The sequence below is a fragment of the Pectinophora gossypiella genome, chromosome 11 (assembly GCF_024362695.1).
Source record: "Pectinophora gossypiella chromosome 11, ilPecGoss1.1, whole genome shotgun sequence".
NCBI classification, from domain to species: Eukaryota; Metazoa; Arthropoda; class Insecta; order Lepidoptera; family Gelechiidae; genus Pectinophora; species Pectinophora gossypiella.
Window position 1 is genome coordinate 5,494,117 of NC_065414.1, and position 119,257 is coordinate 5,613,373.

The following is a 119,257-nucleotide window of genomic DNA, read 5'->3' on the forward strand; positions in this document are numbered from 1 at the left end:
CACAACATACAAAACAAGTTTTACACACATGGACGAAAGCTACAGTACAATCTGGCGGCCTTATTGCTAAGCAGAAAATTCTGTCAGGCAACCAGTTTTAAAGTTTCAAAGATTAATGTAGGTATGTAATAATAAGAAGTTTTCTTGTCTTGGATCTCTGCCAATGAACGTCACCAGACCAATATATTTCAAGCGAAAAACATTCTACATCCATAAAATTACTCAGGTAAGAGATAAAGAGGCGATAGCGAAGATCTATTCTCGAAGTTAGCGTGCCTACGAATCATATTAACATGATAGAATACCCAACGAAGGTTACCACATACTGGGGTATGATAAAATCACAGCTTTGTTCCTGTCGCGTACTTCGGACTTGGATAAATGTTCACGAATCGTGATCCGACTGCGTTACGTTTCGTGTAACTTCATTTACCTACTGCGAAACAGATATGAATATTCTCTGGGCGAAGTGAGAGCGGAAAGGACGCCATAACTTTGGCGGGCACGTAATCTGGTTTTGGAGGTAGAATTCATGTTTGTACTCTGAGATATACGTGGAAAATGGGTCTGTACCCACTGTGAACAACACAAATCTATTGCTTCTAAGAACTGAGCGTGAGTAAAATACGCAGAACGCGATCAGCTGCTTACCTTCGCGGAACGCGTTTTGGCGTTTCCTAGGAAGCACCTACCTAAGTCTTGTGTAGTCTATTCCAATATTGTTTTAATTATCTGCTTAGCATATATATATCCCGTTTATTCCGGAGTCGGCTTATCTAGCTTGAAGCTATTGATAAGACTAGTTGTTTTACAAGAGCGACCTTCCGACCCGAAGGAAAACCATGAATCATTGATTGAAAACGTGATATTTTTATTCAGCAGTTAGTTTAAAATAGTAAATAAAGTAATTATAACTTTTTTAATTTGCCCAGGCCTGCGATTGAGCAGACTACATTGTTACATGTAACAAAGTTACATTGGTAACTTTGTTTGAGTAATGAAATGTTGTTAAATCTAGACAGATGAGAGAATTCATTATGAGTGTGCTAGCGTTTCTCTGCAGAGATGCAACTTGCTTTCTGTCACTGGCATTTCCCGCGAGTCCGTTAGCATGAAGCAACGACACAGTGATATGACAATTGCGTAGTTTCCTAGATCAAAGATAAATTATAAAATTCTGATTAATAAATAGAAACAGATCTAAAGTTGACAAAAAACGTTTTCTGTTTTCTATTTAACTTATCTATTTGAACTAATATGAATTTTAATAAAGAAAAATGTAACAATAAATGCTACATATTGTCACGTTTTTCTATAACTATGAGGTTACCTTTTAATATAAATTCCATTGTAATTTCGTGTTCGACATTTAGTAAAAAGTAACTGATTTCACTAGTTCAGGGGGTTAAAGAGCTCCATCATCATCATCATCAGCCGTACGACGCCCACTGCTGGGCATAGGCCTCCCCCAATGATCTCCACGACGATCGGTCCTGCGCTGCCCGCATCCAGCGGCTTCCCGCGACCTTCACCAGATCGTCGGTCGTCAGGTCGTCGTGTTAAAGAGCTCACATTGAAGCAATTCATCTAAATAGCAAAATTGAAATTTGACATTTGCACATACCTATAAAAGTAAGTGCGCAATATCAACAAATGGATAATAGCAATATCGCTTTTGAGATGAATTGCTTCGATATGGCGTTAACACAGATTGAAGAAAGGTTTTCTGGGCAAGGACATAGAATTCAGAATAATATAAGGTACACTTCGCCCCGTACAGATAAGAGCTTGGAGCGACCTTGATTTACCTTCCTTCATTCATGGTTTTTGTGTTGTACAAGGGCCTACAACCTAATTACAAAAATATAAATTGACACGAAACCATAAATATGCAGCGCAATTTTTTCGTCTTAGAACATTTTGAATGACAGTATATATTTTGACAAATCGCGTGAAGACCTGGAGTAGTCAGCAGAAGGGTAGTTATTTATTCTTGTAAGCATGTTGTGCAAAAGTGATTTCGAAACGTCTGGACTTTGATATATTGTGGGCATTTTCTTTAGGCTCGCGAAGTTTATCTTAGTCAATTTAGTTAAAGATGCTACACATTCTAACGCTGGAATTTATCGGCGTACTTGGATGGTTATGTTGCGTGAACACATTAGATCGCAGTCGGTCCGACCGAACCGTCGTCGGCAGCGTCAGAATTTAAGAAACAAAGCAATACATTCTGGTAATTATTAATGTACCTGGGGGCCTAAAATGGTCCTATTAAAGCAATACATCTAAAAAGGAATATTATGGTTCAAACCGTCATTGTGGTCCTGTGTGTCACCGCCTTGCTTCCAAAACGGAGAACGCCGGTTCGATTCCCGGTACCGGATTTGCACCAATAAGTTATTAATTTATTTTAGGAGCATTTATTATTAACATAAGTGGTTTTACCATCATAGACGGCGATACGGCTCACCTATCTCGTTGATCTAAGAGAAAACTCGGAGTTTATCTCTGACTACCCCTTTTGGATATATAGTCGTAAGCTTATGTTATAACATGACAATTTGACATTTGCGTGTATGAAGCGATTGATGAATGTGGAGGAAGCAGAAGTGTGTCAGGATCGAAGCAAATGAAATTCTATAGTCTCTGCTTACCCCGGTGGGAAATAGGCGTGAGTGTATATATATATATATATATACATATATATATATATATATATATATATATATATATATATATATAGTGCGCAATATCAACAAATGTACTGGTTAATTTTTTTATCTTCAGTATTATAAAATGTAAAGTAAGCGTACCGACTTAAAAAAAACTGACTCAGTCGGGACCTGAACCCGGAGCTCTTGTCAACGTACTTACTGAAAAATATGCGACGCCCTAATTAAAAAACATCAAAGCGTTTTGTATGTACGATGTATATTTTCCCGAAAACTCAGAGGAAATGACAGACAATTAAAATGATGGTTTTTGTTATGAGGCTACGTTGTTATGAATTAAACAAATTGACTTAGACTGAGATGTTGACAAATTCGCGATTCGCAAGTGGGAATGCTCTACAATATTTTTAAATGATTTCCTCCTAAATTCCATAACTTCGTTTAAGGGAACGAATGACAAAATAATTTAGTAATTGCTTTTTGGAAAGTGTAAGTATCTACTTATTCTATCGGTAAATTTTAACTTATTGAAATGAAAAAGCTTTTATGAAGATTGTTATACGATTCACTACGTATTTTTTGGGAACCGAAACAATAACGAAATCTCTAGCTTATTTAGTACCACAGATTTCAGTATGGAACTTAGATATAGATATATTGATGACGTGTTTTTGTTACAGATTATACACAGCTATATGCCACTAACAAGCCACATAAAAGTAAATAAATTACTGTTGGTGAGCTAAAAGTTCAGTCAGTATATTCTACCTACTTACGGACATGATTTCTTCCATATTAAATGTCTTCTGAGTACAGGATGCTCTGGAAAGCAGCTGATGTACTTTTTAATGAGCTTTAGAGATATTTTAACGTTTTCGATTTTTTTTTTGCAAAAATATTCACGACACGCGCAATGGCGGTAAGGCGGTAAACTTCTTGCTTGACTCGGTTAAACTTTTTTTTCTTAAAGGCTTGGGGTAAAAGGATATTAGCCAGAATTCTTAGTCCAGTTCTTAACACTTATTGTTTTGTGTACGTTTTTATCCAATGATCTTTTATTTTTGGAACATTTTACATTTTAGTCATACTGTAGTAAAATATAGAACACTCAATATTTTATTGTTAAGCGCGCCAATACCTACGTTTTTTATTTACATCCATAATTGGATAATCTGCAATAAAATCTGTAATCGGATTAACTGCTGGATTTTATAAAAAAAGAAAGTAGGAACTTAATTGGAGCTTAAGTGCTTTTAGTCTGTTAATAACGAAATCTTCCGTAATCATTGTAAAAAAAAGGATATTTTTTTAATTTAAAAAAAAGTGACGGCCATACTAAGACGTTGTACTAGTACCTAACAAAACTGTTTAGTTAACAAAAACCTACTTCTATTCTAATTTAAGTAATTTGGTAATATTTAATCTATGTACGAATATTAACGCATATTTATGAAACACGACGTTCGTGCCTCACCCAACAGGGTCCACATAATACCAGCGTCGTGGTTCACGCCGCTACTTGTGCTGAGTGAGGCCCTTTTATCTCAGGACGTCCACCACCATCTTATGATCATTCTAATGAACATCCTCCTATGCTTTTTGTAATTATTGTTTTGTGAAAAGTTTTAAGTGATGTTATTGTCTTGTCTTTGTGTGTGGCGTCCTTTTATAGTAAACCATTTCTATTCTTTTTTTCTCTTTCTTATTATTTTATTAGAAAATAGTTTTGTGACTAGTCCTAGTTTTGTGAGAAGTCCAGTGTTTGAGCATTGGGTTCTCGATCCGGAGATCCCAGCTTCGAATCCAGGAGGGGATTTAAAAGTAGAATAATCTCTTTATGATCCCAAGTTTGCTAGGACATTGCAGGCTAATCATTCGATTGTCTGAAAGCAAGATGGATCCTTGCTTTGGAAAGCAAGTTTAGCCTTTGGTTTCGGATACTACTTAATGACATTATAGATACAGACACAGAGAGAAGTTCGGTGGCGCAGCGGTTAACGCGCGGTCTGCGATTGTTGAAGTTAATCAACTTTCGCAAAGGCCGGTCATAAGATGGGTGACCACAAAAAAAAAAGTTTTCATCTCGGACTCCTTCGCGCTTCGGAAGGCACGTTAAGCCGTTAGTCCCGGCTGCATTAGCAGTCGTTAATAACCACCAATCCGCACTGGGCCCGCGTGGTGGTTTAAGGCCCGATCTCCCTATCCATCCATAGGGAAGGCCCGTGCCCCAGCAGCGGGGACGTTAATGGGCTGGTGATGATGATGATGATCATATAGACACCAAGATTGCTGAGTTTGATTGGATAATCAACGTGTGGTGGATACCACACAACCCACACGATAGAAAAATAGTAATGCGAAGTTTTAACGTCTTAACTTTGTAGTTATTAACTTTCATAGACATACCAATACTGGCTAATATGATTCTTCTTTTTCTTTTTTAAAATAAACCTCAGCTGAAGACAAACCGCATCGCGGATAATGATGACAACGACAAATTGGCAGCTTCAGATAATGTCTCAACTCTTTCCACGTTGCTTCCGAAAGATTAAGCTTTCCCGCCGGATATTCTCCGAGGCGTATTTTTTAAACATACTACAAAGACTATGTTTGCTGCGTGCTCTTATAGTAAAAACTTCCGAAAAAGCTTTCAAAAAATCACATTTTGATGTGATTAGCCACTAATGTGTTTGTTGCGACGTGCGAATAAAAATCACATCAAAATTTTGTGATTCTTGAAACAGGCTACCTACCTACCTACCACTACCGCACCTTTACTCAGTTTTGTACGTAGAATGAAAGTAACGTATCTGTTTCGAGATTTTGTTGAAAAAAATCACACGATTTTTCAAAAAGGCGTTTACGAAGTTTATGCTTTAAGGCGATGATATCCTTTCCTTAGAGTAAAACCTCGTAAGTAATTTTGCGACAATACATTTGAGGTAAAACATAACAAGACATATACCTATTTGCAAAAATTTGGACCTAATTTTTTTTACCCGGAATAAAACTAGTGCGTGTGTGCTTTGCGGGGTTTTGATTACAAAAATCACGTAAAATGTGTCTTTAGTAAAAATGAACTTACAAGGTTTTCACTTTATGGACATGGATATACTGAATACTGATATAAAATTGGCAGTCGCGACTATTGCACGAATAATCGAACTTAAAGCGAAAATTCCTTTATAAATGAGTTCTTATCCTGATAGAAGCAATATAGAAGCAGTGTACACTGCTCAGTGTACACGAAGTTTTGTCACCCCAAAAAATTATGCGTTCACATGGTCAGATAAACAGACAACGACCCAATTTTATGCCGCGATAAATAAATTAACATTTAAATTGTTTTTGTCCTTAACATTTGCATTACAAAGAGTCGGAATGGTGTCATGGGAATGACAGAAGGATAAATAAGCTAAGATGAGCCTAAAACTTACTCCAGGAAAAATCAATATGATTCTGCGTAGAAAGAGTGGTTTATTGTTCACAATAAAAAATAACCATTATTTTGTTGAAAAATCTACTGTCTATAAGGTTTTAATGATGATACGAAACGAGTGTCTTACTTTAGGTCAGTATTTAATCTTAAAAAAAGTGTTTTTAATTCAAACCAGTCGATCATTGGATCCATATGAGAAAAGAAGAATAAAAAACCAGGTAAGTATAGTTGGATATTTGCATTTTTTCCCTGCATTTACCTATAAAAAGTGTTTACTTGTTCAATGAATAAATTTTAGGGTTTTGCATCAGATTATCAGCTTCAGCTTACTGATCAAAACACTGAAACAGCCTCCGTGGTCAGAGCGTTGGGCTCACGATCTAGAAGTCCGGGTTCGATTCCCGATGGGGACATTGTCGAAACCACTTTGTGAGACTGTCCTTTGTATGGTAAGGACATTGCAGGTTTGAATCATCTGATTGACCAAAAAAGTAAGATGATTCTGTGCTTCGGAAGGCACGCTGAACCGTTGGATCCGGGCTATGATGAGATGCGGTGCGATGGATCAACCCCTGACTAACTCTATAGGGATTATAATCGTGAGCTTTTCATGTAATGTTATGAAATAAAACTCCAAAATACTTATAAATTGTTTGTTTTAATGATACTCTTATTATGTACATTTATTATTTCGTCGCAGGTACCTAATCAATAACTGTCACATAGGTACGTAAATTACATAGCATAAGTTTCTTATTACTAAGTTATTCAGCAATATTGTATTTACATAACACGTTCCTAAAACTAAATAACGCTTACAACAACAAAATTTAAATTCTACCATTGGTATTACGAAGTAAATTAAGGTACGTCATATATAAAGATAGTAATAAAGAAAATATATCAAGAAAGTATAAGAATATATTTTTTTTTACGAAGAAAATTCATGTTGTTTTTACGCAAAAATAATTGGCAATTTCCAAATACAAATTCTGCGTTTCACTATCTAGAAAATTGATCTACTTAATTTAAAATTAAATTAAAGTAATCTGTTTGATAAAAGAAGTTTTCTGACCGGGAGCATATTTCTTTTTATATTTTGAACATTACATTACAACAAACTGCTAACAGTACTGTTTGGAAGCACACTTTGTATCAATATATCGATTTTGTACAGTAAAAGCGACTATTTACACAGCCGCTGAGCGTTCGCTTCTGCTCAATACATTCACTATTGCAGTTTTTGAAGTCGTATTACTACAATAGATGGAAATCGTATAGGTGGAGACAGGCCGAATAGACGGTGGAAAGGAAAGACGATCTGACGCCTTTCACTTCTTTGAAATGCCTGTATAGATGGGACACAGTGGAAGAACGGAGGAGAGAGGATAATGCTTAGCAGTGAAATAAAAATAAAATTACATACAATTTAAAAAAAAATCATACCTGTTTTGCGTAGTCTCTGACTTAATACATGAATTCAGATACCACCTGTTAAATGTAACACACATGTACACATGTACTTATTGAGGTCAAAAATACTCCCAATCAGTAACCTAGTATTTTTATGTGTCTATCAAAGATTGGATAAGATAAGGAGCAAAATTATACTAAGTATTACGAATTAAATTGAGATTACAAAAACTAACTCCTGTGACTAGTAGGTATACCTAATATTTACAATATCATACAATAAACCAGATTATTGATATGCTTTCATATGATTAAGTTAAGAAGTAAATATAACTTGTTATGCTTGTTTTTTACACTGGTAATCATGAAACAACGCTTGAACTGGAAGGAGACTATAGCAGTAATGTTCTCGTCCACTGTTAAAAAAATAGGCGTTTTTTTCAGAATACCTCTATAGGTAGGGATGTACCTACCAACTTATAATTTACTAAGAGCATTTTTTCATTGCGGTATTACCAGCGGCTCTTTAAGATACCTTTGTAGCAATCAAATCGAGTGGTCCAATAATTCTTTCACCTTACTTGTAGACAACAGTTTCGAAAAACATAAAAAATGTGCCGACGAAATAAGTGGATCGGTACTTATTATGTATTATCAGAGTGATGAAAAATTATTTTCACTGTTCGTAGGCGGGTCTCGGAATTTCACCCCTCGGATTTTAAAAATGGAAACGGTTTTCTTTTATAATTTAATTTAAAATAAACGATAAACTACGAAGTTCCCGATTATGTTTACAATCTGTAAATATCGTGCTGTGAGAGCATTCTCTCTTTACACGTTGATAAATTACATACTTAATTTAGAAAAACTTTAATACCCTTAACAATCATCTGTTTACTTATAACTCAATCACATTTTGTTACTTTCATGAGTACAACTATTTTATATACTTACAGTAAACCCCATTAGAAACAAAGTATGTAGCTGATGCCGATATATTTAAAGTGTATTCGCATTAACGATAAATTAACCCAAATCGTCATCGACAAATAAACTATTTAAAATTGACAATTGATTTTCACAGAAGTTTATTATAAACGTAAGCTTATGAAACTTATCACCTTGTATCATTTATTAGAATTTTATAAACTAGCCTGTTATTGGCGATAGTTACGCATGCGTAAAAACTACTAATTATTACATTTTTTAAGTATGGCAACACCGAGATAACGGCAAGGGTGGGGAGAGGCAAGACTTGATCGCTACTGGAACTCGTAGAATCGGCAGTCGGCAACCAGTTGTTGTCCAGAACGGACTGCTCTATCACGTTTTGCATTGTATCTAGAGAAAATAGAAATATCAAATGAATACGTGTGAATTAACCTTAGAAAAATAAAATAACAGTCGTACAAAATTAAAAAGCAAGCATTTTATTTGTCCGTGCACATTTTTTTGTAAATAGCATTAACTATTTGGTCTGACAAATGAACAGAGCTGACGGCTTTAGAAAAAGACTTGAGGGTGCCCAAATTGGTGTTTGCGATTAATAGAAAAAAACTATGAACTGAAATGTAACAAAAAATATCTTACCGTATGTTGTAACATCAGGTGTGTAGAATTTTTGTTCCGCAGGCTGCAGAGGTATAACGAAACCTAGAAAAAAGGAATAAAAAATATTCAAATTGTATATTATCTTAAGCTACATAAAGAAATTAAAAATGGTAATTTCGAGGAAATCTGTAATATTTATTGCTTGAATTCGTACGAACATGTGGTTTAAACTATGATGGATTTCATGGTGATATAGATATATTTTCTAGTAAGGTAATGTAGCTAAAATGACTAAAACATTTAATAGATAGATATAATGGATGCTTAGATGGATTGTTTACAGAGGTTTCTTTTTGTACCTATTAATTTAATGCTTGGTCGTAATAGGATAACTTAATATAATTTACAGACTAGTTCACAGCAATTTGCAACGGAATATAATATTATGTTAGATACATCTAACAGGAAACTGTTTTGGCTTAATGTGTTTAATTATAAGTTTATATCTATAAGTATCTATTGTGTAAGCTGTTTGTTTCCTTAATAAATAAAATGAAATAAAAAATAAAAATCTCGGTTGCATAAAGGTTACAATATTATCTACTTACGTGGTGGGGGCGTGTACTCCGTGGTCGTGGTGGTGGCAGGAGTGGTCGTCGTGGTCGTTGTAGTCGTTGTGGTTGTTGTCGTCGTGGTCGTTGTGGTCGTAATTTTAATTTCTGTCAACCAAGAAAATATCGTTAAACATAGTACAACGAAATACGAGCGATTTTATATTGTATCGAAAGTGTACCGATTTGCATAGTTTCCACACATAAAAGTTTAGCCTGTCATAAATATAAACAAGTTGGCTTCAATTTCTTAGTTTTACTGGTATTGACTTTCGGTTCGATGATATTATAAACTAGACAGTCGCCAAATCAAATCATTATCATCGTTTCCCTGGCAGTTATCCATATGAGATATTTCAAGAGAACTGCTTATCTACACCTAACATGAAGGTATTACATTAAGTAACAGGTCCGTTTTTTAGCATATTAGATCAACAGATAAAACTTAATCAAATCTGATCGTAAACATCAAATATTAATATGTAGCAGAACTTTAACATCAGAACAATCCATCAAGAATTCCGGTCATTGAAAATGTAAAACTCCCGCCGAGAGTGGTGCTATAATTAATTGCCCAGCATACATAGTGGACTGGAATTAAATGCACGTATTGGCCGGTAAGTAGATTTAAATTGTTAACGTCATTCATTCCAGTATAAGGCTATCATCTGTTGAATTTACAAAATATCTGCATACTACAGATAGCCGTTAGAGGGGACATGGTCGGATGTTATATTCGACTTTTACGGTATTATCAAAATATTGAATGGTTGAACGCATTCTATGTTTTTCTTTAATTTGCCCCAGCAGAGGTTCGTCTGGTCCGGGTATTCACGAAATCACTAATAGTAACACTCATAGAGTTATTACTAAATAAAGATGTCGCGGAAGCATAGTCGATGGGACCGTAATATGCACAAAACGAAATGTTTTACTGAGGCAACGATTGTATTATGAAACTTTCCACGTTATTGATTGCTTCTTTGGTATCGCGCACACTAGTAGAAACGCTTGTGTTACTACGCAATGAATGGCGGTTATATCGATGTAGCGGTTCAGCCAGAAATATTTTGGTGCGGTCGCTTCACACGCCGGCGTGAGTTAATAATCGACATGCGGACTCGTGTAATTTAATCCCTTGTTTCTATGATCTGTGGAACATCAGGGGGGTTAAAATGGTCACATCGAAGCAATTCAACTAAGAAAGCAATATTGCTATTTGACATTGGATTGCATTGCGCACTTACTTTTATATGCGCAAATGTCAAATTGCAATATCGTTTTTTTTTACATGAATTGCTTCGATGTGGCCATTTAAACCCCCCCGTGCAGTATATTATACTCACCATAAAGTCTTATCGTTCCTTCTGCCTTGCCCATAGTATTGCTTGACACACAAGTGTATGTACCGGCATCCTCGCTACTGAACTTGGTAACTGTCAACCTCGTTCGCACCTGGTACGGTGATACCCGCTCTTCTGATATCTCGTGCTTTTCTCTGAAAAAGGTGATCTTGTTTGGAAAGTGCTTTTACAGTTTCGTACCCTACCCTATTATCAAACTGTTTACCCTATACGCAAATATTCACTTCACAACTTACTTCCCTTTAGTCAAGAATATTTCTACCTGTCTCACCATTCAAGGATCTTTTGAACCTTGAACTGTAATAGGTAGCTGGTTGAAATATTTACAGAATATGAGGTATTATGACAGATTTTCTAACAAAGCGTTAGGATATTATACAGGCATCGTAACGAAAACTTTGCGGGATGATATAGACCATTATTCTGAATTGATATCAAGTAGAATGTTCCGTCGCAAAAGTATCAAAATGAAAATAATTAACAAAAAACAGTAAAATTTTCATGAATTTTCCGATAGGAAAATCCACTTAATGTCAACTAATAATCATAGTCTGAATCATCCATCTCAGTATTTGTTACGGTGTCACTAACACCCATATGTACTTGTATGGCTACTTGTAGGTAAGCATGTACTTGTACGGGGTGTAAGTGACATCGCAACGAATACTGAGGGGGACGATTCAGCTCATTATTCTGAGTTAATATATACCCTAGTTTAACTTATTGAAAATTGATGATTTGGAAATTGCCTTACCCAGAGAGAATCATTTCTTCCCCACTCTTCAGCCAATAGTTGATGGCTTGAGGATATGCTTCCACTGAGCACTCCAGCCTGGTCTGAGAACCTGTTGGAACTCCGATTACTTTTGTCGCCACTATAACTGTAGGCCCAACTGTGAACAAACACGTAGGTAACTAATTGTTTAAATCGAAAATGGAACACTTAAAACTAAAATTTGGAGGCCGAGAAAATATCAGTTATAAAAGAGAAGACATCAGTTTAGCAAAAATAAGACACGACGAATTTATTAAAAACATCATAGAAGGAAAGCTAGAAGGAATGAGAGGAAGGGGAAGATCAAGAAGAGTTTACATGGAAAAGATTGAAGAAAAGGTTAACGTCGTGTCTTAAAGGGAAGTTAAGGAATTGGCCTTTGATAGACTGGAATGGAAAATGCTACACCGACAAGAGCGTGGCTCTTAAACTGACGATGATGAAATCAAAAATACTTACAGTTGACACTCAACATGATTCGCTTGCTGACAGACGGTGGTACATCATTTGATGCTATGCAGAGATATGCGCCCATTTGTCGCCGCTCCACCTTGGACAGGTTGAGGTTTGGCCCCATAAACATGTCCACTGCGAAAAAAAACATGATTAACCAATGTTGTTGACAGAAAGACTTCAGAAAAGCCGCACTTCCGAAGAAAAAGTTCTTGTGGGGATCACTCTGTCTCAGTAATAATGGTCCTTTGAGAACGCGAAAACTATCAACAATATTGATGCAAAAATTTACCAGATTAGTAAAGATTTTGTTGATCAAATAAAAACCATATCATCATCATCATCTCCCTAGCATTATCCCGTTTTTCACAAGATTCGCTTACCTGAAGATTTAACAGGTCCGGTTTTTTACAGAAGCGACTGCCTGTCTGACTTTCTAACCCGCGAAGGGAAAACCGGCCCAATACAGGTTTGGTCACATACCTCCGAAAATGAATTTCTCGGGAATATGGGTTTCCTCACGATGTTTTCCTTCACCGCTTAGCATGTGATAATAATATATTATCCAAACATGAATTCGAAAACAAATTCGGCAATCATTGGTTTAGGCATGTGTTGGATTCGAACCTGCGACCTCAAAGTGAGAAGCAAGCAACTGGGCTACCACGTCTTAAACCATATAAAAATTAACAAACATTTAAATATCTTTTCACCAACCCACATTTGAGCAGTGTGGTGGAGTCTCCCCCATACGCACAGGCCTAAAATCTTTAAAATACCAAATGTTTATAATTATTGTAAAATTAGTAATTAGGCTTATGAACAACAACACATCGCGAGCATTTACAACGAGTGTTCATTTAATTTTCGCACAAACATTCTGAAGATTATTATTTGCTTATGCTTATATATTTGCTTTGAAAATATTTTACGCAAATTGAAGAGAAAACGTCACGAAACCCACTTCAGGTCGAAAACTTCGCATTGTTCGGAACCCAAAACTTTGTGATCCTATCAAAAGCGTAAAGTTTAAGTAAACGTACGACAAATTCCACTTGCTTTGTGTATTTTTACTGCGGAATTGAATATTTATACTTGGTAAGTTTGAATTTACATAGGTTTATTCGTTTCTACTTAGTCAAATCTGTTATAATAATAATGTACTATGATAACATTTTGCTCGAACTTTCCAGTTTTGAACTGAATCTGTCAAAAAGCTTCAACTATAAAAATAATAAGGACCAGTAGTATTCGAAGCGTACGAATTGTAGTACACGTACTTGTAAAAAATTGTGAATTATGATTTCAAATTCACTAAGTACTCAACATAATGCATTGTAAATGACACGCAGACAGACAGCCATCAAATATTCTCTATATAAGTACTTACGTCATAAATCACAAAGTGAAATAAACAACCATGATTTCGACTCGAGAATTCTCACATTTCTACTTCTCATCTCGTAAAAAACACGCAGGAACGTGTAAGGAAAAAAACCTCGGCTTGACAACCTAAGAGCAAAGTTAACGAACTGATTGTATCGTTATGCAAAGCCGTAGGTATTTTATTTTTGCCTTCATCATAAAATTTTCTGTACTTTTCCACACATATTGGTGGCGATGAAAGTAAAAAAACTCTTCTTATGCTCATGCATGATTATCTTTTAAAGTCCTTTTAAAATCCAAACCCTATACGAGTACTTTGTCATGTTGAAGAACCATCCCTTAGTCATTTTACAACATAACCGAACTTATAAGCGTAACCGAAATTATAATTAAGTATAAAAGTAAAAACATATCAATATGTTTTTACTTTTTACTTGTTTTTCTATTATTTTATAACTATTTTATAATCATATTTGAATTTGGATATTATTTTTTTTACCTTTTTTACATTATAGTTTTGGAATAAAATTCAAAGCGTATGGTTTCAATTTCGACATATTTTTAAGTTTTAATGTGAAGAATATTATACATACAAGTCATAGTTTGGCATAAAATTACATTTCCACACAATGTTAACCCATTAATTGCGACTGTCACAATCATTTATAAAAACTTCCGCTCTCTAATTCCATTTCCCTTCCTGGCAAATAATAATTATTATGAATATTCATCGTCCCAAAATTCTGTTAACAAAATCAGGAGTAATCGTTACTCCGGTATGCGGATACCTTTATTTTAATGAACTTTGGTAATTATTCATGCACCGATGATTAAAAGGCTGTATAAAGGCTTCTGTTAAAAACCGGACCTGTCGAATCTTTAGTCAATGGTTTTTCCCGACATACATAATTGACTAGATTGCTAGGTTCAAGACAAATTATGAAGGTCTGATTACTAAATAAACACAGATCTAAATTATGATTATGATTAATCAAGAAAAACGTAATAATAAATCCGACATTTTATCACGTTTTTCTATGATGTCACAGTGTGTTTTTTCATACAAATTCCATAGTAATATCGTGTTTTAACGTTTAGTAAAAAGTAACTGATTTGAATAGTTGATGTCGCTTATAATAAGAAAATAGCACATAATCAATTCGTCTCATAAGAATTAGAATAATTGTTTACCTTTCCGAAGCTCTCCCGCCTCGTTTCTCAGTTGAATGTTGGCGCCGTCTTCTCGTCTCCACAGGATGCGGGGATGTGGCCTGCCATCAGCCTTGCAAGAGATGCTCACATCTTGACCCTCGCGAGCCACCAGGTCCCCGCTCGTCCCCTCGTCTACGATGTTTGGAGGTACTGCACAGAGAAATAGCATTGAATATGAATATGTTATAACATACCTTTTCGCCTGTATCCCCGAAGGGGTAGGCAGAGTTGTATTGTATAAGCACCAACTCCTTGTCAGTATGTTGAAGTCCCATGTAATAGGGGGCGAGGCTAACGCGCCAGCTTAGAAAAGGTCACGTCATCACAGTATTGTAGCAGAGCGCAAACTCTGCACATACTGGCCTTTCGTTCTGACCGTCAATCATTTTAAATTACGAAATTCTCATTTCATTCCGCATTTCCTTTCATTTTACACTGATTCATTGCATCCCCGACCTTCATAAGAATCACATAAATATATATTATACTGTTTTGCTTTAGCCGTGCCCTCTAATTCTGGATTTGTTTGACAAATGGGGAGCGCTGAAGGCTCTCACCCGGTACAACGTTTAAGACCATCATCACCACCCATAGTGCCGCTGTATTAACCAACTTCTGAGTCAATCGTTATCATAGTAAAGTACGTCCTAAAGACCTCGTACAAGGGACTTATCTACGTGTGTATAAACAATCGACGTTACATTGTGTTCCGTCGTATGAACAATATGAGTTTATTTTCTCCGAGGTAGCAAAACAGGAAAAGAACCAGAAAATTAGCAGCAATCGAATCTCCGAAAATGTTGAGACAATAAAATAAAAGACTGTCACTTTATGAGAGAGATACGTCACCATTCACTTAAGGCAATGACGGCAAACAGGAAATTATGTTATCTAAAGACGTTCCTTAAAATGAGATTTCGATTTACAGTGTTGACAAGCTCGACACGGGATTTTATTAAAAAAGTCGCGATAAGCAGGTATTCTTAATCCTTAAATGGAAGTCTAATTCCGTATTAAAATAATAGGATGGACCCAAACTCAGGTAATTTATGCACTGAGGGATCGTTATTCGGAGCAAAAGGAATAAATTTCAGCGAAAATACACTCTTATTCGCGTTTTTCCCGGTTGAAATTTTTACATAAATCTAGCGATACGTATCTTTTAATAAATATTTATGCAAAGATTTAAATTAATTAACGTGCATGGCGTGGGATAATTCAGTTAATGCCGGTGTGTATTCTGTTAGCCCGGATTGAGTAATGGTGCTTCGTTTATGTAATTAAGTTTATTGCAATGGATTGGAAAACTGATTGCGAATTTCGCAGCGATAAGTACTAATTTAAAGTAGGGATCATATTAAATAGGTATTTATTATTTTAAGTTTTGAGTTTTAAGTGAGGAGCTCGGTGGTCGGTTTGCGATTGTTGAAGTTAAGCAACTTTCGCAAAGGCCGGTCATAGGATGGGTGACCACAAAAAAAATAAAAGTTTTCATCTCGATATGCTTCGGAAGGCACGTTAAGCCGTTGGTCCCGGCTGCATTAGCAGTCGTTAATATCAATCAATCCGCACTGGGCCAGCGTGATGGTTTAAGGCCCAATCTCCCTGTCCATCCATAGGGAAGGCCCGTACCCCAGCAGTGGGGACTTTAAGGGGCTGATGATGATGATTTTAAGTTTTAGTAATAAAATTGTTTATTCTTATTTTCGCTGTTATTGCGTAGAGTCAAGTAGAATGGAAGAATCAAGGGGCGATCTTTGCTCAACAGTGGAATGAAGTAAGCTAGATAAGTTTGCTATAAAATAATTGCAATTTTGTTAAAGGAAAGTAGCTACGTACTTAAGAATATCTAACATCGTTATCTTAATAATAATAATATAATCACATACATACAAAAACTCACGCCTATTTCCGATCGGGGTAAGCAGAGACTATGGAATTCCATTACAATAAACCATTCCATTATGTGATTATTACTATGATCACATATTACAAAAAAAATATAATAATATGATGTGGGTGTAACTAGCAGAGTGGAAGAGGAAGGTCAAGGCGTCCATATCGCAATCAGATCCAGGATATTTTAAAGAAAGGTCAGGTTAATTCTAAACCGGCGAGCATGCGTGAAGTCATAATAAGAGTGGAAGAAGCGAAGTGGTGTTTCGAAGGACGTAATATACGATTCCGACGACCCGATTACTCTAGCCATAGAGGCAGCCAATCAGCTCGCGACACCAAACCCTTTAGGACCCCGATACCGACCCCGCCGGCGTGGTCGACGATTTCCCTCATTAAGCGCTTATCGCTATCGACCCACTAGGGTCGATTAATTCTTTCAAATATTTTTCCTCTCAGACGACGCCCTGAGCCGAGGTTCGCGCCCAACTGGGCACCCTCAGGCCTGTTGTCTTAAATGTTGTACCGGGTGAGAGCCTTCAGCGCTCCCCATTTGTCCGGCCAAGTAGTTAATGCCATCTGCAGCAAATCTACAATAATTCACGTCAAAAAAAACGAAGTGGTGTGTCAGAATCGTAGTAAGTGGAATTCCGTGGTCAATGTAATCGTGTCAAAGGTAATTATTTACACAGAGTGAACATATCCCTGATGTATGAGCACTTTGTGATCTGTGTTATCAGTTTTTGTTTTATGACACATACATACATACATAAACTCACGCCTGTAATCCCTAATTGGGTGGGCAGAGCCATATGTAATCAAAGACAACTTGCAGCCACTGTTGATACGATGTCGTAAGCTGGATATGATAAACCGTATGGTGATAAGGGATCAGCCTATCGCCCATAACATTAGTCCATCATGTTAGACGACACAATCCCTCTGTCGGTTTTTACGACATGCCCGGGAAGACAAGCAGCATTTGTTTTATGAATTCTGTGTACTGTGGTTAGGGTATATAATATTATTGTAAAATGAGTCTTAGTGCCTGATATAAATAAACAAAAAAATATCTAAACTGCATAAAACGAATTTAAAAGAAAATATTGCTATCCAGATTTGGCTACTAAGCTAAGTTGGATAACATCACGAAGTTCGCAGGTGTAAGGCCTAGATATTATTGGCACAAGCCGAATAAAAATGGCTTGGCTCAAGCCGAAGAGTAAACAAGTGCTGGCAAACAAGCCTATATTTATTGAAACGCCATAATGTACCTGAAATATGAGACAGAAGGCGATTACTAAGAAAAGTTTTGCGTACTGTTGTTATGTTGTGTTTTGCATAAATAAAATATTTATTAATAAGTATAGGCGGTCTGTTTCACTCTAATCAAGTAATCATCATCAATTTAAGAGCCATGCTCTTGTCGGTGTAGCATTTTCCATTCCAGTCTGTCAAAGGCCAATGCCTTGACTTCCCTATAAGACACGACATTAACCTTTTCTTTAATCTGTTCCATGTAAGCTCTTCTTGGTTTTCCCCTTCCTCTCTTTCCTTCTAGCTTTCCTTCTATGATGTTTTTAATAAATTCGTCGTGTCTTATTAGGTGTCCAATCATCTTGCCTCTTCTGTCTTCAATAATTCTCAGTATCAGTAATACCTAATCCTCTAATCAAGTATTAAATGAAAATTTGAAATATTATTCATAACTTATCTGGCAAATAATGAGCGTCAAAATGGCTGCTTACTTGACGTATTTGAAGTTGAAATGGCGTAAAATCATTGTTTTCTTATTATTACCGTGTTATATACCAGTGGCACAGGGACTGGAACCTGGAGGGCAGCAATAACTGTCAGTACTATTACTGGAGGGCAGCAATAACTGTCAGTACTATTCAGAGGGAGGGAGGGAGAAGCTCGGTGGCGCAGCAGTAATCGCGCTCGGTCTGCGATTTTTGAAGTTAAGCAACTTTCTCAAAGGCCGGTCATAGAATGGGTGACCACAAAAAAAAAAGTTTTCATCTCGAGCTCCTCCGTGCTTCGGAAGGCACGTTAAGCCGTTGGTCCCGGCTGCATTAGCAGTCGTTAATAACCATCAATTCGCACTGGTCCCGCGCGATGGTTTAAGGCCCGAACTACCTATCCATTCATAGGGAAGGCCCGTGCCCCAGCAGTGGGGACGTTAATGGGCTGATGATGATGATGATGACTATTCAGAGGTAGAGGACAGGAGACCTAGTGTGGTACGATGGGTGGGGATAGAGTCCTGACGTGCTAGCAGACGAGAGCCGGTAGTGGGATTATTAGTAATAACGACGAAAATAGTAACACCAACAGGAATATCCGGTTTATTAATAGTACTTCACAAAGGAATTATAACGATGCTTAGATATAAGATACTGTGAACAATTAATAATCACAATCCAAAATAAGAGGTCACGGCCAGAGCTAAGCATAATATATAATTATGTTGCTCTTATGAAGGTCGGGAATGCAATGAGCGTAAAATGAAAGGTAATGCGGAATGGAATGAGAGTTTCGAAATTTAAAATGATTGACGGTCGGAAAGAAAGGCCAGTATGTGCAGAGTTTGTACTCTGCCACGCTAGAACGGCTTTGAAATAGACTGCTCTGGGCGCCATCCCATCCGCGTCAGAGTACTGCGGGGTGAAAGGCAACAGTTCTTGCCACCACTGCCCTATTTTTCCCTAAAAAAGTAGCTTGGAGAATGCTACACCGGCAAGAGCGTAGCTCTTAAATGAGTACCATATACAGAGTGAGTGAGTGTGAGAGTGTGAGTGCTATATACCAGATATTTGCTTCCAAAATATTTTAGAAATTAAAATTTGATCCGGTCATCCTGACATCAGGATGGCCCATGACAGATAAGTACGCAAACAAGTTCGCTTTAAGCTCATATCGGTGTGGGGCGAAGAGTGTCCCTTCTATATTATATGCGTTATTTTTTATTCTATGACGATAGATACACTGGTAATCTGTGACTGGGGTGCTCAAGAGTGGTTGCAAAATGACTTACGTAGCAAATACTCTTGATTGCACACGCAAGAAATAAAAAAAATACAAACAAAAATTAGAAGTAGAAGAGTACAACGAAGCGGACTTATTGCTAAGTAGCAATCTCTTCCAGGCATCCTTTTATAGGCTACTTAGATGTAGTACTGCCCGCTATAATAAGTTTTATGATTTATACATTTATTTACACCATAAACAACGTTTATAGATAAACGATTTATACAAATTGTACTTTATATCTTCGTCATTTTCACTCAGGGTCAGACTACACCCTTGTAGACAACAGTACGCGGTAAATTGTCGCCAGGATCTAAATCCCTTATCCTTCATTGTCTTACTGTGGTTCCGCACAGATTAGGGATATACACGCTCGCATTAGTCCCAGCTGGTTCCTAATTCGTCAACGGCTTAGCCTAAGGTCCTAGCAACTGGTTAATAACTATTTCGTTTATCGTGTCGCTCTAGCAGGTACATTATTTCGATAAGTTTCCTACAATATAATTTCTTGGGATGTTTTATGAAATACTAGCTTTTTCCAGCGGTTACGTTCAATTCGGGGTAACGCGGTTCCCCTTTCGTGCTTTAAAAAACAGAAGAAGACACGGAACAGAACGTACATAATGTATATGTGTGTCGTAGATTTTACCTGAATAAACTTTTTTATTATTATTATTATTACATCCAAAACCAAAGCGACTGTCTTATTCCTTAAAGGTAGAGGAATATTGGTGTTAATTCCTGTATACACCATCTAATATTATTTTAAGTTATACCTGTCATTTTCTTATCCGCCGAAAAGGAAAGAGACGGGTAATCGACAAGCATTAAATTTATGGAACACACGTCAAATTTAAGCACAAATCTAAAACAACCGTCTAAAAAATTTATATTGGCCAATAACCCGCCAGAATTATGTTCACAGCAGTCAAACGGTTTTACATACCAGCGAGATACCTTTTTGATTCGTCCGGGTTATTCATTCATTTACTCATTCTTCCTAAAATTAAGAGCTGTCAATCATCCGTCCCTTTCCTTTTCGGCGGATAAGAAAATGACAGTAACTTAAAGTAAAATTGGGTGTCTGCAGGAATCGGGGCCATTATCAATCTAAACTAAACGAATTCATCCAATCCGAAAAACAACAACGGTAAAGACGAATCCGAAACCGAGTTTGTTTTCGGAAATCGGAAACCAAACCGGAAATCGGAAAAACGAAGTCTTAATGTTGTATATCAATTAATAATCGATTATTTTCTAAGATTCCCATTGACATTCAGAATTTGCCTTTCAACTGTTTTAAGACAGTAGTGAAGTGAAACAAAAACTTTACAAAAAAGGTTATTATAAAGTTAGTGATTATTTAAAATATATGAATGCATGGGATTAACTGTCCGAGAACTGATATAAGGCAGCTAAATTACTCAGTTGTATAAAAATATTTTGTTTTCTTTTTTTTAAAAAAGAACGTCTAGGGCCCTGTGCCGAGGTCTTTTTTGCAGCTTCTTTTCTCCGGCCATACAGGCTGTGAGTAGCTGCAGTAGTTTTAGGCGGATGAGACGTTCGTTATGTAAAAATTGACGATTCAAAGTGTAACTATGTTATCTACTGAATAAAGAAATTTTTGAATTTGAATTTTGAATTTGAATATGCCTCTAAATAATCTAAGTATATCTGAGGATATGCCTATCGATACTATCAATTGTAGAATAGTTGCAATCTATTTACTCAGCCTACTTTTGATTAAATCGATTATATTACAATAATCAATTAAAGCAAGGTATTGGTTAAGATTTTGGATATCGATGCTATCGATAGGCATATCGATATTAAGATTTTGACGCAAGACGCAATAAACGATATGATTATTTACGGCGTCCATAATCGATTGATCGGCAACACTATCGCAAAGCTAAACACGAATAGGCAAAAATCAAAAGCAATTAATTACTTAACTGCTTGTGATTATTGCCTCAATCGTGCCCGCACTTAAATACAGATAGCGAACACATAACTTTAGCGTGTTTCAGAACCTATCAGTGAATTAGTATCGGAATTCATGATTAACACCTATTTATCTATCAAATGTGGATTTATGGTTAAATAGATTTAATGTTTTAACATTTTTTAATTAATTTGTTTTAATAACTATTTTAGAGGCTGGGGAAGATTTCCAAAAAAAGAAATAAAGCTGGTATTTTTCGTTTGTAACAAAAATTCTGTGTACCAATTTTTAGCTTCCTACCACGAAAACTGAAAAAAATCCCATATAAAATTTCCACCCCCCTATTTGAACGGGTTGCGGGCCGATTTAAAAAAAATATAATGCTCATTTTTTTGTCACAAATTCCAATTTTAAGCTTTCTGCCTTGAAAATAGCGGAATGCTCCATAAAAACTTCCACCTTCTATTTTATGGAAGTGGGGGGTTAGAAAGAGACAAAAAGTAGCCTATGTCACTCTCCATCCCTTCAACTATCTCCATTTAAAAAATCACGTAATTTTGTTGCTCCGTTTTGTCGTGAAATACGAACAAACAAACAGCCACCCACACACACACTTTCGCATTTATATTAGTAAGTATGGATTATTTGTATTTAATGAATAAAAAAATAAAGCAGGGTTTGTTTAAATTGCGATTATTATGAAATTATTCTTATCCTTCTCGTGGACGAGGAAAAGATTACGAATTGCTTTTAAAATAGAAGTTAAGTAAGTAAGTACCTACTTATTTTTATTATTGTTATAGCACAAACAATCTTAGTTTATTTTTAGAAGACTTTCGAGAATAACGGGGGATTACAATTATATTAGGAATACTTTTACACAGGAATAACTTTTCTTTTATTGTATAGTCAAATAAGCGGATGGGTATGACATAAATAGCTGTTTTATTATTTGTTCTAGCTAGTTCAACGCTCAGCCAAATTCACTGTGGCTTTGATCTCCGTTCATAATATACATTCCGTATTTAATTTGAAGAAGTTTAGAATAGACTAGAATAGAATCCAATTTAGCTGTTAGATCATCCGAAACGCCCTTATACCGTAGAATGAACAATATGATTGAGTACCTACACAGTGACGGCCCTAGCAAAATATTTAGGTGGTGCGAATCCTTATAGTGGCACCCCTCAGCCCCTTAAAATACAAAATGTTTCGATTAGTTTACGGCCACCGAAATTTACCTATAAAAAAATAATGTTGAAATGTTGTTTTTTTAAAATGTTGTGTACTGTCACGAGCATTAATATGTATACACTTTGGTACCATGTCACATTAACTTTTTTGACAAATTGAACTGTAAGTCTCACTAAATGTCAAATATGTTAGTGCGACAGAGTCCTAAAGTGGGTACATTTTATTGCTCATGACTGTACGGCCACCCGATATGAGTTTCAATGTGGCCGCAATCTAACCCGATGAAGTTAGTTTGGGGCCAGGGTGAACCAGTCTTGGTTAATTTTGGCGTCCCTCCTGTTTCGGCGCCCGGTGCGGTGGCACACTTCGCACCGCCCCAGGTCCGACACTATTAAAACGGTAATTCTCCGCCCCCCACCAAGTCGTATCGGGCGCCTACCTCGCACAGGCGTCTTACCACACCCCGGACAGTTCATACAAAAATCTCATTCTTACCGAATGTCGTCTGACGCGTAAGTGCTCACACAAACATACACATACAGAGAAAACAGAAAATAAAATCTTGCAAAGCATGTATACAGGGTGTTAGTGACATCGTAACAAAAACTTTGAGGGATGATTCAGGCCATGACTCTCAGTTGATACCAAGTAGAATTTCCCGTCGCAAAAGTATGGAAAAGAAAATAAATTAAAAAAAAAAACGAAAAAAATCATGTATTCAGCGATAGGAAACTCCACTTGATATCAACTCAGAATCATGGTCTGAATCATTCCCCTCAGTATTCGTTACGACGTCACTAACACCCTGTATAGCTTTTCTAGAACAAACCAACTATTGCTCCATAATAAAATAACACATTAATTATGTTATAACAATAACAAAAACTGGAGCCTTTGTACCCTATAAATTACCCAGCAAGATTGTTCGGCTTTAAAATTGTCCCGTACAAAAGAGGGTTCGTTTTCCTCTACTCGTTATAAAACATGGAAACGCTTCGGAGGACTGAAAACGTTACAAACACAAAGAGAAGTGCACGTGAGTAAATTTGTAATTAGAAAGCCGACCTCACTTATTTCAGTTTGTTTGTGTGCCCTGTGTAATTACTGGACAATTTACCTAATTTGTTTTCGGGTGTGTTTTTGGAGTTTACTTTCAGCGCTATGTAGACCCGATTTAAGTACAAGTTGGGCTTGGGTTGCTCGTGACAACCGCCTGGCTACTTGAAGTAGTTTGGATTCTAATTTTAATTTGACGCGGAATTTGTTAACGGTAACCATGATGTAGAATAGTAATATAATAACGCATAAATAAACACGCAAAAAAAATAATGCTTTTCTGGATTACGTTTACGTTTTTACGATAAAATACCAGACAGTATTTTGAATTTGTCAGAAAATTAATTTGTAGCTCATGTGAAACTTACTTTATGCAAAAAAAGCTTATTATTTAAGATTATTGATTACCTAAATGATAAAAATGCTTGGTATTAAATGTGTTCCTCTAGTTATTGATTTAAAAGATAGGTTGCTGTTGCAGTTTCTTGCCATTTCTTCTTCTCAGCCATAACATCTTGCGAAATGACGTAGATTCAAAAATGTGAAATTGACCTTCAACAAGTTTATCTATGATAATTATGTTGAATAAATGATTCTGATATCTAAAAACTAAGGTAAGTAATAATCTGCTTCGTTATGAAAAATGATTTGAGTTTTTTATGCAAAAATGTAGGTAGTATTAAGCAGAATGTCCAGTTAAGTACAATTAGTTAATATATATCAGTAAAGACAAAGTTTTACAATAGCTTCGATGCGCGGTTGGGTTAGTTAGTTCTGTGAAAGTATAGAAGCCAGTGTTGTGGCATTCATTAGCATAGTGATTTATCATTCAAGATTAAGCCGATAGTCGATTATGTTATATCTAACAGTAGGTACTTATACTAAAATAAGTAATTAACTACCATTATTATGAGCTCGGTGGCGCAGCGGTTAACGCGATCGGTCTGCGATTGTTGAAGTAAAGCAACTTTCGCAAAGGCCGGTCAGAGGATGGGTAACCACAAAAAAAAGTTTTCATCTCGAGCTCCTCCGTGCTTCGGAAGGCACGTTAAGCCGTTGGTCCCGGCTGCATTAGCAGTCGTTAATAACCATCAATCCGCACTGGGCCCGCGTGATGGTTTAAGGCCCGATCTCCCTATCCATCCATAGGGAAGGCCCGTGCCCCAGCAGTGGGGACGTTAATGGGCTGGTGATGATGATGATGATTATGAGGTGTGAATTTTTTTAATCAAGTTTAAATTAATTTTAATATAAAATAGAAAGTATAAAAACAGGCGAAAAATCAAATGAAGCTAATTATAAAATGGTTCGTATAATTTTCCGAAACTCCTTGTTTTTAATGAAAACTTTTTCAATAGATACAAGAAAGTTAATAAAAAACACATAAAAAAGTTCAATAGATACATAAAAAGACCAATTAAACGATGTTGTATTATTTATTCGGGCGTAACATCCTGTCGAAACAATCGACGTAATAGTTTTTTTCATGTTTACTTTACGATAAAAACTCGGATAATAGTATACCGGTAGGTACCTATTGAAATTATTAATAGGGTCCGCTTGTGAGTCTGTTCGACTCAGTAAGTGCAACAGTCACAATTCAAATTTATTTTTGTATGATGTTTATCCCGATTCTATGACGAAGATGGAAATGATGACCTGCCAGACGTATCCAGCAACGGCAATAGCCTTAGCTAGTATAAACCTGGACTCTTGCATGGACGCGAGCGGAGAAGCAAGACCGATTTGCCAGTTCTATTGCAGGAAGCACAACATAGAGATTAAGTCACCCATTTGACTCATAAGTGTGTTTTCTCGCATTGGTTTAATACAGTCATGACCCGTATTTCGGAAGGCACGTTAAGCCATTAGTATCGGTCACTACTTATTAATGTAAGTACGAAGTCGTTAGACAAGCCATGCCAGGGGCTTTGGCGTCGCAATAATAACCCTTGACACCAGGGTTGCTCAGGTTGATAATTTATCTCATAACCCACATTATGGAAGAATATATTCATAAAAAAGTGCCTCCTAGACACTGTATCAATCATCTGAAAAAGATGTACGAGGACTGATGATGAGGAGTTATAATTATACGTCAACGTCACTTACCTAGGACATCAACGCATCCAATTTGCTTCTTCATGGTACTTGTATTAATCTGACACATGTAGCAGCCTCTGTCTTCGACCTTCAGCGGCCTGATGTGCAGCTGCCATGACCTTGGAGAGTCGTTGGTGACGGCGTACCGTGAGCTGTGCGTCACCAGCCGAGTGTGGAGAGTGAGAATTGTCTGGTCGTCTGCTCGGATCCACGCCACCTGGGGGCAAAAGGAGCCATTTAGACACAGAACAGAAAGAAAAATTACACATAACGTAAACTCATAACTGTAGTCAAAGTTACGTCCCTCGCACAATGAACTAAGTACCCACACCTTCCCGAGCTTTCGTTAGACCAATGTGATAGGTGGTAAGCCGTATCGCCGCGTCGTCAAAATGGTCGAGCCACCTGTGTTAGTGAAAACAATATCGGTAATACAAAATCATCAAAAGCAAAGGATACTACGATCAATTCAACTTGCACGGCAAAAATTACGCTATGATAGTGGTTGGTATTTATTACCTAACTGAATCAACTGTTTGTTCGTTAGTAGGCAAGGAGAATTTGTCATTCTCAAGGTTATGGTATAAGAGATTTGATTGAGGTTGATTGTCTACTTCACAAAGTTTGTATTTAAACCCAAATTGCTTAGTAACTTTGTATTAAAGAATTTAAATGAACAACACTGGAGGTTTATGCCGTTAAGATCATGTATACATACATACCATGATACATACATGTATATATACATGATCTTCACGGTCATGGTCATGATCAGTGTTGTTTAGTTTGTATCAGTGGTGTTAGTGACACCGTAACGAATACTGAGGAGGATGATTCAGACCATGATTCTGAGTTAATATAAAGTGGAATTTTCAAGTGAAATTGGCCTGAATCATCTCTCAATGTTTTCGTTACGATGTCACTAACACCCTGTATATATCCTTTGATTTGATTGCAATAAAATTGAAATATAAAACGGACTTTTATGTTAAAAATGCTCTTCATTCCTATAGTGATTGCGCCCGAAGGTCGTAATATACGATCTTAACGACCCGATTACTTTAGCTATAGAGGTGGCTAATCAGCTCGCGACAACAAGGACTTCAGAACCCCGCCGATGTGGTCGACGTTTTTCTTCATTTAGCGTTTATCGCTATCGACCCACTAAGGTCGTCAATTCTTTCAAATATTAGCGTCTCAGTCGACGCCCTGATCCGAATTTCGCGCGCAACTTGGCACCCACAGGCCTGTAGTCTTAAATGTTGTACCGGGTTAGAGCCCTCAGCGCTTCCCATTTGTCCGTCCAAGTAATGCTATTTGAGTCAAATCTACAATAAGTCACGTCAAAAAAAAAATGTACAGTGATATTAACTTTCTAAAAGCCCACTTTCATTTGTTGCTTTGTGTGTGAAAAGGTCGAGACCGTTTTGCTGTTCAACGGCTGAAACTTAAAAAATATGCATGGAAAAGTTCAGTATCTTTTTAATGTAAGAGAAAATATAGCACGTTACTAATTTACTCACAGTAAAATATTTTGTAGATAACCTTTTGAAATAAATTTAGTAGTCTCTTTTTGCATTTTTTATAATTAGTTTTTATTTTATTTTTTGTGTGGTATCTGTCTTGTGTAAAATGTACTATCTGTACGTGTCTGTAGCCTCCAAAAAAATGTGTTTCTTTCTTCGTTGTTTTTTTTAAGTTGTTTTATTATGTCAATAAATGTAATTGTCATGTTTGTTCAAGACAAACCGATTGGTGAAAGATCACTCAGAACTTGCGTGTCGAAAACATTTCCAAAAATCTGGTCATCGGTTATTTCTAGGTAGTATAAAGAGTAAAGACTGAAGGATATAATTATATTGAAAGTTGAATTACATAGATAACGGTTATCAAATTAAGCAGTTTGGCGAGAGAGTGCTTTTTGTAAACATGTTTAATTCAAATACATTAAATAAATGATCATAAAATATACATAGGTACTCCAAAGAACTTCACATAGAAACAAAATTAATGACGGACTGTTTTTTCAAGTTTTAAGTTAATTATCACCGACCTTGTCATTTTATTCTGATAATTTATATAGAACCTTTTCGTTAGAAACTAAATTAATAATCCTATATTAATATTAACAAAAACTAGAGCGTTAAAGCACCTTGTGAAAAACCTTTTTAATTTCTTATTAATTTCCGAGAGGAGTAAACTTGTTGAGCTACTTAATTACAACGTCGATGTTATCACGGAGATTTTTTACGAATTTCATAAAAAAGCTAATAAAAATGTTACTTAGACTTTATTCTCATCAAAATAAGGTCCCATCTCGTCATCAGATAATAACGAGACGAATTTTACGTCCCGGTTGGTTACGAGCAAGAGTTCCCCGTAACGAAGACGAAACACTAAGCGAATTCTTTTATTAGACTGCTTGCGAATCAGCCGAAATCACATTACTTTGATTTCGACAAACGCATAAGAAGAATAAATAAAAAGACTAGGTAATTTCGTCGCCGCCTCTGTAGTGTCGGAGTGCTTTGGCTCTCGGAAAGGTAATAATATCCCCGTCTAAGAGTATTGTTCTAAGGATAATGATGAATTAGTGTATAATCTAAGACTGTTGAAATATTATACGGAAATTGTTGCCTTTAAGTTTCCCTAAAATCAGTGTCAATTACCGACAGAGTAGTGAGATCTATTGTTAATCTAATGTATTCATAATATTAAATTCTAAGCATAATTAATTGTTATCATAGCACAGATACAAAAAGGTACTTGTGTATCTAATAGTAGAAAAAACTTTTACATATTTTTTTACATTTGCCGTAAATGTTATTCAAATGTATTTAAAAAATCACAAACGGCTATTTTATACTTCTTCTTTATTTTCTCGAAAAAGCCATAATAATAGATAGATTTTGTTTATTTTGTGATTATGTAATGTCACATATCAGTGCTTGTAATACACATACAAAAAATCGCATTCTTATTTTGTAAAAATAAAATATTTAAAAAACATTGGACAATTATCGTTAAATGCTAAACTACCATATCCGACATATTCCGTATTGTTTCGTTTGTATTTTGTTACAACTGTGAAGTAGCCAATTAGATAGCGCCATAACAACTTCAATACTAAGTGTGTGATCCTTGTAGAAATTACGGGCGTGTTTTATGTCTGCCTGATGACTGATCTGGGTGTAAAGCTATCAGTTGCTTAAAGACGGGAAGATGTATGTTTTCCTGAACTAAGCTTCACTTTGTAAAATAAAACAAGTAAGACTATCTTCCATTCCGATGCTATAACACTGAATTCCGCAGAAGAACACAGTGCTTGCAAGTAATAAATAAAATTCTAGTTGCAATAAGAAACAAAACACTAAGAAATTCTGTAAACCAACAGAATTTATGAGAAAGAAATGAATTTTCGTACTGGTTGGTAAGTGAAAAAGGTTAAAAAAGAAATGCAATGCTCTGCGTGTTCTGCCAACTGACAGAAAAAAGGAAAACAGAATAATGCTAATCTTAATATAATGAAGTGCTTTATTTTGTCCACGGCAAAACCGATCTAGGTTTCACAACAGATAAGTTACATAATTGTTTTAAAAATGTTATCACAATTTTCACATTTAAAATGTGGATAGAAGCGTTATATTTTATACCTAGAAGTATTGTACAAATAAAATATAGTTCATATAATTGTTACTCAGACCTTTGTTTCAATAAAATCTTATTTTAAAGACATTCAAATATTACCTCTCTATACTATTTGAAAGTAAACGTAGGTACACAATTTCTGAAGGCTAAAATCCCGCCAGCTTTTCATGGTAAACTAAACACAAAGTTATGATATACCCAATGATTCGTGATCATTTTCAATCCTCTTAAACCATCAAACGATTTTGTCGAACTTAGATAATTAAAAAGTTGTCAATACTCTACTTTTGTTCAGCAGTCGAAGATCGTCATATTATATATTATAATATTAGTATATAAAAGGAAAGTTCATAATGTGAATACCTAATTATAAAGATTTTCTCATTCCGCTAAAACTCCTATGTAGATACCACATCACATTTAAAAGCTTTAAAACGTAGACTATAAAAATAAAAAGTGAATTGAAAAAATGACGTACCTATTCAAATATATTTTTTTTAGTCTTAGTTAATGGAAACTCATAAAGATCACACAATATTCGTAGTAGTGCTTGCTTTGAAAATACATTTTTTAAAGGGATTTGTTTTCATAGCACTCATCCGTGCTTATGGAAACTCACAAAGAAAACATTAAATCGTAAAAGTCTGCTGCCGACGGGATATGAAAATTTTGCATGCCGGCAACGCGAGTCAAGCCGGGACGAGCATGTCCTTTACAGAATCCTTGGGTCCTCATCCTATCCGTGCGAATTTTTTAATCAATGCATTATTTTATTTATTTAAAGACAAATAAGCAATAACATGAATCATTAAAATTGGAGATGCTGACAGTGTAACAATCGATCTATTTTAAAGTTTTTTGCTTTTTGTAAGTCCCACAACAACTGAACAAAGAGACAAATGGCAAGAATGTATGAAGCAAATGTCCACCACTAACGAAACATACAAGTAACTGAAATGTTCACTAAATACCTTTTCGTTTTCTGATGTCTATCATTTTGTTATAATTAGGTAATTCAAAATTACTTCTTCTAAACAAAGAATATTTTTTTAAAATAAATATTAAAAGTTCTAAAGAAAGTTTTAACAAAATCTCAAATTATATGAATAGACCCTTCAGATTTCAAATACGGAGGGCATGGCTTATCTGCCAATTTAAATCTTGGCACTCAGTTAATGCGAACGAATTTGCCAGTCCGATGGTTTTGCGTCACCAATGATTACTGTCAGCGGAACAGTGTTTGTTGAGTTTGAGAGATTCAGATCAGTGAGTAGATAATTTGAAATACAGGTTAAATATAGGCTTAGGGAGTAGGGCCCTTAAGGGCCATATTTAATATGCTGATCAATTGCGACGGCCTATCCTGACTATATTTAGTGGCTCAAAATATTTCAAGCAATAAATAGTGTCACAAAACAGTTCATTGTTTGCTTCAATTGGAAATGCCAAGTACATTGTTAAAATGCAAGGACCCGTCTTTAAAATTTGGTTCGAAAAAATTATGTATATCTAAGTGATACGCCAACGATATCATAACCATTAGAAGTTTCAATAACAGCCAAAGCCCGCTCGATGTAATCTAAGCTACAATCAATTATATTACACTTATAAAGGTATACGTTTTTGTGTTATATAGGTATTTCAAGCAATATATTTCGTCTAATCCTATGTCCAAGAGAACAATAAAAAAGAGCCGTTCCATCGCACTGAGCGAAACAGTAATTAAGAGTGAGAAGCATCTGCTGGCTATCGTAACGAACTTAAAACGGTAACTAGCAATTCGGTTCATCTAATTAGTGATTTTATTGCTCCGACTGCTGCTTAATGTGACGTCGGAGATGCCTTATTAGGGCAATGAAGTAGAAATTGACCCTCGAGACTACGTTGCTTGCAAGTAAGTATATGAAGAGACTACTGAATCTGACGCAATACACCAGAATATAAAATCTAACATGAGATTAAAGCAAGATGTTCAGCGTGTTTGTGTTAAATGGAAAAACCATGCTGACGAAAACATAAAAATGAAAAATGACATAAACGAGATAAAGACGAATTTTAATATTCTCGTGACAGCTGAATTCCTTAATTCAAAACAATTTCGTAAAATATCCCTCTCAGGTTGAGACCTAAGGGTCACCATCCAAACTTCAACTTAGAGAAGCAGTTACATTCCCTGCCACGTCCCTTGAATTCAAATGACCCCGAACTTTGAATCACGGCACTGAAATCTCTAGAGGACTGATGACGTCAGGAATTGGCAAATCCTAATAAGATGACGGGGGTAATGCAAATGAATTTGACGGTTGGCCGGTCACAGCGCGTCCGCGACAGATTGCCGACAAATTGGACCAGACGCTCCAAATTTGCACGCTCATTTAGGAAAATACATCGTACACGCCCTGATTTACAATTTACGCAGTAGGTATCGTGAATTCTGTTTGTAACTTGTTTTCACATGAGAGCATCAGAATAATGAACCCCCACATCACTGAATTTACTAGAACTGTACTGATTAATTAAGTACATAATGTTATGATTTTGGTAGGAATTTTGTACTCAGGTACTTACACAAAAATACTTTTCAAGAACACTGTAATTCTTCTCACACTATATCGATGCGGGGCTAAAATAGCGCAGGAACATTTGTCTCTGTCGCGTTGGAAATGACTCCGTTGTTGTTATTTCGCCTTATTTTCAGTTTGTCATAAGTTGGGAACACGACCTTGCAAGACAAAGCCCCTAGGAAAATAAAACTACTAAGGGAAAGGAAATAGGGTACGGCGGACAAAAAAAGGGAAAACTTTTCTAGTTTTGTGTGTTCCTTCCGGCGGCTATGTTGTTAAAATAGTTAAAGAGCGTTAGAAACTCACTATAGTTGATCTATATTTTCACCAAACGGGAATATGTTGTTAGTTACACCGGTTTTTAGAGGTTTGGGACTCTATGTTATGTTGTTTGCATTTTTATTGTCCTTTTGTCATTATTGATTGGTTGATGATCATGATCAGAGATGTGGTGTAAAAGACGATATAGTGACTATGATTGAGAAGGGAATGTTAGGTTGGTTTGGTCACGTTGAGCGGATGAAGGATAATAGAATTGCAAAAGCGGTATATAAAGCGAAAGTTGATGGTAGGGCTGGCAGAGGAAGACCGAGAAGGACTTACGATGATCAAATTGGAGATGTCCTTAGAAAAGGTTCAATACGATCTACTCTGAACCGGCGTGCGTGTATGAAGCGATTGATGAATGTGGAGGAAGCAAGAGAAGTGTGTCAGGATCGAAGCAAATGGAATTCTATAGTCTCTGCTTACCCCGGTGGGAAATAGGCGTGAGTTTATGTATGTATGTATGATTGGTTGTGGTCGCTTGCCTTTGCGAATCTTAATATCTTTATTATGTTAGATAAGGACAGGCAAATAACATTAAGCAACTAAAAGTGTTTTCGATTATATCTTCTGTTTTATTGTAATCTGTCATTATTATTATGTAATATTTTCCTTCCAAATGAAATAAGTTTTCCACTTACACGGATACGACTATTTAATTTTGAAGGAAAACAAACTTAAATCAGCGTGTTTTCACAAAAACATTTCTCGAAATACAATAAGTCGAGTAAAATTGTCAGCTTTGAATTATTTTCGAACAAAAACTCGAAAAGTTAATCTCGGAACAAAGACAGCAACGAAATGTATTTACGCTTTATTTGGACCACAAAAATGTTAATCCAAATGTGTAAAAGCAACGACGATGTTCGCACTTCCTTTTCCTTAAGCTCTATACAATTTTACTTCGTTTGTTTACGAATTTGGGTAATCCACACAAAAAAAGATATTTACCTAAGCTGTTATTTTCAAGAGTACAGGGAAGTTAAATATACTTTTATGAGTTGGGAGAAAATAAAAATTTAAGTAGACACTCAAATGCTCTTTATTTTATAGTGGCTGGATCTTCCGAGTCGTATCTTTGTAACACCGTAGGTCACTTTTGCTTTGAGTGCAGGGATTATAGCTAGGCAATATTTAATAATGGACCTAATTTCATACATACATACAACACGCCCGCCTCCCCAAAGGACTACGCAGATTCACAAGTAACCAGAAAACCACTTGCAGGGACTTGTTATAGGAAGTATTAATTAATTAAGATGGTTAATTGTTAACAATGCCAATGTGCCGCCAATGTGGTGCCGTGGTAACCCAGTTGGTAGAACGCTTGCCTCTCACTTTGGGGTTCCAGGTTCGAATCTGTTTTCCAAAGTCGAAATGGGAGTCTCATATCCCCATTTAAACGCGGTAAGAACCCGTTATTATGTGCTTTAATAATGTCGAATTTGTTTCCGAATTCATGTTTAAATCATAAAATGATTATCACGTGCTCAGCGGTGAAGGAAAAATCGATAAGATATGATAAACATACGACCTAAGAAAAGTTTATAGGTAGTTTTAATGTGTCGTAATGAGATGAAACCGTTCTGTTTGACAATATCACTTCTTCCACAATCCACACGGGGTTGTGAGGTGGATGACCGACTTCTTGGTATCAGGGTTATTATTGAACTGCCAAATACCCCTGATATTGCCCATGTAACGACTACGTACTTACATCAGTAATAAGTAAACTTGCCAACGACTTAACGTGCCTTCCGACAGTCGATTGATCAACCTGAAATGTCCTAACCAAACCACGAAGTGATTTTTGTGATATGTCCTCACCGGATTCGAAACCGGAACCTTCGGATTGCGAGCTCAACACTCAACCACTGGACCATGGTGGCCATTACAATTTGACTGATCTGCGATATTGCTTCAAAGAGCTCGTGAACACTCGCTTGGCGCTGCAATCGTCGCCGAAAAAAAAAACAAAAAATCGTCAAAAAAATCATTATAGCACGATTCACGTTGAGGTAGGACGCAAAAGGAACAAACGATAACATAAGCTCACGACTATATCCCTAATGGGGTAGTCAGAGGTACAACACACCACACCACACCCACACCTCACTGAGCTTTCTGTTAGACCAACGAACAAACGATTTATTTGCCTTAGACGAGACACCTAGATTATCGAGCTGCAGTAGACCATATTTGCTTTAGTGCGAACCGTCTATCCTAGTGGATACTAACTAGATAAACTTTATACCAACTGGCTCGGAATTTTCAAGTCTATTTCCCCTGTGCGTTATTCCACTGTTTTCTCAACTGATTAAACTAAGTATTAAGTTTCAAGTAAAAAACTAGTTTAAATAAAACTGTGAGAAAGCAATTTTCTTGTCGCCAACATAAAGTTTTGTGGTTATACTCACTAGCTCACTTAATAAGATACTTATACAGAAAATAGAATATTAAGTTGGTCTAGACTAGACATTGCTCATGAGAAGAAAACTTCATTTCTAGAATAAGTAATAATAACTAATAATGTACGGTCACGAGCATTAACATGTATACATTTTGGTACCATGTCACATTAACTTTTTTGACAAATTGTTCTGTAAGTCTCACTAAATGTCAAATATGTTAGTGTGACAGAGTCCTAAAGAGGGTACATTATATTGCTCATGACTGTAACTAATAAAACTTAATAATATTAAGTTTGTCCGTCATTCACAACAGAGTTATAAGAAACGTAGATACAATACGCTTATGATTTGGTATTGATTTACCTATGTTAAAACGAATCTTATATACGTAGAGTGTTAGTGAAATCGTAACGAAAACTTTGTGGGATGATTCAGACTATAATTAATTCTGAGTTAATATCAAGTGGAATTTTCCTGAATTTTTCGATAATAAATCTCGTTTGATATAAAAAAAAAAAACTCAGAATTATGGTCTAAATTATCCCACTCAGTATTCGTTACGGCGTCACTAACACCGATACGCACTTGTATGGCTCATCATCATCAGACGTACGACGCCCACTGCTGGGTATAGGCCTCCCCCAAGGATCTCCACAACGATCGGTCCAGCGCTGCCCGCATCCAACGGCTTCCCGCGATGTTCACCAGATCGTCGGTCCACCTTGTAGCGGGCCTACCCACTGAGCGTCGTCCGACACGTGGTCGCCATTCCAGAACCCTTCCGCCCCAGCGGCCATCGGTTCTCCTCGCTATGTGTCCTGCCCACTGCCACTTCAGCTTTGCAATTCTCCGAGCTATGTCGGTGACTTTAGTTCTCCTGCGGATCTCCTCATTTCTGATTCGATCCAGCAGGGAAATACCAAGCATAGCTCTCTCCATTGCCCGCTGAGCGACACCGAGCCTCCTCACGAGACCCATAGTAAGCGGCCACGTCTCACTGCCGTAGGTCACCACTGGCAACACGCACTGGTCAAAGACTTTCGTCTTGAGACACTGAGGTATTTTGGACGAGAAGATATTCCGCAACTTCCCGAACGCTGCCCATCCGAGTTGAATCCGACGAGAGATCTCTTTCTCGAAGTTGGACTTGTATGGCTACCTGTACGTTATCAAATGGAATTTTCTATCGCATAGAATAGAATTGAAAATAATTTTGAAAAACACAAAAGTCATGAATTTAGCGACGGAAAATTCAATTTGTTATTAACTCACAATGATGAGCTTGTTTCACCTGTATTACAAAATTGCACGTGATGTTCTTGTGTTATTTTATTTTAATAGTAGGTAACTTGTTTATTAAATCGCGAAAAAATAAACAGCAGTTCCGCTCGGATCTAAGTTAGTTCAGCTTTTCTTAATAAAAAAACAACTGTCTTTAACGTTCCTCGAGCAAAAATACTTGTTTGATAAGTAGAGATTTAGTACGCAGCGAACTAAACTAATGACTTGTTCGACAATCAGCGAATAGGGAAATAAAGATAAAATAGAATAGAATACCAAAAAATATGTGAAATATATATAAGAATATATTTTTTTATTCTCTCGGGCAGTATAAAGATTAAATTTATACATCATTTTCATTTTTTGATTATTTGTATAAATGTATTTGTATAATTTAGTTATATCTACCTAAACGATTACGTAGTCTTAAACTGCAAAAGTTATGTGCACCTATAATAATAATTGGCTTATGTAACACTCCAATTCCTGATGTACTTAACTACTATTTTACCATGTACTTAGTTAAGAGACTTTTTGTAATTATTTCTTTTTATTTTGGTGCAATAAAGTGTATTTGTATTGTATTGTATTTTATTTATTTTTATTTTATAAGCCGTTAGTGTACTTTTATAAATAGCTACAATATAATACAAAAACTCTTTATTGCACTAAAATAAAATAATAAATAATAACAATATTATTTTAATAATTAAATAAATAGAACAAGAGATGGAAAAAATTCGAAGACGTTCTAGTTTGTCGTTATTTATTATTTACTAGCTTTTGCCCGCGACTTCGTCCGCGTGGCGTGTTATAAAAGAGAGATCTTTGTGTGTGTGGGAGTGCATATCAAATTTCAAGCATCTAACTTATGCAGTTTAGATTTTTTCATACAAAAGTTTCTTCCCGCTAACTCCCGTTTCCGTGGGAATTTTGCAATATCCTGTTGCAACTAAGCTTTAAGTTAACTAAGGTACCGGCATGCCAAATTTCAAGCGTCTAACTTAAGCGGTTTAGATTTTTCATACAAAAGGATTTTCCCGCTAATTCCCGTTCCCGTGGGAATTACGGGAATTCCTTTCTTAGTGCACCTCTACGGTACCTAAGCTACGTCCCTGCCAAATTTCAAGTGCCTACGTTTAGCCGTTTAGGCTGTGCGTTGATATGTCAGTCATTCAGTCAGTCAGTTTCTCCTTTTATATATTTAGATATTTCCGTCATACATGATTTCTATGTAACTTTAACCATTAAGGCTGCTCACGCGACGGAAGCCTAAAAAATGGAGTAACTAATCCCGTTTTCTCAAAATTTCCCTTCACTACTCTGCTCCTATTGATTGTAGCGTGATGAAAAGTATACTATAACCTGCCCAGAAGTATGAAGAATAATTGTACCAAGTTTCATTAAAATCCGTCCAGTAGTTTTTGTTTCTATAAGGAACATACAGACAGACAGACAGACAGACAGACAGACAGACAGACAAAATTTTACTGATTGCATTTTTGGCATCAGTATCGATCACTAATCACCCCCTGATAGTTATTTTGAAAATATATTTAATGTACAGAATTGACCTCTCTACAGATTTATTATAAGTATTAGATTGTATGACGGTATTTAAAAACATTTTGGATAATAATGGTATCAACTAATAAGTGCAAAAATATGACATTACATTATGCAAATAAGCGTATTGCTCATTTTTTTTGTAATTAGTAAAAGGTGCATTCTTATTTAATATACCTAAGAGCGCACGGCAACAAACTGTAATCAATTTTTCGAAATTATTTGTAAGCAAAAAATGAACTTTTCTTTTGAAAAAAAAATATTTAAAAAAACTTATCGCTGGACGTTTGCTCATCGGCAGTGAAACAGGTGTCCTAAGGAGCTTACTAGAGTTAGTTTTGTTATCAACCCACGCTGCTCCGTCGACTCGAGGTCATCCGATTATAAATAGAGTTTAGTTTTAAGCGGTTTAAACTTCGTGGCTTGTTGAAATATGTTCGGTTTAAACTTGCCGCAACTTCGGGCGGTAGTTTATCATTGGAGACTTTAAATTGTACGTAGACTACCTAGTCGATAAGTAGTGTATGTGGCTAGTAAATTGTATAACAATCATTAACGACCTTTCAAATAGTTATATTACTTTTGAGGATTCGCGGTACAACATTTTAAGGTTCTGCCAATCAGGGGGGTTAAAATGGCCATAACAAAGCAATTCATCTAAGAAAGCAATATTGCAATTTGACACTTGCGCGTATCAAAGTAAGTGCGCAATGCAAACAAATGTCAAAAAGCGATACTTATTGCTATTTGACATTACAGCTGTGTTAATAATCTTATATAAGTAAAGTAAGTATAGCAATGATACTGGAGGTTAAACGAGTACGAAAAAGAAAAAAAGAAGGATTCATACTTTGTGCTGGCGTTTGATAGTTGCATCGGCAATAAAAATATAGACTTAGCAGCGTAAACATTATTTCCATCCATTAAAAAAACATTGAAATAGATTTTAGCGAGAAATTAAGTAAACTAAAAATGCAAAGCGAATAAGATACGGTGTTTTGCTGAAGCTTATACCAAAACATTGGCTACAGCAAACCGAAACCGAACGAATGCCGCAGGAAACACGTAAAATTAATGATCTCCCAAACCGAAGCTTTCCCAAACATTTATCTGTCGGATTTACTCTTTTCATGTGTTTTTTGCTCAAGTTGAGAGTGGTTCGTAAATAACCCTCGTTTATTGGAGATCCATTTAGTGTCCCCGTCATGACAAACGAGCATCGTTCCTTTTGCAGGCTATCGATCACTCCTAATGACATTTAAACAGTGTCTTCGCTATGATCCCGATGACTTGCTGAATAGGCTCGCTTGCGCAACGGAGGTCATTTTTGTTGCGAAGTGTGATCGGGGAGATTGATTTGATACCCCCGTAATAATAATATTTTGTTGCACAACCTAAGCAATTTAAAAAAAATGTAATCGCGCCATCAGATTTTTTTTATTGTAGATTTGCCGCAGATGGCATTAACTACTTGGCTGGACAAACAGGGAGCGCTGAAGGCTCTCACCCGGTACAACGTTTAAGACAACAGGCCTGAACAGGGTGCCCAGTTGGGCGCGAACTTCGGCTCACCTAGTCATCTGAGAGGAAAAATACTTGAAAGAATTAATCGACCCTAGCGGGTCGATAGCGATAAGCGCTGATTGAGGGAAATGGTCGGCCACGCCGGCGGGGTCGGTATCATGGTCCTCAGCCTCATCAGAACATAAACCATCATCGCCCCAGCGTTATTCCGTTCACAAGGTCCGCTTACCTAACCTGAAGAATTGATATCTCCGGTTTTTTTTACAGAAGCGACTGCCTGTCTGACCTTCCTACCTGCGAAGAGGAAATCAGCCTAATATAGGTCAGGTCACATACCTCCGAAATGCATTTCTCGGGAATGTGGGTTTCCTCACGATCTTATCCTTCACTGCTGAGCATGTGATAATAATTTATCATCCAAATATGAATTCGAAAACAAATCCGAAAGTCATTCGTTTAGGCCTATGCTGGGATTTGAACCTGCGACCTCAAAATGAAAGTCAAACATTCTACCAACTGGGCTACCACAACTCATCAGGTCATAAACCAACAAGGTTATATTTTTTCTAGATCAATTTTTGATTGGAGGTTATGTTTGACAGTTTGAGTTATTCAGTGTTCTAACCATTATCGCTTTATCCTTTGGATGTTATTGTTAGCCATCAATATGAAAGTTCATATCATTTTATCCTTTTCGAAAACATTGCTTCAATGAAAGTAAAGCGGTACCCTAACCTTGGAGCGGTGTCCAGTGGTTGAGCTTTGGGCTCACGATCCAGAGGTCCTGGGTTCGAATCCCGGTGGGAACATATCACAAAAATCACTTTGTGATCCCTAGTTTGGTTACGACATTACCGGCGCATCGCCTGTTTGTCCGAAAGTAAGACGATCCGTGCTTCGGAAGGCACGTTAAGCCGTTGGTCTCGGTTACTACTTACTGATGTAAGTACGTAGTCGTTACATGAGCCATGTCAGGGGCCTTTGACGGCTCAATAATAACCCTAACACCAGGGTTGATGAGGTTGGTAATTCACCTCACAACCCACACGATAGCAGAACTAACTTAATCCTAAAATGTTTCTAATGGCCATATATCTATGAGACCATGGTTACGCTACCATGGTGTCCTAGTGTGACAACGCCCAAACGCTGCATCGAGCTTTTGTCCGGCCAAGTAGTTAATGCCATCTGCGGCAATCCTATAATAAGTCACGTCAAAAAAAAACAGCTGTATCCAGCGTTCTGTGTTACTAACGCTTAAATTGAAGAGTTCCTTTCATCAATAATAAATCGACAGTAAGTTAATTCAATAGATAGGTACTTTATATAATGATAGCGTATTGTATCCGATTCCCCATCTTCCTGTTTACAAAGTGGAAAACTGTATCTGATGTTTCGCGCTGCGTCTTCTTCGGTTGTTTATGTTATTTGTAGTAGTTGAACTATCAAGTTAGACTAGAGTATGTGTTTCAATCCAATTAAGATTTTAAAAAGAGAATGTAACTTACAAATACCCGACATGAGAAATTGTCTATAGGCCCCGTAAAGTAGGTTCCGAGTCTCATAATGAGACAGTGGGCCCAACTCTACTGAGTGATGACGTGGTCAAAAGTACCATAGACAATATTAGGGCTTACCTTATAATCCCCGAGGTCAGTAACCGAACAAGTTAGGACAGCCTCCCTGCCTAGAGCAACCGTGACGTTCTCTATAGGCCCCGCGAAGTCAGGCTCCGAGTCTCGCAGTGAGACAGTAGGCCCCACTCTACTGAGTGGCGACGTGGTTAAATGTCTCATGCTGCTTTTCACCACTGCAACAAAAAATAATAAGTTAGGGTCTGTTTTACTATTTACCATATCCAGAACTTTATCTGGCAGATCTGGGGTCACGCCAAGACGAGCAAAGCGCAAAGGCAGGACACTACCTTTTCTCGAAACGTTTCGTCGATTTTTGGAATCCTCATAACTCAATTTGGATTATACCAGATAAACCAAATTCTCAGGATATATTATCTTTAGTGGATTTATTAAAGGTTTTAAATGCATACCCCATTTTTGTCAGTCACTGACTCACTAACGATCATCATAAGTATAATGTACATCCAGTCTTAGAAATCTTAGAAGGCTGAAATATACATAGTATTAGTAGACAAACACCTAGAAAATTCTGAAAGGAGATCATCGGATTTCGGCCCAGAAGTCAAAGTGCCGGCCAAAAAATAATTTTGCTATATTCCGTTAGACCTTATCCGTCTGAGTATTTATTACTATGGCACCAAAGCTGTAGGGTCAATATCTTCGGTTTTATTCGATTTAAAAGAACTGTATTTTTCATACATTTTTGGTGAAAATGTAAAGTGCCGGCCAAGTAACAATAATGGTATATATCCTTAGAACTTATCCATCTGAGCATTTATTACTATGGCACCAAAGCCGTAACGTCAATATTTCTGTTTTTATTCGAATTAAAAAATAAACTTGTATTTTTCATACATTTTGGTGAAAATCTGAAGTGCCGGCCAAGAAACAATATTGGTATATCCCGTTAAAACTTATCCCTTTGACCATTTATTATTATGGCACCAAACGTCTATGACCATTATTTTGGCTTTTATTGGACTTTACGTTTTAGTTTCTAAGTGAAAAGTGCCGGTCAGCAAAAACACATGTCAAAACTATCGAGAAGATACCTGTAAACATTATTCACTATGACAATAAACGTGTATGACCATTAGTTTGGCTGTTGTTGGATTTTTAAAATATCGATTCTTGATTTATTTTGTTATAAAATAAAATATGACAGGATAAAGGATCGTCAGAATGTTTATTACTACGACATTAAACGTCTATGACCACTATTTTGAACTCAATTAGATTTCTCAAAAATCTGGAGTTTTCATAGATATCTACACTTTGGCGAAAAAAGTTTTATCTGGCGATAATGCAGGTAAAGGCGTAATATCGTGGTCGTCTTTGGACACATTTTTATTAATCAAAAATAGGTTTTTCGTTTGACCACTATCTCACCTGATGGTGATAAACGGTTTAGAAGCTTATTTTTTTTTAAGAAAAGTGAGGTACGATGCTATGTCGGCCGAGTAGCACCAGGACATTCTGATCGGCATACATGCAAAGTACAACTGCCCGACTCCTGTCTTCTCTAACAGCTACTTCAGACGTCATGCCAAAATACGAGTTTCGTCACTAGATGGCAAGCTTATCTTTGGAAGGTGGTAACTATCTACGATCAAGATGAATCAATACCATAATTCGCCCGTAAACTTAGGCCGTAACGTTGAGTCGAATGCAAAAACTACAGCCAACGTCATATCTAAAATCAGATAGTATTAATATAGAAGTTCACCTAACAACACACAAAACAAAAACACAAAGTATTTATCTGACTAATAACTAGTCATAGGGAAAGCTCTGCTTATTGTCATTGTTAAAATGTATATAAAAAAAGATTTTTTTAAAAAGTCTAATAAAAGCCAAAGTCGATATTTGGTAATATAGTAAAAAAAATACGTTTCAAGTCGTTTACCAAAAGATTTGACTTATTTTGTTTCGCTGGCTGACATTTTCCCATTTAAACCAAAACGGAAAGAGAGACGAATAAAAGTCAAAATAATGGTCAAAAATGTTTTGCGCCAGATTATTAAATGTTGTAAAGGTCCTTTGTAATCCGCCGTACCGCAAGTTTTGCCTAAAGCACTTTATTTTTAAACAAAACAAAAAAGAAATCAAGATTTTTAAAATAAAATAAAAGGCAAACTAATGGTCATACACGTTTGGCGATATAGAAATAAATGTTAACAGGCATCTACTCGATACTCTCAACATGGTATTTTTGGTGGTCGGCACTTTTCACATTTGAACTAAAACGTAAATTCCAATAAAAGTCAAAATAATGGTCATAGATATTTGGTGTCATATTAAAAAATATTGAGAAGCAACTATTAGAAAGATTTGACGTATTTAATTCGATGGCCGGCATTTTAACATATTAACCAAAACGGAAAGTCCAATAAACGTCAAAATAATGAACATAGAAGTTTGGCGCCATACTAATAAATGTTCTAACGGTCCTTTGTAGTACGCCTGTATCCATTTTATTCCCAACGGACATAATATTTTTTTTACAAAATGTATGAAAAATCGAGATTTTTAAAATCCAATTAAAGCCAAACTAATGGTCATACACGTTTGGTGTCATAGTAAAAAATGTTCACAGCAATGTACTCGAAAGGTTTGACACATTTTTTTTCTCTGGCCGGCACTTTCGAATTTGGGCCGGCCAAAGTATGGAGAGCCGATGATCTCCTTTGGAATTAATGCGGTCAAGTTGTAAAGAAATTGTATTGAACGAAGGCAAAATAGTTTGTCGCGCCATAGCTTGGTTGACAGCGCTTGTCTACTAGATGTCGCTGTGTGAAACGATGAAGTCAAACATTTTGGTAAACTGCTGACTTACACGTCCAGGGCGTTAAGAGGTGCGCAGTTGAGCAAGTTTACCTGTCGCATGCTTGCTTAGTGCGCCTTAGGCGTTTAGAGGGTACACAGTCGAACATTTCCCTGCTGACCGCTTGCTGAAACGGGCAAGCCCCATAATTTGCCTAACGTGTAGAGTTAGAAGCTTGGCTCTACTTGAGATCTGATAATTTTTTGACATTGTGATCGATATGATCTCATCTTGGCAACATTTTGCATGAAAAAGTTTTTGAAGGGGATAAGAATTATACTCTAGTGTTAGATTAATACTTAGTTACGAGAAGGAATTGGGTAGATTTGATGGTTTAAAACCAATCATTTTTGGTAGGTACAACAGAAAACCGGGCAGGTGCCTGCCCAGTGTAAATGTTTGCTTAAACACAGGTAGATAATATTTACTAGTTTGTCGAATGAGACAGCGAAAAAGAAGGCGTACGTAAAGTCAAATCGTTACGTCCCTTTCTATCTGCAACCACGCCGGACACTCCTTACAAAAATCACGTTTTCACCGTATGCCGCGTCGCGTTTTTTTTTTTGACGAAACATAATTGTAGATTTGCCGCAAATGGCATTAACTACTTGGCCGGACAAATGGGGAGCGCTGAGGGTTCTCACTCGGTACAAATAAGACAACAGGCCTAAGGGTGCCCAGAAGGCGCGAACCTCGGCTCAGGGCGTAGTCTGAGAGGAAAATATTTGAAAGAATTAATTGACCCTAGCAGATCGATAGCGATAAGCGCTGAATAAGGGAACCTCCTCGCGTAAGAGCGAACTTCTATTTTGTTGTGCCTGAAAGGGTCTATGATGTGAAACTCATATATAACTTACAAGCTTGGACACCATCATAGTATGCAAATAAAGAATATTGAATATTGAGACACAGTCCTCCTTACCCTTTAGCGACTTACGAGTTATGGGCATTCAAGGCTAAAGTCCGATACGTATTGGGGGGGAATTCAGTTCTTTATTTTATGCCGCAATTCATGCCATTACTGAACACGTCATGTTCTTTAACTCGATTTCTTTTTAAACTTAGTATTTACATGAACTCAATAATCCTGTTACACCGAGAACCTCGCTCAGAATATTAAGGACACCCTGTGGAATACCAAATTATTTTGTTACGTAATTTCATTTTGTTCTTTCCTGTTTCCTCGTTCCTCATTTTATTCCTTTTTTATGTAACTTAACCAACCCTATGAGTGGGTTTCACGCCGCTGTTCCCTTGAACTATGTCGATGGGAAAATAGATGTAGAGAAATTGGGTCGTATATTTCCTTTAGCGTTTAATCGCCAAACAAGACTATGTTGAAACTTCCTTATGAAATCAGGTCCTTTATAAATTAATTAAGATTAAAGGGGTAGTTGAACTCATTATTTTAATATAATATTTTTTATTTAATATATAGTTCTTTTTTTTTAGAAACATTTACAGATAAATATCAATGTGTATGAAACTGATTACAGAACTAAACTTGTGTCTTCTTTCGTATCAGTTTTAAGGTCGGCCTGAAACAGCACCATGTAACGACCAAGTACTTTTTTGACGTGACTTATTGTAGATTTGCCGCAGATGGCATTAACTACTTGGCCGGACAAAACGAGCAAGTACTGACTTCGATAAGTAGTGACCGAATCAACGTCATAACTAACGTGCCTTCCAAAGCACAAAGTTGCACATAACATTTTCGAGATATCAGGTGATTTCACCCAGCCCCACCCAAAAGAGATATGATCGTATTGTGTTTTTTAAGATTACAAATTATTGGGTTATCCTTCTATCGTTGTGAGGTGGATTACCAAACCAATTTTGGGTTAATAGTACTAATACTACAACCATTGTGCACCTGAACCCTTCATTTACTGATGATAAATGTCTCTCTCTCCCTCTCTCTCCATATTTAAGAGTTGCGCTCTTGTCGGTGGACTAAACCCCATTCCTCTGTTCTCTCCGCCAAATCTTTCACCTCCTATATGACACGACCTGCACCTTCTCTTTTATTTGTTACATAAATGTTCTCCTAGATCTACCCCTTCCTTTCTTTCCTTCAATTTCTCCTTCTCGTGTCGTGTCGTATCCGGTGAAAATGAAATGAAATGAAAAAGGCATTTATTTGCTTAATTACATTGTAAGACTTAAAATAAGCCTTCCCAGTAAGTAAAATAATTTACTTGTGTTGGAAAAGACTCGCAACTTCCTCCTAGCCCACTTTATAAAACGAAAAGGTAATAAAATAACTTACTTACTACTTAAAAGTACAACATCTAAACTGCGTGTGTGTTTGTGTGTAGATCGTGTGTGTGTGTGTGTGTATGTGTGTGTGTGTGTGTATGGTGGCCACTCATATTTCCTCTCCGGTTCTGTAAAGTATCTATTATGATAAATAAAAACTAAATATTGATGATAAATGTAAAGAACTGAAGAAAAGATACTGATTTTAAACGTTAATATTTTTATGATTAGGTAATAAAAGTTAGGTATAATGTAGCGTATTGTTATTGAGTAGGTACTACCACAGTGACCTATTATGAATAATCTTTTTTAGGACGATCTAATTTCGGGATTCTTACAGGCAAGTCCGTCCTCCTTTCATGCGTGACTAAACATCCTAAATCAATCTAATGATACGGCTAGGGTATTTAATGTACTTCTTTATAAGTAAAAATATATTCAAAGCATAATTTACTATACTTTGCCCTTTTCGGTTGATGATAGGATGCCATGTATGGTTAGGCGATGACAGGAATTAGCACCGATACTTCATTGTAAATAAGAAAACTACTGGTATTAACATAACAACAAAACACGATGAATTAACTACCCACACTTCACCGAGCTTTCTGTTAGGCCAACGTGATAATTTATTAGTATAATTATACAATTTATTATTTTTAACTAATTTACTAACGTAATTATACAATTTATTTTAGGGTTTCAAATAAATTATTACTTGTAATAGAATCAAATAAATACTAGTAATAGTTTATTACGTTGCCGTTGGAATGTGTAATAGAATAATTGTAATAAGTACCTACTTATGATAAGTTGTAAACTAATATGACCTGTAACGAACGTTATCAAATAAATTATCATTATTACAAATACAAATATTTAAAACCCAGGTTTATAAACCCTAATAGGTTAGGCAGTGCAACTAGACATTAGAAGACGACTTACAGATACTTTTGATACGAAGTCCTAAGATGGGTAATTATGATGAATTGATGAACTGTATGGTGACAGGTGATCAGCCAATCAAAATCGGCGCCCGAAAAACGCTATATATACGAGCCTGATGGCCACTTAGCTCGCGACAACAACCCCTTCAAGACCTCGATACCGACCCTGCCGGCGTGTTCAACGATTTCCCTCATTCAGCATTTATCGCTGTCGGCCCATTAGGGCCTTCAGGCCTGTTGTCTTAAATTTGGTGCCTGCTGAGAGCCCTCAGCGGTCCATATTCCGCCCGGTCAAGTAGGTAATGCCATTTATGCGACAAATCTACAAGAAGTCACGTCAAAAAAGAAGATCAGCCCATATAATAACTCCATCGTGACATCAATCATGTTAAAACCTACATTAATAACTTTACGTATTTAAGTACACATCTTTGTGATAATGTTTGTTTATGTAGACTCTAATTCTATTAAAGAAATTTGGTATTATATTATAATTTATGTACACCATTAACACATGTTTATGGAACACGATGTTCGTGCGTCACCCGACAGGGTCCACATAATATCAGCGTCGAGGTTCACGCCGCGACTTGTGCTGAGTGAGGCCCTTTTCCAGGACGTCCACCACCACCTTATGATCATTTCGACAAACATCCGTCTTGCTTTTTTTGTAATTGTTTAGTGGAAATTTGATATGATGTTATTGTCTTTTTGTTTGTGTGTGGCGCTCTTTTATAATAAACTATTAAATTTCTATTATAAATAGATACATCCATTTCGTTGGTTTTCAGGTGTACACACAGATACGGTTTTCGATTGCTATCCTGATAACGATAATTGATGGCTATGCGGTAAACTATCGTTCAAAACGGTTGACCGTTTCATTTGAGCGTTAATTGGCAGCCATTAAAACCAAACTGTTTCATCCTCATGACTTGTAAATACATTATGATGGACATTGCAATTTAAATTTGAATAAAGAAGTTTATTTATACTACACAATATTATAGTTTCCAACTACCCAAATCAGTTACTTTTTACCTATACAGGTTGTTAGAAGCTGCAGTAGTTTTAGGCGGATGAGACGTTCGTTATGTAAAAATTGACGATTCAAAGTAGTATGTTACCTATTGAATATAGATATTATTATTTTTGAATTTGAATTTTATTTAACGTCAAAATACGAAATTACTATAGAATGTGTATGAAAAAGCATTCAGTGACGTCATAGAAAAACGTGACAAAATGTCGCACTTATTGTTAGATTTTTCTTTATTAAAATTCATAAATAAGTTAAATAGAAAAAATGAAATGTTTTTTGTCACCTTTAAGTCTGTCTTTATTTAGTAAGTAATCAGAATTTTATGAATCTTTGACCTAGGAAACTACCCAATTAATTACGGTTAATTACGAGTATTACATGTGGTAGTGGTGACGTGTCACATAAAAACAATAATACAATTCTGTCAAAAAAAAATCTATCATCTAAAACTCTTGTAAATTATTACATAGATAATAATTATCCTTGTTTTCCCGAGAAGCAAAGTAAATAATCTTAAATTATAGGACCAAGTTGGGGAAAACAGAATGAATGTCTACGTTAATTCTACTCCGAATATCACTTACAAACGTGGCACTGTTCGTACCTACTCTGTATACTAACCGGACATATAAAGAAGTAATTTATGTGACACTGCCAACCCTCATAGACCGAGGAGGGCCGACCCTATTCAAATTAGCCGTGTGATATGTTAGACTTAGATATCGAAACGGAAAATCGGGTCAATTTATAAGAAATAATTCAAGTCCATTCTTGTTAAATGGCTTTTGTGCGATCATAATTCTACTAACATCACGTAATGAAGCAAATATAAGGTGGGGCAGGATGTAAGAGAAACAATGAAAAAATATTGTTTGTGGTCAAATCTTTGTAGAAATATTCCATTGTTTCTTAACAACAAGTTTTCATTTGACCTTGTTCATTATTTTATTTTTTTTTTGTACACAAAAGTTAGTTGCAAAAAGAAAAAAGTCATTTCATAATCCATAATGCCACAAAAACACCAGTCCCCACAGCCACATAAACCGTAACCTCAAAACATTACTTAAAACTTTAAAAAGTTTTTCGTACGGTGGTTGAGAAATCGTAATAAACAAGTTCTAAACTTTCGCCGATATCGAAGTGTGAACGTCGAAACTTCATCTATAAAACGAATTAATATCTCCAACCATCTCTTAATCTATACCCTTGGAACCGCCTCAAAAGATTTCCACTTGGACTCATCCTCGACACTGACTGTATTTCATGCCCCAAATATAACATTATGATTTCTTACGCACGAAATAGCAAAAGGTTATACAGAGCTTGACCAGGGAGGGGAAGTCAAGCGGACGGGATATGACAGTATTTTCGTAATAGATTTTTATTTTTCAATAATAAAGTCGTTATTATTTCATTCTATGCATGCTTAGAATATTTTATTAATAATGTATTTTAAAGGAAGTACAAGGCCAAGAAGAGATTAAAGAGAAGGTGAACGTCGTGTCTTATATGGAAGTGAAAGAATTGGCCTTTAATAGACGAGAATAGAGAATGCTATACCAACGAGGGCGTGGCACTTAAATTAGTGATGTGATCAAATCAAATCAAATATACTTTATTGCACACGACATACAAAACAAATTAACACAGATGATGATAGATACAGTACAATCTGGCTGTGATGTGTTTAATATGTAATAATTATCTCTATTTTTAACATGTGATTGATATATTTGATCATATTTCGTTCCTATGTTTAGAATGTTTAATAATATGTGATTGGTATTGTTTTTTTTAATATGATTATTATTTTTATTGTGATAACATCTCATTGTACCATATTTTATATAAATAAATAACTTTGACATTTTTAATTTTGTGCGGCTTCGTTGACTGGGGTGTTAAAACTAACTACTTATAGTAATGACTCTACAAACTATTGTTATGTATCTTTAGGAGTAAATATAACAGCTCTGCTAATTCCAATTCGCTTTCCGGGCTTCTCGAATACTAACATAACTAAATTAACTCTGAGTAACTATCAGCCTATTTCATCACTTCGTGACCGATAGACTGTCTAGATGTTATCTGGCAGATATGCTGTAAGACAATTTATGAGTAAGTTCAGCGAGGCAATGCAGCCAGCATTATTATTATTTAGCATTATCATCATCATCATCAGCCCATTAACGTCCCCACTGCTGGGGCACGGGCCTTCCCTATGGATGGATAGGGAGATCGGGCCGTAAACCATCACGCGGGCCCAGTGCGGATTGATGGTTATTAACGACTGCTAATGCAGCCGGGACCAACGGCTTAACGTGCCTTCCGAAGCACGGAGGAGCTCGAGATGAAAACTTTTTTTTTGTGGTCACCCATGCTATGACCGGCCTTTGCGAAAGCTGTTTTACTTCAACAATCGCAGACTGAGCGCGTTAACCGCTGCGCCACCGAGCTCCTCTACAGAAACACAATTTAGCATTTTATCATTATCTTTAATTTTTTAAACAAGTCACGGCACGGTTTTTATTGCCACGTTCAATTCTACATTTATTACCGATTGATAAACGTAACCTGGGTACTGGTAAAATATCATTGTTGGAGAGAGTGGGTACTCGTGCCATACACTTAGCAACAATATTCTGAGTCAGTCCCATTTCCCTGGGCAGTGTTAGCTACTAGTCATAATTTGTTAATCTTAATTTACGTAAGTACTTTTGTAACCTTCACTGTTCTGGGAATAAAGTTATTTTATTCATTATGGGCACTTATTGTACAGGGGTCACTGAGAGGAACCCTCCTCTCATATTTGAATAGATTTTGTATATTTTTCCTTTCTTATATTGCGCTGTTTTTTATTCTTTTATTATTTGTAAAATTGTTATTTTAGAAAACTGTTTTGTTAATGGTGTAAACAAATACATTTTTTAAATTAAGAATGGCTACGGAGAAAGGAGGAGGTACATTGTTGTGGCGCTTACTAATAGGTTCCAATCCTGATAACAGATAATTAAGGTTTTTATTAACAAAATAAACTTTTTTATCAGGAACTGGTGTAAGATGATAATTATATCAGATTTTGACCAAATTTATATGGCACTATTTATCGGTATCGACATTATCAGTACCATCGGTTTGCGGTAACAGAACCAAACCGAAATATTCGCAACTGCGAACTGTAAACGACTCGACGTAAATATTGATTGCATAATTTAAACGCAAAATTATCGACAGCACATTATTTTGCGTTATACGCGTGAAGAGGATTGAAAAAGGCGTTAAAGCCTGTACTATAGATGTCCGACGCAAGTTCATAAGGACAGACGAAAAAACGGTTTAGGGCTACTAAGCGGAAGCCGTCTCCGTATAGAATCAGAAAAGAACTATAAATCCATTTTTCGTTCGATAAAAAATATCATTTTTTTTATTGATCGAGATATTTATTTGCGCCACTTAAGATGTTTCTGATTTGAAGAGATATAAATTACAAAAGAAAAAATCATCAAATGGACCTGTCTCTGACAAATTAGAAGTTAGTTTGGAAGCTTCGGCTTTATCGACTCCCCTATAAGTGAACTAAGGATTCATATTAAATAAGCCCTAAGAAATAGCATCGAGGATTTAATGTCAATCGTGATCCGCTCGCTTCGTCCACTCTACTCTGATAACTCAATAAACTAGCTAAACCAATTTGCCACCACGTAAATACACCCATCTCTAACATACCTTCCCGAATTTAATAATGGCCATTAATAAAGCAGGCAGCAAGCCAATGTAATGGCTGGCTTTTAGTCCGCGTCCACAATTTAACACTAGGCCGTAAGGGTGGGAATGGCGTCATAAAAGTTGTGAGTAACGTCTCGCAATCAGAGGTGAGATTAGAAGCATCAGACCAACACACTCCCGCCGAAATGGTTCCCGATGACGATAAAAAAGGGTCAACAATTTATAAAAAGAAAAGTGACGGAGTTCTTTTTTTTTCCATTTAACTTGTTGTGACGTCATTACTAGAGTCAAGATTTAAAAAGGTGAAGTAACTCTACTCGGAGCTTAAGGCGAGTTTAAAATTTTGTTTATCGGCTTTCTGGAGGGATAGCTTAAGGGATTAACGGTTATTGTTGCGGTTGTGAAAGTAGGACGCATTGTTTTAACACGGAACCCGAACGTCTTCTCTATTCAGACGTCGTGATTCAGTAGAAAAATATGTAAATCAACTGCGCATGGCTAAGAATGTGTTAAAGGATATATTGTTGCTTTTTATCTTACTCAAACGTATATATAGTCTTATTTTATAGTCTTGGTATTTTGACTGTTTTCCTATTCATAGGTTCATTTTTCAAGTCACAGAAATGTATGTGGATTTACGGCTTTTATTTTCTTATCTACCTCTATATCACGAGATATTTTGGGACTATATTTTATAACTATTTGTAAAGTTATCAGAAAAATAAATTTCTATTGTGTGGGTTGTAAGGTGGATTACCAACCTCATCAACACTGGTGTCAGGGTTACTATTGAGCCGCCCCTGACATGACTCATGTAACAACATGGTTACTACGACTTACATCAGTAAATAGTATCCGGGACCAAAGGCTTAACGTGCCTTCCGAAGTACGGATCGTCTTAATTTCAGACAATCAGGTGATCAGCCTGTAACGTATTAACCAAACTAGGGATCACAACATGATTTTTGTGATATGTCTGCACCGGGATTCGAACCCGGGACCTCCGGATCGTGAGCCCAACGCTCAACCACTGGACCACGGAGGCCGAGAAAAAGAAATTAACTTATATGAAAATGTACGACCCTGTGACGAATCCTAACCCTAATCAATCCATTTTTTCAATAAAGATATTCAAGGAGTATTCGTTTAAATCTTTGCAATTGAAGAAGAAAATTCGATGCAGCCGACAGACGCAGTGATTAGCTCGTTCGTGGCATCTGCAATTATAATCAGAGACACAAAGTTCGGGGACTTCCAAGTAGCGAAACTAGGTTCTCATGGAAATCTCCAACTGTGAACTTCATTTGGTATAAATATTCAATTTCGATTTGTTTAAGTTTATATCCAAGTAGCCATTAGCCCGAATTCGCACGGGTAGTGTATTATGTGAGTTCGGAGTCAAAAGCTTTAAAATTTCTCTACTTTATTCTATTTAATGCGTCTATGCTGTTCTGGGAACAAATAAAAACATGAAACACGTCCAGCTGTTTGTGAAGTGGCAATTAATAAACTGTTTACTATTCGACTCCTGTCTTTCAACAACTACTACCTCCTTTTATCGTGCTACTCTGCTGGTACGTCGGGACTCCCAGCCTCCATCTCCACCCGTCTCCACCTCCACCATCTTCCTCTGTCTCCACCGCAACACTTTATATTTTCAAATAACTGTCGTTTTGCCAACTAAATTGCACAATCGTAGCTGTCACTTTAGAAAGAGTACGTGTCAGAATCAATAAACACATACGCCTAGACGAACCGAAAACACATACTGTATACAGGATTTACGTTAGAATTGTTTATGTAAATTTGCTTTTTGCGAAGGAAATTTTCAAAAGAATATTATTATATTTGTTGAGATCATGAATGTTTTCACCCATGATATATTTTTTCTTGAGTTTGCTGTAACACGTTTTGGTTCTTTGACACGTCTTTAACCTTAACAAAGTCGCAGTCAATCTTTAAATACACTGCATTCCATAGTTTGTTGCTCGTTTTTATACCCTAACAAAATTTTGCTACTGCAAAATATTTTGAATGTTTAAAACATAATATACATTATCAATAGGTAGTGTTACATAAAAATGAATCGATGAGCCAAATCTCGACTAATACATCACTATGCTAATGAACGTCAGAACAACACTAGCTTACGTGCTTTGACAGATCTAATTATTACCGCGCATTGAAACTATTGCAAAATGTTATCTTTTTCGAAACGTAATGACTAATTGTATTGAAATTGTCGTTGTGTACAAAAGTAATAATCACTAATTTAAGAGCCACGCTCTTGTTAGTGAGCATTTCTTCATGCTACTTTTTAGGGAAAAATAGGGCGTTGGTTTCCCTCTTGCCTTCGCCTAAAAAATAATAAAATGATAATAATTTTGCTTAATAGTAGGTACCCCAAATAGTCTAAATTCGGTATCAGTGTTTATTTTAAAACTGGACAAGTATTTATTTACCCCAGGAGATCTAATACCCGCCCCTGTCAGTCGCGCGACACATCGAAATCCGTATTACGACACCATCATAAATCAGCCAGGATATGCTTTTAACAGTTCCATTCGCCATCCCACCGCTATAGTGAGCAAAGTACAGATTAATCAAACCCAAACGATAAATTATACTCTTTTTTCCAATGTCGTTGATTTATATCTCGCCATATTGGTTTTCTAATGACACCTGAAATACCTGAAATAAATAGAATGGTGAAACAGTTACAAATTGAGTGTGGGTTTATCACACATCGAATGGTTTTTAGGTTTCCACGCATATTTTATAAGGAAGGTGTTTGGAGTGGCTTAGGGGACATCTCGTCCCAGTCTTAAACTGGGCCCAGGGACGAGTTTGCTCTTTTCTAATTTGATAATGAGTAACTGGGCCCACTATGATTCAGTTGTTGGAGTGTGCCAATTTGGAATCAGCGTATGAGTTCGTGCCATTTGCGTTGGAGACAGCGGGACCTTGGGGCGCTGAGGCCAAAGCTTTGGTGTGTGATGTCGGTCTCCGTATAAGGGTTGGAGGCATCCTCGAGCTGGCTTTTTCCTAGCCCAGCGTATTTCACTTGCGGTCCAGGGAGGCAACGCTGCAAGCATAATGGGTACGTTCGGGCAGGACCGGCTTTCTGGAGGGCTTTTTGACGCTTAATATGGTTTACTTATATATTTGTGTGTTTTGATGTATTCTAGTGTAGGTATTTAATTTGACTATGTTATATATTGTATTGTATTGGAAGGGGTAGACCTAGGATAACATTTTATGAAACAAATAAAAGAGAAGGTGCAGGTCGTGTCGTATCGGGAGGTGAAGGTTTTGGCGGGAAGAAGAGAGGAATGGCGATTACTCCACCGACAAGAGCGCATAGAGAGAGAGAGAGATATATTGTATAGTGAAATTGTATTGACCTTTTATGTTGCTATAAATTTTAACCAGGAAGGAACTCTAAAAATCGGTATCGTAATTTTATACCAATATGATAAGGGATCACTTTGTGAGACTGTCCTTTATTTGGTAAGGACTTCTCAGGATTGAATCACCTGATTCTGCGACAAAGTAAAATGATTCCATGCTTCCGAAGGCACGTTAAGCCATTGGTCCCGGCTAATAGCCGTAAAAACACCTCCACCAACCCGCATTGGAGCAGCGTGGTGGAGTATGCTCCATACCACCTCCGGTTGATTGAGGGGAGGCCTGTGCCCAACAGTGGGACGTATATGGGCTGTTTATGTTATGTTTTGTTATGATAACGGTAGCGTAATGTTAATTGCTTGTATTATATACCTTAATCTTTTCACGCCGGAGTCCCGTGGCTTTCGAGTTATCAATAATAAAAAACAAATGAACATGTGATAGCATTCGGATAACGCGTGACTTGCATATACAGAGTGTTAGTGATATCGTAACGAATACTGAGGGGAATAATTCAGATCACGCTTCTGAGTTAATATCAAGTGGAATTACCCTTCACAAAATTCATAACAACTTTCGTGTGTTTTCAAGTTATTTTCAGTTCCAAACTTTTGCGACGGAAAATTCCACTTGATAATAATCAATTCAGAATCATCTGTCAAAGTTTTCGTTGCGATGCCACTAAAACCCAATATGTTACCTTGGAATATAAACTACCGAATTCGATTTTTGAGTTTGAATTGATGTTTGGAAAATAGATAATTGTTATTGCGTGGTTTCCAAATTTTTTCCCGGTTAATGGCACGAACAATCGAACCCAGGACCTCCGGATCGTGAGCCCAACGCTCAACAACTGAACCGCGGCGGCGTTTAATGGTAAAGAACGAATTGACATCAGGTGCCGTCAAATAAATGGAGCGACAATTCAGCAGTATCCGTTTCTAGTCATTTCCTAAACTAACGACATACGGACGGGATGAAAACTTAATACAGTTACCTTGACAAGCTAGCAGATAGCTTGTTGACAAAAAGCTTGTCGAGTTAAATTCGCGCAGTGACCGAAAGTGATCCCTTGCAGGGGTTTCCAACCTCTGGTTTGTAGATCACTGGGGATCCTAACTACATCTATGTACTTACACTTAAGTATTCATATTCATATACAGGAGTTAGTGATGTCGTAACAAATACAGAGGGGGATGATTCAGACCATGATTCTGAGTTAATATCAATGGAATTTTCCATCGCAAAATACATGACATTTTTTAAATTATTTCCACGCTTTTGCGACGGAAAATTCCACTTGACATCAACTCGTCTGAATCATCCCTCAAAGTTTTCGTTACGATGTCACCAACACCCTGTATGTATTTAACATTTGTTGCCATTAACATAAATTAATTTGAAAACGGTACATCATTCAGTACCTATTCAAAATATTTTTGTATACATGGGACATAAATAAAAATGTTATAATAATGAAAATAAAGATTTTTTTTGTCTTAGATTAGTGAGTTATTTTTTAAATCGTGGAAATTTCATATTGAACATTATGGTCTCTTGTTAAAAAAGATTGGAAACCACTGGTCTATAGAATGAGCAGACAGGATGACATGTGTTTCTGCCGACCGGGAAAGACAAAGGCATTCCATCAATTTCCGAGGTATATTCATGGTATGTTGACTGATGAGTGGTTTCGGAACCCTAACTGTTGGACAGCACTTAAGACTATTGGAAATACTGATTGGTAAAAGTAAGAATGAGAAAACAAAAAAGTCTTTTTTTCGCTACCAAGCACTTTTCTAAGCATTACATCTTCATTAATGTACATTATTCTTTATCATCTCCTCTATGCTTTTAGTTACCTAAAAAGGCACGAAATGATGAAATCCATAGGCCATTTGTACCAATTTATACCTTAAGAAGAGAAATTTGGGATGTAATAAAACTGGCAAAAAAATGTGAAGGTCATTTTTATATTACGTGATCTGCAAATATTCTGGTCTTATGATGATGACTATCTAACTAAGAGCGTGAAGCGAGCGAGTAGTTTGGTAACAAGTCGACAAATAGTCGTACGGCCTTTCATCATCATCAGCCCATTAACGTCCCCACTGCTGGGGCACGGGCCTTCCCTATGGATGGATAGGGAGATCGGGCCTTAAACCACCACGCGGGCCCAGTGCGGATAGGTGGTTATTAACGACTGCTAATGCAACCGGGACCAACGGCTTAACGTGCCTTCCAAAGCACGGAGGAGCTCGAGATGAAAACTTTTTTTTTTGTGGTCACCCATCCTATGACCGGCCTTTACGAAAGTTGCTTAACTTCGACAATCGCAGACCGAGCGCATTTACCGCTGCGCCACCGAGCTCCTCGGCTCCTCGACGAGCGTATGGCCTTTAATCATCACTAAAACATGCAACCCCGATGATGACGTCACAAAATTACCACAGAAAATGTAACACACTGAAATACCGACTTCTTGAAGGCAGTTACATGCCAATGCAAGACGTTTTTATCTAGCTGCCGCGACACACATGATATCTTTTTTTTGTTTTCAACATAAGTTTCGTAATATTGAAAAGACTAATTAATCTTTATTTTTCATTGTTTTTATTTTCTTCTTTAAGTATATATATTGCATTACAACTCTGTTGTAATTTTAATATTCAAATTCGTTACCCTAAGTAGTTAGTTTTAGTCAATCAAGCCTTCATTTCAATTACTTACGTTATATACTTAACATAAATACTTCATTCTCATAAATTAAAACGAATTGAAGGTTTATCGCTTAACCGCTTCTAATAGAACAATATACCTAGAGCTCACAAATTCACGGACAGTTTTCCTTGGGTTGTCCCGGTCAACACCTTGGATAGGTATTAATGAGGTGACAAAACCGCCTGTAAAGAAAGGAAAACTCGAAAAATGTTCGGACATTACGGAAAAGAAAAACTCACACAATAAAGGATAAACATTTATCAACGAAAATAAAAATGTATCTTGAAGATATTCGGAAAGCTAAAGAAATACCTAGTGGTTTATACGGATGAAAATATTTACCTTGGGATAAATAAATATATTTCGAATAGAAATTGTTGATTTAAGTATCGGAAATATTTCAATATTTATAGAATATATTTATATTTGTTGAATATGGTAATGTTAGACACCTTTCAAAATACCCTTTCAAAACCTTTCAAAATCAGCGTTCAGTAGAACCAAAAACTAAGCTTCGTAATAATTATGCTAGCTATTTCATCACATTAATAGCACATGCAAAAATTGTGTCATATCATTAGATTGTCACTCATCACTGTCTGAAACAAATGCAATTCACGCACTGCAATGAACGGACGCCATTTTGATTAATAATATGATAACGGCCTCTGTGGTCCAGTGGTTGAGCGTTGGACTCACGATCCGGAGGCCCCGGGTTCGAATCCCGGTGGGGACATATCACAAAAATCATTTTGTGATCCCTAGTTTGGTTAGGACATTACAGGCTGATCACCTGATTGACCAAAAGTAAGATGATCCGTGCTTCGGAAGGCATGTTACGCCGTTGGTCCCGGTTACTATTTACTAATGTAAGTGAGTAATCGTTACATGAGCCATGTCAGGGGCCTTTGACGGCTCAATCATAACCCTGACACCAGGGTTGATGAGCCTGGTTTTCCACTTCGCAACCCACACGATAAGAAGAAGAAGAAGATATATGATACGCTGTCTGTGCTTACCATAAAGTGTCATGTTAGGGCATTGTTTCATAGTTGGAAACAACTTCAGCATAGTGCAGTATAGATCGCGTAGGACCCGCTGTCAGGAATTCAATTCGCTGTTGTTTGCCGGCAAATTCCGCTCAACTCCCGTCTAATTCCCTCATAGTGTGATAATGAACGAGGTAAATAATATCCAAAGTTGGCGGAATGGGCCATTATTCTCGATGAACAGGTCATTTGTCACGCCAGGGAGCGCTCGTAATGAACGAACGTCAGTCGATACGGAACTTGCGTTGTATGGCGTAAACAAGAGCTTAGCAGTGGGCAATACAGTTGCCGGACAGTATTAGGATATTGGTGTCAAGCATGTACAGCGTAAAGGAAAAGTACCACAGAATAGAAGAAAGGTTGGAAAGGCACTAACGCGCATTTTGTATGAGAACCACTATCGCCACTTTAACCCCACTCTCTTTTACCCCACTACTTCTTCTATCGTGTGGATTGTGAGGTGGATTACCAACCCCTACAACCCTGGTGTCAGGGTTATTACTGAACCGCCATAGGCCCCTAACACGACTCATGTAACGACTACGCCTTGACTTGCTCACTACCACCCGACAATCTGCGGAACAACATTTTATAGCGCACAAACAGCACCCTATGTTCCCTTTCTAAGTTATGTCCCTGGCCACCGCACGAGTGTGTTATTTTTTTAACTTTATAACAAAAATGTATTACCCAAGAAGCATCGTCAAACCCATGTCGTGTGACCCTCAGTCTATTTGATACGTTACTTTTATCGATGAAGCTGTTATCAAAATCTATGTAAGAATTTTTGTACCTAACTTCGTATCGTGGAATATACTTAAAGTACCTAACTATAGTTCCAGTTTGCATTTGTTTTAAATCTCCTTGTATTTAACTTGTAGCAGATACTAAACAAATACAAGCGGCCCTTTTATTGCAACGGCAAATCTGCTTTGTACCAATTTACTTGTGACCTCATCCACGGCATTCAATGAAAATGGCAGCCACATAATAGCACTTCAACGAGCCAGTCCACACATTGATCGCTTCGGTTCAAATCGCTCCTACAAATTATGCAAATACTTATTCACATTTAATCCAAAACCGAACCCTTTAGGCCTGATGAATATTTTATCACTGGGATAGCAATATATTTTACAACTAAAGTTTGCAGCGTTAAATGGATTACTTTAAATTCAAGGCAAAGGTCAGAAATCCAATTACATTTAAAAGAAAACAAGAAAATATTGGCCTGAACCTAACTGAAATAGCCTATATTACTGGGTTTTCCGTATAAGCTTATCCCCTTTGGCGCTTAATGGATAAGCTTTAATATTCCTTTTTACCTGTAAGCAATGGGGTCAAGTGCCAACCGGAAAGGAAAGTAAAGCAATAATGGACTATGTACGCCTACATTCATTGGATAATAGTAGGAAGTTCACAGTTCGTCATGGATTGATGGTTTTCATAAATGGTCAGTACATTTAATAACGTATTGAAACGTACGCAAGTACATTTAGTTTTGTACGAGTAAATACTTATATATGAACGGAGATGGCAAAGTAAAGAGTCTTCTTCTTCTATCGTGTGGGTTGTAGGGTGGAATACCAACCTCATCAACCCTGGTGTCAGGGTTACCATTGAGCCGCCAAAGGCCCCTGACATGGCTCATGTAACGACTATCTACTTACTTACATCAGTAAGTAGTAACCGGGACCAACGGCTTAACGTGCCTTCCGAAGCACGGATCATCTTAGTTTTTGGACAGTCAGGTGATCAGCCTGTAATGTCCTAACCAAACTAGGGATCACAAAGTGATTTTTGTGATATGTCCCCACCGGGATTTGAACCCGGGACCTCCGGATCGTGAGCCCAACGCTCAACCACTGGACCACAGAGGCCGTTAAGTAAAGAGTGATACAATTTTTCTACGATTTTCTCATATCCATTTCGACGGTAAGTCGCTTGATAATAGCAAATAATAAAATCATTTTCAAGCGATATATACGTATACATAGCCGTGGCAGCCCAGTTGGTAGAACGCCTGCCTCTTACTTTGAGGTCAGGTTCGAATCCAGCACAGGCCTAAACCAATGATTGTCGAATTTGTTTTCGATTTTATGTTTGGATCATAAATTTAATGATTATCACGGGCTCAGCGGTGAAGGAAAACATCGTGAGGAAACCCACATTCCCGATAAATGTATATGACCTAACCTGAACCGGACCTGTCAAGTCTTCAGGTTAGGTAAGCGGACCCTGTGAAAAACGGGATAATGCTAAAGGGATGAGGCGATATTTACATAATTATGTAAGTTTTTTAAATGAGTACTATTTTTGATTATTACTAAAATTAAAAGCTTAAAATCCAGAGGTTTTGCAGTTATTATTGCTGTATCGAAAAGCAAAGATTATTTATTTTTAACATCCTAAGAGCTGTTTTATTTAGATCACGATAACACGGAATTTCGTTGGGAATTTCCTAGTCGTTCCAAAAATTACAGGAAAACTCATTAGGTTAATGCGGGGTGCGTTTTTTGCATTGTCCGTGAAGTCCAGTCGACGTATGGGGTCAGTACATTGCGTCGTTAGCTGGAATGGACCGCTGTTAGTGTGCGACAATGACGTCGATATATCTACTGCGGGCTGTAGCCGGTCCTATTGGGGAAATGTACTACGGTTTATTGTCTTACGTCGTAAGAGCTTCGGACTGCATTTGTCTTTAGGGCTATCGCTTTTGGCGCTTTCGTGCTGTTCTAACATGCATCGTGGCTGAAAAACTCGAGAGGCAACAATAATCACATCAAAAATTATCGTTATCTAAGAATAACATTATCACTAATTTAACCCGGGACTCCAGATTAAGAGCCCAACGCCCTCTACTAGACCACTAGACCTGAGGCTGCTATGAATAAGTTAATTGATCATGATACAATTTACTTGACCTTACCCTCAAAACACGGAACTGGCACATTTGGCAGCTTCCGTGTACAAAATCAAATGCAATTTAGTAGCAAATAGAGTCCATACGTTGATTAGCCAAGCCAACTCTAGCGTCATAAAGGTAGATCACAAGATCCTCATTTCACTAAGTGATTTAGTTCCGTCCGATTGGTACTGCGATCAAATGGAATTAACGAGGAATTAGGTAACCCTTTCCTGGTGACACGGTAACGTTTGGTCCGTCACCCAAAATATTTAGTGTTCATGAAATTAAGTCGAATTCAACTCTTATTTGAACAGGAATTATCCGCCTTCGGTTTAAAACCGAGGGGTAATTACGTCCTCTGCTTACGCGGCTTTGAGAGTATTATGTAATTATGTACAATAAGTACAGGTTCCGTACGTTAATCCGGTCAAGTACTTTGCACCGCGGTGTGCGGTGTGCATTTTATTCACACTTTCATTTAGTCGTGCTTTACGTGGTCTTATTTTATGAGAGAAGATAAGTGATATTTTCTACTTTTTTTTAATTAAGATGGGTTTGCTCTTCTTCGTTCTTCCACGAGGAGAAGAAGAGGTCGACGGTGGACCGAGCAACCCAGAAGATGCCTTTTCACTTGTGATTTAAAGGACCCCAGACTTACTTTAATTTTTAAAACAATATTTTTTATAAATAAAAAATCGTAGCGGTTGACCACTAATCTAAAACTACCTCACGCTGTGTAAGGGCTATGAAATATGGCGTGAACCCCACCATTTTTATAAGCCCCTGTAACGCAAGACAAATTTATGCCGACGATAATAAAGATGAATGAACCAATCCCAGTCTAACAATAAATAATGTTGTGACGTGCTTCATTTACACTATCGATGAAAGTGTAACAATAGGAGGTGCAGGGAGGATAATGACATAATCAAATGGGTCCCTTGCACATCTGTGTCGGGGGTGCTCGCCGACACTACGCATGACTGCCCTTGATAATAGCTTCGATACAGCACCCATCGTTTTTGTTCGAAGCCGTTTTTTGCGCTTCGAAACCCCGTCTCTTCAAATAGAGGCGGTAATATGATATCTATGCACAACTGTTTTTGCTCGCCGGAGTTGAAAGGGGCTTCTTTAATGTTATTGATTGAAGTATGTTTTTGTCTTGTTTGGGAAACTGAATTCAATCCGAGAAGGTGGATATTGGAATTTCCTGTATATGTATCTTATGCTTTGTTGTCGCTATTCAATGGGAGACCCAATATGGATACAGAAGTCGAGGTAGACCCCGTAAAAGATGACGTGATGACTTCAACGCTTACCGCAGCGTTTGGTCGGAGATCGCACAGAGTCGAGAAGAGTGGAAGAATCAATGGGAGGCCTTTGCCCAGCAGTGGTATCAAATAAGCCAGATAAGATAAGAGATAAATTACATGAATGTGTAATTGATAAGGCTCGCCATAGATCATGAAGATAATTATATTAATTTATGTGTACATAAATTATTGTTGAGAGCAAGTGACAAGGAATTCTGATATTGATGAAAAATTAATTTTCTTATTTTCTCCGTCTATGTTCGACTAAAAAGTTTTAACATTGCATTGAGCAAAACAATGCAAATGTGATCATTTCGATTGTAGCGGACCCAACTAGTTGGCCACCTAGTTCCGCTCACATGCAACAGATGGCGCCACGTTCTTCAAGCGGTCGTGAAACGCGGTATCGAAGTTTTCACGGCAAGACGCATATATACAACTTCCAACACAACACTGTTGGATCGCCGATCCCTAGTCACACTACCAACTTGTGGCTAGCGGGGTACTATGCTCAGTTCGGTACCCCGAAAAACATCCTTTGGCGGCAGCACATCCTCGCCGCCAAACTGGTGACCCCGACGTGATTGAACAAAGGAAACATAAGTAACAAAATGACGATGCCACAGCAGGAGGTTTATAAAGTTGGTGTCCGCATACCCCCGTCGAAGTTTTCACGGCAAGACGCATATATACAACTTCCAACACAACACTGTTGGATCGCCGATCCCTAGTCACACTACCAACTTGTGGCTAGCGGGGTACTATGCTCAGTTCGGTACCCCGAAAACATCCTTCGGCGGCAGCACACCCTCGCCGCCAAACTGGTGACCCTCGACAGAACACTTCCTGCCTACACCTTCTGGGAGTCGGAGTCAACTGCATCGCACCTGCATCATCCGCCACCAGCATCAATCACCCCGCATCAACCCTCAACAGGCGTTCATCATCAGCCTTCAGTCGGAGCATCATCAGCACGTCCACCTGCCAGCCGCCTACGACGCTGCCCTGGATACCTGACACTCCACACCAGGACTTCGGAGCATCTACAGTTCCATGACCAGCTGCCCAAGCTGCCTGGACCTGGCACTCCGCACGCAACAGCGACACAACACATGAGGTCCACTGCCACACCACGCTGTCGAGCACGCGCTCCACGTGGCAGGCCACCTTCTCGCCTCACGCCAGTCGCCGGCTCCACAATCCCGACTCACCGCGGACAGGAGCAGCTCCCCATCCCGACTCACCGTGGATAGGAGCACAAATCACGCCGTACACACCTCTTCCCGACTCACTGGGATTACAGGCACCACGGCATTCCTGAAGAGCACTGAAGCACTTGAATCGACCTCCGGTCTGAGGGGGGGAGTGATGTAGCGGACCCAACTAGTTGGCCACCTAGTTCCGCTCACATGCAACAGATGGCGCCACGTTCTTCAAGCGGTCGTGAAACGCGGTATCGAAGTTTTCACGGCAAGACGCATATATACAACTTCCAACACAACACTGTTGGATCGCCGATCCCTAGTCACACTACCAACTTGTGGCTAGCGGGGTACTATGCTCAGTTCGGTACCCCGAAAAACATCCTTTGGCGGCAGCACATCCTCGCCGCCAAACGATAAACATTAGCTACTCCGTGAATAGAAATAAAAACGAAAACTGCCAAGTTTCGGAACTAAGCAACGTGTAGAGCTTGTGACAATTCTAAGCGCCCGGTCGCTCCCTAAAAGTTTAGCCCTCTGGCGCCCCAAAGTTGTCGTGCGCCTTAAAACGCATCGTCACCAACCCTATTACGTCATTGCATACAGTGCAGGGGTGTACCCTAGTGATTTATTACACCTTAAACGGATTGCAGAGAGCCTGCAGAGTCTCTGTATCGATGGTAATGACGTCATCCCCTTTGCACTTACCGAGGGGTGTACTGTAGGACCACCTTACTAATAATTAAATTGAGATATCTACTGTTTGTTTCGACTTTGCTGAGGTTAATATTATTATTCTTATTGAAACCTCTTTTCATGAAAAAGATGGTAAATGTTTGAAACAGACTAAAGGAAGCTGAAAAGTGTACTGTAGTTTTAATGTTTTTGTACAAAAAAATTAAAAATTGCATTATTTACTTAAACCGAATTGCAAGAATTGCTAAGCTCATTTTTACATTAAAATATTGAACAGCATTCTAACGTAGACGGCTCATATTTTTAAGTACTTAAGTAAGTAATTACATTTATTAGTTCTGATATTAAATTTCAATTTTATTTTGTTAGTACAGAAATCGTTAGGTACAGATCAAATTTATCTGATATTAATAATATAAGTATTTCAGAATTCTTTGTATGTAACCCGAAACGCTGAGTGCTCTATTGAAAACAAATAAGCGAAAAATAATATCTATGTTGGATGAAATATTACGAGGAAAGTTTAGTAATATGAGCGACATAAGTTGTAAGACAAAACTTGTACCAAAATAAAAGACATTGGTTGTCCTTCAATGCTACTAAACACTTATTAAAGGTTACAGATGATAGAATTTATATAACGGTATAATCCAAGCCAATATCAACTACAATTATCCACTGTTTTTATTTTATTACAAAATAATACATAAATGTTTATTACACAAAATAAACTAACATACAACACAAAACAAAAAAAAAACATAAAAGATAGTAAAAAGACTAGGCCTTATTGCTCATGTAGCAATAAAGATAATTCAGCTACTGTACCAAAAAATAGTTGACGATAGTTAGTCTAAAATTGCGCTCCATGTTTAACGAATGTCCTCGAAATAACTGCCTTAAGTTTTCCTGCTTTGGGTGAAGATTGAATCTTCTTTGCTCGTCAGCACTTAATTAAAGTAACAGCTTATACACATTTGTATCTCTGTCTGGCAACGGATTTTCCTCATTTATCAGAGAGGTATAAATTTCTATCTTTGAAAGAATTCTGCAAAATTGTGTGAGATGAAGCGGACATGGAGCATGATATTCCCATTTGTATAATAAAGTTTGCCCTTATATCTATCTACTTTGTATCTATCTCGGCGATGCAATCAGTATTATAGGGGAAGTTCAGAAGTTTGCAGGGGACGGGAAAAAACTACCCAGAAATAGCCACTTCGGAAAACAATGGACGTATTTATACACAGAAGGGGAGCTGATAGTTTCAAGCGCATGTGTGCACTTCTCTCCAAGGGCTGCTCGCATTGCTCTCTAGTGGATAATTTTACAAATTCCAAGAAAATTCTTTGCTTGATTTGTTTTTGGAATTCCAAGCTTAAAATGTTTAGGATTGTTTTATGAAAGGAAAGAAAAATCAACTGACATTGTCATCAGCATTTTACTAAGTTTCCAATTCAATCGTATTATACCATTTCCTTTCTTAACAAATCTAAAAACAATTATCGGTCAATGTTCCGTTCGAGTGAGCTAACAAAACATTGATATCTCCCCTCACTATCTCTGGAGGGTGTTGACGTCGCGTGCCGGGAGAAGCGAAATGTGCAAACAATTAGAAGGAGCAGTTTTTTGTGCGCTCTCGCCCTCGGCCCCAAGGCACTTCAAGCCGACCGCGCCCGTTCTATTCAGACGCGACAACGCGCCTGCACTAGACATCTGTTACCTACTCTCACACCGAATCACCCTATGATGTAATGACCGCAACATGAAAAATTAATCGTACATTAAAGAGAAAGGTCCCACAAAGGCCGAGTGTCGCCTTAGGCGCTCTCGAAAATCTACTCAAAAGATTCTTTTGATAGCATCCTTTTGTAAGCGTTGGAGTAGGATCTGAAGTCCCATTTTTCTCCTAAATACATAAGCACTGGCAATCGGAAACTCGGCGTGGGATCCACTCACTGCGTGAACCTATTCGATCTCATGCATTTAAATTCAGAATTAGTGAAAAGCCTTGCCCGCAGACGTACTTTTTGCTCGAGGTAAGCAAGCGACTCTTGGATTTCTCTCTAATACCATTTTCATTGAAAACGTGATTGATTTAATGGTCTTTTGTATACGATAAAGGAAACATTTTAAAAGAGTTTCTGAAGCCCGAGGGAATTTGGTAAATTGTATTTGGCTTTTCGTGGTCTGTGGTTTTGTTTCGTTCGTTTTGTTACTGGGCACTCGAGTCGGCATACCTTTCTGGAAGTCGAGCGGGAAGACAATATAAATAATCTGTTCGAGGCAAGGGAGTCTCTGTTACGCGGAAAAATGTATCTGCGACATAAAAGGATGGTGTAGCTTGGTTCGTTACGTTTTGTCGTTCCCTGGGGCGTCCCTTGCCGAGCATACGGGCGGCTAGTGGCCCAACGACATGAATGTTTTATGCTTACGTCACAATCCTGATTTGTATCCACTACTCGGCGAGTTTATGGCCGCTCTTGTTCCACGGTGGGCAATAACCGAGCCTGTTTATTGTTTCTCCTGCCAGTTCAAGGTCCGTAGCAGCCGTTCTAATTGGGTAGCTTTTGAAAATTTAAAACGTCTATTAATTTTGTTGTTTTTGAAATCTTTATACTTGATGTACAGTCATGAACAATATCATGTACCCACTTTAGAACCCTGTCGCGCTATAATATTTGATGTTTAATGAGACTTACAGTTTAATTTGTCAAAAAGTTAATGTGACATGATTTCAAAGTGTACCTATTAGTACTCGTGACCGTACAAAGGCCCGGGAAGCGAAAAAGTGCCTCGGTGCGGGATCATGTTTGCTGTACAATAAAAAAATACCGGCCGACTTTTCCCGGTTTAGTGTACAGCAAGTTCCCTAAAAATAAAAGGATTGCCAGCGATCATAATTCACAAAGTAATTTTACTGCGTTCTGAGCACTCCAAAGACAAGCATGTTAAAAACAAGGCACATAAAATTTCAAATAAATCGCCACTTTGAGTTTCCAAAAGTAAAATTGTATTCCGAGAACATTTTAAAAGGAATTTTTCGGAGTAGATCCTGCTTCGTGTAATACAGACATCGTTCTCATAATTATTGTTTTTTCTCCCTCACACCGAACATGACATGTGTAAAGTATAATTCATTTTTAATTACGAAGCATATTTTCGTACCCCTAATAACAAAACCAATTTGGTTGTCCCTATCCGTCATGGTCTGACGCTCTGTATGTTTTGTGATGAGCGGCGGGCATATAAATAAAGGATGCGTGTCTCTCCGACGTACGAGACATTTGCAAAATGAAGATACGCCTTGTACATGTACTATATTGTCGGAAACAAGCCCCCAGCCATGAATATCCCGGTGGTAACAAACGTTTATACTTATTATAGAAAGTCTTATTGTCGGAGTCAAGTCAACTGCTTTATTTTTAAACAGCTATAGGGATTGAGTTTAAAACTCGATACGGTTGTAGGGAAAAAGGGAAGTTGTATCTGGAGATGAACCTTTAACTTCTCCACTAAAATATAATTATTTAAAAGTTTATGTCTTTAAAGGTTATTCTCTGAATGTACAGCTAAAATTAGCCACAATAGTGTAAATGTTGAAATATATTCTTCTTCTATTGTGTGGGTTGTGTGGTTGATTGATTGATCTCTCCGACCGATTTCGGCCATGGCGACCACTTCGACTCCTAGTCGGCACGACGCTGATGCGCCCGAAGATGGCCTATGTAGCCTATCTTTACAGTGAATTCCCGCGCCCGCGCACAGTGAGGGCACGTGAGCACACCGTTTTGGTGTGGTTGATTACCAACCTCATCAACCCTGGTGTCAGGGGTGTTGGTGAGAGAAATATAAGTAGAAAAATACTTACGAGTACCTATTATATTTCGACATTTCGATGTTATTGAAGGATGAGACCTATTTTTCCCTGTATTTTCTTTACTGATTTTACAGTCGTAGTTTGTATCAGTAAAATAGAGTTTTCCGCTATTCATTAGTTTAGGAGTGTTACATAATTAATTTTCATTCTAATAAATTAAAGTTACCATCTCTTCGAAGGAGATAAGATAATTGGTAAACTTCACTTCAGGTAAATCCAGCTAAAGATAAAACCATTATAGGCGGAACTTTACCCGACATTTTTATATTAACTTTAAGAAAAATAACTTTTTTCATTTACCTTTAGCTATTTTTACGACACTCATCCACCTTGAAATATGAATATCTAAGCTCGAAATCCTATCTGGCGGAAGAATCCCATGAGACGGTAACAGTATAGGTCTCCTAGTCTCATACACATTACCTGCCAGATATATATTCTCTCCCTACACTACACTATGCATAAAACCCAAGAGATTTGCCCAGAATATTGGTGAATAAATAAAAAAAAATCCACATTATAAAAGCGGGGAGGCGTAAATAGATAACCCACATGGGAGCAACAGACAAGTTCGTGCCAAACGTAGGTCCAGATTCGACGTGGTTTCTGCAAAATTTATCACATATCTAGGCGAAAGGAAATAATGTTCAGGGAATATCGACGAAAAACTCCTCATTCGATATCGACTTTGGATCTGATTTAAATAATGTGATAGTAGAGGAATCATATTTTCTTATCGTGCGTTCAGGTCGAGGAGTAAATTCGGAAACTTTATGTTGCGTCGCTGCTATTAATCTTTGCCATATAAGAGTTATGCTTTCAAATATATTTCGTTCGATTAAGGTTCTTGAAAGAATCTGAGAGAGTCCATAAATCACTGAATTTCGTCTTGCAACTTTCACCCTTTTAACTGAGTTTAAAAATAAGAGATATTAAATTCGAACCGTTTATCTCAGCAGAGTTTTAAGAGTATAAAAAAGGTTGATTTATTATATTTTACAATATTTACTAACTTACTTTGATTAGAAAAAATATTTATTCAGTCAAATTAAGTAACCCACTATTTAAATAAGTATTTTAATGAAATATGATTTCCTGTTATTTCTTTATGTTCGTTTTTTTTCAGAGACAAAGGGGAAAATACCTCTCTTTTCTTTTAATTTTACAGTTAGTTTCCCTTTGGCTTCCCCCAATTGATATTCACCGCTTATTTGTGTACAGTCATGAGCAATAATTGTACCCACTTTAGAACGCTGACGCACTAACATAATTATTTGACATTTAATGAGACTTACGGTTTAATTTGTCAAAAAAGTTAATGTGACATGGATTCAAAGTGTATACATATTAATACTTGTGACCGTATGAGATCCACAAGAATGAAAATAGTACGTTTGTGCACGTCACAATATTTTTTCTGCTTGCCACATGTAAGTGCGTGATAAATTATCAGGCTAAATTGCATACGATAGACTAAAAGCCAATCAATAAGGTGTAAATACAAATAGGTGGGTGGTATTGTGATATTAAATTATGTGTTTCTTATTAATAAGGAATAATTAAGTATTAATATCGTATTTTATATTATGTGTAATGATAACAGTTTGGTGAAAGAGCTCAGATGGACGATAAGAATGTACAATATAGATTATTATTTTTGTAGTTTTTGATTGTGTTTAATGTACCTAATCGAAAATAATCGATGGCCTCTGTAGACACAAATTCGCTGCTGGTCATTTTTACATATCTGACAGCAATAACAATGGAGTAGTATCCATATACGGGGTGTTAGGGAGACTGTACCGAATAATGAGCAAAATCATTTAGCTCATAGTTCTCATGGTTGGTTTTTATATTGCATTATAACTGTATTGCACCGCCCCGACTCAAATATTTAGCAAGTTCTTTCACCCTTGTAAGATAATTAGTAAAAACATCATCATCATCATCAACCAGCCCATTAACGTCCCCACTGCTGGGGCACGGGCCTTCCCTATGGATGGATAGGGAGATCGGGCCTTAAACCACTACGCGGGCCCATTGCGGATTGGTGGTTATTAACGACTGCTGATGCAGCCGGGACCAACGGCTTAACGTGCCTTCCGAAGCACGGAAAAACATAATAGTTGTGAATTACCTTTCGTGCTCTCGACTACGCAGTCGAACCTCCAAAGTAGCAGCGCCACATACAAAGTTAGGAGCATCTTGTTCGAGTATAGCTCTCTCTTACGGCCCATCGTTGGCACTTACTGCTCTCTGGGCTCTCTCAAGATTTACAGCTCCTCGCAACATCACAACACGGCACCACACGGCCCAAAAGTCACTCGCGTAAACGAAATGCGACAGTTATTACTATGGTAACACTTTGAGGAGCTATACCGGGTTATAAAAAGTTATTTATGTGGTTATTTACACTGTGTTTTGTGTTTACATCGTTGAAGAATGGACCTGTAACAAAAGAAATATCCTTGAATGAATAAGGTAAAATACAATTAGTTTAAATTGGGTAGTTTCCTAGGTCTAAAATAAATAATGAAATTCTGATTAAGTACTAAATAAAGACAGGTCTTAAGGTGACAAAAAACGTTATTTTTTTCTATTTAACCTATTTATGATATTTAACAAAGAAAAATATATTAATAAGTGCGACATTTTGTCACGTTTTTCTATGACGTTAAAGCATGCTTTTTCATACAAATTGCATAGAATATACGTGTTTTGACTTAAATAAAAAGTGAACTGATTTGACTATTTGGAAACTACCCTACTATACAAGTTGTTTCTAACGAACACGTAAAATTAAATTGAATTTAAATTATTCAAACGTCGAGTACGGTCGAGTTTATTTGATTATAGAATCCTGAAAATTTTAATGTAATGTTGATTATTTATGTATCTTCCGGTTGCCAGTATTTTATTTATAATTCGGAAAACATTTTACCAGTGGAAGAAAACATCATCATCTAAAGAAAGAAAGAAAGAAAGAAAATATTTATTTCCATATTGGACGCCACATTTACAAACTTACATTACAGAAATAAAAAAAAAATAGAAAAAAAAAGAAAGACAAATAATACAGACATTAAATAAACAATGGAGGCGCCCAAAATAAAAAAAGGATCTCCCTCAGCATAATGCCGTGACACGTGCTTCCCTTAGCATTATTTCGTTTTTCACAGGGTCTGCTTGCCTATCCTGAAGATTTGACAGGTCCAGTTTTTTACAGAAGCGACTGCTTGTCTGACCTTCCAACCCGTTAAGGAAGGAAGGAAGGAAACCATCCAGCAGTACAGTTAAGGGAAAAAAACATATGAAAAATATTCCACGTGATTTTCAAGGTCGTTACTCAAAATGTGGCAGAATTTTTATCACTCTCATAACATAGCAAGGTTATAGGTACTCGTACTTGAGGTATAACAAAACAGTAAATCTTACTGACATTTATATTGCTCCATAAATAAATATATAATGCACGTCTTGAGTAATTACCTGGCTAATTCTCGACATTCTGCGTAAACAACATGTGGCAATAAACATGTAGATGCTTGGTGGCCATAAAATAAAATTGCCCGAATAAGGCAAGCTGGTTCCTTAACCTTATTTCTTCTGAATTTAGGAGGATTATTATTCGCCTCAAGACACAGCTGATAGAAAAAAAAATATATTATTATATTTTTTATATTTTTTTAAAATTTTTGCTAAATCACTTTGGTTGTCGCTATAAGCGTTAAACAGTACTTACATTAATATTTTGTTAAAAAATGTGTTAATATATATATATATAGTTTATAATTTATATAGTTTAGTATTAATATAGTTTGTTTGTTTTCATTTACGGTGAATGCTGTGTACGCATGTAATTGGCAAACATATATACCAAGTATTTCTTTCTATTTATAATGTTGTCTGTAAAAGTTTAATATGTATTGCTGTATGTGTACCTAAATAAATAAATAAAAAAAATAAAATAAATAAATAGTCGCGAGTGGAGTGAAATTTTCCGGTTTTATTGTAGGCGAGAAAAAGATTACAGATTTTCACTTCCTATGACATGCCTCCTTTCCATACATGTTATATTTATAGGAGCAGTTATGCAAATATCAACAACCGCCATGACCTTAAAAAATATAATAATTCAGAAAATTTAATCTTTGGAATCTTCAGAGGAAGTTACTAATTTAATTATAATTCAATTATCTTCGTTCAAAGTTGGCTGACGGAAAGATTATCGTATTAGATAGACTATATAAGGCTATTTTAAATACATAAGTAAGTCAACAGCGGATGCAGAAAATGAACATACATACATAAACTCACGCGTATTTCCCCCCGGAGTAAGCAGAGACTATGGAATTCAAAAATTGCAAAATATTAAATACTCACAAATGTCTTTTTTTGACGTGACTTATTGTAGATTTGCCGCAAATGGCATTAACTACTTGGCCAGGCAAATGGGGGTCGCTGAGGGCTTACACTCCGACAAATGTCATCATAAGAAGAATGCATCGCTTACAAAAGAAATAACGTTTACATTTTATAACATACTTACATACATAAACTCACGCCCGTAACTTCTAATGGGGTGGGCAGAGCCGAAAGTAATTAGAAGATCAATTTGGTTGGTTTATATATTATTTGTTTCTTTTTATTATAAAAATATTATAATACATAATACTAATAGTTTTATGTCACAATATAAGATAACATACTATTTAAAATTTCAAAATTCCGCACTAATGTAGAAAAACCTTCCCATCAAAAATACAATATTAATACGTTCAATTATTAGTAACCAAAACACAATTTACTTTCCATAATAGCTCGGTAAATAGAAGAGTCGACAACATAGTTCCGTCGTAGCTCTTAACACCACAATGTAAACAGATGTCCCGACAAACTCATAAAGAGTTAATTATGTATCTAAGAATATCATCGCTAGAATGGCTCCCTAGGGAACGTTTCCACTTTCTTTTTATTTTCGTACTATGTCGCGAGAGATAAATATATTCTCAGTATCTTTAGGGACGAAGACGAACATGATTCCGGAATTTGTATCCAAATATGTAAGTAACTAGTAGGCAAGAAATGGCATTGTAAATAAAAATATACTTACGTTTAAAAAAAAAACCTGACTACGAAAAATCGCGTACAAAAAAGTTTGAAACTAGAAAATATTTCTCTGAAATTCTTCCGCATAGGGATGATTAGGTGATGGATGTAGTTGAATGACATTTTGTCCTAAGAGTTTGCATACCACGACACGAACGGGCAGCAACTGTCGATACAAAGTCCTAAGATGGATATGATGAACCTTATTGTGACCAGGGATCACCTTATTGCGCATAAGATGAAGAAAGTCCTGCATAACTGGAAGAAAAGCATCTGAACGTGTTCTACGTTTTTTATTTGTTCTATTCTTTAATACGTAGTCCTAATAAGTCATGCTCTGTAGTACTAAATAATTAGTTAATACTTAATTTAGAACCACATTCTTCTAGTTGATTTATTACTCAGTCCAGACAGCGCACATTATGATGTCAAAGTCGGATCTTCCTCAACGATTTATAGACAGAAGATCGTCAATATGTTGGAAGAATGCAAGCATATTATCTTCTTCTAAATATATGAAAGGAGAAACTGACTGACTGACATATCAACGCACAGCCTAAACGGCTAAACGTAGGCACTTGAAATTCGTAAAGGACGTAGCTTAGGTACCGTAGAGGTGCACTAAGAAAGGAATTCCCGGAATTCCCACGGGAACGGGAATTAGCGGGAAAATCCTTTTGTATGAAAAATCTAAACCGCTTAAGTTAGACGCTTGAAATTTGGCATGCAGGTACCTTAGTTAAATTAAAGCTTAGTTGCAACAGGATATTGCAAAATTCCCACGGAAACGGGAGTTAGCGGGAAGAAACATTTGTATGAAAAAATAGAAACCGCGTAAGATAAATGTTTTCAATCTAGCATGCATGCATACCTTAGTAAATATAAAGTTTAGTTATGGCTGTATTTTGAAAAATGGGAGTTAGCGGGAAAAAACAATGTATGAAGAAATCTAAACTGCATAAATTAGATGCTTGAAATTAGATATGCACTCCCACACACACAAAGATCTCTCTTTTATAACACGCCACGCGGACGAAGTCGCGGGCAAAAGCTAGTGTTTAATAATAATAATAATAATGTTTATTGAATAGCTCAGTTACAGTTCTCGTTGAAACCCTGTCTCCCAAACTAGGCGAACCTGTATTTTGGAAGACAGTGTCTTCCCAAAATAGTGGTGACAATACGGTATTAAAATAAACAATAAGTAATAAAATTAATAAAAATAAAAGTGTTCTTGTGTGTGTGTGTGTGTGTGTGTGTGTGTGTGTGTGTGTGTGTGTGTGTGTGTGTGTGTGTGTGTGTGTGTGTGTGTGTCGGGGTGTAATTAAAATAAATTGAACTAGACACGTTTATCTAACAGAAAGCTCGGTGAAGCGTGGGTACTCAGTTCATCTTGCGATGGATGTACCGACCCAACTACTACTGTTCTGACCAGCCCAATTGGGAATATAGTAATGAGCTTATATTATTGATTTCGTTCGAATTTAATTGGCGCAATTTTTTTTAGAATTCTTCTTATCGTGTGGATTATAAGGTAGACACTAGCGTCATCAACCCTGGTGTCAGAGTTATTATTGAGCCGCCAGAGGCCCCTGACATGACTACTTTCGGACAATCAGGTGATCAGCCTGAACAGATCAGATCAACCAAACTAGGGATCACAAAGTGTATTTTGTGATGTGTCCCCACCGGGATTCGACCCCGGGGCCGTCAGATCGTGAGCCCAACGCTCAACCACTGGACCACGGAGAGCGTAAGTTGATCTTATTATTCAAGAAAAAAATACCGTTTCTTTAAAAAAGTTGTGGCTACAGGAAATTATGATATCTTTCAGGGTTGAAAACCCGAGCTCTATCACGTGTAATTTTCATTGACACATTGTCAGTCATTATACCTCGAGTTGCCGATTGACATTGGCTCGCCAAGTTACAATGGTCGTTACACAAACACTATCTTGAGAGAGCATCCATTTGGTGAAGAGCGTCCTTGAGTAGAACCTGCGTCCTTAAGGCTGCAAACTGGACGCCAGCGGATAGCGGGCGGGATTTTCCTCTTGTTTCCTCTTCGGTTATTATTACGAACTATTGCTACAAGTGGGCACTCTCAGGCCTGTTATTTTAAACTTTGTACCGGGTGAGAGACTTCAGGGCTCCCCATTTATCCGGCCAAGTAGTTAATGCCATCTGTGGCATATCTACAGTAAGTCACGTTAAGAAAAAAAGTTATTATTCCGACTAAACATGCTTTGGAAAAACACTGATGGTTCTCACCAACAATATACATAAACTCATGCCCATTTAGACTATGGATTTCCATTTGCTTCGATCCTGACACACTTCTCTTGCTTCCTCCACATTCATCAATCGTTTCGTACACGCACGCTGGTTCTGAGTAGATCGGTCTAAATCTTTTCTAAGGACATCTCCAATTTGGTAAATGTACGTCCTTCTAGGTCTTCCTCTGCCAGCCCACCATCAACTTTCGCTTTATATATCGCTCAACAACAAATTTCGATTCAATTGGCTTGAGGGTACCAGTGCGTCGTTTGAAAGGATTATGTTCGAGAGAAGCAGCTCCAACTGGGCCGATAGCGATAAGCGTTGAAAGAAGGAACCTTCGACCACAACGGTGTTGCGGTCATTCAGACATGTTTGCAGTTGCGTCGAGTGGGGGGTTAAAAAGGCCATATCAAAGCAATTTATCTAATAAAGCAATATTGCTATTTGACATTTGCATATAAAAAAGTAAGTGCGCAATGCAAACAAATGTCAAAAGAAATATTGCTTTTTTACATGAATTGCTTCGATGCGGCGGTCCCGGGTTCAAATCCGGTGGGGAAATTTCACAAAAATCATATTGTGATCCCTGATTTGATTAGGACATTACAGGCTGATCACCTGATTGTCCAAAAGCAAGATGATCCATGCTGCGGATGGCACGTTAAGCCGTTGGTCCCGGTTACTACTTACTGATGTAATTAATAATAAAATAATTAAATTTAGGCTCAATAATAACCCTGATACCAGGGTTGATGACGTTGGTAATTCACCTCACAACCCACACGATAGAAGAAGAAGAAGCGTAACATGGTGTGCATCTATTTGGCAATCGCCAACGCCACCCCGCCGCTGTCCGCAGCCTAATATTCCGGAAAAGTCAAGGAAATGCAGGCTTTTTGTGGTCCATAAAGACAGTTGATCACGCAAAGTTGTACGCCATTTGAACCATGCCAAGTAGCAACATTTATTTATTTTATATCCTAAAATCCGTGATAGCTCTTCTCGGTCATGGGTTGGAATCCCAGCTTGGGGTATAAACCATTGAATTCGATTTTATGAGTTTGAATTAATCCATCACGTGGTTTCCAGGATTTGTGCCGGTTAATAGCAATAGGGTCGCTTCCGATTACTTAGGACTTAACCTCTCATATGCCGAGATACCAGACACAATAGATTTTACATTGTATCTGGTCGAGATCCGCATTCCGGCGTTCGAAAGATTAAATATAGCTGGCGAAAAGTGGGTTTATAATAATATACATCTCTGCGTACCCCTTCGGGGATAGAGGATACTATATTATATTATAAATGATGTTATGTGATATGTATATCTTACTTTTGTAAAAACACAAAAATCTGTTACGTTTCAATAGTAGAGAGATTTATTTCTACAACAATTTTATCTAAGTAACTTTACTTCTCTCTAAAGCACATACTTTATATCATAAAGTTTTCTCATAACAAAGCATCATGCCTGTATCCCCATGGGGTTGGCAGATGTGTGTAGTATATAGGTACTCCTCGTTATGTATGTTTAGTATTTTCTTTTAAGTATGAAACAGTTAACCGTTTTTTTCAGTTAAGCATGAAACAAGTCTCAAATACTAAAATCCTCAATGCCTGTAGTAATAAGTAAGTATGTATTATACTAAAAGATCTCGACAGATCTACGAACAAGAGATACCATAAATTCCCAAGCAAAAAAAGGTCAACACATATTCGTTTTTGTACTCGTCGGGGATGACTTGCAATATTTATCAGGCAAGGGAACACTTCGGGGTCCCTAATTACTTTATCTAATGGCCCACTTTTTGGGACCGGATTAAATTGAATTCTCCGAAGTATTCCGCTATGGATTACAGAAAATCTACCTTTGTTAATGGACACTGGAGTAACGGAAACGGATCGGATGACAGCAAAGGTTAAGACGATGGGATTTTGTCCTGCTTTGTTATTATAGAGACAATATGCTTTGTTTGAAAATGTAGCTATAATTAATAATATAATAATAATAATAATAATAATAAAGGCGTCGGGATGTGACGACCCCATCGCCCCCTGGTGAATTCATCAGCGAACCTGGTGAATTCAACAGTGCAGTCAGTCTCCGCAGGCCAGCTTGTGGCGAGCTGTTGGTGAGTGACGACACCACGGAGCTGAGATCCCCCGAGAGTCGGTCAGGCCCTCCGTCTCCGGCTTGCCTTCACTGGCCGGCCGGAGTGGACCCCAGCGGGGGCCGCAGGACTCTCACCTCTGGCTTGCCTTCATTGGCCGGCCAGAGTGGGGTGTTAGAGCTATACGCTCGCAGGGTGGAAGTGAAAGATGCATAAGTCGCGAGTTGGTGAGGCGGGTAAACCGCCTCGCAGAAAGCGGTGTACACCTCTCGACACCCTGAGCTGCTCACAACCATGTTGCTGCCTTGCCGTCCAGTCGCGTCGGCTAGATAGGTGGCCCATCCAGTGAGTGGCGAGTCACCGCCTGCTCATTTATCCATGTTTACCAACATTGGTCGAGCAGGCGCCATAGTTCCCCATATCCCAGTATCCCGGTCCACTAACCCCCAACCCAATAGCCCAGTTCCCTTTGTTCCCATATTTTGCAATAGTCCTACACGAACCGGGGATTGTCTTTGGGTGTGCACCCAAAGACCGGCGATTATCCCTGTATGCACTATGGGAGTGCTCCCATAGTGCATACAGGGATAATCGCCGGTTGGTGTCACACCACATTTAGATTAAACTGTCTTAAGGGGCCTCTACGTGTTGGCTTCGGCCCCACGCACGCCTTCCAAAAGTCCGGGCCTCCATAGGCCCGAGATATGAAAAAGACATACAATAATAATAATAACCACGCACGCCTTCCAAAAGTCCGGGCCTCCATAGGCCCGAGATATGAAAAAGACATACAATAATAATAATAGCCATATTTCGACATACAAAAAACGTCAATGTCAAAATTGAAATTGAAATGAAGTTTTAAATTACAATTTAAAATTGAAACAACAAACAAATTAAATTAAATAAAACAAAATCAAAATGAGCTACTTTCGCAGCGCACTGGTGATGACATGAACGCTGACCCAGTGCTTGTATACATAATTATATCTACTCAGAATCATGGTCTGAATCATCCCCCAAAGTTTTCCTTGCGGTGTCACTAACACCCATACACCCGTACAGTTGCACATGCTGTAAGTTACATCGTAACGAATACTGAAGGGGAAGATTTGGCTCATGATTCTGAGTTAATATCAAGTAGAATTTTCCACCGCAAAAGTAAAGAATTGAAAATAAAATCATGAATTTTCTGACGGAAAATTCCACTTGATATTAACTCGGAATCATCAGCTGAATCATCTTCCTGGCGAAACCGAACTTTGTTTTAAACACCCGATCGCATTGAGCGCAGTAGAGCTGTTCATCACTGTTGTACGTGTAGGTGTCAGAGGGCTTTGGACGAGTCTTCTATATTTGACGCTTCTCATCTAGGGCGACAAGTCAAGTCTTCGAAGCTTTCTGCACGATTTGCGACTTTAGGTAACCATTCCAGCTGCATCTCAGCAATTTCCTCCCAACACTCAATGGAGATTATATTACATGGAGATATAATTACATTATTACCGAATGAGTAACCTCAGCGCTCCCAGCGGGCGTACTACCCGTCATCCGCTTACATCTAGTCATGGTTTATTTGTGCATAATATCAAATTGATTACTATCGGCGTATCCATACATTATAAAATGCGAAATCGTGTACGTATGTGTTTGTCTGTTTGATTGACCGTCTTTGGCATCGGCAAAACGGAGCAATGAATTGACATGATTTTTAAGTGGAGATAGCTGAAGAGATGGAGAGTGACACTAGCACCCCCTACTTCTTTAAAATTCGGGATGGAATTTTGTATGGAGCATTCCGCAAATTTCATGGTAGAAAGATAAAAATTGGTACGCGGACTATTACATCATAAAATTTTCCTTTGGAAATCAGCCCCAACACCTTCAAAGAGGGGAGTAAAATTTTATATGGGACTTTCACAGTTTTCAAGGTAGGAAGCTAAAATTTTGTTCATTAGGAAAGGGAAATCGTGTTACCCCGAATTTAACGCGAGCGAAAGCTAGTCTAACACAAACATGAGCTTTAAGGTATTATCAACAAACCCTAGGTTAAATTAGGCTAAGTTCATAACCATTGTGGCGTGTCATTTATCCAAACACGCCACAATTAACGTAACGTAAATTAGGTTAAGTTCATAATCATTGTGGTTTTTTTCTGCCTAAAATTGATGTGTGTTCCATAAATATATCTGTCTTTTACCCGTCTCTTTCTTTTTCGTTGTTAAGAAAATGACAGGTTTAACTTAAAATAACATTCGATGGTGTGTACAGGAATCAGCACCGCTGTTTGTATACGGTGTACCGCAAAAACATGTTGTTTAAAGTATAAACCGTACGGTCTACTTCATAATAATGGCGTCCAATAAATCGATTATGTGCGTCCACCTATGCTAGTGGAACACAAATTTTAATTATCCATCATGATTCTATGATGGAGTATCTATTTGTATCCATGTAATGATGCACACGAGCAAAATCACAACATATAATAGAATCTGCGAAATTGTCGTCACTCACGGTAATCAGCAAGGCATTCTTTTTTACTTGTCTTAGCTATTGTAATTAAAACACATAATAACGGTTCTTACCGCGTATCCCTATTTTATTTGTATCCCTATTTTATATGTTCTTACCGCGTATCCCGTTATTATGTGTTTTAATTATGATAATAACCGCGTAAACTTAAAACAATGTATTAGCTATTGTAGATTTGCCACATATGGCATTGCATACTTGGCCATCCGGCTAACGACGTCGCCAAGCAGTAGCTAATGCTATCTACTAACTAACATGAACAGGAACTAGTCTAGTAGGTGGTATGTGTGTACGTCATTATATCAGTGTTGCAAAATATTGATTATAGATAATAAAAGGTAGAATAATGGAACTAGTTATGTTTAACTACTTGGCCGGAGGGTCAGCATGGCGACGTTGTTGCTGTCGACCGAGTCGTTGATCTGTCGGCGCCCCTAGAAGTTTCTCGAAAACGAACGTGATGAGATAAAATGTCTTAGGAAACCGATTAAGATATCCGGCCAAAAACTCCCTCTACGCTAAGTTAAAAAAAAAAGTTCGCGCACGCATATCTTTGCAGGAACTTTTGAAACGTTGTGTTCTGAAACCCATTAAATGATGCATCGGCGGCTTTTCAGACTACTCACCTTATAATTATACCTTTCCACAGGTGTTTCATTTAAGCGATTGCATTTTAAACAATTATAATGAATAGTAGTTATGTCGCACACACATTTTCAGTATTATATTAAAACACAAAACAATACTAGAATGTTATAAAACGAGCGAATATTTTTATCACTCATTTGTTATTTGTAAGAACTAAAGAATAAAGATACACATGATTAGAACACAGTAACAAAAAGGACCTCTCAACCAGATGAGGACAATCTCAACTGGCGGAATTTCCGCCAACACATCATCGAAGATCCTTGGAATCGTTAGCGACCGTGCGGATACCAAATGAGATTTCATCCACCCTGAACTTCGGATCCCACAAGCACCCGCGGATAATTTCATTTTGCGAATACGTCAAAGGCACGCAACCACTGAAAAATTACTCCCCAGTTTCATGATTGAGACCCTTCCTTTGTCTATTGCGAGGAGATATTATCTTTACGGAGCCTTTGTTTGACTTGTTTCTGAAATCTGGTTCAGATGTATGATACAAGTGCATACTTCATAAATGTAGGTAAGGGTGCGTACGCAGAACTGTGGAGATGGACTCGGCTAAATACTGTGGAGGCTGAGCTCTGAACTGGTGTGCGCGTGGAAAATGCAAAAGCGGCGGCCCAAAAAGACTTGGCGACGCTCGATTGACCGAGAATTAAAAGCTATCGGCATGTCATGGAAGCAGGCTACAGAGGCTGCAAAAGATCGCGAGGAAAGCCAATCTGTTTTTCGAGTCAGGGATAATAGGATTAACAGAAAAAGAAAAAAGATATGTACCTACTGGCGAACGCGTTTACTCAAACAAATCGCACAATGTAATCCATAGGGTCGATTAATCCTTTCAATATTCTTCCTCTCAGACGACGCCCTGAGCCGAGGTTCGCGCCCAACTGGGCACCCTCAGGCCTGTTGTCTTAAACGTTGTACCGGGTGAGAGCCTTCAGCGCTCCCCATTTGTCCGGCCAAGTAGTTAATGCCATCTGCGGCAAATCTACAACAAGTCACGTCAAAAAAAAATCACGTTTAAATATAATAATGATAATAACACCATAATTTGCCATGTAGTCAAAAGGAAAGAAAGACATGACATAAATTGGAGCACTTATCTAATCATAATCTCTGTTCACTGTTGGCATACTGTAGAAGACGATTAATTTAAGTATTGCTGAATTAAGTAGTCGACCTTTTCATCATCAGGTAGTAACCAGTTACTTCTCGCCAAAATAGTCGCTATTGAGCACCACATACTTTTTGATTCTTATGACGTAACTTATTGTTTGGCGCCTCAGGGGTCACGGGTGTTGTCTCGAAAAAGACCCTTAAGGACACGAGCGTTTTCATTTCCTTAAAGTCTCGTTCCTTTGTGCAGGGCAGCTGCAAACTCCCTTGCTTCATCAAAGGTTTGAAAGCTACAAGAATTAAGTAGATAATGATTAACTCCGATGTAGCTTATCCTGTTGGCAGGCATAGATTTCAAGCTATAAGTAAGTATGCCAAACAAAATATAACCTAAGACAAGAAAAAGATGAAAAATGTGTGTCTAATTCTTGTTTTATTAATTTTCGGTAAGTACTTATGGAATTAGATGGAACGTTACAAAATTATAAGCGGGGATTATTTTTCTAATGTACGTAGTTAATTTTTAATTTATTTCATTTATTTAAATATTTAGGTACATATATATAAATTTTAACAGACAGTATTTTATAATTTGGTACAAATGCTTGCGAAATACTTGCCTTCACAGCATTTACCGTAAATGAAAACAAATAAACTATATAAATAATAAACTACGTAGTGACATCGTAACAAATACTGAGAGGCATGATTCAGACCATGATTCCGAGTTAATATCAAGTGGAATTTTCTGTCGCAAAATTCGTGATTTTTTGTGTTTCTTTATTAATTATTTTCAATTCTATACTTTTGCGATGGCAAATTCCACTTGATATTGACTCAGAAAAATGAGCTGAATCATCCCTCAAAGTTTTCGTTGCGATGTCACTAATACCCTGTATAGTATAATATGATAAGAGCAATATTATTAACTTTTAAAAGCTGAAACAACTTTTATGTTTAACATCAACGTTTTACGTTCCATATTCTAAAAAAACATCCACCTTAAAGCAAAAAATTAAGAAAAATTAGTCTCCTAACAAAATAGTGCTGAATGTTTTAATAGAACGAACTGGGTCGAAAAACAAAATCATATCCGTGCAACTAAAAGTGCCATTCGAAAACCGTAAAAAAGTTTTTACCGTCCGGCTATTCGGCCATTTTCCGCAGGCCGTATAACTTAAAAGCTTGTTAAATAGGAGGATACTATTTGGACTATCATAAAACATAATGCTGCCTACGCTAGTATTGACCTTGTATATAAACAAATAGACTACCAATCTCTGTAAAAAAAAAGTGTCCGAGGTGCATCTTTTCACTAAACGACGACGTGTCAAAGTGGAATTTACACTGTAAATCCAATAATATTCTTTACTTATGTTAAAAACCATAACCATAATGTCAATTGAAGGAACGAACTTATAATACTTACATTTTTTATTGTATACGTATTTACGACACGGTTCGGACCTCAGAACAGGTTCGGAAGCTTTTTAGAAAAATCTTTAGATTGTGAGTCCAGTTCTTTGTAGTATGACAATGTCCGCTAGGCTATAATTTCCACTGTCATTAGACCATCTTGCACGCCCGGACACTTTACGATAAGGTTAGTGATGCGACCCTCGGACATTCGCTTTTTGTCATTGGTTACCATGTTTCTTGCAAATTTTCGCACTTCGGTAGGGTGATAATGGTGCTAATTCCTGTAAATACCGTCTAATTTTATTTTAAGTAATATCTGTCATTTTCTTATCCGCCGAAAAGGAAAGGGACGGGTAATCGACAAGCATAAAAATTTATGAAACACACGTCAATTTTAAGCACAAATCTAAACCAACCGTCTAAAAATTTTACATCCGTCAATCCGTCAACTGTGTCGGGTTACAGTTAAGTAGACAGCACGTCAAACGGATTGCATACCAGCGACGTACCTTTTTGATTCGCCCGGGTTATTCATTAATTTACTCATTCTTCCTTAAATTAAGAGCTGTGAATCATCCGTCCCTCCTAATATTATTTTAAGATATACCCGTCATTTTCTTACATGCCGAAAAGGAAGGAGACGGTTATTTGACAGACATAAAAGTGATGAAACACACGTCAATTTAAAAAAGCCCTCCCAAAATTTTATATTGGCCAATAACCGAACATACTTAATTAAGTTAACACATGAAACGGGTTGCATATTTTTTTATTTATTGAGAGGGTGTGTGGTGAATACGCACCACAGGCTGTCGTCGCTTTATATTTTAGAATATTTTGTTAGATTAAAGTTTCGTACTTACACCTAAGTAATTTTAACTTTTCTCAGAGGTAGAGTCGGCAGAAACTAAATTTAATGGACTATAAAAATCAAAGGTGAACTTGCCCAGCCAAGTCGTGTATCCTCCTTTATTCTCTTTTTAAAAGAACTTCGGCCTAAAAAGTCTTCATACATTTATCAAAAATAAATAAATTCACAGAAATCATTATTTCTGTTTAGACAAGAATGTTTTATTCAATTTATGTCAAAAACCCAATTGCCCTGTCACTAATTTAAGTTCCAACCCCTGCAAATTCGCTAAAAGCTTCATGTAATAAATCGTCTACCTTATTTTTAAGTATCAAGCCCAATAAAATTGTTCATACATAATTCATGTCAGGCCCATGGGAGAAATGTCAATAAAGTGATGATAAAGTGTCGTAAAATTGGTAGAAATTGCCCGTTCGTCCCCGGAGGCGTCGTACGTAAGTAGGTAATAATTAAATTTATAATGCCTTTTTGCGAATTACGTCATTATACGCTTCTGAGAAGGAAATCTCTGCTCTGAAAGAATTCCATAGTCTCAGAGCATTCTACAAGAAGTTGTCAGGCAAGCAGTTAGTTGAATTCTAACAAAAAAGAAACTTGCAGTACCTATCAATCAATCAATCAACAATACTTTATTGCACAACGACATATACAAACCTACACGACATATATACGTACAGACCTATCGATCGTAGTCAATAGAGAAGAGTTCACCGCGACGGACGATGTTATAGCCAATTTATGGCAGTACGCTCCTCGATTTGCATTTATTCATGAAATTATGCATTCTATTCTCAATAAATGCCAATTTCGAGTGTAATGGTGTCAATTGTTATAAGTAAAAACGTTACACCTCTACTTATGCCAAGTTCAAAATATCATCATCTCCTTAGCATTATCCCGTTATTCACAGGGTCCGTTTATCTAACCTGAAAATTTGACAGATCCGGATTTTACAGAAACGATTGCCAGTCTGACCTTTCAACTCACGAAGGGAAAACCAGCCCAATACATGTTAGGTCACATACCTCCGAAAATGTATTTTTCGGGAATGTGGGTTTCCTCATGGTGTTTTCCTTCACCGCTGAGCACGTTATAATAATTTATCCAAACATGAAATCTAAAACAAATTCGACTATCATTTGTTTAGGTGTGCTGAATTCGAACCTACGACCTCAAGTGAGAAGCAAGCGTTCTACCAACTGGGCTACCACGGTTCATCCAACTGCGCTCCCACGCCTCATGCCAAGTTCAATATCTTCATGTATATGAAATATCTTCGCTTTATAGTGAAAATCTAGCAAACATGGTTTTCTTTAACAAAACCTCCATTTATTTGAATAAATTTTATTCCAGATAAACGCTGAGATCAATTTTTTTTAACTTGAATTTAAACTAGTTTCTTTACTGCGAGGTATTGATAACAAAAATCGCATCCAAATGTGATTACACAATAAGGCGACGTTATTATGACATATATTGTATTATAAATGTATTGTATTGCATATTGAAACTAAGGCTACGAGACGTCCACGACTTCACGTTGAAGTGGTACCATATAATCCTATTTCATGCTGTACCACTTGAACCCTTTAGCATCCAAGTAAGCACACGAAAGTGATACCAAATTCCAGGTGTTCAATAGACTAAGACAGGCTATAAGCGCCACCCTACGTTCTGTACCGACCGCAAATAAATCAGTGTTGCTGCGTATATCGATGCATTTTATCGAAATTATCGACACTTGATAAAATAAATAATATCCATTGTGAGTTATAGGCAAAAGATTTTAATTATATCGATGCTATCGAAAACGAAAACATAATTACGGTGACTATAGAAGCCAGCATTATGGGTACATTTGCGTCAGGTACGATTGGAGGCGGGCTTTTAATGAAGGTTTAAGTATTTATTTATAATTATAATTTGTTTTATTTGAGTTTTATTTAATTTTATTTCCGTTTTGTTTGATATTTTTGTTTTGTGAGTAACTGTTTTGTTTATGGTGTAAATAAAGTATTAGAAACGTGTACTAATTTTACATATTATTATAATTAAAATATAAATTATTTACTCGGTTCACGCGTGTACTATTGAAGCCATACAGGGTGATAGTAATCATCAACAATTTAAGAGCCACGCAAGGGCGTGGCATGCTACTTTTTTAGGGAAAAATAGGGCAGTGGTGTCCCTCTTGCCTTCCGCCCCGCAGTACTCTGCATGTATGTACCTACACAGCTTCTCAATAAATGTTTCTTGTTTCTTGTTTCTGACGCGAGTGGGATGGCGCCCAGAGTAGTCTATTACAAAGCCATACTAGGACTCCTGTCCTCAGCCTCTGAATAGTTACTGCTACCCTCTGTCAGGTGATAGTAATGCCATGCCGAAAACTTATTGGGATGATTTAGATCGTAATTCTGCGGTACAGTGTCACTAACATTCTGTATAAACTAAAGCAAATTTTGAATGAATGTAAATTGTTGTATCGATACTATCGTACTATCGTTATCGGAACAACACTAATGAGAATTTCCTAGACTTGAGCCACTCTCGAAGGTAGTTCTCAAGTCCTAACTACAACATGATATGTAAGACAGAAACAGGAAGTAACTTCGCAGAACTTCTGTCTAAGTAGTCTAAGTGATAGCTATTTATGTGATTGAATTCCAGGCAATGTTAAACTGTGTGTAAATTGAATTATCATTTAATACTCTAATTGATTTATTATGAATTTTTTGGTTTTCATTGCGTTTCTCACTGGGTCCGCTTACCTAACCACAGTTATAGCCTGGTAGGTATTTTGTCACATCATAATCATAATATTAACTCATCATCATCATCAGCCCATTAACGTCCCCACTGCTGGGGCACGGGCCTTCCCTATGGATTGATAGGGAGATCGGGCCTTAAACCATCACGCGGGCCCAGTGCGGATTGATGGTTATTAACGATTGCTAATGCAGCCGGGACCAACGGCTTAACGTGCCTTCCGAAGCACGGAGGAACTCGAGTTGAAAACTTCTTTTTTTTTGTGGTTACCCATCCTATGACCGGCCTTTACCACATAACAATATTAACAATAAATACTAACTATTTATCTTAAAGTTTCAATAACAAGAAAATAAATAATAAGCATACTTATTTAGCTGTTCGACACGATTTAATTATGTTTGATTGTACTTATATTATTGTGTTTCAAATGTAGATATGGAATAAATTGTTTTTTATTAATTTACTCTTATCCCAAATATGTATGTTATTGAAAGCAAGATAAGTGTGTCAGGAACAAAGCAAATGGAATTCCATTGTCTCTGCCTACCCCGGTGGGAAATAGGCGTGAGTTTATGTATGTTTGTTATTGAATTTAACAAAGCTATCATCATCTCCCTGGCATTATCCCGTTTTTCCACAGGGTCCGCTTACCTAATAACCTAACCTGAAGATTTGACAGGTCCGGTTTGTTACAGAAGCGATTGCCTCTCCAATCCGTGAAGGGAAAACCAGCCCAAAACAGATTGATTTGAAGCGACATTAGAGTTATATATTAAATCTTATAAATATTTTGCATTTCTATTATTAAGTTTTGCAAGGTTCGTATTATAAAATTATAATACAATAATTTTATTGTAACACCGTAAGCTTCTGGCTTCTTTAGCAAGTATTGTGTGTGAGTAGACGAAGAAAGATGATATTAGACAGCTCATATATCAAGATCACGCCACGACCTTAACAAGTTTCACTTCAACTCGCAACTCGTATTAAACTTGTTCCCATTACTCGTATAATAAATATGTTTACGAATATCTCAAGTAGATGGTACGTTATGGTCGAGCATAATTGAAAAAGTTCTGACAAGGGTAAACGCCCTCTTGCACAAATTGCTGCCTTTTATTACTGTGGAAATGTCAAAATCATTGTAGAGTTAATAACTTTGTCGTTATTAAAGGATTACCAAGTTAAGTACAGAAGGTTTTATAGTGTAATCCGTCGGAAGTTTGTATTGTGTGAATATTTCGTGTCGTTCACCTGAATCCTAACGTGAAAGTTATTTTGTGAATATTGTTCGACATGTCGTGTCGTATCTGTTATCTATAACAAAAAGGACGTATTATAGCGAGTAAAATAAACGCGCCACCTATTGGCGCAAATCGCGCGCCAAATAAGCGCACTGTCCGCCCCCGCCCGCTCGCTATAGTTTTTTTTGTTCACTGATCATAATACTAACTTTACAATATCCTTTATTTTTATAGTTTTAACCTTCTTGAGTAGAATAATTAAATAGCTAAACAGTGCAAAGTGTTTTTATTTGAAGGACGGCTATAGTATGTATTATGTAAGTATATATGTGTCCCTTTTCACAATCTACAACCATTCGATGACCGTAGACAGCCGAATGGCAAAACATCCCCATTCCAAAGCTTACGCTTTTCATTGGTGCAAATTGAAAACCGATTTCTTATTATGAAAAGACAAAATTGCGACCCCTGTGGCTGGCAGACGAGAAAAACACCAATATAGACCAGGTGTCTCCAAAGTCCATTACGAACAAACGGGGCAACGACAACGAAGGCGGAAAATTGAATTTCGCCCTTTATGAACATATCATGTCAGTACCAACGGTAATAATAAGACACTGTTTATCTCCAAAGCACACATATTTGTATAAAATATCAAAATAATTACAAAACAATATTTCTTGTTTTCGTATTGAAAGGAAATGCGCAGAAATATAATGACTTTGTTTTATTATCCGAGTGTGTTTTGTTTTCCTTTTGTTGTACCCAGTGACGTCTTTATAGATGTTCACATGTCCGTACAATTCGCAAGGATTTTTTTGACGCATCACCAGTAGAGTACTGAATGAAAGCATTGGTTTAGATACGATAGGTATGTTACTACAGAAACAGAAATGTATGTTGCTCTATATGAATTGTGGAAGATTTATAATTTCTCATTCATTAAGATCGCACTTCGGAAAGACAGTGACCGACAGGGCCCTTATAGCCAAGCTGCAAACGATTACAACAAGCAACGGTGCTCGATTATACTATCATGTTTAAAGACCCTTACGCAAGCCACCCTTAATCTCTTGAACCTTGGCTAAGGCCCTCGATCGAATCTCACTCGAATCTATGGCTATATATATAAATAACTCTATATATAAACTATGAAGGTAGCCATAGATTCGTGCGAAACTCAATCGGACTTAGTCAAGTTTCAAGAGATTCAGAAAGCGATAATTGTAAACGAGCACCGTTGCTTGTTGTAATCGTTTGCAACTTGGCTATAAGGGCCCCGTCGGTCACTGTCTTTACAAAGTGGGATCTTATTGAATGAAAAATTATAAATCTTCCACAATTCTCATGAATTAACTTCTTGTGTAACTATTTGGTCAACGAATTTGTTCATACAAATTCGTTGACCAAATAGTTACACAAGGGTGAATTAGAACTTAATAATGATTTACTCTCGCCATTAAGATAATATTACTCCACAAATAGCAAATAACAATGAAAATCTTTCCGTAATAAACATTAATTAAACTAATTGGCGTTCGTAGGTCAGTTAACGGGCATTACACAGATAGCGGTGCTGATTCCTGTACATACCATCTAATTTTATTTTAAGTTGTACCTGTCATTTTATTATTCGCTGAAAAAGAAAGGGCCGGGTAGTTATTAGGCATAACATTTATGGAACAAACGTCAATTTTAAGCAGAAATTTAAAATTTGACGTTGACTAATAACCGGACAGAATCAAGTTCACAGCACACTTCAAACGGGTTCCTTATGAGCGAGATGCCTATTTTATTCGCCCGGGGTTATTCATTCATTTTAAAACTAACAGTTGTCAATCATCCGTCCCTTTCCTTTTCGGCGAATAAGAAAAATACAGGTATAACTTAAAATAAAATAAGGATGTGTCTGCAGGAATCGGGGCTAGTAGTTACATTACAGAATCGTAAGAAACACGTGCAGTAGATCTTGCTGAACCTGTTCTAAGGGCATCTCCAATTTGGTCAATATAGGTCCTTCTAGGTCTTCCTATGCCAGTCTTACCACCAATATTCGCTTTATACTGTTTTCCTTTGGTACTGAAAAGTATCGGCGTCCGAAGGACGTAATATACGATCCCGACGATCCGATTATTCTAGCCATAGAGGCAGCCAATCAGCTCGCGACACCAAACACTTCAGGACCCCGATACCGACCCCGCAATCGCAATTCCTGTTCAGCGCGTCGTTGCCGCGGCAGTAGACGCCTCTTGTTTCAGTAGGCTGGAGTGAGATGGTGGCTGAGTTCGAATAGGGACTCAGACCTACAGCGTATAACGGAGAACCCTTGCCCAGGGATACGCATGAAGACCTCAACGGTTGCAGAGGCAGAGATGGGAGCTTCGGTACGGCAATGCAGGACGAAAGGGGCAAGTCACAGGGACTATAAACTGGAACCTGACAGAGGGCAGCAGTAACTGTTAGTACTATTCAGAGGGGGAGGACAAGAGTCCTAGTAAAAGTGACTACTTTGGGCGCCATCCCACTCGCGTCAGATAGAATACTGCGGGGCGGAAGGCAAAAGGGGAAACCACTGCCCTATTTTCCCTAAAAAGTAGCATGGAGAATGCTACACCGACAAGAGCGTGGCTCTTAAATTAGTGATGATGATGATCATGAATAACTTTTAGATAAAAAAATATCTTCAGTATTATTTTATGTATGCTGTGGTTGTTACTGAGCTAATTAATCTGAGTAAGTAAATTTCACACACGCGTAAAAGCCAACTCGTGCGGCTAAAACTTTCCTTCCAAGTTAATCTTGTGGTAAGTAATTTATAAATCAGTTATAATTATATTAAGCAAATTTCTGTTCCCAGTCAAGGATAGAGATAAACGTAATCACAAATGACGAGTAATTAAGATTGTTTTTGCCAGAAAAAAGACGGTTCACTGAAAAGTAATCAATTTGATTTCAGTTTTATAAAAATAAATATTTGCGAGACATTACATTTTCGGTTCACTCGTTGTATTATATCCTACTACAAAGAAAGATAAAATGGTAAACAAAAATGTAAACTGTTTTAAATTTATCCTATTTCAATGAGGAATTTCCAAGGCTACATTCACCAAAAACGGTATAGACGGCGTTGCTTTAACGATAATTACCTATTTTCTCATTACTCGGGTACATAATTATTCCAAAATAATGGCAGAAGCATATATTAATGAAAATAATCCCGAAATCCCGATATTAATGAAATATTCCCGGGTTCGAATCCCGGTGAATCAAGCAAATCAAAGGGGAGTCAGGGAATATCCAATTGTAAATAATCCGTTTACAAACGGTAAAATAGAAAGCAAAGTTTTATCTATATATCTATCAATTATAAAGAGTGACTTTTCAGGCCGCGTTTCTCAAAAACAATATAGATGGCGCTGTACAGAGTTTCCTTCGTTTAACCTTCTAATATCATGGATAACAGACTTATGCATCTTTTATCTTTGGTTTTGGGTATAAATGATAACACTTTTTATTACACCCAGGCACAATTACGTCTTCCACCCATTACTACTCTGATCAAAATAAAGAGAAGCAATATAGGTAGCAACATAATTCTATATAAATGAGCCAAATATCAAGCAATAATTATTTTCATTCTTCTTCTATCGTGTGGGTTGTGAGGTGGATTACCAACCGCATCAACCATGGTGTCAGGGTTATTATTGAGCCGCCATAGGCCCCTGACATGACTCATGTGACGACTACGTACTTACATCAGTAAGTAGTAACCGGGACCAACGGCTTAACGTGCCTTCCGAAGCACGGATCATCTTACTTTTTGGGCAATCAGGTGATCAGCCTGTAATGTCCTAACCAAACTAGGGATCACAAAGTGATTTTTGTGATTTGTCCCCACCGGGATTCGAACCAAGCCCTCCGGATCGCGAGCACAACGCTCAACCACTGGACCACGGAGGCCACGGTGGCTCAATAATAATAACTGACACTTCACAACCCTCACGATAAAAGAAGTACTTACGATATCACTAAACATACCTGGTACACAGTTCATCATTATTATACCATGACTCGGATACCTAGAGTGGTGGCAAATGCCAGTACCAGCGTGGTCAACGTTTTCCCTCATTCAGCGCTTCTTCTTCTTCTTTGCGAGTCGAGCGCTTACCGCTATCGACCCACTAGGGTCGATTTATTCTTTTAGATATTATCCTATCAGACGAGGCCCTGAGCGGAGGTTCGTGCTTAACTGGGGGCCCTCAGACCTGTTGTCTTTAATTTAATGCCGGGTCGGGTTCGTATCAACAGTGGCTGCAAGTTGTCTTTGATTACTTGTGGCTCTGCCCACCCCATTAGGGATTACGGGCGTGAGTTTATGTATGTATGTAATACCGGGTGAGAGCCCTCAGCGCTCCGCATTTGTACGCTCAAGACATTTGCAACGAATCTACAATAAGTCATAGAAAAAATATTTGAACGCTCTAAAAGTAACTAAAAGTCGTCCTGTAGTAGCTTTTAGTACTGCGAACTAAAAGACGAGTTTTAGTTCCACTTATACCGATGAGAAATCAGTTTAAAAATGATGTAGATTAAGGTAGAGCATGCAGTTTTTTTTTAATTTGCGTCAGTACCAAGTAGCTTGCTTTCAAAACTGTCTGGTTTTATGAATCGGAAATAAAATATAAAAAAAAATACAAAAGTGTATTGTCGGCTCGAAGGCAAATGTTATAATATATAATAATGACGATACAGGAAATTAGCCAAATGGTAACCGAAAATAGAGACTAATAACAATTTTATAGGCACACTTTGTTTGAACTTCGTCGTTAGAAATTGGCATTTTATTTTATTTACGAGAGTTTTATAGCATCCGTTATTACTCAAACTTTATAGCGAAACAAGCGCGTCAGTAAAGATAAAGAAAACAGATTCAATTTCCTGATTTTACTAGGGCAAATTAGAATTTCAAAACATCCCTTGTTATTAGTAAATTTTTCATGAAGAACCTAATCAATGTAGCAACATACTCAAACATAACATAAGCAATATTATATCCTAATGGGGTAGTAGAAGTAGATTAATCGCAAGATGAACTAAGTACCCACACCTCACCGAGCTTATTGTTACATCAACGTGATAAATGGTGAGCCGTATCGCCGTCTTTATGGTCAAGCCAAAAGTGTTAGTGAAAACTGCACTTAAGATAAATTAATAACTCATTGGTCCGGTACCATCAATGTAATCTGGAAAATATTTACGAGAGAGTTGTTTTACCGACCCATTGTTGGAAAAAAAGCTAAATAGGAAAGTACGATCCATGCTGTGCATACAACATTTAATTACTTGGTAGTTTTTTTTTTTAAATTTAGTTTATTCTATTTAAAACGCTTTCATGATTAAATAGCGAGAACGGCCTCCGTGCATGACTCATACATTCTTTAAAATAAATCAATAATAAATTTATACATTAATTGTAAATAATATTTATGTAGTGAGGTAGGTATATATCTATATTTGAGAATGTGTTTGGAATAGCCTCCTAGCTGGACCCTTCTTCATTTTCTGCATCTAAGCATTGCGATTTTTATCACAATCTCCATTTTAAACTACAATAATAATAATTATGGATGGAATATTAGACGGCTTAAACTTACTTAATATTTCTTAAGACAGATACTCATTTACAATACTAATAAGATTTCATTACTCATTTAAAAACGTTAACAAACATAATAAGTATCCATTTAAAAACCTTGCGTCATCTAAAATGATCATTCAGGACTTAAAAGTGACGGAAAAGCAGATAAGATTAATTGTTACCTTAGTAAAATATTATAAAAACTTACATTTAAGTTTCCTTCAAAACGGACGATAAAAAGTGAAACTTCTCAACTTACTTCAATCCAAAAAAAAATCCGAGTGCCACTCAAGTTTCACAAAAAGACGGATCTGTCACCATCCCACAGAACACCACTCTCTAATTAGGATATTTTTATAACACTGAAATTTCAGACGACCGAGAGTTTCAATTTACGCGTAACAATATAGTTGGCGACGCGACGCGGCAGATACGTCCCGATCTCCGCAAGCGCTGCAGACATCTAAAAATTTTGGTCCTGGAAGCTTATTGCCGCTGTGAAATGTCGAGACTTGAGTCCAGAATCACGCTGCTCGAAGGAAAATCAACTTTGACGCCTAAAGTTACGGTATACGGGCATTTGGTAGTTAAGACGTTTCGGAGTGCAGCCTCACGAGATAGGGAAAGACAGATGCCGCGCGCATGCGTACTGGGTCCACACATGTAACCGTCCCGTTTGTTTGTACTGTGCGAATGAAAGACAGTGAATACATTGTTTGAGCCTCTACCGGACACTATTGTTGTGGACCCAGCCTGCACGATAACCGCTAGTTTACGAGCCCCCGTGATTAATACGTCCTACCCCAGCTATTTGTTGTTGACAGCGTATGAAAAATATGGTAATCAGACGCTTTGTCCCGCGCTTTATATACATTTTTTGGCAGCTGAAAGTAATGACAGGTCTGCTCTAAAATCTGATCACAGAAAATAATATTCAATTAATAGAACAATAAAGAAATATCTACAATGTATATTAATATAACCTACATACGTCCCACTGTCCGGTACATGACTCCCTTCAATTAGTCTGAGTGGATATGGAGCATACTCAACTACACTGCTCCGACGCGCGTGCAATGATGGTAACATACTGTAAATCATTTAAAATTACATCTATATTTCTAAATTATTTTTACCTAAAACGCTTAGGCGTTGTAACAATAACTTTTATTTAATTGAAGGAAACAAAATATTGAAGATCTCAACTGTACTTAAGTCTCTCGGTGCAAGTAGTCTCTATTTGTACCTTAACCTTTCTCGTTTTGATTATTTCTCAGCCACCACAAAATTACAGCAAAAGGTAACAGAGTAAAGAAGTAGCTTTGACGTTTAAGGCTATGCCCACACGACGAATTGCACCGACGCTGTTTAGGCGGATTTTGTAGCGGTTCACCCCGCGCCGAGACTAAAAGCTCACTTACAGTATCCGCGCGGATTACAGCTTCGCAAGCGCAGATGGATTTAGATCAGGGGGTTAAAATGGCCACATCGAAGAATTTTTTACATTTGCGCATATAAAAGCAAGTGCGCAATGCAAACAAATGTCAAATAGCAATATTGCTTTCTTAGATGAACTACTTCGATATGGCCATTTTAACCCTCCAGTGCAACATACTTACCGTAGACCACAGTGATCAGCGCGGTAAGGCGGTTCGTTGTATGTCAAGCACCGTCTCTCTGCGCGTTGTCACCGCGACATGCAGTGTACGGCCCACTGTTAGTGTAAAGTAGGTAACACTATTTGTTTTATTGGTTTTAGATGAAATATCACAAAAATATTCGTGCCTGGTCATGCTCCTGTATGGCAGCATTGCTATAAAATATAATAAAAATCGCATATTAATAAAAACAATTTTTTGCCACTTATTCAAGTTATTAAATAATAGTTCTAACTTTACATACAACATTTTTCTTATTAAAGTAACTTAATGTTTCCAACAGACGGTGTTCGTGTGTTAGGAATCGAAAGGAACGGTTCACCATACGTGTCAATGCGACCTTAAAACCGCTGCATCGCCAACCGCGTCGTTTCCCTGCGTCGTGTGAGAATCTCTTAAGAATTGTACAGAAAAGGATATAAAGTGAACAATGCAATTGTTTAATCTACATTGTGCTTGTAAGATCTCAATTGCTTCACACGTTGCGGTTGTTTTTACTAAAGGAATTTGGTATCATGGTAACCGATACGTGGGCTATTTTGGTCCCGAAATTCCTCGCTCGTGATTAGAACTCTATTAGCTCCATTTTAGACTGGCAAAATTGACCAGTGGGTAAGCGCGCTGTATTTAATAGAGCCATTGTATTTCATTGTGGGTTCGATATCGATTCCGTTTGTTTGCCGTGTCGAGGTATCGTGATTGCGTGAAATGATTCAACAAACAGCAACACGCATATAATTTGCAAATTGAATTGCTGGACGCGGAATCCCACCCCGGGTTGTGGACGGCGGTGATCCCGAATAAATAAGTCCCGGAATTATAGTACCAGCTTTGTTGGAATCCCAATTTATTTTGATGTACCCATCTATAAATGCCGCCTGTAGGTACTATTTAAAATTTAAATTATCAAAATAACCTTAAAATTTTTGAACTGTGAAGTTTATGAATAATCACAGTGGGTATACAGAGTAATTAAAGCACATGATAACGGGTTCTTACCGCGTTGAGACTCCCGATATTTCCACACTGTTGCAAGTGCCATGATCACGGGATGACGGGATGATAATAACCGCGTAAACTTAAAACAAGGTATACAGAGTGTTAGTGACATCGTAACGAAAACTAAAGGGGATGATTCAGACCATGATTCTGAGTTAATATCAAGTGGAATTTTCCGTCGCAAACTTCATGATTTTTTTTTGTATTTAATTATTGTATTAAATTATTTTCATTTCTATACTTTTGCGATAGAAAATTCCACTTGATATTAACTCAGAATAATGAGCTGAATCATTCCTCTCTGTATTCGTTACGATGTCACTTACACCCCGTTCAAGTACATACAGGTAGCCATAAACGTGGGTATGGGTGTTAGTGACACCGTAACGAATACTGACGGAGATGATTCAGACCATGATACTGAGCAGATATCAAGTGGAATTTCCTGTCGGATTTTTTTTTTAATTAATTTCAATTCTCCTCAGAAGTTTTCATTACAATGTCACTAACTCTCTGTATAAATAGTCCTGAACAGTGGCTTAGATACGAGAGTATTAATTAATGTATGGGTACCTCTTGACTTATTATATTGGAAATTGAGTGGGAACGTATTCAATTGTATTTTGATTCATCTTTAATGTAGGTAGGCGCTAAAAGCTTCCCGCTCTCATTCTACACCTTTATTGAAAAACGTCTTAAAATGGATGTAATATGAAGACAGTTTGTCAACAAGTATCGAATAATTAACACCCAATTCTTTATTGAGAGCAATATCTTTGTCAACACGTTATCTTCGGTAAAAAATTAGAATTAACTTGTCATCACTACACTTTACGTCTGCCACAACGATTCTTTCTTGTATATTACGGTTTGGACTTGATTTCCAATTTAATATATGTATATAATGTATTTAATATATGTATATATGAGGTAGAATAATGCCGTGGTAGCACAGTTGGTAGAACGCACGACTCTCACTTTAAAGTCGCAGGTTCGAATCCAGCACAGGCCTAAACCAATGACTGTCGAATTTGTTTTCGAATTCATGTTTGAATCTTAAATGATTATCACGCGCTCAGCGGTGAAGCAAAACATCGTGAGGACACCCATATTCCCAAGAAATGCATTTTCCGAAGTATGTGACCTAACCTGTATTGGGCTGGTTTTCCCTTCGCGGGTTGGAAGGTCAGATAGGCAGTAGCTTCTGTAAAAAACCGGACATGTCAAATCTTCAGGTTAGGTAAGCGGACCCTGTGAAAAACGGGATAATGCTACGGATTATGATGAGGTAGAATAATGTTAACCGTAAAATTTAGTTGATCAAAACCTGGAGGTGAAGTGATACATGCAAAACATAAAAATAATCATTTGGCTGTATGCAACACGTTTGACCCGTGTTGTTATTTTAATTATGTAGGGTTATAAGTTAAATGTGATCTTTTTTAAAAAGTTTCTGCTCAAAATTGACGCGTGTCCCATAAATGTTTAGCTTTTCGGTTACCCGTCCCTTCCCTTTTCAGCGGATTAGAAAATGACAGATATAACTTTTAATTAAATTAGGATGTGTCTGCCGGGATCACCATACTATACCGACTCAGGCTGCAAGTTGTTTTCTGATGACTTTTAGTACAGGAACACTATCTCACAAGGGCACCATGGTTTCGCCACTAGCGGAAAATTATTCAGGATTTGGTTGCCGGCGACATGTTGGTTGCGGAACCAGGTGGAGTACCCTTTATACAACTGTGTACGGTCACGAGCATTAATATGTATACGCTTTGGTACCATGTCACATTAACTTTTTTGACAAATTGAATTGTAAGTCTCACTAAATGTCAAATATGTTAGTGCGACAGAGTCCTAAAGTGGGTATATTATATTGCTCATGACTGTACTTTTTGCTGAGACGCAGTCGTGACTTCGCCCTGGTGTGCTAGTGAGACAGGGTCCTTAAAGCCATACAACGCGCCAAAATAAGGATTATGAGTGTGAGTAAGTTACCTAAACCCCGTTTAATATGACGCGTCTACATTTGTTATCTCACTTGCTCTCTGCTATTTGTCTTACCAAAACAAAAGAGGAAAGATATCTTAGTACACAACTTTACACAAGTTACAAGTTTTAGGAACGTTCCGCAAGATTGAAATCAGCCTTCAACACTTGTCTTAAAATATGTTTAAAAATACATTAACAGCTCCTTCACAATTGGACTTTTGAGTCTGAGTGTTTATAACACAAACAGTGAAGATTAGTACGAAGTTTACATTCTGAAAATAATATTTACAGAACTGGCAATAAATAAACAAAATGGGATGAGTTCAGCTACTATCCTTAACTTAGCATTAAGGCCGCCTTCGGTTAATTGCTTTTTGTATTGTTTGTGTGTTCCTTTTTTACAATAAAGTATTATGTATCGAAAAGTAATTACCTTGAGCACGTCGTGATACGTAATTACAAGAGCGATGCAGCGTCGTATTTTGGGTCTGTGGACCTATGCCGTATTTAATTTTGTGGTGAGGGCCCCGTTGTATACATTGGGGCAAGATGCTAGGCCAACATGCAGAATTACCAACATTTTCGCCAAGTAGATCTCTATCTACTAGCAACTTTTTCAGAGACAAATTTCGACATACGTTGGTAGATAATAAAATTAAGTTCCCACTTTTCCATCTACCCGTCGGGTTCGCGTGGTCCGATCAGTCGGACAAAGCATTCGGGCTACGTGTTCAGAGGGTTTCCTAACCAGTTGTGGCCATTTGTGAAAAGGCTATAATTTGTGGTGAGGACCCCTAAACTATAGCGTATGCTGCAGCGATGGCTCCAATAGGTGTACCAAGAAGTGCATGTAAGATTTATTTTAATAATTTGCGTCATTGATTTACCACTACCGTAGATACAGCGCTTGATACAAAAATGCGGCGAAATCTTAGCGCTTGTTTAGCTATACATTCGTACACATTCAATAAAATCGTGTTAAATTAAAAAAGTACGCATCGTTTTATTACAGATATAAGCGCGTGGTGCTACGTAACTGCGACTCGGATTGATTGACCGGGAGTAATTGTTTAAGTGCATTTTAAACTAAAATAATAATTTTGGTGGGTTTTACTGCAAAAATTAAAATGTTTAGGTATACTATGATAACGTGCACAATGTCATTACTTATTAGAAATAGCTTTTAGAGCTTTTATTTTTGCAAGTTTTTACCATGCACTTCCCCGTGTTGCCAGTTCGGCGCCTAATCACGCACTGAGGTAAAGTACTGTCAACGTCGCTATATTAACAGTATCTTTGCGACCCAATTTTTTGAGTTCAATCTACGGTAGTAGTCAATTTATGATTAACGTCTCTAACCTCCCCTTACCTATAAAGGTTACAAGTACAAGTTTGTCTGTATGTGTGTGCAATAACATAAGTTTAATTCATGTGATTCCAGAAGCGTTCAAAAATCGCTTAGGCAGGTACTTCATAATATAGAATCCATTTATTTAGCAAGAACCAAACCCGTCACACTCAGGAACAACTATATATTACTTTCTCGAGAATTCCCGAAAGTATTAAACAAAACCAATTTCCGAGTTCTTAACTTGAATTTGTGCTAAAGTTTGTGAAGTTCATAAAAATTCTATCAACCCTTCACAAACAGCGTTTTGACTTTCAATGCGTATTGGTGTCACCACGTCGCGTATTTCATAGCACTGTAAACTTTTCGCATTTTAATATGTTCTAAAACAGTCTGAAACTTCTAAAAATAATTTCATCTTGGTTTTTGTAAATATTTACCGGAAAAGTTTGTGTAAAAAATATAATATTAATAAAGAATTTTTCGTCACTAAGAAACATGAATCGAAATGATGAAAAATACATTTCGGTTTTTATCGAAAAATGGTGCAAATCGTTTAGCGAACCGTCGACGTCATTTTGGCTGGTTTGTCGGTGGTACCAATCTTAACGGAAACTCAAACTAAAAACTTGCCTCTTATAAGAACACAGGAAAAGTGTTACTTATTGCTGCTAAACTAACTTAGTTACTACAAAGATAGGCTACCTACCAAAGTTTTTAGCATTACCAATAGGTACCAGCCCGAACTAGTTAGGCACACCCGAAGCTGCTGATTTGAGGCCGAATAGTACAAATGCTCTCAGGTGGCATTCACTTCGATTATCCGTTTACAAAAGTCCCGAGCTCAATTCTCACCAAACTTGTTCAATTAAAGTTTTCGCACTCTTTTTCCCTTTAGGCGGGGGAATAATCCCTTATCTCAGACAGCGACGGCCATGGAGTTGAATTAGTACCACCGATTTGGGTCAGGAATATTGGGGACTCTAACGAGAGTTACGAAGTAGAGTTGTGTGTCAAATGCTTTGGGGTTTGTCCTTCGTATAATCTATATTTAATCCCCATATTACATTTTGGCGTACTAAAATGGCTTATTAGAGCAAGAAATATTAAAAAAGCTCATGCGTATTTTACTTATGCATGATTATGATAAGCTATAACATTTTAGGGTCTTTTATGGTTATAAGTATATATACGTGATGATTTGTCAATCATTTTTTGTTTTTAGTGATAAAGTGCACATTGTACAGTAGGTACTTTTGTTTCTTTTTTTACCTGGAACCTTGCAAATGGTAACATAAAAAAACTAGAGGCTGTATGTGCCATGGAGGATTTTCTTTATATAAAAAGGTCTCCACACCTTCCTCTACTCTCGGCTGGTCCAAGTTTTCGTACTCAGTATTTGCCTTCGAATTCGAGTTGAGTTCCAATATGGCGGAAAGTATTCTTACATTCGCATGTTGAGCGTGTTACGGAGCAAGTTACACATCAGATGCGAACTTTAGCATCGGGTGCTGGGAATAATCGATATTGTCTCCAGATTCCGCTATTTAGTTTGAAAAAGTGTCTGTGGGTAGTTGAGAACTAATTTTTGGAGTAAGCTTTTTCTTTTACAAAAGTTTTCTTTTATCGAACTAGTAAATTGAAGTATCATGAAACCTAGAATTTATGAACGGAAATTGGTATCGACATGATTATGATACGTAGGTACTATTCTCATGTATAGGTATTAAACTTTAGAATATCCATTGGGTAGCTTATTTATTTGATTCAGGCAACTAAGGCCCATACAATTTTACCCTAACCTATGTATTCTACATACAATATTATAATTAAAATGAAAATAACCTATTTAGGGAATTTATTGTTAGTCTTCGCCTCCCTGAAAAGTCGCAACACCACTCCCTCTGGCCAGAAGTCGCACGAAGCAGCTCAGCAGCGAGTACTGAACTGGGTACTGAATTGATATGAAGCAGCTAAATTACTCAATTCTATAACAAAAATTTGTTTATTTTTTTTAAAGAAATCTTAATTATTATTATATGTAAAAAAACATATAGGATTATTTGCAAAAAAATAGCGATCGGCACATTGTTAATACCCGGAATAATATAAACTTGCTTTACAAGTCAGTCGATTACATAAGATCACTAAATCTTTTAAGGGGCAATGTATACGTTTTTACAATAAGATTCTCATTGACATTCAGGATTTGCCTTTCAACTGTTTTAAGACAGTAGCTAAACAAAAACTTTACATAAAAGGTTATTATAAAGTTAGTGATTATTTTTAGAAGATATAAATGCATGGGATTAACTGTCTGAGAACTGATATCAGGCAGCTAAATTGCTCAATTTTATAACAATAATGTATGTTTATTTTTTTTTAAAAGAACGTCTTGGGCCCTGTGCTGAGGTTTTGCTTGCAGCTTCTTTTCTCCGGCTATACAGGTTGTAAGTAGCTGCAGTAGTTTTAGGCAGATGAGACGTTCGTTATGTAAAAATTGACGATTCAAAGTGTAACTATGTTACCTATTCAATAAAGATATTTTTCCTTATTAGATCTTAATCTGATATACTCCTTTGCATATATTCTAGCTTAGGGGTTTCTTTGGCAAAATAGTATGTCGACCAAGAACTCCAAGGCAAAATGAAGTAACTCACGTTATTAAACCCTGGCGCTCAGTTCAAAATTCAAAATTCTCCTCACATTTTCAAGACATCCGTAAACAGTAATCGATTGTAACTAATAAACATGTCAAGGGCCTTTGACGACTCTATAGTAACCCTGACACCAGGGTTGATGAGGTTGGTAATCCACCTCACAGCCCACACGAGAGGACAAGACTTATAATGGGGGACTGTATGAAAAGTTTCTGCCACATCGTGAGTTTATATTACATTAAAAATTGCAGTATACACATAAACAGCCTACATACGTCCCACTGATGGGCACAGGCCTCTGCTCAAGCCTCCACACTGCTCCTGTGTGTTATATTACATAGCTACTTAATAATAAAATGTGACATTTGACCCTATTTCGTCTTCCCTCTTTCATATTAACACGTTCGTGTCTAAGATTTAATTTATTAATATTTCATATCCTTAATACGAAGTAAATTACTCATGGGATTCGAAAATTAGCGTTGCGCGCTGAGAATAATCGATATTGTCTTCTGCTTCCACTCAATTATTTGGGAGAAAATATCTCTTGTATGAACGGACTCTATACTTGACACCAAAACGGGAATTTTTAATACATCCCCGCCAGCCGAGATGAACTGAGCTAGGATTTCGAAGCGATAAACATGCGTAAACCTTACTCCAATACATCCCAGACGGTTACGAGCAGGCGTAGGATTTCTAGGTGAATATGTATTAAAATGTGACAGAAAATCTAGTTTCACAAGCAAATTAATAAAAAAACTTTTCAAACAGAAAACAAGTGCATGTAAACAAGAGAAAATCCATGAATATTCCAGAAAAAAACTTTATAAATTATCTCAAATAAAAGCCTCTAGGGCCTGGTGGAAATGAGCGGGGAAAGCCTGACGGCTCGTTTCAAACTTGTCGAGTAATACGACTAACTTTCATTCGAATATACTCTCTAAAATATTCGCCAGAACTTTAATAATGTTAGTTCCACTTTCAGCAAACTAGTTATCATGGAAATAAGTTAATCACTTCACGAAACTTTACATTAAATAAAGTTGTGAACACTGTATGTGACAACTAAAGGAACGGTTGCACTGTTTCGACTTTCTTGGCTTAGCTACGGTTTACATCACACACTTGTAAGTACTGAGTAAAACATGAAAGTAACTAAAACTTTGTGACTTCATTAAAGTTTTCTATTTTTATTTGCAGCTCTAACAGTCATAACAGTAACGATTTCTTCGTCTCTTGCTATTTGTTTTCTCATTTTCATGACGAGAATTGTACGTATTTGGACTTTTTGAAAACAAGAGTGAATGACAAAAGGGCCATTTGTATAATTACTACTAACAAATACTTATCTAAATAATTCGGAAAAGCCATACTTAAGTCTTCGAAGAATGAATAATCGTACGCCGCCTCATCTGATCGACTCACCGTCCCCTTTACAAGCTGCACCTGAAAACTCCCACCTATTCTACGCAAATGTACGGTGACTCTTTTACCGTATAGGCCGTCAAACTGTGAAACGCGCTACCCAGGGTCACTCGGGAATGTGACACGGTGGGTAGTTTTAAAGGGAACTTGAAGGATTACTATTTGAGTCTTGCTTGAGTTGCATTAGTCGTATTTGTATGCATTTACTTATTTATTTAGGTATACGTATGTATTGTATATAATGTGTATATTTCTAAACCAATATTGAAAGTACAGAACATGGCACAAATTAAAAACATACGAGTACACTCATAAATTCAATTCCATAATCCTTGAGTGAATAGAGGCGCAAGTAATCAAAATACGACTAACAGCAATTAGTTCTAGGATGGATTTGATGAACCGTATGGTGATGGCTGTGTCCATCATATTAGAAAGGAAACAATGCCTCTGTTACTTTTTACATTCAGTACCTATCAGAAGATAAAGATTTATAATGTAACATACCATAACATCGCACCTGTATTCCTAAAGGAGTAGGCAGAGATGGTATATACATTCACTCCTCGCCAGCTATGTTTAAGTCCCATGTAACAGAGGGCGAACATATTGCCATGAACTAGGCGCAAATCTTGGAAACTACCCGATATCAATTATCTACTAAAGTCAAATTCAGTGTTTTAGAGTCCGATTATGTTTTTAATTTAGATCTACAACTCGCTTCAATACGCTACTTGAAAACCTAGTCAAATGAGATACTTTTTACGAAACGTCAAAACGAAAGTTCTCTTTGGAGTTTGTATGGAAAGACTATCCTGTGACGTCATCAATAAAAGCGGTCAAACGACGTATTCATTGTTACTTAATTCATAAATAAAAATCGAAAATAAGTCGATAAGCAAAATGAGATTGATTTTTAATCATATTAGACTGGCTTCTATTTCTAGATTAGCATTTTATAATTTATCTTTGACCTAGTCAAATACCCAATTCCTCACTTTCCACAAAACGTAAGGACGCTCCTTTATTTGCAAACATTCATGATGGTCATAATTAAAACACATAATAACGGGTTCTTACGGTACGGGTACGCGGTAAGAACCCGTTATTGGCCCCGATTCCTGGAGACACCGTCTAATTTTATTTTAAGTTATATCTGTCATTTTCATATCCGTCGAAAAGGAAAGGGACGGATGATTCACAGCTCTTAATTTTAGGAAGAATGAGTAAATGAACGTGTCGGGTTATTGACTGATGTAAAATTTTTAGACGGTTGGTTTAGATTTGTGCTTAAAATTGACGTGTGTTCCATAAATTTTATGCTTGTCGATTACCCGTCCCTTTCCTTTTCGGCGGATAAGAAAATGACAGATATAACTTAAAATAAAATTAGATGGTATTTACAGGAATTAGCACCATTATGTGTTTTAATTATGATAATAACCGCGTAAACTTAAAACAATGTATTCATGATGGTCGCGAGCGCGCCTTGTTTCACCATACAGACTGCACGAACGCTGACTGTGTAACACTTTATGTAACGTCTTATAACATCAGTTAGTACCCATCTTCTCACAAGTAACGCAGAAAGAAAAAGCTACGGAATACACCGAGACAGAAGACAAAACATCAATACACCCGGCAAACTACAACACGATAAAAACAACTTTGTGAGGACAAAGAGTAAATCTGCTATTAAAACAAAGCGACGACGGGAAGCTATTTTCGTTACTAAGTTAAGATAAAGTGGCTCCTTTGGGATGACGATTTCGTCCGAGTTCCGCAACCCGAAAATACGGTCACGTGGCACCGAAGCTTTCACTGGAACGGCTCCTACGTATATTACGTGATATTTGTCTTGATGTAGAAGTATTTACTAGACCATTCATTGTTTTGTTGACCTGTAGATTGTAGGTTTGCTTGTAGGGCTCTCGCCTGGTTTAAAAAATTATAAGACAACACGCCTGAAGGTGCCCAGTTGGGGTCGAACTTCGGCTCAGCAATTCGTTTGAAAGGATTATAGCGCTAAATGAGGGCGCTGGAGTAATTGGAAGTCCTTAAACGTCTTGTATTGATTTGGGATACAGTTCACACTTACGATAATTATGGTTGTGCGCGTGATAGGTAAGTATAGTTTTTTGATTACTTATGGCTCTGTTCATCTCTTAAGGGATCATGCGTGGGTTTATGTAAGTATATTATTATTTTTTGAAATTTTCTTATGCATTAAATCTTTCCAACCAGAGAATGTTCTATTTCTCTACGATTGATAAGGAGATCCCGAGAGAGTTAGAAACAATAATTGGAGGTTTGATATTATACTATCTTGTAGTTAAAGTACAAACAATATCCGCCCGCATAAAGGACGTAGCTCTCTCCCGAATAGGTATTATGATCCAAATCAGCTTAGGTACTAACAATAAACTGAATATTCAGTAGGTAGTATCGATGAATACAGGAGAGGTATATTATACGGTCTAGATGCACGAAATTAATTGAAAATAATCCCCTTATCGGAGTGTTTATCAATATTTAAAAGACCGAATTTTAATTTAAAAAGTGATTGACGGTTACGAACAATATATACGTAGGTAATTGATAAAAAATAAAGTGGAATATTCGTCGCATTTTTAAGTGTCACATTATTATCTCTACTATACAATATCAGCACATTCTTGTTGCTGTTTTACTGCCTATTTAACTGTGCCAATAGGGTAGTTTCCAACTAGTCAAATCAGTTACTTTTCGCTAATTCATAACACGAAATTCGTGGCTGATAAACTGACGTATCTGTAATTTTCTGCTAAAATAATTTGTGTCTTATTGACAATAGCATAAGGTGCAAATTAGATCCGCCCAAAATTTGAGATACGTCAGTTTGCGACGTCAGCGACGAATTATTAGGGAATTTGTATGAAAAAGCAACTAGTAAAACGTGGCAAAATGTCGCACTTATTATTACATTTTTCTTTATTAGCATTCATAAATAAGTTAAATAGAAAAAAATAAAACGTATTTTGTCACCGTCAGATCTGTCCTTATTCAGAATTACATAATTTATTTGTGATTTAGGAAACAACCCAATTATGTGTTATTATTGTAGACTAGGTTTCCGCCCGCGACTTTGGATTTCGATTATTTTTAAGGGTAGAAATAGTTCTAATGTTCTTATATTTACTCTTATTCTTCTTCCTTAGGATTCAAATTATTTATTACCATGAAGAAAATCATCTAAACCGGTTCATCAGCTTAGGCGTGAAAGTTAATAGACAGATAGTTACTTTTGCATTGATTATAATAATATTAGTGTGGATTAGAGGCTTCGCCTTATATTAGAATATTGTCACTGAACTCAACAACACAACGAGTCTATAGCAATCCAGGTTCTTCTACAAATATACTTTTCGCTGACAAAAGACAACAAGTAAACTGCAGGATACTAGTTTAGCTCAACACTGAGCCAGTGTTATGCAACGTATTGTCAGCAACATCGAATTTCATGTAAAAATCCAAGGTGCCATACATTATTCACGACCAACACAGCTGCCTCATAAACCTTACGATGCAGTGCGAAGGATTTGAAATTTTAAAAATACCCACTGTATAGTAAGTACTTTGTTTACCAAAACTGTCGTGCATGCTGAGAATGTAAGAACTGGATGGATATTGTAGGGCGTCTAAAGCTCCGTCAAGCACGCACAATTTTATTAGCAAAGACGACACTACCTGTAAAACGAGTTAGATACCAAATTTTTACTTGTAATAAATTACCTGTTATCGCTTAATAATTATCGCTATAAGGGATAACGCCGCCATTTTCCATGTATCTATGTAGGTATGTGTCTTTTCTATTTTCTTTTATTTTGGTGCTATAAAGTTTACAGAGTGTTAGTGACATCGCAACGAATACTGAGGGGGATGATTCAGACCATGATTCCGTCGCCGTAAATCATCCCTCAAAGTTTTCGTTACGATGTCACTAACATACTGCATTTCAGTTTGAATTGCGTGTATAATTTATTCAATTAAAGTTGAAAATATCGAGTCCCGTTTTGACAATCAGGTGATCAGTCTGCAATGCCCTAACTAACTAGGAATCACAAAGTGATTTGTCCTCCGGATCGTGAGCAGAACACTCAACCACTGGACAGCGGCCGTTGTTTGTTTTGTCATATATGAAAAACGTTCTTATGGGCCTAGTATCTGAATGCAGAATTCAAAATTTTAATAATTCACCGCCCTCGTGGAGCACCATTGCTGATGTCAATACAACTGAAGCTGCTAAACTTTACTACTTCAAACATTCGACAATGACAAAAGAAAAAAGTCAACTTAATACTAACAATAAATAAGAAAATAAGACCCCAAAAACTGGCCACGACTCAATTTTGCGGACACTGCAGCCTATTAGGAATATAATCATTAGACTATATTGGTACTTACATTATTAGATAGACGTGTTCTGTATGCTGAGATGTATAAGTATTATGGATACCTACTTTGATATTAAACTAAACTAGGGATCACAAAGTAATTTTATTTATATTTATGCTTACCGTGTGAGTCAGTCTCCTTAGCTTACGGCCCATTTAGACTAAGGCGTAGTCATTTTTTATTCAATGACTTTAGTAAAACCAAAAGACCTTGTATGCCCGAAGAAAAAGTAAGGCTAAATACAAACAAACAAAAGAGGGGGGAAGTAAATCTAGGTGTCCGATCATTTGACAAAAAACAAATAATAAATTTTCATTTGAAAAATGTATCATTTTACAAACTATTGTTTAATAAACTACTCATTATATAATACAATGTAATTACAAAAAAAAAAAATTATTACGCTAAAACATTAATTTACAAATTGATTATTTGCCAGAACCGAATTCTACTTATTTCACTTAATTCAGGCAGAGGGTATTTTTTTTAAAGATTTTTGTTTCTATGGAATTAGTATTAATACAAAATTATTACTTGCCTATAAACAATCTGTTCAAGAGTTTAAATAGTTATTTTTAAAAACTAATAATTTATTTTCTAACTTTTTGTACATTTTGGCAAACGAATTATTTAGTCATGTGATTATTTTTAAAATAATATTTTAACAGTTAAATTATTTCCTATATAAAACATTTGCGAAACCTGTATTTTGTCAAATGATTGTTTTTAAAGTAATATATTTGCAAAATAAAAGATTGTCAAAATTTGCAAAATAAAAGTTGGTCAAATGATTACTTTACCAAACGTTGTTTGTAAAATGATTTTTTCATACGTTTTTTGTTAAACAATAGTAAACCGTAAATCTAGCTCAGCGCTCGATAGAAATTAGTACGGGACGGAGAGTGACTGTATTATTCTTGAATTGTGTAAAAGACGATGTAGTGACTAAGATTGTAAAGGGAATGTGAAGTTGGTGTGGACACGTAGAGCGGATGAAGGACAATAGGATTACGAAAGCAGTATATAAAGTGAAGATTGGTGGTAGGGCTGGCAAAGTAAGACCTAGAAGGACGTACATTGACCAAATTAAAGATGTCCTTAGAAAACGTTAAGTAAGCTCTACTCTGAACCGGCCTGCGAGTATGAAACAATAATAATTAATGAATGTGGAGGAAGCAAGAGAAGTGTGTCAACAATTGGCATTCCACAATCACTGCTTACCCCGGTGGGAAATAGACGTGACTTTATGGAGTTTATGTATGTATGTATTCTTTTATTGTATGCCTGAAGAAAAAGTAAACAAACTCACATAACTACCTCCGACTATGTTTTTTCATTCAAAGCGGGATACCTAATGGTGTTTTCCTTCACCGTTAAGCACTGGTATCAATTTATGATCCATACATGAATTTGAAAGCAGTTCAGAGGTGGTAGCCTATTGCGATATTCAAACCTTCGACCTTTAGAATACAAAAAATACTATTTTCTGTTTCGTTTCTGAACGTGTACTAATTCGCCATCTAACGTATTGGTATAATAAAATTGTATTAATGAATAAATTTAGATAAGTACCTATTGAAAATAGACTTAAGTTTCCATGAAAAATTAGTCTAACCGTACGTCTTCAAATTAGTCGCGTTGCTTTAGCGCTGCATCCGCGCGGCGGTCGAGCGTTTTGATAAATTTATACGGCGGCGCCCCCTCAGCGTTTCCCATTTGTCCGGCCAAATAGTGAACGCCTCACCGGTGCATCATTAATCCATACAAAGCATAATTTGAAGGCGCCCTTATACCAACTCGAAATGAAGCAGTGTCGTCATGTAAACTCCTTATGTCCACAAGGGGACTGGCGATCAATAGGGGTACGACTTTATGCTTCACATGAATCTCTAGATCCAACAGCAAACTAGGGTCCTCCAAGCCCATCTCAAACACAGTCATAACGTAACCATTACAACCAAAATTCCATTTTGTCGTCCGTTGTAAGTGCAATCTACGATACGGCCCGATTCTATTTTACTTCAGCCCATAATTTTCCATTGTATCCCATTCTCAATGACCACCTGAGCTCCTGTATCTTATGACGTATGTTTATTACCTGAACGGTACTGGATCGGACACTTTGTCATTTAAAATCAACTTTATAAACGTTTCGAATATGTTATTTTAGGTTTTCAATGTGGTAAGGACTGTGAATGTTTCTAGATAAATTATTATCGTACTTCTAAGTCTAGTTTTGTTTTTCTAGAACGCGATTTTCTAGTCTATTAAGTAATATACTTATAAGTAAGTCTTACTATTGAGTACATAGGCCTCCTTCCACTTGAGGAGGTAAAGCGCCTACTCCGCCATCCTTCTTTACACTAAAAAGGAGTGGAATTCATTTGGAAGTCTTCTGTACTTCCGAATGCATATAACCCGGGTGCTTTCAAGGCCAGAGTGAACAGACACCTTCTGGGCGAGCTCGCTCCATCTTAGGCCTCGTCAATGCCTTCGGGCAAATCTGGAGCCAAGAGCAAGCCATCAAAGGTAAAAAAACACTAAATTATGTTTGGAAAACTATTTCTGGAAAATCAAATTTTATTCTTAATAATTATTCCTTTGCCATAGATATCCCCCGATTTTTTTATTGCCTTGACCCCACATAATATTATTTGTACCTGCAACCTTAGTAGTATGCTTTGCGTTTTACAACCAGGACTGTAATAACAGTTGAGGAGGCTAAGGGCCCTAGGTGGCGCAAATGTTTGCAGTTATATCGATTCTGACGATATAATTATGTCGTTTGGTCGATTGGTGCTAATAAGCGAACCCAAATAAGTCGTGTCGTTCTGTCAAAATCCGAACAAAATCACGTGTCACGCTTAGGGAAAAAACAAACATCGATTTCGAGAAAATGTATTGAATCGATCGATAATTTTATGACGTTGCGCATGTTAGCCCTGCTGTCGGGTCTGCATGACAACCGCGCCGCGCGCGGTGCGAATTATATTGAGCGATTCAACCAATAGCCGTTTGACGTCCATCTACGTAGATAGCATTCGTATCGTTTATTGGTCCAAGCGCTCGATATAATTTGCGCAGCGCGCGGCGCGGTTGTCATGCAAACCCGGCTGGTGTCATTTTGTTTGTAGCGCAACCGTGGTATCCTAGTGAGATATATCCCTTAGACCCAAAAAGGACTATAATATTGGAGGAAATAGAGTATACAAAGTCCATCACAAATTGAATTACTTTAGAATTTCCCGTATAGTATATAAAAGTAAGATCCACAAACAAAATGCAACTCCATTAATTCTTTAATGTAACTTAATTTCCCGAGGAACAGATTTTTCTAGGTTCTTTCTTGACATAACGGTGTTAGTGCAACAAAGAAATTAGATTGCATCTTACTCAAAGGAAAGGAAACCTTTTGTAGATAAATGTAAAGTTTAAGACCATGTTCTAGGCTTAGGTACCTACATTTGAAAAGGTAATCTAGAATAAATTCTTAGTTAATTTTTTTATCGATTTCTTTTCGCACCTTAATTTTCTTTAGTAAGACGTCTGGAACCTTCCCGATAAAACTGTTGCACAAATATTGTTAATTTTTATATTTACTTACTTATTTATTTTGCATTTCACTATCAAATAAAAAATCAAATCAAATATACTTTACTTCACTATAACGTTGTCTGCAATAAATAACTATTTAGAAATAAAACTTCCGAGAGTTCTTCTGTTGTCTCATTTTTGATACCTACTCTTGATTTGTGTGTTTATGTGCAATAAAGGGTTTGGTACTGCATTGTAGAATGTAGATCGTCTTGCTAAAGGGCTTAAAAAGGTAAAAAACTAATTTTCAATTTGACATTGCGCTTATAAAAGTAAGTGCGCAATGCAAACAAATGTCAAAATTCAAATAGCAATATTGATGTGACCTTGTTTGAGCGTGTATCAGAAAATTCTGTCAAAGCGCCAATTACGGCTCTAGTCGTTAACGGAGCTACATTTGTTTTGTAAATCTCCTATAATAAAGGATTAAGAACTGTTGAGAAAATACTGAATTTTATTAAAGCATCACCCAAGGCGGCGCGTAGTCAGCCTGTTTAACCCTCCAGGAATTTGTATTGGCTACAATTTGTGCCATAGTAGTCTGACCGATTATAACAGAGAACTATCGTGTTACAACTAGTAAGTAAATGCGAGATGCAGCCGCAAACGTACACACGATAACACAAGGTGCTCCCAAGACGTGTAGGCCTACGGCTAAATTACTGACCGTTGTTACACAAACCAATGATGAGATAAACATAAGGCAGACGACCTAGAACAACAATGTCAGACAACCCATGACCGTCTCTTAGTGTGGGGTGAGACGTTATGCACACACATACAGGATGTTAGTGACATCGTAACGAAATCTTTGGGAGATAATTCAGACCATAATTCTGAGTTGATATCAAGTAGAATTGTCCGTTGACTTCACTTATACCCCGTACACTTAGTTGTACAGGTAGCCGTACAAGTGCATATGGGTATTAGTGACACTGTAACGAATACCGAGGGGCAGATTCAGCTCTTTACTCTGAGTTAATATAAAGTGGAATTTTTCAATGAAAAATTTGTCACGGATAAGCACCATCTAGCGCATACTTTAGGAACAAAAATCTAGAATTTTGAATAGCAATTTTATTTCAATTTGTTGTTTTGTAAATATGTTTTTCACAGTTTCTCGGAAGAAGAGATATATTTTCACGTACATACACAATGTTTTCATAAATATATTGACTTGCGACCGTCAGCATAATTTATTTCTCTAAACAGCTCCCTTAGAGGATCCCGATAACGCAGTTTATGAATAGCACAAACCGCTCTTTTTTGGATGATAAAAATAGTTTATACATCAGCAGCTTGACGCCACAGCAAAATACCGTAAGACATTATGCTGTGGAAGTAGCTGAAGTAGACGAGTCTAGCAGTGGGTACATCTGTGAGTTGTCGAATCCTTCTGACGGCATATGCTGCTGAACTTAACTTACCTGCTAGTGATATAATATATAGGCCTCATTAAAGTTTTGAATCTAGAGTAATTCCCAAGGAAACAACGTGTTCAACAAAATCTAGTTTCTCATCGTTGATTGTAATGTTATTATTTACTTTCTTTACGTTTGGTAGATCAAATATAATACACTTCGTTTTCTTAGCGTTCAGATTATTGTTATTATCTATCACATACAGTCATGAGCAATATAATGTACCCACTTTAGGACTCTGTCGCACTAACATATTTGACATTTAGTGAGACTTACAGTTCAATTTGTCATAAAAGTTAATGTGACATGGTACCAAAGTGTACATATTAATGCTCGTGACCGTACTTACCTCCTGCCAATTGAAAGGAGGATTTTAATTAACCGGAGGAGTATGAAACATAGTCCAACATGCTGCATGCTCTACTGCGGGCATTTGGGCTAGTAGCCCAATGGATTAACGTACCTTCCAATGCACGAAATAGTCTTACATTTTTCGGACAACCGGGTGATTCAACAAAGTCCTAGATCAACAAAGGGCAGTCTCACAAAGTGATTTTGGACAGTGTCCCCATCGGGAATCAAACTCGGACTTCCAGATCGTGAGCTCAATGATTTAGCCACTAGACCACTGACACTTGCTGTTGCCTGAGTGATTACCACTATAATCGGCATCAGTTAGTTTCTTATTTGGTATGTTATCAAAGTTACGTGTCGACTTGAGTGAGCGGTAATTGAAGTTGGAGCTGACGAGCCCACTAAGTTGGTATCAACTTAGTGGCCACTTGGCTAACTGATGGGGAACATAGATGTACTTATGCAAATTCACGATTTAGAAAAATACTAACTAGTTAGCACAATTATCTTTATTAATTGGTAATGTGGCGAAAAATACAGGCTCTTGGAAGATTCAGTATCCATACCGGCATATCTTGTATAACTTGTAAATACTGTACTGTGTCTCTCAAAAATAACAACCCCTGACGACGTGGTGTAGTACTATGATCTTTTGTAAGGTGATGGTTTGATCATTAAACGCTGGAAACTACGAGGCTGGCATAACCACCAAGAGTGGCTCAAGGCTCGATAAAAATGACATAAAACATAATAAATAATAATACAGTCTTCTTCTTATCGTGTGGGTTGTGAGGTGGAATATCAAACTCATCAATCCTTACTATTGAGCCGCCAAAGATCCATGGCTAACTTACTTACATCAGTAGCACGGATCATCTTACTTTCAGACATCATATGATCAGCCTGTAATGTCCGAACCAAACTAGGGATCACAAAGTGATTTTTGTGATATGTCCCAACTGGGATTCGAACCCAGTCTCTCTCTCTCTATTTAAAAGCTGCGCTCTTGTCGGTGGAGTAATCGCCATTCCTCTCTTCTTCCCGCCAAAACCTTCACCTCCCGATAGACACGACCCAACCCAGCCCAACCCAACCCAGTCGAACCCAGTAAATTAAGGAAATTCTCTCAGTGTCAACATACACACTACCGTCAGCACGCGTAATATTAACATGGTTTAGTGCAACTAGAATATCCCATCAAACGCTGTTCCGACTATAATCTAAGCCGCAATATCAAAAGCGGTTCTGCCGTCGGCATTATGCAAATTCTGCCGATAAGGGTGCTATAAGGTTTCCTTCTAGCTATGTATACTCGTAAAATTAAAATATGCATCCGCCTTAACACTCTAACGAGTAAGTCTTCTTCCTGGCTAGATTTCTTGGGAATTTGTAAAAAGAATTTTAATTTACGTTGTATTGTATGCTACTTCTAAGGTAAGCTTCGGAGGTAGAAACTAAAAGAAGGATTGTGTCCTTTCTAACGTGTTAGGTCATTGTATGGGCCATTGATAATCTGTCTTGGGCTTTAACCAAGTTGTAAACGATTATGACAAAAATGTATGGAATTGACATGTCAATCCCATACATTTTTATCACTGTCACCGTCGATTGTCATAAACTTGACTAAGGCCCCTGCCATACGGATTTTCATATCCGCCTTAGGACTTTTTATTAGGAACTTGTAGTTTTGCTTACTCCATAAGGGATTCATATGCGTGAGTGTATGTATGTATTTATTATTAAGTTAGTTCGTTCGCCCGCGGCTTCGCTCGCGTTGAATTCGGGGTAACACAGTTCCCCTTTCCTAATGTACCAATTTTAACTTCCTACCTTGAAAACTGCGAAAAGTCCCATATAGAATTTCACCCCTTCTTTGAAGGGGTTGGGGGCAGATATCCAAAAAGAAAATATGATACACGATGTTTTTGTTACTCAATAGTCCACATACCAATTTTTAGCTTGAAAATTGCAGATTGCTCCATACAAACTTCCACCTCCCATTTTAGGAAAGTGGAGGGCTAGAAAGAGACAAAAATTAGCCTGTGTCACTCTCCATACTTTCAACTATCTTCATTTAAAAATCACGTCAATTCCTCGCTCCGTTTTCCTGTGAAAAACGGACAAACAAGCAGACGAACACATTTATAATATTAGCATGGATAGAAATAGTTCAGTAAGTAAGTAAGTACAATTAGTAATTACATTTCAATAAAGTTTTAAAATATATTAAATGTGCCGTACAAGTTCGATTTATCAAAGTTCAGATGCCAGTGTTGTGACATTCAGTAGAATGTGGATGTATTAGTCGAAATTCGTTCGATCGATTTTGTTTCATCTAACAATATGTTATGTTTGCTATTTAAAAGGTGAGACTTATCTATACTTGTAAGTAAAGCTCTAGTTTCGAAGTAACGTAGAACTTGTATAAATCACGTGTTTCATAATTTTGTTCACAAGGATACCATTCATATTCTGTGTTGACATGGTACTTTACATGCGGTTTTGTATACGAGACATGTCGTAGACCTTAAGGTTACGCAACCCGGAGGTCAGGTTGTGAGTAGAATTTCGTTTTTTGACGTGACTTATTGTAGGTTTGCCGCAGATGGCATTAACTACTTGGCCGGACAAATGGGGAACGCTGAAGGCTCTCACCCGGTACAACGTTCAAGACAACAGGCCTGAGGGTGCCCAGTTGGGCTGTGAGTAGAATAACATATTGTTACTATACAAGGTACTCGAATAGTGACATCGTAACGAATACTGAGGGCATATTTATACTTACCAATAGAAAGTTTAAGAATGATTTAAAAGCAAAATAAATGGTGCACAAAGGTACGATTCCGTAATTCGTAGTTGTTTCGCAACATCGAAACTACGTCCCACTGGTGAGCAGAAGCCCCTCAATCAACCGGAGGAGGTATGGAGCATACTCCACCAAGCTGCTCCACTGCGGGTTGGTTATCAAACTCGTAAAATTACCAACAGCTTTCCCAATTTGTCTAAAGAACTCGAAACGAAACCAAATATTCTAACGCGTTTGAGATGCAATTTCAAATCGTTCATTAGACAATTACAAAAGAACGTCTTTTTTATTCAAACAACCTATCCTAGAACAGAGGCAAAAGCAAATTTACTACATTATAATACACCTTGGTATGCATAGTCTTGGCATTTTATACTGCATTGCAGGAAAGATTGCGCCGTGCTCAGGTGTTTTCGTTCCGTCGTTGAGTAATGACGCCTATAAAGAAACCCTGGACCTATCGGGCTCCAGCTCTTTATAACAAGATATTATCTAGTCTAGGAGCTGTATCTTGATAGACTTAATTTTTTTCTACTAAGTTGGGACGCAAAGAAGTGTATTTACTCGTGCTATGCGCTTAGTAGTTAACTTATTTTCTTAAATAGCTTTCTTGTTCCTTGTGTTCTAAGTTCTATGCTGGATTGGCAGTCATACATAACACATCGCGTTTAGTTGTTTATTTTCCCGGACGTATCCAAAATCGACAAACGGATTGTGTTTTTTCTAACATATTCATTTATTTCGCAATAGTTATGTTATTATATGTCACATGGAAGTATACAATCATCAACATCACCAGCCCATTAAAGTCCCCACTGCTGGGGCACGGACCTTCCCTATGGATGGATAGGGAGATCGAGTCTTAAACCACCACTCGGGCCCAGTGCGGATTGGTGGTTATTAACGACTGCTAATGCAGCCGGGACCTACGGCTTAACTTGCCTTCCGAAGCACGGAGGAGATCGAGATAAAAACTTTTTTTGTGGTTACCCATCCTATGACCGGTCTTTGCGAAAGTTGCTTAACTTCAACAGTCGCAGACCGAGCGCATTTACCGCTGCGCCACCGAGCTCCTCAGAAGTATACAATAATGGTATTTAAGTACTAAGTACGTGGTAATTCTAAAGTTCAAAATTCTTCAACATTATTGAAAGTGTGTTCGAGTAGCCAGCATTTAAGCCTACTTTTGAACATTTCAGTGATAGCGCGTCAATGACTGAATTAGGCAATCTGTTATTGTTGGCAACCCCAACATTAAATTTATATTTTTAGTGTGACAACACTTTTGTCTCTCCCCTTCCGTTCTTGCTCTCCATTTAACTACTGTAATGTGGACATTTTTTGTACGAATTTAATTAAATTCTGTAAATTTTTCCTACTTCTGGACGTTTCAATCTCAGCCTTCGCCTCAGATAACCAGCCCTCACAGCCATTAGGAATCTAACACCCCAAACCTAACAGTTATACAAATGATGGAATATTAGGTAGGTATAGGCCATGCGCTGATCACCTATCGCTATACGATTTATCATATCTACATTGGAACTTCATGTCAAAGGTGGCTGCAAGATAACTTCTGATTACTTTCTCAACAGGAGTGTAACGGGCGTGTATCTATACCAACTCATATGCCTGTCTAATAATTAAAACCATTCCAAAAAAACAACGGTACATTTAAAAAGCAATTTGGACAGATTTTAACATATTTTCTCGTCATATTTTTCCCGTACGCTTTATAAATCTTTTGGCCGTAGTAAAATGCAGCGTGCGCGTTACGTA

At 37.2% G+C, this 119,257-nt stretch overlaps 2 protein-coding genes across 3 annotated transcripts; one reads left to right on the forward strand and one right to left on the reverse strand.

The window, feature by feature from the left end:
• Positions 1 to 6,805: 6,805 nt before the first annotated feature.
• Positions 6,806 to 95,228, reverse strand: LOC126370968 (lachesin-like). Of its 2 annotated transcripts, none has more exons than XM_050016141.1 (11): positions 95,041 to 95,228; positions 71,171 to 71,481; positions 41,056 to 41,228; positions 26,110 to 26,317; positions 14,856 to 15,026; positions 12,285 to 12,413; positions 11,805 to 11,943; positions 11,033 to 11,184; positions 9,684 to 9,794; positions 9,115 to 9,177; positions 6,806 to 8,865 (listed from the first exon to the last, which is right to left on the reverse strand). In XM_050016141.1, the coding sequence occupies exons 2-11, from the start codon at positions 71,268 to 71,270 to the stop codon at positions 8,642 to 8,644; spliced, it is 1,470 nt and encodes a 489-aa protein (XP_049872098.1). In that variant the 5' UTR covers positions 71,271 to 71,481; positions 95,041 to 95,228; the 3' UTR covers positions 6,806 to 8,641. The 2 variants fall into 2 exon arrangements, with proteins under 2 accessions (XP_049872098.1, XP_049872097.1); XM_050016140.1 differs by having other exon boundaries at positions 94,990 to 95,228.
• LOC126371001 (uncharacterized) lies at positions 63,742 to 64,853 on the forward strand. Its single transcript, XM_050016200.1, has 2 exons — positions 63,742 to 63,769; positions 64,027 to 64,853. Exons 1-2 carry the CDS (start codon positions 63,763 to 63,765, stop codon positions 64,506 to 64,508), a joined length of 489 nt encoding a protein of 162 aa, XP_049872157.1. The 5' UTR covers positions 63,742 to 63,762; the 3' UTR covers positions 64,509 to 64,853.
• Positions 95,229 to 119,257: the final 24,029 nt, after the last annotated feature.

Coding starts and splice junctions, on each gene's coding strand:
- LOC126370968 (XM_050016141.1), bottom strand. CDS start 71,270: ATGGGCCGTAAGAGAGAGCTATACTCGAACAAGATGCTCCTAACTTTG. Junction 15,027..26,109: donor TGGATGCGTTGATGTCCTAG/GTAAGTGACGTT, acceptor TTCTCTGTGCAG/TACCTCCAAACATCGTAGAC. Junction 9,178..9,683: donor GGAGTACACGCCCCCACCAC/GTAAGTAGATAA, acceptor CCTTTTTTCTAG/GTTTCGTTATACCTCTGCAG.